Source organism: Salmo salar, chromosome ssa04, assembly GCF_905237065.1.
Source record: "Salmo salar chromosome ssa04, Ssal_v3.1, whole genome shotgun sequence".
NCBI lineage: Eukaryota > Metazoa > Chordata > Actinopteri > Salmoniformes > Salmonidae > Salmo > Salmo salar.
The window spans coordinates 52,705,242-52,848,102 of NC_059445.1; the positions used below are offsets into that span (position 1 = coordinate 52,705,242).

The 142,861-nt window shown below is 42.1% G+C and overlaps 9 protein-coding genes, 2 long non-coding RNA genes and 1 pseudogene across 18 annotated transcripts in view; 3 read left to right on the top strand and 9 right to left on the bottom strand.

Annotated features, from left to right (window-relative positions):
• The first annotated feature begins 6,915 nt into the window (after positions 1-6,915).
• LOC106603582 (arrestin red cell) lies at positions 6,916-22,533 on the top strand. Of its 2 annotated transcripts, none has more exons than XM_014197443.2 (14): positions 6,916-7,151; positions 9,563-9,593; positions 9,705-9,765; positions 9,924-9,968; positions 10,057-10,253; positions 10,350-10,409; positions 10,576-10,643; positions 10,795-11,015; positions 11,137-11,209; positions 15,561-15,698; positions 15,972-16,055; positions 20,200-20,276; positions 20,757-20,811; positions 21,038-22,533. In XM_014197443.2, the coding sequence occupies exons 1-14, from the start codon at positions 7,129-7,131 to the stop codon at positions 21,117-21,119; spliced, it is 1,215 nt and encodes a 404-aa protein (XP_014052918.1). In that variant the 5' UTR covers positions 6,916-7,128; the 3' UTR covers positions 21,120-22,533. The 2 variants fall into 2 exon arrangements, with proteins under 2 accessions (XP_014052918.1, XP_014052917.1); XM_014197442.2 differs by having other exon boundaries at positions 6,920-7,151; positions 21,035-22,533.
• A 387-nt stretch (positions 22,534-22,920) lies between these two features.
• LOC106603616 (uncharacterized) lies at positions 22,921-25,611 on the bottom strand. Of its 2 annotated transcripts, none has more exons than XR_001328455.2 (7): positions 25,162-25,611; positions 25,004-25,067; positions 24,722-24,802; positions 24,323-24,396; positions 24,074-24,147; positions 23,491-23,576; positions 22,921-23,314 (listed from the first exon to the last, which is right to left on the bottom strand). It is a non-coding gene; the product is annotated as an uncharacterized lncRNA (long non-coding RNA). The 2 variants fall into 2 exon arrangements; XR_001328454.2 differs by having other exon boundaries at positions 23,905-24,147; positions 25,162-25,604.
• Positions 25,612-34,383: 8,772 nt separating this feature from the next.
• Positions 34,384-62,187, top strand: LOC106603581 (uncharacterized). 3 transcript variants are annotated; one of them, XR_006769642.1, is made up of 7 exons: positions 34,384-34,460; positions 45,836-46,072; positions 46,221-46,311; positions 56,189-56,248; positions 57,564-57,693; positions 61,434-61,532; positions 61,694-62,187. It is a non-coding gene; the product is annotated as an uncharacterized lncRNA (long non-coding RNA). The 3 variants fall into 3 exon arrangements; XR_001328442.2 differs by lacking the exon at positions 57,564-57,693; XR_006769641.1 differs by lacking the exon at positions 57,564-57,693 and having other exon boundaries at positions 34,455-34,548.
• Positions 58,443-65,967, bottom strand: rnasekb (ribonuclease, RNase K b). Its single transcript, XM_014197441.2, has 3 exons — positions 65,738-65,967; positions 59,465-59,547; positions 58,443-59,298 (listed from the first exon to the last, which is right to left on the bottom strand). Exons 1-3 carry the CDS (start codon positions 65,813-65,815, stop codon positions 59,154-59,156), a joined length of 306 nt encoding a protein of 101 aa, XP_014052916.1. The 5' UTR covers positions 65,816-65,967; the 3' UTR covers positions 58,443-59,153.
• Positions 65,968-65,997: 30 nt separating this feature from the next.
• Positions 65,998-74,811, top strand: LOC106603579 (chromatin complexes subunit BAP18). The gene is made up of 6 exons (XM_014197440.2): positions 65,998-66,323; positions 66,454-66,548; positions 72,949-73,050; positions 73,357-73,583; positions 73,818-73,922; positions 74,068-74,811. The coding sequence occupies exons 1-6, from the start codon at positions 66,303-66,305 to the stop codon at positions 74,130-74,132; spliced, it is 615 nt and encodes a 204-aa protein (XP_014052915.1). The 5' UTR covers positions 65,998-66,302; the 3' UTR covers positions 74,133-74,811.
• A 2,896-nt stretch (positions 74,812-77,707) lies between these two features.
• Positions 77,708-81,258, bottom strand: LOC106603578 (P2R1A-PPP2R2A-interacting phosphatase regulator 1). 2 transcript variants are annotated; one of them, XM_014197439.2, is made up of 9 exons: positions 80,477-81,256; positions 80,274-80,358; positions 79,968-80,024; positions 79,688-79,734; positions 79,558-79,612; positions 79,355-79,422; positions 79,181-79,236; positions 78,988-79,072; positions 77,708-78,877 (listed from the first exon to the last, which is right to left on the bottom strand). In XM_014197439.2, the coding sequence occupies exons 1-9, from the start codon at positions 80,575-80,577 to the stop codon at positions 78,763-78,765; spliced, it is 669 nt and encodes a 222-aa protein (XP_014052914.1). In that variant the 5' UTR covers positions 80,578-81,256; the 3' UTR covers positions 77,708-78,762. The 2 variants fall into 2 exon arrangements, with proteins under 2 accessions (XP_014052914.1, XP_045573049.1); XM_045717093.1 differs by having other exon boundaries at positions 78,988-79,236; positions 80,477-81,258.
• Positions 81,259-84,527: 3,269 nt separating this feature from the next.
• Positions 84,528-98,977, bottom strand: LOC106603577 (very-long-chain 3-oxoacyl-CoA reductase). 3 transcript variants are annotated; one of them, XM_014197438.2, is made up of 11 exons: positions 98,839-98,977; positions 96,779-96,825; positions 96,577-96,652; positions 96,348-96,458; positions 91,849-91,916; positions 89,723-89,767; positions 89,222-89,256; positions 89,045-89,126; positions 85,525-85,590; positions 85,265-85,414; positions 84,528-85,115 (listed from the first exon to the last, which is right to left on the bottom strand). In XM_014197438.2, the coding sequence occupies exons 1-11, from the start codon at positions 98,891-98,893 to the stop codon at positions 84,978-84,980; spliced, it is 873 nt and encodes a 290-aa protein (XP_014052913.1). In that variant the 5' UTR covers positions 98,894-98,977; the 3' UTR covers positions 84,528-84,977. The 3 variants fall into 3 exon arrangements, with proteins under 3 accessions (XP_014052913.1, XP_045573050.1, XP_014052911.1); XM_045717094.1 differs by having other exon boundaries at positions 85,265-85,348; positions 98,581-98,866; XM_014197436.2 differs by having other exon boundaries at positions 98,581-98,866.
• Positions 98,978-115,887: 16,910 nt separating this feature from the next.
• On the bottom strand, positions 115,888-118,606 carry LOC106603429 (P2Y purinoceptor 3-like; annotated as a pseudogene).
• Positions 118,607-121,581: 2,975 nt separating this feature from the next.
• Positions 121,582-127,258, bottom strand: im:7136398 (schwannomin-interacting protein 1). The gene is made up of 7 exons (XM_014197435.2): positions 126,884-127,258; positions 126,056-126,270; positions 125,488-125,618; positions 125,295-125,382; positions 124,849-124,962; positions 124,612-124,723; positions 121,582-124,402 (listed from the first exon to the last, which is right to left on the bottom strand). The coding sequence occupies exons 2-7, from the start codon at positions 126,260-126,262 to the stop codon at positions 124,308-124,310; spliced, it is 747 nt and encodes a 248-aa protein (XP_014052910.1). The 5' UTR covers positions 126,263-126,270; positions 126,884-127,258; the 3' UTR covers positions 121,582-124,307.
• Positions 127,259-127,619: 361 nt separating this feature from the next.
• On the bottom strand, positions 127,620-130,664 carry LOC106603575 (flavin-containing monooxygenase FMO GS-OX4). The gene is made up of 7 exons (XM_014197434.2): positions 130,433-130,664; positions 129,863-130,103; positions 129,614-129,752; positions 129,322-129,458; positions 129,182-129,234; positions 128,527-128,969; positions 127,620-128,348 (listed from the first exon to the last, which is right to left on the bottom strand). Exons 2-7 carry the CDS (start codon positions 130,090-130,092, stop codon positions 128,022-128,024), a joined length of 1,329 nt encoding a protein of 442 aa, XP_014052909.1. The 5' UTR covers positions 130,093-130,103; positions 130,433-130,664; the 3' UTR covers positions 127,620-128,021.
• A 1,032-nt stretch (positions 130,665-131,696) lies between these two features.
• On the bottom strand, positions 131,697-140,378 carry med31 (mediator complex subunit 31). Its single transcript, NM_001146435.1, is given in 4 exon segments — positions 131,697-132,097; positions 138,829-138,925; positions 139,335-139,409; positions 140,200-140,378. Coding segments are annotated over 4 exon segments (402 nt in total). The 5' UTR covers positions 140,222-140,378; the 3' UTR covers positions 131,697-131,889.
• Positions 140,379-142,688: 2,310 nt separating this feature from the next.
• LOC106603573 (solute carrier family 13 member 5) overlaps positions 142,689-142,861 on the bottom strand; it is a 15,440-nt gene continuing 15,267 nt past the window's right edge. Inside the window, exon 12 of the mRNA XM_014197433.2 lies at positions 142,689-142,861. This exon is cut by the window's right edge and continues 987 nt beyond it. The gene's annotated coding sequence lies outside the window, so the exon portion shown is untranslated.

Sequence of the window (142,861 nt, forward strand, 5' to 3'; positions counted from 1 at the left end):
ATAAATTCATTAGGCCCTAATCTATGGATTTCACATGACTGGGAATTCAGATATGCATCTGTTGGTTCTCACAGAATGTAGGGGAGTGGATCAGTTAAATGAAAAAATCTGAAAACCAGTCAGTATCTGACCACCATTTGCCTCATGCAGCGTGACACATCTCCTTCGCATATATTTGATCAGGCTGTTGATTGTGGGCTGTGGAATTGTGTCCCACTCCTCTTCAATGGCTGTGCGAAGTTGCTAGATATTACTGGGAATTGGAACATTCTGTTGTACACATCGATCCAGAGCATCCCAAACATACTCAATGGGTGAAATATTCAGTGAGTATGCAGGCCATGGAAGAAGTGGGACATTTTCAGCTGCCAGGAATTGTGTACAAATCCTTGCAACATGGGGCCATGCATTACTATGCTGAAACATTTTTATTTAACCTTTATTTAACTAGGCAAGTCAGTTAAGGACAAATTCTTATTTACAATGACGGTGATGGCGGCGGATTAATGACATGACAATGACTCAGGATCTCATCATGGTATCTCTGTGAATTCAAATTGCCATTGATAAAATGCAATTGTGTTTGTTGTCCGTAGCTTATGCCTGCCCATACCATAATCCCACCGCCACCATGGGGACCTCTGTCCACAATGTTGACATCAGCAAATCGCTCGCCCACACGACGCCATACACGCTGTCTGCCATCTGCCCGGTACAGTTGAAACCAGGATTCATCCGTGAAGAGCACACTTCTCCAGTCTGCCAGTAGCCATCGAATGTGAGCATTTGCCCACTGATTATGCTGTTTTATCAGCTTCTTGATGTGCTACATCGGTCAAGTGGATGGATTATCTTGGCAAAGGTGAAGTGCTCACTAACAGGGATGTAAACAAATTTGTGCTCATAATTTGAGAGAAATAAGCTTTTTGTGCGTACGGAACATTTCTGGGATCTTATATTTCAGCTCGTGAAATGTGACCAACACTTTACAGGTTGCGTTTATATTTTTGTTCAGTGTGTATATAATGTGTCATCCTCACTTTCTTCCTGTATTTTCTCTCTCTCTTCATGTCTTCTCTCTCACGCGCTTCTAGGTGTGGTATCCCAGCTGAGTTTCTGTTTACAGGTTACTGTGCATATGAGTACAAAGGGGTATGAAAGGTGAAGACCACTGTGTGTGGGACTACAACTTGAGAAACAGCAGCACCAGCAACAGCTTTGGGATAAGGAAAACTCACAGTAAAATCCCTGCCTTACGTTTTTGTAACACAGAGAAATAAAACTTGATTGTCTTCATTACTCCATTGATGCACTGATACAGTATCAGCCAAAATGTGTATTTTTAACATGGTTTTCCAGAACAATCCTCATTCCATGCAATCTCACACATTGATCTTGTGTTTATATCAGATCCTCAAAAGGTTCTACAGCTGCACCAGCGAGAACATCCTGACTGGTTGCATCACTGCCTGGTATGGCAACTGCTCGGCCTCCGACCGCAAGGCACTACAGAGGGTAGTGTGTACGGCCCAGTACATCACTGGGGCGAAGCTTCCTGCCACCCATGACCTCTATATCAGGCGGTGTCAGAAGAAGCCCTAAAAATTGTCAAAGACTCCAGCCACCCTAGTTATAGACTGTTATCTCTGCTACTGCACGGCAGGCGATACCGGAGCGCCAAGTCAAGGTCCAAAAGGCTTCTTAACAGCTTCTACCCCCAAGCCACAAGACCCCTGAAGAGCTAATCAAAGGGCTACCCAGACCCCTCTTTTATGCTGCTGCTACTCTCTGTTTATTATCTATGCATAGTCACTTTAACTCTACCTACATGTACATATTACCTTGACTAACCAGTACCTCCTGTGTATAGCCTTGCTTGTTATTTTACTGCTGCTGTTTAATTATTTGTTACTTTTATTTCCTATTTTTTACTTAACACATATTTTTATTTTTTTCTTAACTTCTTAAAGCGTTGTTGGTTAAGGGCTTGTAAGTAAGCATTTCACTGTAAGGTCTACTACACCTGTTGTAATCGGTGCATGTGACAAATAACATTTTATTTGTCACATGTATATATGTATGATTAAAATGAATAATAATAATAAACCTTTGCAAAGTGAATTGTCTGTGTACAGTGCAACGGACACTCGAAGTGAAATACAGTTTACATGGAAATGACACATTGGGACACATTTCATTGCAAAATTATCTTTCATATAATTGATATACATTTTAATTACTGACACCTCCACTTGTACAATATTATATGTCCAACTATATGCTCACATGTTCTTGACCTGATTTTTTAAAATGTTGTTTGCACAGCAAACGGTCTCACAGGAGTATTCACATGAACATTTCTGCTGGCCTACTTTTCCAAAAATCCATTCATACCACAGAAACATAACCACTGAAGGTTGGCCTTTCTCAGTTAGGTATGGAAATCCATTAATCCAATCCTAGTCTCTTGTGACAAAAAACATGGCCCTCCCACACTTGAACTGGATGCAGAGATTTGTTAAACCCCGTACAACAATCGCAGGTCCTGCAGCCAGGCAGCCACTTCCTGTAGTTCAGGAACAGGATGTGATGCCATCAGGCGAGGCCAGCCATCTTGTTGAGCAGGGCCTTCTGGTGCTGGAGGTCAGAGTTCGCAGTGGGTTGGAGTAGCCCTGAAACCGAGGAGGAGGAAAGAGATTAGGATAACAGAAACAGTCAATTTTACAATTGTAAACTACCCTGACGGTGTCTCCAGTAATGACATTTCTGCAATATATATATTTACTTTCATTGTACTGGTGTGAGTATATAGTCTGTCACTACTACATGTTTCCACGACGATATTGAATTACCTACCATCATCTCGGCCAGGGGCACGGTGGCCAACAGTAACTTTATGGCGACTCTGGATGTCCCGATGGCCCCTCGCCTCTGAGCCAGGCCACCCAGCACGGGGCTCAGGTGCTCCTCCCCCACCGTCACCTCCAGTGTCATCACAGGCTCCAACACCTGCCCCCCGCCTGCCTCAGAGCCTACAGGAATGGACAAACACAACACTGTTACTACTGTAGTATTACTATCACCAACAAACACGCTACTGTATTGCTAATGCCTTTTTTCTTCTATGGGCATTCACAAACCACTGAGGAGACTACAACACATAGGCAGAGATCATCTCACATTATGTACACAACTCTATCAAAGGTGTTTTTGTGCAGGTGTTAATGTACAGTACTAGTCAAAAGTTTGGACACACCTACTCATTCAAGGGTTTTTCTTTATTTTTACTATTTTCTACATTGTAAAATAATAGTGAAGAAATCAAAACAATGAAATAACACAGATGGAATCATGTAGTAACCAAAAAAAAGTGTTACTTGTATATTTGAGATTCTTTAAAGTACCCACCCTTTGCCTTGATGACAGCTTTGCACACTCTTGGCATTCTCTCAACCAGCTTCATGAGGTAGTCACCTGGAATGCATTTCTATTAAACAGGTGTGTCTTGTTAAAAGTTAAATTGTGGAATTTCTTTCCTTCTAAATGTGTTTGAGCAAATCAGTTGTTTTGTGACAAGGTAGGGTTGGTATACAGAAGATAGCCCTATTTGTTAAAAGACCAAGTCTATATTAAAGCAAGAACAGCTCAAATAAACAAAGCGAAACGACAGTCCATCATTACTTTAAGTCGTGAAGGTCAGTTATTCTGGAAAATGTCAAGAACTTTGAAAGTTTCTTCAAGTGCAGTCACAAAAACCATCAAGTGCTATGATGAAACTGGCTCCCATGATGACCGCCACAGGAAAGGAAGACCCAGAGTTACCTCTGCTGCAGAGGATAAGTTCATTAGAGTTACCAGACTCAGAAATTGCAGCCCAAATAAATGCTTCACAGAGTTCAAGTAACAGACACATCTCAACATCAACTGTTCAGAGGAGACTGCGTGAATCAAGCCTTCATGGTCGAATTGCTGCAAAGAAACCACCACTAAAGGACACCAATAATAATAAGAGACTTGCTTGGGCTAAAAACACGAGCAATGGACATTAGACCGGTGGAAATCTGTCCTGATGAGTCCAAATTTGAGATTTTTGGTTCCAACCGCCGTGTCTTTGTGAGACGCAGAGTAGGTGAACTGATGATCTCCGCATGTGTAGTTCCCACCGTGAAGTATGGAGGAGGAGGTGTGATGGTTTTGGGGTACTTTGCTGGTGACACTGCCAGTGATTTATTTAGAATTCGAGGGACACTTAATCAGCATGGCTACCACGGCATTGAGCAGCAATACACCATCCCATCTGGTTTGCACTTAGTGGGACTATCAATTGTTTTTCAACAGGACAATGACACAACACACCTACAGGCAGTGTAAGGGCTATTTACCAAGAAGGAGAGTGATGAAGTGCTGCATCAGATGACCTGGCCTCCACAATCGCCCAACCTCAACCCAATTGAGATGGTTTTGGATGAGTTGTACCACAGAGTGAAGGAAACGCATCCAACAAGTGCTTAGCAAATGTGGGAACTCCTTCAAGACTGTTGTGAAAGCATTCCAAGTGAATCTGGTTGAGAGAATGCTACAGAATGGCTACTTTGAATAATCTCAAAAATAAAATATATTTTGATTTATTTAACACTTTTTTGATTACTACATGCTTCCATATGTGTTATTTCATAGTTTTGATGTCTTCACTATTATTATACAATGTAGAAAATAGTAAAAATAAAGAAAAACCCTTGAATGAGTAGTTGTGTCCAAACTTTTGACTGGTACTGTATATTTATAAATAGTTTGTTTTTTTAAATTTTATTCTGAGTTTTTAGGGGGTGCTGCGGCACCCTCAGCACACCTACTTACTGCGGCTATGTTCATATAGAAAAGTAGTGTAGGGAGTTGTGTCTGTTCTATAACTTACAGTGCATTCGGGAAGTATTCAGACCCTTTGACATTTTCCACATTTTTGTTACATTACACCCTTATTCTAAAATGTATTAAATTGTTTTTCCTCCTCATCAATCTACACACAATACCCATAACGGCAAAGCAAAAACTGTTTAGACATTTTCACAAATGTATTACAAGTAAAAAAAAAACTCAATATTATATTTACATAAGTATTCAGACCCTTTATTCAGTACTTTGTTGAAGCAGCTTTGGCAGCGATTTCAGCCTCAAGTCTTCTTGGGTATGATGCTACAAGCATGGCAAACCTGTATTTGGGGAGTTTCTCCCATTCTTCTCTGCAGATCCTCTCAAGCTCTGTCAGGTTAAATGGCGAGTGTCACTGCACAGCTATTTTCAGGTCTCTCAAGAGATGTTAGATCGGGTTCAAGTCCGGGCTCTGGCTGGGCCACTCAAGGACATTCAGAGGCTTGTCCCGAAGCCATTCCTGCGTTGTCTTAGGGTCGTTGTCCTGCTGGAAGGTGAACCGTCGACCCAGTCTGAGGCCCTGAGCGCTCTGGAGAAGGTTTTCATCAAGGATCTCTCTGTACTTTGCTCTGTTCATCTTTCCCTTGATCCTGACTAGTCTCCCAGTCCCTGCCTCTGAAAAACATTCCCACAGCATGATGCTGCCACCACCATGCTTCACCGTAGGGATGGTGCCAGGTTTCCTCCAGACGTGACGCTTGGCATTCAGGCCAAAGAGTTCAATCTTGGTTTCATCAGACCAGAGAATCTTGTTCCTCATGGGCTGAGAGTCTTTAGGTGCTTTTTAGCAAACTCCAAGCGGGCTGTCATGTGCCTTTTAATGAGGAGTGTCTTCCGTCTGGCCACTCTACCATAAAGGCCTGATTGGTGGAGTGCTGCAGAGATGGTTGTCCTTCTGGAAATTTCTCCCATCTCCACAGATAAACTCTGGAGCTCTGTCAGAGTGACCATCGGGTTCTTGGTCACCTCCCTGACCAAGGCCTTTCTTCCCTGATTGCTCAGTTTGGCCGGGCGGCCAGCTCTAGGAACTTCTTCCATTTAAAATCCAGGCTGTATCACATCCAGCCATGATTGGGAGTCCCATAGGGCGGCACACAATTGGGCCAGCGTCATCCGGGTTTGGCTGGGATAGGCCGTCATTGTAAATAAGATTTTTTCTTAACTGACTAGTCTAGTTAAATAAAGGTTAAATAAAAAATAAGAATGATGGAGGCCACTTTGTTCTTGGGGACCTTCAATGCTGCAGAATTTTTTTCGTAGCCCTACCCAGATCTGTGCCTCAACACAATCCTGTCTCTGAGCTCTACTGACAATTCCTTCGACCTCATGGCTTGGTTTTTGCTCTGACATGCACTGTCAACTGTGGGACCTTATAAAGACCTTAAAAATCATGTCCAATCAATTGAATTTACCACAGGTGAACTCCAATCAAGTTGTAGAAACATCTCAAGGATGATCAATGGAAACAGGATGCACCTGAGCTCAATTCCGATTCTCATAGCAAAGGGTCTGAATACTTATGTGAATAAGGTATTTCAGTTTTGTAGTTGTAATACATTTGCAAACATGTCTAAAAACCTGTTTTCACGTTGTTATTATGGAGTATTGTGTGTAGATAGATGAGGAAAAACATTAAAAATCTAAGTGTATTTGTCACATGCGGCGAATACAACAGGTGTAGTAGACCTTACAGTGAAATGCTTACTTACAAGCCCTAACCAAAAATGCAGTTTAAAAAAAATATATAAGAATAAGAAATAAAAGTAACAAATAATTAAAGAGCAGCAGTAAAATAACAATAATTGAATCAATTTTAGAATAAGGCTGTAACATAACAAAATGTAAAAAGTCAAAGGGTCTGAATACTTTCCAAATGCATTGTATACACATTGCAAATCAATCTGCAACGCTCTAACGTTGCATCCCAAAAAGCACTACCTTCCTACCATTTGGGCGCAGGGCCTTCTGATAGTGCGTAGCTATTGCGCAATGCTACACTGTTCCCAAAAGCGCGTCTTTATCAGCGCTGCACGGATCGGATGAGTTCCTGCTTTTGCGGAAGCGAAAAGGCACGGAAGCCAGCGCCAGAGAGCTTGCAAGGGTGGAGTAAAATACACCATAAAATAAACAGAAAACAATTCACAGAAATACACACAGCTTGTTCTTTTGCCACCAATATACCGAAAGCCTGCCGAGGAGATGGGGGACAAGGCGGGCACCAGGTAAGGATTCATTCCCCCGCAATCTCGTATTTTCTACTGTCTTGTCAGTGTGTATGTTGTTGTGTGTGTAGGCAAGAGCACGGCGAGCTAGCTACGCTAGCATCTTAGCATCACTTGAGACCAGCCTGTTCCCCTTGCATCAACATCAGATTGGTCCATACTTAACAAGGCAAGAATAGCAACTAGCTATCTAATTAAACGTTAGAGACTATTTAGCCAAAACGACCATAGTTGTAGGAGTTCGATAGCAGTGTTTGTGTTGTTGTTAGCCAGACCCATATGTTTCCTAGCTAGCTAACGTTAGCAGAGGTAGTTAGCTAGCTAGAACTGTTCGGGCGGAAGAGTCTTCGCAATCCACCTGAATATCCCTGTTTTACCTACAACTTGATGACGATAACATAATTTCTAGTTTAACTAGATAACTAGCTAGTTTCACTTCACTTGCAACAGTTTTAGTAAGCATGTTCTAGCTAGCTGCAGGGTGGGGTAAACGGTGTTATGATGGCCACCGTGGTGTGTGTGGGTTTAGGTACAACTCGCATCCAACAACTAATGTTACTGTAGCTAGCTCAAAATTAACGAATGAGCTGATATGCATGATTGATGTACTGTTTTGTTTCCTTGCTAATTAGCTGTCTGTTTATTTGGCCCTCAGTGACATGTATTTGATATACATTTTACGCTTAATCGCCCAGTGTTATTTCATGCATAGATAAAGATCCTGCACGTAAACAAACAAACACAAACAGCTATTGATATCATGTGCCATATACACGTGATTACTGTATATAGGCATGTTGTATAGCCACTGTTGTGTGCTGTCCATATCAGGCCAGGACAGTTTATGATGCAGCTATTCATACACTTGCCGACCTGACACCTTTGATAACTTCAAAGTATTTTGCTCTTGGTAATCAGCTGCTTGTATCTGCATCAGTATGTACAGTCTGACTCTGAGCAGCTGTACTTCTCCACTAGGTTATTCTGTTTCGATGTCCTCTGCAAGTGACTATAAATAATGTGGAATATATTTGGAGAGTGTGCATTTTTCATTGATTTTATTTATTGGTTATTGTGCAGTGGACAGGGTCACTTTCATGTAGAAGGTTTGAAGTAAACGGTCAGATTGGTGTTTAGGTTCAGTGTTTTGGGATTTAGGGTCAAGGTCAGGTTAATAGGTGTTTCTCTTGTGGTCTCTGAAGCGTCAGCAGCAGTGATGACGACCCCCTGATGGATGCTAGTGAGCAAGTGGCGTGGCGTTTTTGAGGGGTCAAGGGTTTGAATGGTAACTAGTGAGGAGGTATAAAATGTGGCACTGGCTCGTAAATGAAGAGACAGCAGAACTCTAGGCCAATGACATTCAAACTGAGCATGTGCGAGAAGACAAGACACCTTCACCCTGGGCCTGTGCTCTTGAGACATGCCCTGTGTCCACTACAGACTCACTCTAGTTAAATTATATCCCAAGTCAAACTTACTACCATATGCTGTTAGTGTGCTTATGTTCTCCACCACTGGTGGGAAAGGGTAAAGTGTTCACCTTCCTCCACTAGTCCTGGTCAGAAATGGACTAGTAGTCAGTGGTCCCTCTTCATTCTCCTAATGTTAAGGAGTTGTTGACTTGTTCTTATCAGTTAGTTATCAGCAGTCACTGGGATGAGTTTCTATGCAAATTTAGCCTAGATATCCCATTTATGACAGGACTATAGTTGTTCAATGCTCGCCAGTTAATATCCTCTTTCCTCCTATATGCACGCACACACTGTGTTACACCTTGCCACATTCCATGAACCTCTCACAAGTATGTGTGTTTGGGTACCTAGGTTAGGTATGCATAAGGTGTGTGTAGGCCTAGTCTGTGATAATGAAAGTGCTCTCTGAGAATTTAGTTCAGAAACTATTGTTGAACATAATTTTTTTTCTGCGTGCTGCAAAAGGCGTAAAGAGTACACACACTATGTATCAATACTCCTTTGTAGATATTCCTCGTGAAATGAGGAAGGAGGGTTTTTCCCTGTTGTGTTTGTGGCAGTCAGCAGCAGGAAATGGCCTCTATTTGCTGGGAGAGAGTTTCCTGTCCAGATGCAGGATATTGGGTCTAACCCTACACCTCTGGGACATGATAGAGGACAAACTGGACGAACACCAGGGGCGTATTCATTACGCCGATTCTGTTGCAAAATGTTTCTTAAACGGAAGCAAACGAAACGAGGAGTGACCTACCTTAATTTGTCCAATTAAAACTCTAATTCTAGTAGCAAAACGTTACATTTTGCAACTGTTTGGACTAATGATTACACCCCAGAGGTGTGAAAGTTACATCCCATACTTTATAGGCTATAGCTTCCTACTTGATCAAATATCTCTTTCTTGCTTTCTCTCGCTTTCTCTCTCCCGTGTCCTTTTGTCAGAGTCTTCAAGAAATCAAGCCCCAACTGCAAGGTAAAGGACATGAGTATTGCATTACTAGTTGAATCCTTTGATGGTTTGTTATTAATTGTGACACTTTCACATTTGTCTAAGTTCCTCTACTTCCCTCCCTCCTTTCTGCAGGTCACAGTATACCTGGGAAAGAGAGACTTTGTGGATCACCTTGACCAGGTGGACCCAGTCGGTAAGTGCTGGCCGGTCAATGAGTTTACTGGTGAGAGCATCATGGGACTCAGAGAATCTCTCATAAAACTGCCTCATTTTATTGTTCGTAAACACTGTTTCAATCAATTAATATTGTCTAATCAAAACCTTACCTCTTTACATTTTCCTTTCTCACAGATGGTGTGATTCTAGTGGACCCCGAGTATCTGAAAGAAAGGAAAGGTATGAGCTGGCATCTTCCTCATTCTCCTCTATTTTTTGCCGTTTTATATCAACCTCTTCTGATGTTCTAACCCCTCCTCCTCCTCAGTGTTTGTGACTCTGACGTGTGCATTCCGCTATGGCCGTGAGGACCTGGACGTGCTGGGCCTGTCCTTCCGGAAGGATCTGTACATCTCCACCTTCCAGGCCTTCCCTCCAATCGCAGAGGAATGCAAAGCCAACAGTCGCTTGCAGGAAAGACTACTGAAGAAACTGGGCCAGCAGGCACACCCCTTCTACTTCACAGTGAGTCAAGTAGACACACACAACCACACACACACACACACACACGAACATACATATACTTTGAGTCTGTAAATATGGCAAATTTGTGTCTCTCAGATTCCCCAGAACCTGCCGTGCTCAGTCACCTTACAGCCAGGACCAGAAGACACGGGGAAGGTAAAGACGCTTCAGCATCACTTCATGCAAACTTATGACGGATATCTAAACTCAGCAATTTCCATACCTGTAGAGTCAACAATACACACCCACATGACACTAATAATGCCGATTTGATCATTTATGTCCATGTCTCTTCTCCTTTCCTCCACCTTTTCCTCTTTAGGCGTGTGGGGTAGACTTTGAGATCCGAGCGTTCTGTGCCAAATCGATAGAGGAGAAGATTCACAAACGGTACGAAAGCCATTTTACTCTGTGTGTCTTCTGCAGGAGCTTTTTAGGGTCTGTAATCCTTGAAAACATGTGATATGCATATCTGTGCATTTCTCTGTATGTTTTTAGTTAGTCAGAAAAGTTGGTGATCTGTAACGTGTGTGTTGTGTAGGAACTCTGTGCGGCTAGTGATCCGTAAGGTGCAGTATGCCCCAGAGAAGCCTGGGCCTCAGCCCATGGTGGAGACCACACGGAGCTTCCTCATGTCGGACCGCTCACTACACCTGGAGGCCTCTCTGGATAAAGAGCTCTACTACCATGGAGAACCCATCAGCGTGAATGTTCACGTCACCAACAACTCCACCAAGACTGTCAAAAGAGTCAAAATCTCGGGTACCTGTCTTTCATCAAAGTTTTATCAATTGTTATTTTATGATTCCAGGCTCTATTTGCTCTTCTCTCCTCTGTTTTCTTTTGTATGTGTGTGGTTAACTCTTTCTTTCCCCCTCTCCAGTGCGACAGTATGCTGATATCTGTCTGTTCAGTACGGCTCAGTACAAGTGTTCAGTGGCTCAGGTGGAGGCAGAGTGAGTATTTTACCTGACTATTATACATATCACTCCTCAGTTCCTTTATTTCCACTTTGCCTGTTTCCTTTTATACATAATGCCTAGGGCTGTTGCAGTGACGTATTGCTGCCACACTGGCAGTCATGAGTCATGACCACAGTAAAATTCTACATGAACGTTGAGTCAAGGTAATCTCTTTTTATGCACTCTGGACATGCATTAGTAGTAGCTTACCCAACTCCCTAACGATCATCAGGTGGCTAATGGCCTGGTACTCAGGGCTCTATTGTTCCTCTAACCCAGTGGTTCCCAACCAGGGGTACTTGGCCTATCCACAGGGGGTACTGGAAGACTGATTGGTCAAATCTACATGAGGGGGTACTCCTGGCAGAGCAAAATTAAATTGGTGGTACAGTAACCAAAAAAGGTTGGGAACCTCTGCTCCAACCACTCTGACATCTATGCAAATGTTATCGAAAAGCACATCAAACACATCATCAAGACAGTAGGTGCTTTTACAACTTACCTCACTGTGCTTGATCAATTTGAAGAAAGAAGTTCAACAGTAGGTTGAAACTGAGTGGAAAATAGGGTCATTGTGGATGTTGTTTCAAAGCCTAACACAACAAAATGGACAGCACTTTCTAAGGTGATGATTAATTCAAAGTATACATATGCATATTAGAGCTTATGCATAAGCATAGCCCTATATATGAGCCCAAGCCCCCAAATCCCCCTGAATTAAAATAAAGATTGTGCCATTAAATAGCCAACTACATATTATGCATGGCAGAAAAATATAAATACCGATTTATGATATCTTTGGTACATAATCGGTCTAGCTTAAATTAAACAAATTCAGATTCAGAGCTCAAGCTTTGTTGTTGTTGTTGTTGCGACTATCTCAAACCATCAATAGCCTATAGTCGGATCATACAGCCCTGAATGACTAAAGTTGTGAATGATACAAACCTAGTGCATAGGACCTGTTTCAAATTAGCACTTTTACGCTCAACATAGCCACTTCATATGCGCGCTCTCTCGTTCCGGAATGGGAATAATATCCAGTCTATTTTATTCAGCTAAGTTTAATTATATTCTTCTTACTATAAAATCATATAATGTTCTCGGGATTTATACGCATATATTGTCTGCTATATGAACATGGCTTATGGCATATTTTTTTACATTTTATTTTTATAGCCAGATTACACACAGTAGGCCAACTCATATTCTGTTCTTCTGAAATACATTTTTTTCATATCATAATGTATATATATTTTTTTTTAAATTTGACCTGCCTAAAATAAATGAATTTATTTTCATGGTGTATACTCAATTAGTTTTATTAAACTTTTTTAAATGTCGATGTTCCAAAGGCGTGCGTCAGAGGCTTGTATGCTACTTGTCTGAGTGGAGCCTGGAGATGTTCATTTAACATGTATGTTAACTAACAGTCAATAACTGTGAGACCGGCAGTCTTTTGCATGACAATAACCTGCTGACAAATGTCATGACCGCTGCAGCACCTGACTTCATGGTATATAGACTATGTTGGTGAGCATTAAAGGTTCAGTTATACCATGTTTGATTTCTGGCGCCATTCTTCCATTGTATTTTAGGATGAACAAATGTTGAAACATTTACCCTGGTCTGGCAAGGAACAACAAAATGTTGAGTTTGTAATTCTAAACATAGTTCCTTCTATGCTACAGGTAGAGGACAAAACATGGAAACAACATGTACCCAAAGCAGAGGCTACATTGGTAACCTGTTCATAAAAATTTGAGGCAACTTTAGATAGCAGAGAAACACCCTGTCATTTTGTGTATGTCAAAAAGAGTGGTGAAGCGCTGTCTCAGTTACCCTGAGAACATCCCCCATCTCCTGGCAGTTCTGAACTACTGCAGTATAGCCAGTCATGCATTGTGGCTGGCAGCACCTGGGGATTTAGTTGGCTGTTAGCTGGAATGGCGCTGTGTGTGTGTGTGTGTGTGTGTGTGTGTGTGTGTGTGTGTGTGTGTGTGTGTGTGTGTGTGTGTGTGTGTGTGTGTTTCTTTGGGTCTGAGCTTTCTCAGGGGCTACGTAGCAGATCTTAAATTGTTCTCGGATCTAGTTTGACTGTGTCTGCCTCGCTCGGTGGCATCCATCCGCAAAGCCCAACTGGAGTGTAGCAACAGGAGGGAAGAGAGTGGATTTGAACCTCCATTCCTGAAGCCAGAACAACAACCCACTTGTCAAATATTGTTCACTTCTTCTCTTGGTTTCATCAATTTCCTCTTTTGCTTTCTGTTAACCTTTAGTATTTTACACATGCAAGAAAGAAAAATAGTATCATGTTTGTAGCTAAGTTAGTTGAAAAATCCTCTTCTAGGCCCACAGCCTCATCCAGCAAGTATGGCTGCTGTTCAAACAAATTCACTGTAGACTTGATATTTATCTAAGAAGTGTAAGGCAATATGAATAAATTATACACTGCTCCAAAAAATAAAGGGAACACTTAAACAACACAATGTAACTCCAAGTCAATCACACTTCTGTGAAATCAAACTGTCCACTTAGGAAGCAACACTGATTGACAATAAATTTCACATGCTGTTGTACAAATGGAATAGACAACAGGTGGAAATTATAGGCAATTAGCAAGACACCCCCAATAAAGGAGTGGTTCTGCAGGTGGGGACCACAGACCACTTCTCAGTTCCTATGCTTCCTGGCTGATGTTTTGGTCACTTTTGAATGCTGGCGGTGCTTTCACTCTAGTGGTAGCATGAGACGGAGTCTACAACCCACACAAGTGGCTCAGGTAGTGCAGCTCATCCAGGATGGAACATCAATGCGAGCTGTGGCAAGAAGGTTTGCTGTGTCTGTCAGCGTAGTGTACAGAGCATGGAGGCGCTACCAGGAGACAGGCCAGTACATCAGGAGACGTGGAGGAGGCCGTAGGAGGGCAACAACCCAGCAGCAGGACCGCTACGTCCGCCTTTGTGCAAGGAGGAGCAGGAGAAGCACTGCCAGAGCCCTGCAAAATGACCTCCAGCAGGCCACAAATGTGCATGTGTCTGCTCAAACGGTCAGAAACAGACTCCATGAGGGTGGTATGAGGGCCCGACGTCCACAGGTGGGGGTTGTGCTTACAGCCCAACACCGTGCAGGACGTTTGGCATTTGCCAGAGAACACCAAGATTGGCAAATTCGCCACTGGCGCCCTGTGCTCTTCACAGATGAAAGCAGGTTCACACTGAGCACGTGACAGACGTGACAGTCTGGAGACGCCGTGGAGAACGTTCTGCTGCCTGCAACATCCTCCAGCATGACCGGTTTGGCGGTGGGTCAGTCATGGTGTGGGGTGGCATTTCTTTGGGGGGCCGCACAGCCCTCCATGTGCTCGCCAGAGGTAGCCTGACTGCCATTAGGTACCGAGATGAGATCCTCAGACCCCTTGTGAGACCATATGCTGGTGCGGTTGGCCCTGGGTTCCTCCTAATGTAAGACAATGCTAGACCTCATGTGGCTGGAGTATGTCAGCAGTTCCTGCAAGAGGAAGGCATTGATGCTATGGACTGGCCCGCCCGTTCCCCAGACCTGAATCCAATTGAGCACATCTGGGACATCATATCTCGCTCCATCCACCACAGACTGTCCAGGAGTTGGCGGATGCTTTATTCCAGGTCTGGGAGGAGATCCCTCAGGAGACCATCCGCCACCTCATCAGGAGCATGCCCAGGCATTGTAGGGAGGTCATACAGGCACGTGGAGGCCACACACACTACTGAGCCTCATTTTGACTTGTTTTAAGGACATTACATCAAAGTTGGATCAGCCTGTAGTGTGGTTTTCCACTTTAATTTTGAGTGTGACTCCAAATCCAGACCTCCATGGGTTGATCAATTGGATTTCCATTGATTATTTTTGTGTGATTTTGTTGTCAGCACATTCAACTATGTAAAGAAAAAAGTATTTAATAAGATTATTTCATTCATTCAGATCTAGGATGTGTTATTTTAGTGTTCCCTTCATTTTTTTTAGCAGTATACATATTTCTCTTTTCAATAGTGTATGATCCATGTACTATGAATACTTTCCAGGAGTAGCCCTGTTATTTTATATTAGTGCTGAAGTTTGATTTGGTACAAGGGACCCTTGTTTCTAATAATATCCTGTACAGTTCTAGCTGGGGCTTGCTCTCCCTCCCCCATCCTTTCCTTTCCTGTTCACGCCATTATCATTTTTCAGGCTTCCAAGACATCTCTCTTAATAACTTCTAGCTTGTGATCAGGTGTTTTTCCATACCTTCTTGTCCAGATCTATTGATATGCCAGTTATGTCCCAAGTGTGCTGATAGGTGTGTGTGTGTTCCTCTCCTCAGTGACCAGGTGTCGTCTAGCTCTACGTTTTGTAAGGTGTACACCCTCACTCCCACGCTAGACAAGAACCGTGAGAAGAGGGGCCTGGCCCTGGACGGAAAGCTCAAACATGAGGACACCAACCTGGCCTCCAGCACCATGTACGATGACTCACAAACACTGTAGTCTGGCATCCAGAACCATGTTAGATAATAATTACGCTCTCTCTAGCTTGGCCTCAGCACTATTTCACACACCACACATACTGTAACTTGGCCAGCATGTGAGTTTGCACATGCTAAGGGAGTGGTTGAGCTCATAAATGCATTTATTCTGATTTATTTTTGAACGCAGCAACCTAGAAGATGCAAGGACCCATCCCTTACTGAGAACCTTTTTCACCACCTTCTCTTTCTCTCATGTTTGTGTTTCAGTGTTAAGGATGTAACTAACAAGGAGGTCCTTGGAATCCTGGTCTCCTACAGGGTCAAAGTAAAACTGGTCATCTCTCGTGGAGGGTGAGTTCCACATGAGTCAGTGGTCAATATCAAAACGTTGCTGTGGGGGGTCCTGTGCAGGTACACACTGCAGTGTTTTCCTTACGTGCTACTTTTTATACTTCATATATTAACTAGGCTTCTTTTAATTTAAAAACCTCAAAGTCTAAGGGTGTTTCTCAAAATACATACTACCGTGCTCCGAGCACGGGAGGGTCGGAGTATGAGTTCAAATCAAAGTTTGTGAAACAGAGCACAGAGGGCACTTCTTGAATGCGTACTCCATTTGTACATATTTTGAAGCATGCATCGACACAAGCTTCAACGGAAAGTATGCAAAGAATTATGACGCAACCACGTAAACAATTACGCAACATTTCTTGAAATCAATGACCGGCATTATTTGAGCTGAAGCGAGAGAATGAAATGTTGCCTGTTCATATATTTCCTGACTACAATATTTTATCTTGATATGTTAATAAATACATGCTGTGTTAATTGTGGCATGTTTTCCTGCCTATGTACCGTATACTGGCTAGCTACTAGTACTGATAGATGGCCACAAAGAATTGTTAGCTAGCTACCCACAAAGAATTTACATCTATCTTGTATAATATTAGTTTTAGGTAATTTTTGCTTGATTTTATTTGATTTAAACTTTTATTTAACTAGGCAAGTCAGTTAAGAACAAATTCTTATTTACAATGGAGGCCTACCCGGGCCAAACCCAGATGACGCTGGGCCAATGGTGCGCCGCCCTATGGGACTCCCAATCACGTCCGGATGTGATTCAACCTGGATTCGAGCCAGGGACTGTAGTGACGCCTCTTGCAGTGCGTTAGACCGCTGCGCCACTCGGGAGCCCAACTGTTAAACTATCTGGTTAGCTACATTATTATGTTTCACATATAGCTAGCTGATAGTTATGAAGTAAAACGGTTGCTTTGTGTTTATCTTGTTTCGTCTCTATTGCCATTGTTGTCATGATTGGAAAACAGTTCAGTGAATGGGTAAGTCAATAGGGCGAACTGTCTAGGTAGCCACGAAGAATTGGTAGCTACCCATGAAAAATGTACATCTACCTTGCATAACATTAGTTTTAGGTCATTTTTGCCTGTTTAACTACATTATTACGATTCACATATCTAGTTGATTATTATGAAGTGAAATGTTTGCTTTGTGTATATCTTGTTTTGTCTATTGTTGCCATTGTCCTGGCTGGAAGAAGGTTCAGTGAATGGAGAGGTAAAGTGTGAGGTAATACAGTAGGGGGAGTGCGAGTGCTTCTCAAATGTATTGTTTTATGCGTTCTCCACACTTTCGTCCTCACAAGAACATGATCTGAGAATGCACTCTTGAGCATGAGGGTGTGGAGCACGGTAGTATGAAAATTGAGAAACACCCTAAGCCTCTCGGGGTTCTAAGCTGACATGTGGAATTGTTTTAAGGTGGTCATAACATGGATCATTTAGCTATTTGTTCTGGAATTGTAGGACCCCTTTAGGTATAAAAAATAACTATGCATATAAATATAAAACAAGTATTGAATTTGGCCTTTACTACTATAGCCCATAGAAATGCATTGAAACGCATAAATGGCAAAAGACAGTAAAAAAAAACGAATTAAGGTTTAATAAGAAAGCTCAGGAAATATACTCACTACTGGTCAAAAGTTTTAGAACACCTACTCATTCAAGGGTTTTTCTTTTCTTTTTTACTATTTTCTACATTGTAGAATAATAGTGAAGACATCAAAACAATGAAATAACACATGGAATCATGTAGTAACCAAAAAAGTGTTATAAAATATATTTGGATTTGTTTATTTGAGATTCTTCAAAGTAGCCACCCTTTCCCTTGATGTAGTCTTTGCACACTCTTGGCATTTTCTCAACCAGCTTCATGAGGTAGTCACCTGGAATGCATTTCAATTAACAGGTGTGCCTTGTTAAGTTAATTTGTGGAATTTCTTTCCTTAATGTGTTTGAACCAATCAGTTGTGTTGTGACAAGATAGGGGGCTATACAGAAAATTTGGTGAAAGACCATGTCCATATTATGGAAAGAACAGGTCAAATAAGCAAAGAGAAACGACAGCCCATCATTACTTTAAGACATGAAGGTCCGTCAATACGTAAAATTTTAAGAACTTTGAAAGTTTCTTCAAGTGCAGTCACAAAAACTATGATGAAACTAGCTCTCATGAGGACTCCCCCTGAGAATTTTCCTGCAGTTCTATATTGTTTCTCAATAGGGAATCCATGTTTACTTGACAGAACACAACAGTTTTTGTTAGGTTTTTGCCACAATAAATGTAATTGAACGACTAGACTAGTTTTTCTGACTAGATTACTAACCTACCGCCTTCCCTCCAAGTCTGAAACCCTACCAACTCTGTAACTCAAACATCCTGTCCCCTCCCTGACAATCCCACCCACAGTGATTGATTGACAGGCCAAACTGTTAAAGGGATAGTTTGCCCACATTTCTAAATGACACATTGGTTTCATTACCCTAACTGTCCCTAGCCACAGAGCCAATAAAATACATAATTGTGGCAATTCATATCTTGCAGTAAAACTGTAACTATAATTTTAATCTCAAGAGACTGGTTTAGTGTTAAAGGTTATATTACTTAGAAAATAGCTCTGATCATAGGCCTAGACAATATCCCAAACATTAACAACACACTGAATTCATACATTTTAATTGTTAAGTCACAACTCATTTTACCAATATGGGAGGTAGTCGTTAAAGTATTCAACAATTTAGCTGTGTATTTCGAATAAAATCAACGAATTAGAATGTATCAGAGGCCACCAGAATAAAGCTTGTTCTGCAACATAAAAATATCCAGGAGGACATGCCCCCTGGACCCCCACCCCCCAGCACTCCCTGGCTGGCTACTTCCATGTACTCAGGGAAACACTGACACACACACCTACCACTTTTACTGACCACACACATGCTGTAGTCTACACACACACACCTTTACACTCCAATCTGTGTCATACACCCCTGATACACTGCCACTACAACTTGCATATAAACTGTCATAAAATCACGTCTCCCAGACCCGCACTAGTCTCTCTGCTCCTCCCACTCCACTCACTGGTGCGCCATGCTTTGCGGTCTCCCCTCTCGGTTGCGGTTGCCTTGTTTTTGAGTTCCCGCCTCATTTCATCTTCCCTCCTGTGGTTTGTGTCTCTCTCGCTTCCTGTGTTTGTCCGCCCGTCTGTTTGTCTGTGCGTCTCTCTCCCATCCGTGCATCTGCTCTTGCATTGGGTCATCTCAGGCTGCTGAGTGGCGTGTTAGAAAGGTAATATGACATCCCAGCCACCACCTGCATGTGTGTGTGCTGATCTTATGCCCGACTGCCATTTGTGCGTCTGTGCGCCAAAACCGCCATCAGTGCCTCTTAAGTGTGTGTATGTGTGGTTATTTTACATACCAGCCATTGTATGTCAAATCTCACCTGCAGCTGCTAAGCTCCTTTATAACTGCAGTCTCCTGTGTTCTCCCTGCCTGAGTCAGTCCTAAGGATGGTATGAGGTTTCATTAGGCTGTGGCCCAAAGTCACACTGATGCAGAGTTATCAATGCAGTGTTGAGGAGAATGAAGCTTGAATATATTAAGTCTGCACATCTTGGTGTTCAGGCTTTGATTTATTACAATTCATTGGTTATTACTGTATAATGACTGTTTTGAAACAAAGTGCTACCCAGAACTGAAGAGTTCCCATTGGGTAAGATCAATGTTCGACAGCAAAGGAGGGTCGATGGGTTTTATTCCCCGTTCACTGCTCAAACATGTCATTAATCACTATTTCCTGGGTGGTTTCCTGTCAGATCTTGGATTATTCATGGTGCAATAGTATATCATGTGAATGTTTCCATAGAAAAGCTATTAAATTGTTATTGATTGACATGCATGATTGAACATGCATGTGGTCTTTCGTAGCTCATTTGTTAGAGCATGGAGCTTGCTACGCCAGGATAGAGGGTCCAATTCCCGGGACCCCCCCCAATACTTAATGTATGCACGCATGACTAAGTCACTTTGGATAAAAGCATCTGCTAAATGTCTTATTATTATTATTATTATGCATGCATATATTTATTATTATTATTGATCCCAAGAATGTTGTTTATATTCTGTTTTTCCAGAGATGTGTCGGTGGAGCTGCCCTTTGTCTTAATGCACCCCAAACCCACAGAACTGCTCATATCCCGCCCACAGTCAGGTACCTAGACTCCCACCACCTCTCCATAAGCCCACTATCACGTCTTTATCTCAGTATTTCGGGTTCCTCTCCTTCCCTTTATTTGCAGTGAATTGAGAGAGTTGAACAAATCCTCTGGCAAGCTTCCGCCATATTCTTCCACCTTGTTACATTCACATATTCAAATGTTCCGATCAGTTCAAATTAAGGAAGATGAGCACTTTAGAGTCCCTCAAGTGACTTGTTTTTTTGTGATTGGGAAGCAGTGAATTAGTGGAAACTCTACTAATCCTATAAGTGAAGAGGAATTGACAATGGACACAGTCTTGTGAAATATCTGTCAGTAGTTTAGTTCATCCTTGTGTGCAGGGAACAACAGTCCCTCACATACACTAGCACATCAAATACATAATCTCACTCTGGTATTTCCTGCCTGTAAATTACTATGGAGTTGCCATGGTGACATCGCACTGACATGTCATTATCTGTGTGTTCTAACAGCTGTGCCGGAGTCAGACCCTCCGATCGACACCAACCTGATAGAATTTGAATCAAAGTGAGTATTAATCTGGTCTGTCTGACCATTGTAATCACTGCTTCTTTACTGCGTTTACACAGGCAGCCCAATTCTGATCTTTTGCCCAATTATGGGCAAAAGACCAATAAGTGAAAAAAATATCAGAATTGGGCTGCCGGTGTAAACGCAGCCAAAGACACCCTAAGACTATTCCCACATTTCTAAAACACACACTTCTGCCTTGTTTCTTGTCGTCCTGCAGTAGTTTCTCCCAAGATGACGACTTTGTGTTCGAGGACTTCGCCCGCCTGCGGCTCAAAGGAATGGCAGACGACGAGGACTGTTAGAGCTCACACACGCACACACACGGTGGGATGAAGGCATGTGGATGGAGAGATGTGGTGGCCTCGTGGTCTTCCCGACGTTGCTTGCGGTGTTCTTTTGTCTTGCTTAAGCCACTTGTCTTCTTGTACATGTTCTCTGTTTTGCGTTCTTGCTGTCTGCAGTGGTTGTTGTTATGGGGGGTGGCAAACGCAAGCGAAAACCCAGCACCATGTAAATGTTGATGTAATCTTGTACCATGGCAATGCTGACAGATCCATAGGTGTCATTTGGCCAGCAGTTTCAGTTTCGAGGAGGGGTATAATAAGTGCTATTATAGATAAAAAGTAGATGATTTAAATGTCATAAAGAGGGATGATGTGCCATGGCTGTCCACGCCGAGGGAGTGCCATTAAAAGGAAGGGGGCTTTATCGTTCTTTTTCCACCAATAGTGATTTAAATGTAATTATTTCTACAAATATTGATCATATTGATCATGTATTGATCATTGATATAAAACGAGGTTTAGAGAGTACCTGTAAACACACCGAGAGAAGGGCAAACACACAGACTGACACACTTTGGTTAGTGATGTAATTTAGGCAACCCTTTCATCTGCCCCATCTTGACATTCCTGAATTTCTACCCTGTCATTCATTCTGTAAAAACCTTCATGTTTTAAGGGAAGAATAGAGGTTTCTATGAGTCACTCTTTTCTACAATAAAAAGAGGAGACGATACGCTCCCACTTACAGTAAACTTGCACACACTGGACCTGCACTGTATAGCCTAGTGATACTCATTGTCAGTCTGTCAGTTAATCTCAATGCACCACTGACATTCATCAGATTCTTGCACATGGTCTAAGAGAATGGGTATTTTCAAATAATTTATACATCAGATTCCATTCCCTCTTGTGCTGAATGCCAAACTGACCTCTAGCTCTTCTTCCCTAGGCACTCCTGTAGATCTGAAAGGATTGGATAGGTATAAGTAATGTGGGGAAATTCCAACTAGCCAATCAGAAGGCAGGGTGAATCAATTACAATAATATTCATACCTATCCAATCCTAGAAGTGCCTAGTGACAGGCTAGCTAGGGGTCAGTTTGAGATTCATCATTGGTGTCAGAGCAACAGCGACACCAATGGAGCATGTTTTTCAGCAGTGCTGTGAACTATGATCTATGATTATTGTTGTTGTGCATCTATGGGTTACCTGTTTGCAGCTCTGCTAAGTGTGAATATTTGAAAGTGCTGCCACACTGAGCTGTGGGAGAGTCTTAATGTCTACAGAAAGTATGCTGATATGATTTTGATGGAACTATGAATATTATTACTACTGTATCATTGACTATGATTATTCTCAATCATTTAATACTTTTGTTTGTCTTTTTTTCTTCAGAATTCTTTTTTTAAATTAAAGGCAAAATGAATTAAATTCTCTAGTAGATACTCCTTTTCGTGTACTTTCTATCAAGTCTCACATCCAAATACGGAAGAGAAGTTAATCTGACTGTTGAAGTCAAGTATCCAAACATGGGCTCAGATGACTTCCTTGTCAGAAGTTCAATTTCTTTATCTACAATGTGTGTTCAAGTTAAATTTGATTTGCACAGTAGCTTGTCAGAAGTTATCAAAATGACATCATGCTTCACCATTTGGGGCTCAAAGTGCCACTGACATTTATACCTACTTTGCAGAAATGTGTAGTTAGGTAAGCTCCTCTGTGGGCCAGTGAGTGACCATTGAAAAGGATGGTCGCACATAAAAACAGGAAGCAGTCACAGGACAGAGAGTGGTGTCTAAGTGAAGTGAAAAACATTACTGAGAAGTTTGTTACTTTATTGCTCATAGTATTTTAAAACAGTTAATATTAAAACATTGAGTTAGGTCTTAGGTACTCACTTAAATAAGCCTGCACATACAGTATCTAAAATTTACAACAGTATTACAGTTTGGTTTATAATTAGCTTTACCCATACCTACATTGATTAAAATCAATATCTTTCAATAGATAAAATGTAAAAAAATAAAAAATAAACATTTGAGCCACATTCAAGGTGTGTTTTAGTACAGGAAGCTTTTGGGAAAATGTGTCAAGGTCCACCCTGGGCATTGTGCACCATCCTCCTCTGGCCAAAGCAGACCTTGATATTAGTTGGGACGCAAGCGAGTGCCTGCCACTGCTGTGTGTTCTGTGTCTGTTGTTTGTGTGTCTCCTTACAGAGAAAAGACAGGAGAATGGACAGTGGGCAGTTATGCATACGTGTCACTACACGTCACTGTGATTAGAGTATGCATACAGATCTACAATAGCAACCCCCCAATGAGGATCATTTAAGGCTATTGGAAGTCTTACTCTGTATGGCAGTTACTGGTTCTGTTGAAGACCTACCAGTCATCCAGGAGTTGGTCTGCTCACCTGGTCGCAGCATCGCTCTACGGAGATGCTTGTTGAGTCAACGGGTGAAACGACGCCATCTGGTGGGGAAAAAGCATTCAATCACTGTACCTCTATCCACATCCAGTACTACACACCACACACTTCTCTCTTAGCCCCAACCACATTTACATTTGTACATTTTAGTCATTTAGCAGACGCTCTTATTCAGAGCGACTTACAGGAGCAATTAGGGTTAAGTGCCTTGCTCAAGCGCACAACGACAGATTTTAGCACTTAGTCGGCTCAGGGATTTAACCAGCGACCTTTCAGTTACACCTAGATATATTACTTTACCTCTAGGGGAAGAGGCTAGGAGTTGAAATATTCTAAGTATTCAAACTAAGTATTGAACCCTTGCTTTGTCACCTTTCCTGTGCACTCTCTCTGCCGCCACCTCCTCCTCCTCATCCATCCATCCATCTCTCCAGAAGCCCCTCTTTCTCTCTCCAGGCCGCTGCTAGCCCCTCCCTCAACTCCCGCTGCTCCAACCACAGGGCTGCCAACTCCTTTGATTGGCTCTCCAATTCAAACTCACGCTCTGATAGGCTGGCCTGCAGAATGTTGGCCCCCCTGGCTTGAGTGACAGCTTCCTTCCGATAGCGAGAGACTCTAATAGAAGATGGTGACATGAGTCTATGTAAGCTTATATCAGACAACCTCACAACTAAGAGCCCTCTCAGTTTCAGTATCTTTGTAGACAATGTCATGGATCCATTATTAAACCATATAGACTACTGTACCATAACATTAATTTATGAACAGATTTCAATGGTTGATCACTTACTGTGAGTGGCAGTATTGAAGCTCTGCGTCTTTCAGGTACATGACGGTGGTCAGGTCAGAAACTGTCCGAGGGAGCTGGGGAGAAAGAAGAGGAAGATTGGACTGGCAAGAGCAGGTCAAAAATTAGATAAACAATCACTGTTTTGATCTAATTCCAGGCAAGATAGGCAAGGAGAAGCAATCTTGTGTATAAGGTCACTATGTAAGGGCTGGGTTGCCAGATGCAGCACAAGAGAAGACATCAGAGAATCCAGTTGACAGGATGACATTGAAAGGAACCAATGTAGCAGCAGCACCCACAACTCTCTTTCCACAATCTATGGAAAAGTGCACAAGAATCTTGAAACTGACCAAGAAATATGGGTTGAGTGGGACTGGATCCAGTAAGATAGACAGTCACCTTTTCTGTTATATGTTCACTCCTCTGAGGTTGAGGTGTAATTCTCTGTGGTCAGCTGTCATTCCACCATATCCTTCAGAACTGTGGAAAATATTGACATATGGTCAGAGAATGCTGATGGACATCAAATCAAACATTAGGATTGTATGTCAGTTGATCTTTCCAGATCAATAGGATGCATTGTTTGCATTACAACACATTTGCCCAATTCTGGATTTTCTCTAGGTGTTTCCATCGCCAAGCCTAGTCTGACCTTTACTCTGTTCCAGCTGGCACTCCTACCTGGGTCTCTGTAACTCATCCCAAAATGTCTCCCTTAGGTCAAGCCGCTCCGCTAATTTGGACACTGAAAAGAGACAATCACAACATGTTGGCAAATATATTAACAAATAACTCATTATTCAAATGTAATAAATCCACAGATAACTCTGACAATTTACAGGTGTTGAAGACACCACTGAATGGGTCCTTTTGTGTAAAATCTCTCTGGAACAGTCTAGCGCGCACGTGACTATTCCACCTTTCCATTGCCGTCTTTACTCTGAAGTTCTTATGGTAAAGTATTTAAACGACTTGTTGGAGGTTGCGATTGCTGTTGACATCATTTTAAAACGTAAAACTGGCAAGAAACCCTGTCAGTACTTGCATGTCTTTAGACTGACCACAGCGTCTGTCACTACGCTACCAAACTTTCTACTCAGTGTAGTCAGAGAGGAAGAGACGAAAGAGGCGAAGCGAGAGGTTTTTCTCCGCCCACGAAAATATTTGTTTGTTTGGTGGTCACTAACCACGTTTCCCATCCGACAATTTCATGCAGATGAATTACATGGCGCATGAACTAAAAGTGACGACTCGGTTGATGGAAACATGAAATGCCGGCATTCAATTTGTTCGTTCAACATGGTGGGCTCTTTTTGTGTCGGTAAAATTAATTATTGGAGAAATGTTAGTGGAAACGCTTTTATGCGCAAATATTGATATAATAATCATCATATCGAAGTAAAATTGGAGTCACGCGATGATATGTTGTGTGGTCCTCGCACAACGACTCGCGAAAGCATGCAGATTATTAGGCTACACTTCACAGGGTGATGAGTGAGTTTGATGCTCCTTTCCAATAAATAGGGTCTTATTCTGACAAATAATCTCGTTTTTATCCAGAATAATCTCATAATGTAGGTAGCCTACCCGCACTGCGAGTTGTAGGCTAGGGCGAATGTGCCAAAACCAGAGTGGGCAAATTGATAATCACTGGATGCCGACAGTAGTCGCACCATTGGAAGACAGCTTGGACTGTAGCCTACAAAAGCCTACTCCTGCTCTTTCCCCGCGATCCATCAAACACATTTGGTGTGTCATCATAGTGGTCTCTGATCTTGCTCAGGCGGAACAAATTTAAATTTGTGCCTTTTTTCAATGCTGATTTGAATGTCATTGAGAAAACAGAAGTGTCGTTTTTTTTCCGCAAACATCCTTTCTGAATATAACAATTATCTTCGAAGTAATCATCTAGTTTTTCAAAAGTATCTGTAATCTGATTGCACAATTTTTGCTGGTAAAGTATTAAAATTACAGTTTTTTTGTAATCCCTTACATGTAATGCGTTACTCCTCAACCCTGAAGGTAGGCTATCACTGGAGACCAGTGGCGGTTAGTGCCGTTTAAAATGAGGGAGGATGATTTTCTTCTTCTTATGAGCACGGCCTTATTTATATTACAGCATATTGGATGAGTGTCACATATTCCATTCACCCAGTTCAATGTAACAGCGTTGTAACAGCATTACAACATGATACTGAAATTGTACCTATACCCATCACGAGGTTGCTACAGCCTATGAATGAAAGTTTACAACGTAGGTGCACACAGCAGGAGAGAAAAAATTGAGGTGACACAGTGATATTCAATACTGCCTTGCACACGCTTGCTTGCATCTAGCTGATATATGGTGTAATCATTAGTCCAACAGTTACAAACAAGTTTCTATTGGACATATTCAGGTATGTTTATCCCCGTTTTGTTTTACGTTTAATAAACGTTTTTCTACAAAATCGGAGGAATGAATACACCCCTGATCACGTGTAAACACAGTTCACTTTCATAGCAGCCACGTTGTTTTCCTTTTCGCAACTATGCGCTCTCCTCTTACCTTGTCCAATTTGCTTGTGGACTTCAATGCACAACACATCAGCTGTATGTGACCAGGCGAAAAAAGCTTTCCAAGCCAAACCGCTACACACAGCCTACATTGTTGTTACCATATTAGCTAAAGTAACATCATAGTCAGCATAGCTAATAGAACTAACGCATTAGTAAACCCGCTACAATCATGCAGTAACGTTACAGTGTACAGTCAGTAAGCAGTTACACCGGTGGGCCCTAGTTGCAATAAATGAGTAAAACCAAAAGCATACCTTGACTTGGAAGAGTTCCAGTGTTGTATTGGATAGTCATAGCCAGCTAGCTAACATAACATCCCTTTGTTTGAGCAGGGCGTTTCAGTAGACTTAACTAGCTAGCTGCATTTGCTATCTATGTAATTGAAACTGAAATGAAAAAAATACTCTCTCTATTTCTCTCTTGCTTCTCCTTCATTTTGGAAGAAATGAATTTGTTCTAAACTGTTGTCTATTGTCATTCTCTCCCTTTGAGTCAACTACTCACCACATGTTTTGCACTGCAGTGCTAGATACATTTTCTGATCCTTTGATTGGGTGGACATGTCAGTTCATTGAGTGCAAGAGCTCTGATGGGTTGGAGGACGTCCTCCGGAAGTTGTCATTATTACTGTGTAACATGCTGTTAGGGTTTGACCAACTATTTGTTTGCATAACCTATATAATATAACAAAGAAGCTATGCTATAATATAAAGTGTATACTCTATATGATAAGAGCATACTGCTGTGTGAGAGGAAGGGGCTCATGAGATGGTGAGTCATATGGAAAGAATGCAGATGCTGTAAAACAGGGATATGGAAGAGCTTGTTAAAAAGTAAGGGCAGGATATGGGTGAAATGTATATGCAGAGGGGTGTCGGGGTTTTAGAGAACTGTGCATTGTGCAGTCACAAGATAAATTGACTGCCAAAGATAATAACTACGCCCGGCAACAGGAGGCGTCTCGACGCTGGGACCAACCTGCACTCTAACGATAGGATGAGTAAGTTTAAACCACGCTCATCCTCCCTCTGACAGGCCAGCAGTGAGCGGGAACTATCTCTGTCAGAGTATTTAATGAGAAGCAAAGGATGTGTAACTCAGTTCTCTGTTTGCCCTGCGTGGTGACACAGCGACCCTGTATATACGAACCACATATTTACCATTCAAGTGTTTGCATTAATTAAAGTACAAAGAAATCAGAAGTTACTATGTGCTATTTTGTTCTGATACCAGATTCGAATTGACGCAACCTAACAATGCTGACCAGACTGCTTGCGCGCGTGGGTCCGCCATCGCGCGCATGTTGATTTTGTCCACAGACACCAGACACGATCAGCAGGACACTCAGGTTGAAATATCAAAACTAATTCTGAACCAACTATATTAATTTGGGGACAGGTCGTAAAGCGTTAAAAATTTATGGCAATTTAGCTAGCTAGCTTGCTGTTGCTAGCTAATTTGTCCTGGGTTATAATCATTGGGTTGTTATTTGACCTGAAATGCACAAGGTCCTCTACTCCACTGATAATAGGGTAAACTGAGTTTGTTTCTAGTAATCTCTCCTCCTTCAGGCTTCTTCTTCTTTGGACTTTATATGGCGGTTGGCAACCAACTTTAAGGTGCATTACCACTACCAAGTGGACTGGAGTGTGGACCTCAGTTCATCTTTCAATCACCCACGTGGGTATATGCCCCTGAAAAACAATGAGGAGATGGGAGAGGCAGGACTTGCAGCGCGTCATGCGTCACAAATAGAATCAAGTTCTATTTTAACGCCTGGCTACGCAGGAGCTCGTTGACGCGCAATGATTGAATAACATCTGTGTACATTTATTTTGCAACACTCGCGCGGTGTGGGCAGCATGTAAGTCTATAGAAGGGGGTGAGAACCATGAGCCTCCTAGGTTTTGTATTGAAGTAAATGTTCCAAGAGGAGGACGGAAGCTAGCTGTCCTCCGGCTACACTATGCTGCTAAACTACAGAGTGCTGTTGAGGCTACTGTAGACCTTTCCAAATTATGTGTTTAATCAATTATTTGGTGACGTGATTATTTTTATTATAGTTTTATCTAAAAATAATAACTTTTTAAATGTTTTACAATTTTTATTTGAATGAAATTCACTGAGGAGGATGGTCCTCCCCTTCCTCCTTTGAGGAGCCTCCACTGCTGGACCCAGTGCTTGACTTGGATCAGCATCAACAGAGTGGAGACTGAAACGCCTACACCAGTAGAAATTCACTTCGCGCTGAAAGAGGATGGCCATGATGTTGCAGAACAATTTAAGTCAATAAGTAATCATTTTATTGACTTAAAGTGACAAACCCAAACTGAAAATTCAGGCCAACAATGCATCTTTTCCTCAGTGGTGGAAAAAGTATAAAATTGTCATACTTGAGTAATAATAAAGATGCCTGAATAGAAAATGACTCAAGTGAAATTCACCCAGTAAAATACTACTTGAGTAAAAGTCTAAAAGTATTTGGTTTTAAATATACTTAAGTATCAAAAGTAAATGTAATTGCTAAAATATACTTAAGTATCAAAAGTAAAAGTATAAATTATTTCACATTCCTTATATTAAACAAACATATGGCACAATTTTCTATTTACGGATAGCCAGGGGCACACTAACACTCAGACATAATTTACAAACAAGCATTTGTGTTTATTGAGACCGCTAGACCAGTGATGTTCTCTTGATGAGTGTGAATTGGACCATTTTCCTATCCTGCTAAGCATTTAAAATGTAAGGTGTACTTTTGGATGTCAAGGAAAGTGTATGGAGTAAAAAGTACATAATTTTGTTTACGAATGTAGTGGAGTAAAAGGCAAAGTTGTCAAAAAATATAAATAGTAAAGTACAGATATATATATTTCAACTACTTATATAGTACTTTAAAGTATTTTTACTTAAGTACTTTACACCACTGCTTTTCCTATGAAATGATATGCACATTTCTTTTTAGCCTACATTTCGTTAAAGGGCTGGGTTTTATTTGAATCGTACCACCCACCAGCACGGCATTGTTTGTTAATCAGAAACACCTGCAAAGTTGGCGAGTCGCGACTGAGCTGAGCAATATAAAAGATAATATTTGTCTACAGCAAAGATGGTGGATAAATAAAGATAATTCACTCAGGCCGTTTACCATTTAAAAAGGTTTGTCAGTTCCGGTCTACTTAACGGGGTGGGTCTCCCATAGACACCAATACAATAGCAGCTGTGTCTGGTCTAGGCCTAGTTCATTGACTATTATTGAACTAGAAAAAACCGAGAGTGTAGTGTCTCGCTTCCTTTTCCATCTCTTGCTACAGCTTTTCATAGTAGCCTACACTTGGCTGCCTGAGCCATGGAGTAAATTAAAATAGGGGTGCAAACGTATGACTGTCCTATAATGAAAATGTACCCAAGATAGAAAATTCCACAAACTTGTTTATTTTGTCCTGTTGTTACAGTGAGAGAAAAAAGTATTTGATCCCCTGCTGATTTTGTACGTTTGCCCACTGACAAAGAAATGATCAGTCTATAATTTTAACGGTAGGTTTATTTGAACAGTGAGAGACAGAATGACAACAAAAAATTGCAGAAAAACGCATGTCAAAAATGTTATAAATTGATTTGCATTTTAATGAGGGAAATAAGTATTTGACCCCCTCTCAATCAGGAAGATTTCTGGCTCCCAGGTGTCTTTTATACAGGTACGAGCTGAGATTAGGACCACACTCTTAAAGGGAGTGCTCCTAATCTCAGTTTGTTACCTGTATAAAAGACACCTGTCCACAGAAGCATTCAATCAGATTCCAAACTCTCCACCATGGCCAAGAACAAAGAGCTTTCCAAGGACGTCAGGGACAAGATTGTAGACCTACACAAGGCTGGAATGGGCTACAAGACCATCGCCAAGCAGCTTGGTGAGAAGGTGACAACAGTTGGTGCGATTATTCGCAAATGGAAGAAACACAAAAGAACTGTTAATCTCCCTCGGGCCTGGGGCTCCATGCAAAATCTCATCTCGTGGAGTTGCAATGATCATGAGAACGATGAGGAATCAGCTCAGAACTACACGGGAGGATCTTGTCAATGATCTCAAGGCCGCTGGGACCATAGTCACCAAGAAAACAATTGGTAACACACTACGCCGTGAAGGACTGAAATCCTGCAGCGCCCGCAAGGTCCCCCTGCTCAAGAAAGCACATATACATGCCCGTCTGAAGTTTGCCAATGAATATCTGAATTATTCAGAGGACAACTGGATGAAAGTGTTGTGGTCAGATGAGACCAAAATGGAGCTCTTTGGCATCAACTCAACTCACCGTGTTTGGAGGAGGAGGAGGAATGCTGCCTATGACCCCAAGAACACCATCCCCACCGTCAAACATGGAGGTGGAAACATTATGCTTTGGGGGTGTTTTTCTGCTAAGGGGACAGGACAACTTCACCGCATCAAAGGGACAATGGACGGGGCCATGTACCGTCAAATCTTGGGTGAGAACCTCCTTCCCTCAGCCAGGGGATTGAAAATGGGTTGTGGATGGGTATTCCAGCATGACAATGACCCAAAACACACGGCCAAGGCAACAAAGGAGTGGCTCAAGAAGAAGCACATTAAGGTCCTGGAGTGGCCTAGCCAGTCTCCAGACCTTAATCCCATAGAAAATCTGTGGAGGGAGCTGAAGGTTCCAGTTGCCAAACATCAGCCTCGAAACCTTAATGACTTGGAGAAGATCTGCAAAGAGGAGTGGGACAAAATCCCTCCTGAGATGTGCACAAACCTGGTGGCCAACTACAAGAAACGTCTGACCTCTGTGATTGCCAACAAGGGTTTTGCCACCAAGTACTAAATCATGTTTTGCGGAGGGGTAAAATACTTATTTCCCTAATTATATGCAAATCAATTTATAACATTTTTGACATGCGTTTTTCTGGATTTTTTTGTTGTTATTCTGTCTCTCACTGTTCAAATAAACCTACCATTAAAATTATAGACTGATCATTTCTTTGTCAGTGGGCAAACGTACAAAATCAGCAGGGGATCAAATACTTTTTTCCCTCACTGTACATCAACTATTGGTGTTTCGTGTCTGATGCGCTCAAGGTGTTGTTACATACAGTGGCATGTATTCATGGATGCCAAGGGAAGCCAGGCTTCCCCAAAACATTTACCAAGAAAAAAATACAAAAACATAAAGTAATTGATCTTTCGTCTCTCTATAGTTCATAATTTGGTCCTGGCGCACCAAAAAAAGTGTCAAGGGAAGCCAGCTTGGATTTGGTGTCACTCCTATCAAATCCCATTGAGAGCATACGCCATTGACTGAAAAACTTGAATTGTTGCTTTTCGTTTTGTTGTTGTCCTCCGGTGGCTAGCTAGCCACCTGCCTAAAATTGTCCCTTTCCTAAATTAGCCATGGATGGAGATGGGGATTTGGACTGGTGGTTTTACTTAATTCTCCGTGCTGGCCAATGATTATAAAGGTGATTCTGGTCCAACCATTAATTCATTCATTGTTGTGCCCCTGCCCTGAGAGGATGAAAGTTTAATATTTAGCTGGATGTAGACGGCTAATGTTCACTAGATAACGTTGCCCATGAATGGAAGTTAGGCTAGCGAGCAAGCATTTTAGCCAGGTAGCCTAGAACAACAAAAATAAAAGAGTATACTGTATCACAGTGATAGACCGTCAACATGAAAGAGAGGCTTGCATTGGTGTTCCTCTACAAGTAGGGTGAGTCAACATGTTTTTATACTTGCACGAACGCGCGCACACACACAGAAATCAAGCATTTCGCTACACCCACAATAACATCTGCTAAATATGTGTATGTGACCAATAAAATTAGATTTGATCAGAACCGTGGACAGCCACATCATATTTAGCTTATGTTGATTGGAATAAATTGTTTTTGGTATCATTTAGTTGTCCCTGTAGTCAGGGGCGGAAATCCCGGGAGCGACGGGGGGGACACGACCCCCCCATCCTGGGAAAAATATGATTTGTCCCCCCCAATATATCACTGAAACATAACTATGTAATTTAAATAATATTAATAACACGCAATGAAAGCAATTGTGCTGATTATAGACACTTAATAGCGCGTTTTTAAGTTTCAAAAGATTGCGACCCCCCCACCCTTTGCCTCACAATGGTTTGATCCACTGCCAGTTCCTTAGTTGGCAAGGTAACAGAGGGGTCGTATCCACTGTCTGAAAGGCACTCAATGAACGTAACTGATGTGAGGTTAATCCAGTCAATCGCGCACACACACTAGCTGAATATGCAGAGCTAGCGCGCAAATATTAACTATTAAGCTAGCTAGTACCTATTCCATTTATGTGGCCTCGTCAAAGATGAAATCTTTGCTATCGTCAATTTATTCCAAGATCAGCATGCAGATGATGTAATTTAGTGCTTCAAAGTCCCTGTGATAAGGTTAGCGATAAACTGGAGTCCAAACTGAACAGAACTACACTCTCTTCTACCATTGTCTTAAATATATTTAATGGTCTTGTTGCAAAAGCTAAATTGTCGCAAGGGAACTTTTATTTATTTATTTTATTTCACCTTTATTTAACCCGGGTAGCAAAGATTATAGCTAACACCACTGAAACGGAATTGGTGCTCGCTAGCTTTGCAAATTCAGCTATTGTTGGAAGCCAGCCAATATGAAACAAACTATTAAAATTACAAAAGGTTGCAGCATATGTTGTGTAAATGGTGAACTCATACAGCTGTCAACTCTTGTCATTTTAATCCGTTTCACATTTGCTAGCTACCTTTTAGATCGAAGCCCAAATAGAATGATAAAAGATAAGATGATAGAAGCCCATCTCCTACTGTAAATAACCTACACACTGTGTGTGTGTTTAGCCAGCCAGCCAGGTAGAAAAATGGCAGAAAAATAAAAGACGGACATCAGAGTATTTTTCAGTACACCAAAACGCAAAGAACCCTAGTAGCCTAATATCTCAAAGACTAGTTGATAAAATGTTCATAAGAAAGAAATGAAATTCTAATGGAAATGTTTCACAGTGATGTCATTAGGCAGAGCAGGCAACAGATGGCACACAGACAGCAGAGTTGGGGACAGATATGCAGGGACAGACTGGCAGAGACAGGGAGTCTCAGGTAAGTTTGTTGAGTCTTTGTTTGGCAACATTATGAAAGGTTCTCAATTTTTTTAACTTGTAAAATAGGAACATAATTGGAAAATGCCACGTATACCCCCACTCTCAACTTAAACTGGTGACTGAACTAAGATTTGTTAAAGGCAATGGTATTGCTGTTGTGATTAGTTGTGTAGTTTTGGGTACCGGTAGTTAGGAGTACGGCAAACACCTTATTTCTTTGGTTCCTCAATATACATTTACCATATTACAATGTAGGCTATGTGTTACAGCACTACTTTTGGTGTCCCCCTCAGGAATTGCTCTTGAGAAAATTTCATGTAATTGTCCCCTCCAAAGTTGATATCAGATTTTCGCCCCTGACTGTAGTAGACTAAGCATAGGTGATTTGATGATGTTGAAATGGTGCTGGAATAGTGGAAGCAGCTCCAGTTTTCTTTGCGACTTGAGGTACGTAGCCTAACTCCTTGCTTCTAAATGAATAGTTGTTTAGTAGTACGAAAATGTCGGAAACATTACTTGCTTAACCATGCTGAAGGTATGTATGTTACTCTACTTGCAGTATGCTTTGTGGACTTCGCTGGACCGAGGTTGCTATCCGGTTTTGTGATTTAAAAAAAAAGCTGTGGTTGAATTTATTCTGCCCTATGTCTTATTATTTCGGCCTTTAGTACTGTACATCACGGTCGCAAGGCGAGGGTGGGGGGGTTTGGCTTCCCCAGAGATTTTACCAATGCATCTTGAGCAAAGTCATTGTAGCCTATCATTTCACTTCCCCTAGCTGTGAGAACCATAGCATGAGCCCACCAAATGTTGCACCGTGTCCATTACAATGTAGGAAAAAGTGTCTCTAGTCCAAATCCTTCGAAATTTAGGCTATCCATATTATCAAAGCTTCATCTTCTTTGTATTTCTATGGTAGATTCGCGGCCGCAATTTATGGAAGATGCCAAAACTTTTGAGATAACAATAGATGTCAAAGCTACTCCCCTATCCATCTTTGGTGAGGTTTTCCCTACATGCTTATGACAAATCCAGATCCAGAACCAGCCATAGCTGGCTAGTCTTTTGAATACAGTGTAGCAACAACAGATAACATTAGTTAGATAGATAAGGTTAGCATGCTAGCTAGCTACACTGACAGCTGTCAGTTCCGATACTTGTTATTTCTCCACTACATGTGGAAATCATCCACAACGTGGGGGTGGCAGATATAGCCTCGAGGTTAGACCTTTGGGCTAGTAACCGAAAGGTCGCTGGTTTGAATCCCAGAACCAACAGTGACCCTGGCAGTGATCCCACTCCCTGTGGGGGTCTCAGTGGGAGTTGGGATATACAATAACAACAAAAAATCCATTACCCACTTGTAGAAGCAGCCCCCCCAAATTATTATGATTGTTTTTCTGGAAGTGGTGCTGTGCCATTTCCTCTACATTTTCCCTGAGGTGGGCCAACACCCTAGCGATTCGAGTTTGAGCTAATCAGCCCCTCACCATTTGAGGACAATTTACTTAGGTGGTGACTACAACTATTTGAATACAGATCCCAAAAAATGACTGCCTTTTTAAAACTATTTGAAAACAGATCTCAGGAAGTGACTACTTTTCAGAAACTATTGGATTAGATACCTTCTACTAACGGCAGTGCTGTATCTGGAACTGCATGTTGAAGATAGAAATATAATGAATAGAGAACACACAATCTTCTATACTATTCCAATCTGACAGTCATATTTGATCTACAAAATACATTTCTATCTGAACATTCTCTCAATGTCCATTCTCCTGAATGTCCATTACTCCAGGTGTACATAATCAAGTCAAACCAAAAAAATGTTTCTATAGATACACTACATGACCAAAAGTATGTGGACACCTGCTCGTTGAACTTCTCATTCCAAAATCATGGGCATTAATATGGAGTTGGTCCCCCCTTTGCTGCTATAACAGCCTCCATTCCATTCCAGCCTCCATTCTTCTGGGAAAGCTTTCCACTAGATTTTGGAACATTGCTGCAGGGACTTGCTTCCATTCAGCCACAAGCATTAGTGAGGTTGGGCACTGATGTTGGGCAATTAGGCCTGGCTCGCAGTCAGCGTTCCAATTCATCCCAAAGGTGTACGAACGGGTTGAGATCAGGGCTCTGTGCAGGATAGTCAAGTTCTTCCACACCGATCTCCACAAACCATTTCTGGGCATTGTCATACTGAAACAGGAAAGGGCCTTCCCCAAACTGTTGTCACAAAGTTTGACGTATAGTATGTCATTGTATGCTGTAGCGTTAAGATTTCCCTTCCCAGGGCCTCCCGGGCGGCGCAGTGGTCTAAGGCACTGCATCGCAGTGCTAGCTGTGCCACCAGAGATTCTGGGTTCGAGTCCAGGCTCTGTCGCAGCCGGCCGCGACCGGGAGGCCCATGGGGTGGCGCACAATTGGCCCAGCGTCGTCCAGGTTAGGGAGGGTTTGACCGGCAGGGATATCCTTGTCTCATCGCGCACTAGCGACTCCTGTGGCGGGCCGGGCCGGGCGCAGTGCACGCTGACCAGGTCGCCAGGTGTACGGTGTTTCCTCCGACACATTGGTGCGGCTGGCTTCCGGGTTGGATGGGCATTGTGTCAAGAAGCAGTGTGGCTTGGTTGGGTTGTGTTTCGCAGGACGCATGGCTCTCGACCTTCGCCTATTCCGAGTCCGTACGGGAATTGCAGCGATGAGACAAGACTGTAACTACTACCAATTGGATACCACAAAATTTGGGAGAAAAAAGGGGTAAAAAAAAGAAGATTTCCCTTCACTGAAACTAAGGGGCCTAGCCTGAAATATAAAAAACAACCCCAGACTATTATTCCTCCTCCACCAAACTTTACAGTTGGCACTATGCATTGGGGCAGGTACCATTCTCCTGGCATCTGCCAAACCCAGATTTGTCTGTCGGACTACCAAAGGGTGAAGCATGATTCGGAGCAGTGTTTCCACTGCTCCGGAGTCCAATGACAGCAAGCTTTGCACCACTCCAGCTGACACTTGGCATTGCGCATGGTGATCTTAGGCTTGTGTGCGGCTGCTCAGCCATGGAAACCGAGACGAACTGTTCTTGTGCTGACAATGTTGCAACCAAGAACAGAAGATTTTACACGCTACGCGCTTCAGCACTTGGCAGTGCCATTCTGTGAGATTGTGTGACCTACCACTTCACGGCTGAGCCATTGTTTCCATTTCACAATGTCAGCAGTTACAGTTGACCAGGGTGGCTCTAGCAGGGCAGAAATTTGATGAACTGACTTGTTAGAAAGGTGGCATCCTACATACTGTATGACGGTACCACGTTGAAAGTCACTGAGCTCTTGAATAAAACCATTCTACTGCCAATGTCTATGGAGATTGCATGGCTGTGCCAAATCCACTTATTTGAAGAGGTGTCCACATACTTTTGTATATATAGTGTATGTAATAGGGAATTGATAGACACTATATATATATAGTACCATTCCAAAGTTTGTACACACCTACTCATTCAAGGGTTTTTCTTTATTTTTACTATTTTCTACATTGTAGAATAATAGTGAAGACATGAAAACTATGAAATAACACTCATGGAATCATGTAGTAACCAAAAAAGTGTTAAACAAATCAAAAAATATTTTTGATTTTAGTTTCTTCAAAGTAGCTGCCTTGATGACAGCTTTGCACACTCTTGAAGGAGTTCCCACATATGCTGAGCAGTTGTTGGCTGCTTTTCCTTCACTCTGCGGTCCAACTCATCCCAAACCATCTCAATTGGGTCGAGGTCGGGTGATTGTGGAGGCCAGGTCATCTGATACAGCCCTCCATCACTTTCCTTCTTGGTGAAATAGCCCTTACACAACTTGGAGGTGTGTTGGGTCATTGTCCTGTTGAAAAACAAATGATAGTCCCACTAAGTGCAAACCAGATGGGATGGCGTATCACTGCAGAATGCTGTGGTAGCCATGCTGGTTAAGTGTGCCTTGAATTCTAAATAAATCACTGGCAGTGTCATCAGCAAAGCACCATCACACCTCCTCCTCCATGCTTCACGGTGGGAACCACACATGCGGAGATCCTCAGATCACCTACTCTGCATCTCACAAAGACACGGCGGTTGGGACCAACATCTCAAATTTGGACTCATCAGACCAAAGGACAGATTTCCACCACTAAAGTCCATTTCTCGTGTTTCTTGGCCCAAGCAAGTCTTTTCTTCTTATTGGTGTCCTTTAATAGTGGATTCTTTGCAGCAATTCGACCATGAATGTCAGATTATATTTAGGAGAAGTTGAGGAGTCAGGCGCAGGACACAGGGATCAATGTAAACAAACGTGTTTACTTAAATAATCAATAAGTCTTCTCCGAGGACAATACATATCGGTGGAGAAAACACCTCCGTTCACACACAACAGGAAACAATTACCGACAAGACAAACAGGAAATGCAAAGGTTTAAATAATAAACATAATTAGGGAAAATCAAAACAGGTGTACACAATAAAGACAAAACCAAACGAACAGTGAAACATCGATCGGTGGCAACTAGTAAGCCGGTGACGTCGACCGCCCAACGCCGCCCGAACAAGGAGAGGGGTCGACTTCGGCGGGAGTCGTGACAGTACCCCCTCCCCTGACGCGCGGCTCCAGCAGCGCGCCGACACCGGCCTCGGGGACGACCCGGAGGATGGGGAGCAGGGCGATCCGGACGGAAGCGGTGAAAATCCTGGATTAATGACGGATCCAGGATGTCTTCCGCCGGTACCCAGCTTCGCTCCTCCGGGCCATACCCCTCCCACTCCACGAGGTACTGAAGGCCACCCGCCCGACGTCTGGAGTCCATAATGGCTCGTATTGTATATGCCGGGGCCCCCTCGATGTCCAGAGGGGGCGGAGGAACCTCCCGTACCTCCGACTGCTGGAGCGGACCAGTCACCACCGGCCTGAGGAGAGACACATGGAACGAGGGGTTAATATGATAATCAGGGGGAAGTTGTAACCTATAACAAACCTCGTTCAATCTCCTCAGGACTTTAAATGGCCCCACAAACCGCGGACTCAGCTTCCGGCAGGGCAGGTGAAGGGGCAGGTTTCGGGTCGAGAGCCAGACCCGATCCCCCGGTGCATAAACCGGGGCCTCACTGCGGTGGCTGTCGGCACTCGCCTTTTGGCGCCTGATGGCTCGTTGAAGACGTACATGGGCAGCGTTCCATGTCTCCTCCGAGTGCCGAAACCATTCATCCACCGCAGGAGCCTCGATCTAGCTCTGATGCCATGGTGCCAGGACCGGCTGATACCCCAGCACACACTGAAACGGGGTAAGGTTAGTGGAAGAGTGTCGTAGGGAATTTTGGGCCATCTCCGCCCAAGGGATAAATGATGCCCACTCTCCCGGCCGGTCCTGGCAATAGGACCGTAGAAACCTACCCACCTCTTGGTTGACTCTTTCCACCTGCCCGTTACTCTCGGGGTGGAACCCTGAGGTAAGACTGACCGAGACCCCCAGGCGTTCCATAAACGCCCTCCAGACTCTAGACGTAAATTGGGGACCCCGATCAGAGACTATATCCTCAGGCACCCCGTAGTGCCGGAATACATGGGTGAAAAGGGCCTCCGCAGTCTGTAGGGCCGTAGGGAGACCGGGCAAAGGAATGAGACGGCAGGACTTAGAAAACCGATCCACAACGACCAGGATCGTGGTGTTACCCCGTGACGGGGGAAAATCCGTCACGAAATCCACCGATAGGTGTGACCATGGTCGTTGCGGAACGGGAAGGGGTTGTAATTTCCCTCTGGGAAGATGTCTAGGTGCCTTGCACTGTGCGCATACTGAACAGGAGGAGACATAAACCCTCACGTCCTTGGCTAACGTGGGCCACCAGTACTTCCCCGTAAGGCAGCGCACCGTCCGACCTATACCAGGATGACCAGAGGAGGGTGATGTGTGGGCCCAACAGATCAAACGATCGCGAACATCAAACGGCACGTACACGCGCCCAACGGGACACTGGGAGGGAGTGGGTTCTGCACGTGACGCCCGTTCGATGTCCACGTCCACCTCCCATACCACCGGTGCCACCAGGCATGAGGCTGGAATTATGGGAGTGGGCTCTGTGGACCGCTCCTCTGTATCATACAGCCGGGACAGTGCGTCTGCCTTGACGTTCTGGGAACCTGGTTTGTAGGAAAGAGTGAAAACATAGCCCACCTAGCCTGGCGAGGGTTCAGTCTCCTCGCTGCCCGAATATACTCCAGATTTCGGTGGTCAGTCCAAATGAGGAAAGGGTGTCTAGCCCCCTCAAGCCAATGTCTCCACGCTTTCAGAGCCCCGACAACAGCTAACAACTCCCTATCCCCCACGTCATAGTTTCGCTCCGCCGGGCTGAGCTTCTTCGAAAAGAAAGCACAGGGGCGGAGTTTTGGTGGGTTACCCGAGCGCTGAGATAGCACAGCCCCTATTCCAGCCTCGGATGCATCCACCTCAACTATGAACGCTAAGGAGGGATCAGGATGCGCCAGCACTGGAGCCATGGTAAACAGAGCCTTCAGGTTACCAAAAGCTCTGTCCGCCTCAGCCGACCACCGCAACCGCACCGGTCCCCCCTTCAGTAAGGAGGTAATGGGAGCCGCCACCTGGCCAAAGCCCCGGATAAACCTCCGGTAGTAGTTGGCAAACCCTAAAAACCGCTGCACCTCCTTTACCGTGGTTGGAGTCTGCCAATTACGCACGGCTGAAATGCGGTCAGTCTCCATCTCTACCCCTGACGCGGACAAACGGTACCCAAGGAAGGAGACGGACTGTTGAAAGAACAGACATTTCTCCGCCTTGACGTAAAGGTCATGCTCCAACAGTCGACCAAGCACTGTACGCACAAGGGACACATGCTCAGCGCGGGTGGTGGAGTATATGAGAATATCATCTATATACACCACTACACCCCGCCCGTGCAGGTCCCTGAAGATCTCATCCACAAATGATTGGAAGACAGATGGAGCATTCATTAACCCATACGGCATGACGAGGTACTCATAGTGCCCAGATGTAGTGCTAAATGCCGTCTTCCACTCATCCCCTCCCCTGATACGCACCAGGTTGTACGCGCTCCTGAGGTCCAATTTTGTGAAGAAGCGCGCCCTGAGCAATGACTCTGTCATACTGGCGATCAGAGGTAGCGGGTAACTGTATTTCACAGTAATCTGGTTCAAACCTCGATAGTCAATGCACGGGCGTAAACCTCCATCCTTCTTCTTCACAAAAAGAAGCTCGAGGAGACAGGTGAAATGGAGGGCCGAATGTATCCCTGTCCCAGAGATTCAGCGACATATGTTTCCATAGCCGCCGTCTCCTCCTGTGACAGAGGATACACGTGACTCCTGGGAAGTGCAGCACCCTCCAGGAGATTTATCGCACAATCCCCCGGTCGATGGGGTGGTAATTGAGTCGCCTTCCTTTTACAGAAGGCGATTGCCAAATCGGCATATTCGGGAGGAATGTGCAAGGTGGAAACCTGGTTTGGACTTTCCACCGTAGTGGCACCTAAGGAAACACCTAAACATCTCCCTGAACACTGACAGGACCATCCCTTGAGAACCCTCTGTTGCCACGAAATAATAGGATCATGAGAAGCCAACCAGGGAAGCCCCAACACAACGGGAAACGCAGGAGCGTCAATCAGAAAGAGACTAATACTCTCTTCATGACTCTCCTGCATCACCATAGCAATGGGAACTGTGACCTCCCTAATTAGCCCAGACCCCAAAGGGCGACTATCTAGGGCATGTATATGGAAGGGAACATCAACGGGAACAATAGGAATCCCTAATCTATTGGCCAAAGACCGATCTATAAAGTTCCCAGCTGCGCCTGAATCTACTAGCGCCTTATGCTGGGAATGCGGGGAAAACCCTGGAAATCTTATAGATAACCACATGTGAGCAACGGGGGGGTCTGGGTGAGTCGTGTGCCTACTCACCTGAGATGAACCACCAGTGTTCCGCCTACCACCTCGATTACCTGGAGAACCTCCCCAGCACCGACCAGCAGTGTGTCCTCTGCGGTCACCTCTGGTGCATGGAACGGTTTCCCCTCCGGTCTCCCTAGTACCAGCCCCGCCCAACTCCATCGGTGTTGGGTCTAAGGGACTGGAGGATGGAACCAACGGACCCCGATCTGGACGTCCGCGGGAGGCCAGCAGGTTATCCAGCTGGATAGATAAGTCCATCAGCTGGTCCAGGTGGAGGGTGGTGTCCCTGCAGGCTAGCTCCCTACGAACGTCCTCTCGCAAACCACAACCTGTAGTGATCGATCAGGGCCCGCTCATTCCATCCTGCACCAGCCGCCAGAGTTCTAAAGTCCAGGGCAAACTCCCGAGCGCTCCTCATCTCCTGCCTTAAATGGAACAAGCGCTCTCCCGCCGCTTTTCCGTCTGGTGGATGATCAAATACTGCCCGAAAGCGGCGGGAGAAGTCCTCGTAGTTATTCCGAGTCGGGTCTTCCACCTCCCAGATGGTGTTGGCCCACTCTAGGGCTTTACCAGTCAAACAGGAGATGAGGGCGCTCACTCTCTCGCGTCCCGAGGGAGGCGGCTGGACAGCCGCCAGGTAGAGCTCCAGCTGGAGTAGGAACCCCTGACACCCGGCAGCTGCTCCGTCATACGCTCCCGGGAGCGAGAGCCGAATCCCACCGGATCCAGACGGCGGCTGGATAGGATCCAGAGGTGTGCCGGGCGGTGGTGTGGCTGGGTCAACGGGACATCCTCTCTTCTCCACTCTCTCCATGGTCCTTAGCACGCAATCCATGGCAGTTATAAGCTCCTGGATCATACTCGCCTGCTGCTGAACGCGCTCCTCTATCTGAATAGGCGAACTGGCTGCTCCTGCTGACTCCATTGTGGTCGGTAATTCTGTCAGATTATATTTAGGAGAAGTTGAGGAGTCAGGCGCAGGACACAGGGATCAATGTAAACAAACGTGTTTACTTAAATAATCAATAAGTCTTCTCCGAGGACAATACATATCGCGGAGAAAACACCTCCGTTCACACACAACAGGAAACAATTACCGACAAGACAAACAGGAAATGCAAAGGTTTAAATAATAAACATAATTAGGGAAAATCAAAACGGGTGTACACAATAAAGACAAAACCAAACGAACAGTGAAACATCGATCGGTGGCAACTAGTAAGCCGGTGACGTCGACCGCCGAACGCCGCCCGAACAAGGAGAGGGGTCGACTTCGGCGGGAGTCGTGACAATGAAGGCCTGATTCACGCAGTCTCCTCTGAACCGTTGATGTTGAGATGTGTCCGTTACTTTAACTCTGTGAAGCATTTATTTGGGCTGCAATTTCTGAGGCTAGTAACTCTAATGAACTTAACCTCTGCAGCAGAGTTAACTCTCTCTCTTCCTGTGGCGGTCCTCATGAGAGCCAGTTTCATCATAGCGCTTGATGGTTTTTGCAACTGCACTTGAAGAAACTTTCATAAATTCTTGACATTTTCTGGATTGACTGACCTTCATGTCTTAAAGTAATGATGGACTGTCGTTTCTCTTTTCTTATTTGAGCTGTTCTTGCCATAATATGGACTTGGTCTTTTACGAAATAGGGCTATCTTCTGTATACCAACCCTACCTTGTCACAACACAACTGATTGGCTCACAAGCATTAAGAAGAGAAGAAATAACACAAATGAACTTTTAACAAGGCACATCTGTTAATTGAAATGCATTCCAGGTGACTACCTTGTGAAGCTGGTTGAGAGAATGCCAAGAGTGTGCAAAGCTGTCATCAAGGCAAAGAGTAACTACCTTAAAGAATATAAAATCTAAAATATATTTGGAATCTCAAATATACAAGTAACACTTTTTTGGTTACTACATGATTCCATATGTGTTATTTCATCGTTTTGATGTCTTCACTATTATTCTACAATGTATTAAACAGTAAAACTAAAGAAAAACCCTTGAATGAGTAGGTGTGTCCAAACTTTTGACTGGTACTGTATATACAGGGGATTTGGAAAGTCTTCAGACCCCTTCCCATTTTCCACATTTTGTTACTCTAAATTCAATGTTTTCCTCATCAATCTACACACAGTACCCCATAATGATAAAGAGAAAACTGAAATATCACATTTACATAAGTATTCAGACCCTTTACTCAGTACTTTGTTGAAGCACCTTTGGCTGTGATTACAGCCTCGAGTCTTCTTGGATATGAAGCTATAAACTTGGCACACCTGTATTTGGGGAGTTTTTCTCTTCTCTGCAGATTCTCTCAAGCTCTGGCAGGTTGGATGGGGTGCGTCGCTGCACAGCTATTTTCAGGTCTCTCCAGAGATGTTCGATCGGGTTCAAGTCCGGGCTCTGGCTGGGCCACTCAAGGACATTCAGAGACTTGTCCCGAAGCCACTCCTGTGTTGTCTTGGCTGCGTGCTTAGGGTCGTTGTCCTTTTAGAAGGTGAACCTTTGCCCCAGTCTGAGATCCTGAAAGCTCTGGAGCAGGTTTTCATCAAGGATCTCTCTGTACTTCGCTCCTTCATCTTACCCTCGATCCTGACTAGTCAGTTGGTTTCATCAGACCAGATAATCTTGTTTCTCATGGTCTGAGAGTCCTTTAGGTGCCTTTTGGCAAACTCCAAGCGGGCTGTCATGTGCCTTTTTAATGAGGAGTGGCTTCCGTCTGGCCACTCTACCGTAAAGGCCTGATTGGTAGAGTGCTACAGAGATGGTTGTCCTTCTGGAAGGTTCTCCCATTTCAACAGAGCAATTCTGGAGCTCTGTCAGAGTGACCATCGGGTTCTTGGTCACCTCCCTGACCAAGGCTCTTCTCCCCCGATTGCTCAGTTTGACTGGACAGCCAGCTCCAGGAAGAGTCTTGGTGGTTCCAAACTTCTTCCTTTAAAGAATGATGGAGACCACTGTGTTCTTGGGGACCCTCAATGCTGTAGACATTTTTTGCTACCCTTCCCCAGATCTGTGCCTCGACACGATCCTGTCTTGGAGCTCTACGGACAATTCCTTCGACCTTATGGCTTGGTTTTTGCTCTGACATGCACTAACTGTGGGACCTTATATAGACAAGTGTTTGCCTTTCCAAATCATGTCCAATCAATTGAATTTACCACAGGTGGACTCCAATCAAGTTGTAGGAACATCTCAAGGATGATCAATGGAAACAGGATGCGCTTGAGCTCAGTTTCGAGCCTCACAGCAAAGGGTCTGAATACTTTCTTAAATAAGGCATTTCTGTTTGTTGTCTAAAAACCTGTTTTCGCTTTGTCATTATGGGGTATTGTGTGTAGATTGACGAGGACAAATTTGTATTTAATCAATTTTAGAATAAGGCTGTTATGTAACAAAATGTAACAAAAATTCTGAAACACTGTATATTTGCTACTGCTTGACAAAAAAAAATCTCGGTCAACCAACAGCCTATCAACCAAACAATCGACCAGTCGACTAATTGCGATCAGCCCTATCTGTCTCTTTCTCTCTCTCTCTGTCTGTCTTTATCTCTGTCTCTGTCTCTTTCTGGCTCTCTCTCTCTGTTTCGTTCTGTCTGTCTCTGTCTGTCTCGCCATCTATTTGCGTCTGTTTCTCTTTGCCTGCATTTCTCTCTCTCTCTTTCTCTCTCTCTCTCTCTCTCTCTCTCTCTCTCTCTCTCTCTCTCTCTCTCTCTCTCTCTCTCTCTCTGTGTGTTTATCTTTCTCTGTCTCACTTTCTGTTTCTCTTGTGATCAACAATAACCAACCTTGCCCTTGGGTCCTATGTGATTCTTCTTTGTAATTGCGCCTAATTTTTAAATGTCTTTTTTCTCTCTATCTAGGTAATATCAGCATCTGCAATGATGACCTGACATTCAGGAACATGGACATGAGCAAGATCCTAGAATCATCCTGTAGCGACAAGGAAGACACGGAAGGATAGGAGAGTGAAGAGAAGGAAGTGCTAAGGGTGGTCACACCATAGTGGATTCCTACCTACTCGAATACCCCAACAACATCCTGTCGTTCCCGCGCCAGACCTATCTCAGCTCACACTCTCCTCCCATGACACCTCTCAGGTAGGGACCGCTGGTTTACTAACAGACAAACACAACTGAACTTCTACAAACTTGTTTGTTTATTTGTCTGGATGGAGTTGTATTAATACCAAATATTGATACCAAATACACTTTTGGAATATCTCCTTACATTACCTAACCCAAACAGGCGCCACGAGTTCCATTCCAAGCACTGGCCATGGTGGAGCCAGACAGAGTACCCTCCAACATCACAAGACCTCCACCCATCATCACAAAAGGTCAATCCCACAGTAAATATAGGTCTAACTTGTTAATTCCCTGACCAAAAAGACAACTAGACACCAGTTGACTGCACAAGGCAGTAAAGCATTATAATGATTACATTAATATGGGGACAACCTTGAAGATTGCTGGTTGTGTTGTCCTGTCTACAGTGGCGTCCTGTCATTTATATATAAACACACTACCGGTCAAAAGTTTAGAACACCTAAACTGTTGGAAAAGCATTCCGGGTGAAGCTGGTTGAGAGAATGCCAAAAGTGTGCAAAGCTGTCATCAAGGCAAAGGGTGGCTACTTTGAAGAACCTAAAATATATTTTTGATTTGTTTAACACTTTTTTGGTTACTACATGATTCCATATGTGTTATTTCATAGGTTTGATGTCTTCAATATTATTCTACAATGTAGAAAATAGTAAAAATAAAGAAAAACCATTGAATGAGTAGGTGTTCTAAAAATTTTGACCGGTTGTGTATATATCATTTATAAAGCCAAAAAATGTGTACAAGTTTGAGCATGTGTCCATTAGGCCTATGGATTGTTTTTATCAGCATAAATTATATTGAGCAATAAAAGCCCCTCTTTTATTCCATAGGTTTGGGATCCGCACTATGCAGCTGTTGCAAGAGCTCATTGTTCACTGTCTGTTCACTGGTTGTAAAAACAATGATTGATATTTTTATTTATGTTTATTTCACCTTTATTTAACCAGGTAGGCAAGTTGAGAACAAGTTCTCATTTACAATTGCGACCTGGCCAAGATAAAGCAAAGCAGTTTGACACATACAACAACACAGAGTTACACATGGAGTAAAACAAATATACAGTCAATAATATAGTAGAAAAATAAGTCTATATACAAAGTGAGCAAATGAGGTGAGATAAGGGAGGTAAAGGCAAAAAAGGCCATGGTGGCGAAGTAAATACAATCTAGCAAGTAAAACACTGGAATGGTAGATTTGCAGTGGAAGAAAGTGCAAAGTAGAAATAGAAATAATGGGGTGCAAAGGAGCAAAATAAATACAGTAGGGGAAGAGGTAGTTGTTTGGGCTAAATTATAGATGGGCTATGTACAGGTACAGTAATCTATGAGCTGCTCTGACAGCTGGTGCTTAAAGCTAGTGAGGGAGATGAGTGTTTCCAGTTTTAGAGATTTTTGAAGTTCGTTCCAGTCATTGGCAGCAGAGAACTGGAAGGAGAGGCGGCCGAAGGAGGAATTGGCTTTGGGGGTGACCAGAGAGATATACCTGCTGGAGCGCGTGCTACAGTTGGGTGCTGCTATGGTGACCAGCGCGTTGAGATAAGGGGGAACTTTACCTAGCAGGGTCTTGTAGATGACCTGGAGCCAGTGGGTTTGGCGACGAGTATGAAGCGAGGGCCAGCTAACGAGAGCGTACAGGTCGCAGTGGTGGGTTGTATATGGGGCTTTGGTGACAAAACGGATGGCACTGTGATAGACTGCATCCAATTTATTGAGTAGGGTATTGGAGGCTATTTTGTAAATGACATCGCCGAAGTCGAGGATCGGTAGGATGGTCAGTTTTACGAGGGTATGTTTGGCAGCATGAGTGAAGGATGCTTTGTTGCGAAATAGGAAGCCAATTCTAGATTTAACTTTGGATTGGAGATGTTTGATATGAGTCTGGAAGGAGAGTTTACAGTCTAACTAAGTCAGAACCGTCCAGAGTAGTGATGCTGGACAGGCGGGCAGGTGCAGGCAGCGATCGGTTGAAGAGCATGCATTTAGTTTTACTTGTATTTAAGAGCAGTTGGAGGCCACGGAAGGAGAGTTGTATGGCATTGAAGCTCGTCTGGAGGGTAGTTAACACAGTGTCCAAAGAAGGGCCAGAGGTATACAGAATGGTGTCGTCTGCGTAGAGGTGGATTAGAGACTCACCAGCAGCAAGAGCAACATCATTGATGTGGACAGAGAAAAGAGTCGGCCCAAGAATTGAACCCTGTGGCACCCCCATAGAGACTGCCAGAGGCCCAGACATCAGGCCCTCCGATTTGACACACTGAACCAGGGGCAAAAATCTGATATCAACTTTGGAGGGGACAATTACATGAAATTTTCTCAAGAGCAATTCCTGAGGGGGACTCCAAAAGTAGTGCTGTAACACATAGCCTACATTGTAATATGGTAAATGTATATTGAGGAACCAAAGAAATAAGGTGTTTGCCGTACTCCTAACTACCGGTACCCAAAACTACACAACTAATCACAACAGCAATACCATTGCCTTTAACAAATCTTAGTTCAGTCACCAGTTTAAGTTGAGAGTGGGGGTATCCATGGCATTTTCCAATTATGTTCCTATTTTACAAGTCCAAAAAATTGAGAACCTTTCATAATGTTGCCAAACAAAGACTCAACAAACTTACCTGAGACTCCCTGTCTCTGCCAGTCTGTCCCTGCATATCTGTCCCCAACTCTGCTGTCTGTGTGCCATCTGTTGCCTGCTCTGCCTAATGACATCATTGTGAAACATTTCCATTAGAATTTCATTTCTTTCTTATGAACATTTTATCAACTAGTCTTTGAGATATTAGGCTACTAGGGTTCTTACTATGCGTTTTGGTGTATTGAAAAATACTCTGATGTCCGTCTTTTATTTTTATGCCATTTTTCTACCTGGCTGGCTGGCTGGCTACACACACAGTGTGTAGGTTATTTACAGTAGGAGATGGGCTTCTATCATCTTCAATCATTCCATTTGGGCTTCGATCTAAAAGGTAGCTAGCAAATGTGAAACGGATTAAAATGACAAGAGTTGACAGCTTTATGAGTTCACCATTTACACAACATATGCTGCAACCTTTTGTAATTTTAATAGTTTGTTTCATATTGGCTGGCTTCCAACAATAGCTGAATTTGCAAAGCTAACGAGCACCAATTCAGTTTCAGTGGTGTTAGCTATAATCTTTGCTACCCGGGTTAAATAAAGGTGAAATAAAATAAATAAATAAAAGTTCCCTTGTGACAATTTAGCTTTTGCAACGAGACCATTAAATATATTTAAGACAATGGTAGAAGAGAGTGTAGTTCTGTTCAGTTTGGATTTCAGTTTATCGCTAACCTTATCACAGGGACTTTGAAGCACTAACTTACATCATCTGCATGCTGATCTTGGAATAAATTGACGATAGCAAAGATTCCATCTTTGACGACACCACATAAATGGAATAGGTACTAGCTAGCTTAAAAGTTAATATTTGCGCGCTAGCTCTGCATATTCAGCTAGTGTGTGTGCGCGATTGACTGGATTAACCTCACGTCAGTTACGTGCATTGAGTGCCTTTCAGACAGTAGATACGACCTCTCTGTTACCTAGCAAGCTAAGGAACTGGCAGTGGATCAAACCATTGTGAGGCAAAGGGTGGGGGGGTCGCAATCTTTTGAAACTTAAAAACTCGCTATTAAGTGTCTATAATCAGCACAATTGCTTTCATTGCATATTATTAATATTATTTAAATTACATAGTTATGTTTCAGTGATATATTGGGGGGGACAAATCATATTTTTCCCAGGATGGGGGGGTCGTGTGTCCCCCGTCCCCCCCGGGATTTCCGCCCCTGCACTGAACTCTATCAGAGAAGTAGTTGGTGAACCAGGCGATGCAATCATTTGAGAAACCAAGGCTGTTCAGTCTGCCAAAGAGGATGTGGTGATTGACAGAGTCGAAAGCCTTGGCCAGGTCAATGAATACGACTGCACAGTATTGTTTCTTATCGATGGCGGTTAAGATATCGTTTAGGACCTTGAGCATGGCTGAGGTGCACCCATGACCAGCTCTGAAACCAGATTGCATAGCGAGAAGGTGCGGTGGGATTCAAAATGGTCGGTAATCTGTTTGTTGACTTGGCTTTTGAAGACTTTAGAGAGGCAGGATAGGATAGATATAGGTCTGTAGCAGTTTGGGTCAAGAGTGTCCCCCCCCTTTGAAGAGGGGGATGACCGCAGCTGCTTTCCAATCTTTGGGAATCTCAGACGACACGAAAGAGAGGTTGAACAGGCTAGTAATAGGGGTTGCAACAATTTCTGCAGATAATTTTAGAAAGAAAGGGTCCAGATTGTCTAGCCCGGCTGATTTTGCAGTTCTTTCAGAACATCAGCTGACTGGATTTGGGAGAAGGAGAAATGGGGAAGGCTTGGGCGAGTTGCTGTGGGGGGTGCAGTGCTGTTGACCAGGGTAGGGGTAGCCAGGTGGAAAGCATGGCCAGCCGTACAAAAATGCTAATTGAAATTCTCAATTATGGTGGATTTATCGGTGGTGACAGAGTTTTCTATCCTCAGTGCAGTGGGCAGCTGGGAGGAGGTTCTCTTATTTTCCAAGGACTTTACAGCGTCCCAGAACTTTTTTGAGTTTGTGTTGCAGGAAGCTAGTTTCTGCTTGAAAAAGCTAGCCTTCAGTAGAGGATGCCTGGTTATAAAAAAAAAATGCCTTCCTCACCATCTTAAATAAGCATGCCCAATTCAAGAAATTTAGAACCAGGAACTGATATAGCCCTTGGTTCTCTCCAGACCTCACTGCCCTTAACCAACACAAAAACATCCTGTGGCGTTCTGCATTAGCATCGAACAGCCCCCGTGATATGCAACTTTTCAGGGAAGTTAGAAACCAACATAGACAGGCAGTTAGAAAAGCCAAGGCTAGCTTTTTCAAGCAGAAACTAGCTTCCTGCAACACAAACTCAAAAAAGTTCTGGGACGCTGTAAAGTCCTTGGAGAATAAGAGAACCTCCTCCCAGCTGCCCACTGCACTGAGGATAGGAAACTCTGTCACCACCGATAAATCCACCATAATTGAGAATTTCAATTAGCATTTTTGTACGGCTGGCCATGCTTTCCACCTGGCTACCCCTACCCTGGTCAACAGCACTGCACCCCCCACAGCAACTCGCCCAAGCCTTCCCCATTTCTCCTTCTCCCAAATCCAGTCAGCTGATGTTCTGAAAGAACTGCAAAATCTAGACCCCTACAAATCAGCCGGGCTAGACAATCTGGACCCTTTCTGTCTAAAATTATCTGCAGAAATTGTTGCAACCCCTATTACTAGCCTGTTCAACCTCTCTTTCGTGTCATCTGAGATTCCCAAAGATTGGAAAGCAGCTGCGGTCATCCCCCTCTTCAAAGGGGGGGACACTCTTGACCCAAACTGCTACAGACCTATATCTATCCTACCCTGCCTCTCTAAAGTCTTCAAAAGCCAAGTCAACAAACAGATTACCGACCATTTTGAATCCCACCGCACCTTCTCGCTATGCAATCTGGTTTCAGAGCTGGTCATGAGTGCACCTCAGCCATGCTCAAGGTCCTAAACGATATCTTAACCGCCATCAATAAGAAACAATACTGTGCAGTCGTATTCATTGACCTGGCCAAGGCTTTCGACTCTGTCAATCACCACATCCTCATTGGCAGACTCAACAGCCTTGGTTTCTCAAATGATTGCATCGCCTGGTTCACCAACTACTTCTCTGATAGAGTTCAGTGCAGGGGCGGACATCCCGGGGGGGACGGGGGACACACGACCCCCCCATCCTGGGAAAAATATGATTTGTCCCCCCCAATATATCACTGAAACATAACTATGTAATTTAAATAATATTAATAATATGCAATGAAAGCAATTGTACTGATTATAGACACTTAATAGCGCGTTTTTAAGTTTCAAAAGATTGCGACCTCCCCACCCTTTGCCTCACAATGGTTTGATCCACTGGCAAGGTAACGTAGAGGTCGTATCTACTGTCTGAAAGGCACTCAATGAACGTAACTAACGTGAGGTTAATCCAGTCAATCGCGCACACACACTAGCTGAATATGCAGAGCTAGCGCGCAAATATTAACTATTAAGCTAGCTAGTACCTATTCCATTTATGTGGCCTCGTCAAAGATGGAATCTTTGCTATCGTCAATTTATTCCGAAATCAGCATGCAGATGATGTAAGTTAGTGCTTCAAAGTCCCTGTGATAAGGTTAGCGATAAACTGAAGTCCAAACTGAACAGAACTACACTCTCTTCTACCATTGTCTTAAATATATTTAATGGTCTCGTTGCAAAAGCTAAATTGTCGCAAGGGAACTTTTATTTATTTATTTTATTTAACCCGGGTAGCAAAGATTATAGAAAACACCACTGAAACGGAATTGGTGCTCGCTTGCTTTGCAAATTCAGCTATTGTTGGAAGCCAGTCAATATGAAACAAACTATTAAAATTACAAAAGGTTGCAGCATATGTTGTGTAAATGGTGAACTCATACAGCTGTCAACTCTTGTCATTTTAATCCGTTTCACATTTACTAGCTACCTTTTAGATCGAAGCCCAAATAGAATGATAAAAGATAAGATGATAGAAGCCCATCTCCTACTGTAAATAACCTACACACTGTGTGTGTGTAGCCAGCCAGCCAGGTAGAAAAATGGCAGAAAAATAAAAGACGGACATCAGAGTATTTTTCAGTACACCAAAACGCAAAGTAAGAACCCTAGTAGCCTAATATCTCAAAGACTAGTTGATAAAATGTTCATAAGAAAGAAATGAAATTCTAATGGAAATGTTTCACAATGATGTCATTAGGCAGAGCAGGCAACAGATGGCACACAGACAGCAGAGTTGGGGACAGATATGCACGGACAGACTGGCAGAGACGGAGTCTCAAGTAAGTTTGTTGAGTCTTTGTTTGGCAACATTATGAAAGGTTCTCAATTTTTTTGACTTGTAAAATAGGAACATAATTGGAAAATGTATTTTATTTATTTATTTCACCTTTATTTAACCAGGTAGGCAAGTTGAGAACAAGTTCTCATTTACAATTGCGACCTGGCCAAGATAAAGCAAAGCAGTTCGACAACATACAAAAACACAGAGTTACACATGGAGTAAAACAACATACAATCAATGATACAGTAGAAAAAATAAGACTATATACAATGTGAGCAAATGATGTGAGATAAGGGAGGTAAAGGCAAAAAAGGCCATGGTGGCAGAGTAAATAAAGTATAGCAAGTAAAACACTGGAATGGTAGATTTGTTATTTGAAGAAAGTTCGAAGTTAAAATATAAATAATATGGTGCAAAGGAGCAAAATAAATAAAATAAATAAATAAAGTAGGGGAAGAGGTAGTAGTTTGGGCTAAATTATAGATGGGCTATGTACAGGTGCAGTGATCTGGGAGCTGCTCTGATAGCTGGTGCTTAAAGCTAGTGAGGGAGATAAGTGTTTCCAGTTTCAGAGATTTTTGTAGTTCGTTCCAGTCACTGGCAGCAGAGAACTGGAAGCAGAGACGACCAAAGGAGGAGTTGGCTTTAGGGGTGACCAGAGAGATATCCCTGCTGGAGCGCGTGCTACAGGTGGGTGCTGCTATGGTGACTAGAGAGCGGAGATAAGGGGGGACTTTACCTAGCAGGGTCTTGTAGATGACCTGGAGCCAATGTATTTGGCGACGATTATGAAGCGAAGGCCAGCCAACGAGAGCGTACAGGTCGCAGTGGTGGGTAGTATATGGGGCTTTGGTGACAAAACGGATGGCACTGTGATAGACTGCATCCAGCATGTTGAGTAGGGTATTGGAGGCTATTTTGTAAATGACATCGCCGAAGTCGAGGATTGGTAGGATGGTCAGTTTTACGAGGGTAAGTTTGGCAGCATGAGTGAAGGATGCTTTGTTGCGAAATAGGAAGCCAATTCTAGATTTAACTTTGGATTGGAGATGATTGATGTGAATGCCATGGATACCCCCACTCTCAACTTAAACTGGTGACTGAACTAAGATTTGTTAAAGGAAATGGTATTGCTGTTGTGAGTAGTTGTGTCGTTTTGGGGACCGGTAGTTAGGAGTACGGCAAACACCTTATTTCTTTGGTTCCTCAATATACATTTACCATATTACAATGTAGCCTATGTGTTACAGCACAACTTTTGGTGTCCCCCTCAGGAATTGCTCTTGAGAAAATTTCATGTAATTGTCCCCCCCAAAGTTGATATCAGATTTTCGCCCCTGCTGAGCACAGAAGGCGATCTGGGCCCGGATTCACAAAACATTACTTACGAAAAAACGTAAGAACTTTCTTCTTAAGAAGGTTTTGTGAATCCGGCCCCTGGAGTGTAGTGGCCCTCTCGAAGAGTGGTGTGGTGGGTCAGATCTGCAGTTAATAAAACTTTATCAATTGGAGATTTTAAAAGAAAGCTAGACAATCCTGAGTAAACTTTGTGGACCCAGCTGGCTAAAAGTATTTCCATGGTACTAGTTGAAGAAGTTTGTGGCAGTTATTACTTAGTCTTCAAAAAAGAGCAATTTGCTCATATTTAGACTTTGCGTCCTCCTCCACCACGGCGGTCAGGGGCATATTTTAGGACATTCCAGAGGGTCAGCAATAATAGTCATATGTTCAGGGTGAAATTCAGGAGAAGTAATTTTTTACTAATTATTGATGGAAATAAATGCGATAAAAATTGTGTTTTTGTAAATCCCGGTGGATTGTAGTTGGATATTGAAATAAAAGACATAGGCCTACGGGTTATTTGATCAATTATAAAAACAAATTTAGTTAGTCATAATAGAACATCAAAACAACATTTAGTGGAACAGAAGAAAATGTGCAGCACAATAAACAGTTTAATTAGCTAACACAGACAAAATATTACCATTAGAAGCCATTATTTCATTGTAATGCATTTTAACAGAAGTGTCACGTCCTGGCCAGTATATAAGGTTAATTGTTTTGTAGTTTGGTCAGGGCGTGGCAGGGGGTATTTGTTTTATGTGGTTCGGGGTGGTGTGTTTTGTGTAAAGGGTGTTTGATTTAGTAATTCCGGGTTTTGGTTTATGTTTAGTATTCTATGGTTAGTCTAGGTTGTGTGTTTCTATGTTTGGTTGATTGGGGTTGGGACTCTCAGTTGAAGGCAGGTGTTGTCTATCTGCCTTTGATTGAGAGTTCCATATATTAGGGTGTGTTTGTATGTGTGATTGGTGGGTGATTATTCTGTGTATAGCCTTGTGCCTTACCAGACTGTTTTTGTTGATCGTTCGTGTTTTTGTTATTTTGTATGTTCGTTTTGAAAGATAATTAAAAATCAAGATGAGCATTCACGTACCTGCTGCGTTTTGGTCCTCATTCACCGACAACAACCGTGACAAGAAGCGATTTTTTTTTTAAAGGTATCCTGTATTATTGTGCATATTTATCTTACATGCTGGTAGCCTAGAACTAATGTTATGGAAGTGAATGTGCACTTTTCAATTGGCTGGACTGCAACTACGGAAACCACTGCCGTATCCTGTAGTAAAAGCAAAAGCATTTATAGCATCGGAGATTCTTTAATTACGGACCATCTCTGATAGCTATCGGACTGTAGAGACTGTCACAAATAGTCGCTTTTAATGACCTCGCAAATTTGATGACTTTGACGTGAAATATATCAAATGTCTTTGTTTTTTAAATTGGTATTTTGCCAAATAAAAACCTCAAATGGCCCTACTCCTGAAAAAGTTAATCGTGTGCTAAGCTGAATTACCCTGCAGAAAAAGCACATTACATTAATTGTAATAACTGTAATGGTTCTAGTGTAATATATACAATGGTTGCATGGCCCACAAACACTATGCACATGTTTATATAGATTGGTGTATATTAATTGAGTAGCATTTAGATAACTGGTCAGTAGTTCAATCAGATTTCAACCAAAAACCAAATATCAATCAAATATCAATTAAGCGTATTTTGCATGACGTCTTTTATGTCTTAATCTGGTTGTGATCTGGTTATAAAACATCCTGACCAGATTTCAACAAGTAAAAGACGTCGTTATCATGTCAAATGCCCACTGGGTTGTTAATTATTGTGTTTGTTTTTTCCAACCCTGTAGGACTGCATAAGAACCGCATAATTGATTCGGAGTCTGAGGAAGAGATACCTGCAGCCACTGGTTTGAATTTATTTTATTCGAGATAGTGTTTTTGACTACATACATTTTCTCCGTTGGTCCAGTGTCCATTCAAATTAGTAACATCTTGCAGGGTGTGTGAATGATGAGATCAATTGAACTGTTGGTATAGGCAATTAATTTAAAGCGGATTTCCACTGCTCTAGTCTAGTGGTACATTTCTGTTGTGCATAGGACATTGAGATGAAGGAAAAACAATATTCATAAAAACAACAATACAATTATTATTTTATAGAAAATACATTTATTTTTCAGGACAGAAGAGGAAATATATGAGCGAATCATAGGACAAGGAGTCAGAACCAGGTTCTAAAGAATATGTTTTCAAGTTTCAGTCAATCAATTTATGAGGGCCATTCATATTCTACATACAGTTGAAGTCGGAAGTTTACATACACTTAGGTTGGAGTCATTAAAACTAGTTTTTAAACCACTCCATAAACTATAGTTTTGGCAGGTCGGTTAGGACATCTACTTTGTGCATGACACAAGTAATTTTTCCAACAATTGTTTACAGACAGATTATTTCACTTATAATTCACTGTATCACAATTCCAGTGGGTCAGAATTTTACATACACTAAGTTGACTGTGCCTTTAAACAGCTTTGAAAATTTCATTAAATTATGTTATGGCTTTAGAAGCTTCTGATAGGCTAATTTACATAATTTGAGTCAATTGGAGGTCTACCTGTGGATGTATTTCAAGGCCTACCTTCAAAGTCACTGCCTCTTTGCTTGACATCATGGGAAAATCAAAAGAAATCAGCCAAGACCTCAGAAAAGAAATTGTCGACCTCCACAAGTCTGATTCATCCTTGAGAGCAATTTCCAAACGCCTGAAGGTACAATGCTCATCTATACAAACAATAGTAGGCAAGTATAAACACCATGGGGCCACGCAGCCATCATACCGCTCAGGAAGGAGGCGCGTTCTGTCTCCTAGAGATGAACGTACTTTGGTGCGAAAAGTGCAAATCAATCCCAGAACAACAGCAAAGGACCTTGTGAAGATGCTGGAGAAAACAGGTAAAAAGTATCTATATCCACAGTAAAACGAGTCCTATATTGACATAACCTGAAAGGCCGCTCAGCAAGGAAGAACTTTGACAGTATTTCTCTCAACTCAACTGGAAGAACCAGGGTTTATAAGGTGGGTCCTGTTACTAAGGGCCGGGTGGTCTGCCATTGCCTCTGCATTTCAAATAGATGATCAGCTCTTTATTGCAGGCTAGTGATGATATTCATATAAAACCTATAAATGTTATGGTCTCTCTCACTCTCTGTGGTGTAAATTAGGTCCAGCTTGCTACTTTGGAGACTGTGAGGCTGTCTAATGAAGCAATTGAAAAGTTCACTAAGATGGAGGTGACCCTGGAAACAGACAGATGGAAAGCTGAGACCCTTCATTGTGGCATCGGAGATCCTGGTACAGACCTATTTAAACTTGAAGGAGACTTTGAAGAGAGGTTTCTTAAGATAATGCCGCTTTCTGCAGAGGCAAAGATACAAGGCAATAGAATTACAACTCTCACAAAGATTGAAGTCCATCCTGAATGATAAAAGGTTTTGTGGATGAAAAGTTGGATTACTGGCAATCTTGGCCACATAACCAATGACTTGAGCTAGAATATAATTGTTAATGTATTGATTTGTATTTTTACTTGAACTTTTTCATTTTGTAATGAACTGAGCTGAAGTGGTACACCACAAACAAATATCATTTAATCCAAGATTTGTCTGATTTCAGTTTAATTCCACATGTAAAAACATTGTATTTCACCAGTGGTAAGAGAGGGGTAATGGGTTTCTATCTTTAAACTATTATACACAATGTATTCAGCTAAAAGAAATCGCTTTTATTAGAAGCTTAGAGACCTGGCTGATGTCTGTATTATAAATACTGTACATAGGGCTCTATTTCAATCTGTATGCGCGATAGAAATGTAATGGTAATTTCCAATTGAGCAGACATATGCAGCGTTTACCGTAAATGCAGTCTCCGTCAATGCGGGACCATTGCCTTTAAATTTCAATTGGGCTTTAATGCTGAACTTCCGCGATATGGATTGAATAGAGCCCATCAAACCCCAATGTTTATCCTTGCCACCGTCATGTTCTCTTTTCGGGGAGGCTTGGCTATGGCCTTTTGTCAAACATGTATAGTCAAGGGAGCAATTTCCTTTTTATCCTTCCAGTTTATTGCAGGGAACATCTACAAGAAACTGAGGTCCTTCACATTAAGTACCATTTAGATAGATCCTTTCACATCATTACACCCAGGAAAACAAACACATTAAATAAATACATCATTCAAACATTTGGTGCACCATATTTTTCTGAGTAACTACTACATAAGTGACAAACAAATTAAGAGCTATATCTCAACAGCATACAATTCACAACAGCACATAAACACAAAAGACACAGTACACAATGTACATATTTAACCATTTGACATATCTCTTGATTTGACAAACATTGACCATTATGAATTTGCAGTGAATTCAGATTGCTCTATTGAAACAGGAGATCGTTCTACATCTTTTTGTAACTTTGTAGTTGTCTGTTGCATCTAGGAATTTGTGTTGAGTTATCTAGCACACATGATGTATGCACTGAAATGGTCCTTGAGGGGAACAAGATTTACAATTTTATTCACCATGATCAATTGACAGTTTGCATTTTTGGGTTACAGTTTTGGTCAATTCAATAAATAGTTGTATGCAAATACAAGGAATGATACATTTCAGTCATTAGCATATAACAGAGAGGACTTATGTTGAATGTTTTACTCTTCAGTTACAAATAAATAGCTTTTTATAAGGTTGCTTCCCTTGAGAACTTGAAATAGTGTGTGTGTGTAATCTTCTGATGCTGCAGGGAAACTTATGTCACCATGTACTCCTGGCGCTTGTTGAGTCGAACCTGGCAGAGTGACACCGCCCCCACTGCAACATAAATGGCTGCTGCGATGAAGCAGTTGATGCCCACCTGGTTGTAGAGTCCATATATGGTCCCCGGGGGGTTCTTACTGTGGGGCAGAGAGAGAGATGAAAGAAACAGTTAAGTTTGGGGGAAAACCCAAGAGAGACAACATGGGATGGTTTTCTAAGGGTGAATTCAAAAGGGATCTAAACTAGAAGAGAAACTCAGTTCATTGTAAGGGTCTAATGGTTCCTTTTCTTCACACCACTTACTCATTGCGGATGTCCTCCTCTGTGAAGGGCACGTCCTCAATCAGTACAGCAGACTTTGCACTGAAGAAGATCCCCAACATCACCTACAATACAACAAGAGAATACATATGCTATGCATTATGCACATTCAGTGTAGTCAGAGAGTAAAGGGGTTTGGATTACGGGGCCAATTAGGGCCTGTCATGCCAAATAGTGTCCCCCTCTACAGGATTCGATGAGTTCTAGCTTCTGTTGCCAAAACTTGCAACATTCTGACAGGATTACGTAATGAACCAAAGCATCCGTTGCTATGCTGGTTGTATGGCTCCATTTTACCTCATAGCGGTTGCGAGAGGATGCGGGCAGTTCTAGTTCACCTCAAACACTCACCTAGTCCTCGCAAAATGATTACCTCAGATTTGCTCTCCAAGAACGGTGTTTTTGGCAGTGACAACCTGCTAACTACCTGCTCCAGAGTCTGCAACACCACAAAGCAAGGGGCACCACCAAGCAAGTGGCACCATGAAGACCAAGGAGCTCTCCAAACAGGTCAGGGACAAAGTTGTAGGAGAGGAACAGAACAGGGTTGGGTTCTAAAAAAATATCTGAAACTTCCCACGGAGCACCATTAAATCCATTATTAAAAAGTGGAAAGAATATGGCACCACAACAAACCTGCCAAGAGAGGGCCGCCCACCAAAACTCACAGACCAGGCAAGGAGGGCATTAATCAGAGGCAACAAAGAGACCAAAGATAACCTGCTGCAAAGCTCCACAGCGGAGAATGGAGTATCTGTCCATAGGACCACTTTAAGTCGTAAACTCCACTGAGCTGAGCTCCACTGAGCTGGCCAGAGGAAAGCCATTGTTAAAGAAAAAAATAAGCAAACATGTTTGGTGTTCGACAAAAGGCATGTGGGAGACTCCCCAAACATATGGAAGAAGGTACTCTGGTCAGATGAGACTAAAATTGAGCTTTTTGGCCATCAAGGAAAACGCTATGTCCGGCGCAAACCCGACACCTCTCATCACCCCGAGAACATCATCCCCACAGTGAAGCATGGTGGTGGCAGCAGCATGCTGTGGGGAGGTTTTTCCACCGGCAGGGACTGGGAAACTGGTCAGAATTTAAGGAATGATGGATGGTGCTAAATATGGGGAAATTCTTGAGGGAAACCTGTTTCAGTCTTCAAGAGATTTCAGACTGGGATGGAGGTTCATCTTCCAGCAGGACAATGACCCTAAGCATACTGCTAAAGCAACACTCGAGTGGTTTAAGGGGAAACATTTAAATGTCTTGGAATGGCCTAGACAAAGCCCAGACCTCAATCCAATTGAGAATCTGTGCTATGACTTAAAGATTGCTGTACACCAGCAGAACCCATCCAACTTGAAGGAGCTGGAGCAGTTTTGCATTGAAGAATGGGCAAAAATCCCAGTAACTAGATGTGCCAAGCTTATAAAGACATACCCCAAGAGACTTGCAGCTGTAATTGCTGCAAAAGGTGGCTCTACAAAGTATTGACTTTGGGAGGGCTGAATAGTTATGCACGCCCAAGTTCAGTTTTTTTGTGTCATTTCGTTTGTTTCACAATAAATATTTTGCATCTTCAAAGTGGTAGGCATGCTGTATCAATCAAATAATACAAACCCCCAAATCAATTTTCATTCCAGGTTGTAAGGCAACAAAATAGGAAAAATGCCAAGAGGGGTGAATACTTTCACAAGCCACTGTATTTAAGTACATATTGTTAAATAGGAACAAATCATTTAAGCTGTTTTTAGATTGACGTTGCTAGCTACTGTACTTATATACCTCAGCCTGCTTAGCCAGCAACAGGAGCTGGCTAGCTAGCCAGACCGGTTATATTCTGTCACCAATGGCTTGTTTTTATAATTTTTTTTACAATTTTGTTTTTCCATGGTACATAACACATATTTCAATATCTTACATTGTCAATAGATATTGCTTTCCTACCCCCTCCTCCAGGTTTGGTGAATGGACCAGGAGGTATCCCGTCCACCAGAACCAGTGAGATCAGATCAGGTTGAGTATCTGTGCTCTAAGTCGAAGGGGGACCAGTTTGAGGTAGGCTATACCTTCCAAAAGTGTTGTAAAGTACATATCTCCCATTTATAACACTGCACTAATCCATCACATTTTCTCACAGTAAAGTGTTACCTGTGTGTTTGCTTGTTTACATCTCTGTCTCCTACCCTGTTCCCTTTAACTCTGGTCCTGTTCTCCAGGACCTAGGGGTTCTGCCCAACACCCAGACGTGGATCCACCTGATGTCCTCCATTACCAACCACCCTCCAACTTTTCACTACATCATCTACAGCTACTGTTGTCATTATCTGCTAAGAAAGTTATTGCTCTATCATACTGGGCACATATCATACTGGGCACACATCATCTACAGCTACTGTTGTCATTATCTGCTAAGAAAGTTCTTGCTCTATCATACTGGGCACATAAATATGTGAGATAAACAGATTAACTAAAAACACTAGCACTGCAAACACTCAGAGCAAAGAGAGCAGCAGTGCCTGGACTTTGCAGTCTCCTTCTTCAAGTCCCCCTTCTGAGACTGACGGCCTGTTGAGAACAAGTGACAGGCAGAACCTCTCACAGACACAGCAACCACCTCCTCTATATCACACACAGCAGAATTCAGTATTTTAGTCTATGATTGCCATGTGAATGTACAAAAAAATCTGAAAATAAATGAATGACGAACTTTGATAGGTTTTGGTACAGTTATGTATTTAAATCTTTAATATTGCCAGGTTCACAGCTACTGCATAAGGTGTTCATTATTGTAAGTTATCCTTTATTGGTATTTATTTGTTCCACATTATTCATTGTTGTATCCTTAGACCCACAAATAAATAAATATATAATTTATATAAATATATTTATATATAAATAAAGACTATATACACACACAAAACCACAAAGGCATATTAATGAGCTATGCGAGATAGAAAAAACTAAATCATAATAGAGGACTACTGAAATTATATTTCAGTGTAGATAAGGGAAGCATCCGATTGGCGTTTCCACTCACTACCAAATATGGTGATGTGAGGAAGCCCAGTGGCTGGCAGTGGGAGGAGATGGAGCGAGATGGATTTTGGCAGACATTCTGCTCATATTCTCATGGATGAAACATTATCTCCATACAGTTTTCTGTTTTCAAAACTGTTACTCTGTAACAAACAGAGTGTACTGTATTTTGGTGACTTTAGCCTTTGCCAACGTTTCTAAAAATGGCATTGTTTAGGAGTGCAAGGGCGAATTGAGTTATTCCGCACGTGCACAGAAATATGCAAATAAATGCTAGAATGTGCCAATAGGATCTCACTGGCTCGTGCTTGGCTCTGCACACATCTTTGTTTGTTCTGCCCACTATGATTAATTTACTCCCAATGGAAACGACAGGCTCTGGTCTATATTGGGTTAGTTATAAAAATCTGTTTTCACCAGAGAATAAGGGTCATGGCTAGAAGGGATCTAGCTTTTGTCAAAATGTACTTTTTGTAGCAGGTTTAGCAGAAATTGCACAGCTGGTTAGGAGAATTAGGCTAAGGTGGGGAAAGGGGTTAGGGTTAGCTAAAATGCAACGCCCCCCCCAAAAAAAACCCCAGAGTAAAGTTGACCATAGCTGGATGCCATCTAGACATGACCGAGAGGAAGAGGTAAAGCGAGAGGGATAAAGAACAAACTGCAAAAACATACATGATCAATTACAAATATTAGAATGAACTATTCAAGACTACCAGAACCCACTGGATTCTCCAATTACTTTGAATGAACTACAGGACAAAATACAAACCCTCCAACCCAAAAAGGCCTGTGGGGTTGATGGTATCCTAAATGAAATGATAAAATATACAGACCACAAATTCCAATTGGCTATACTTAAACTCTAACATCATCCTCAGCTCTGGCACATTCCCCAATATTTGGAACCAAAGACTGATCACCTCAATCCACAAAAGTAGAGACAAATCTGACCCCAATAACTACCGTGGGATGTGTCAACAGCAACCTTGGGAAAATCCTCTGCATTATCATTAACAGCAGACTTGTACATTTCCTCAGAAAAAAACATGTACTGAGCAAAATGTCAAGTTGGCTTTTTACCAAATTACCGTACGACAGACCACGTATTCACCCTGCACACCCTAATTGACAAACAAAGAAACCAAAACAAAGGCAAAGTCTTCTCATGCTTTGTTGATTTAAAAAAAAAACTTTCGACTCAGTTTGGCATGAGAGCCTGCTATACAAATTGATGGAAAGTGGTGTTGGGGGAAAAACATACGACATTATAAAATCCATGTAGACAAACAACAAGTGTGTGGTTAAAATTGGCAAAGAAACATTTATTTCCACAGGGCTGGGAGATGAGACTAGGATGCAGCTTAAGCCCCACCCTCTTCAAAACATGATTTTTTAATAATAAATAAATAAATAATATATATATATATATATATATATATATATATATATATATATATATATATATATATATATATATATACGAATTGACATGGGCAATAAAACAGTTTGCAGCACCCAGCCTCACCCTACCAGAATCTGAAGTCAAATGTCTACTGTTTGCTGATGATCTGGTGCTTCTGTCCCCATCCAAGGAGGGTCTACAGCAACACCTAGATCTTCTGCACAGATTCTGTCAGACCTGGGCCCTGACAATAAACCTCAGTAAGACAAAAATAATGGTGTTCCAAAAAAGGTCCAGTTCCCAGGACCACGAATGCCCTAGAGCACACAAAAAAACAATATATACCTCAGCTTAAACATCAGCGCCACAGGTAACTTCCACAAAGCTGTGAACGATCTGAGAGACAAGGCAAGGGCCTTCTATGCCATCAAAAGAACATAACATTTTACATATCAATTAGGGTGGGTATAATTTGTGGAACGTTTTAACAGGAATCTGTTCCAAAAACGTTGTAAATAACAAGGTTGCCAACAAACAATGTATACAAAGTTTAAGAATAAGCTACGTGATGAGTTGACGCCTATTCGGCAGCTAGTTAGCTAGGTGAATTGATTGTGCAACTTTGTGTGTTGTTTGTTGTCAACCTTGTACTTTACAACGTTTTTGGAATAGATTCCTGTTGGAACGTTCCACAAATTACACCCACCATACCAATTAGGATCTGACTAACAATACTGGAATCAGTTATAAAACCCATTGCCCTTTATGGTTGTGAGGTCTGGGGTACGCTCACCAACAAAGAATTCACAAAATGGGACAAACACCAAATTGAGAGACTGCAAAAACTATCCTCAGTGTACAACATAAAACACCAAATAATGCATGCAGAGCAGAATTAGGCCGATACCCGCTAATGATAAAAATCCAGAAAAGAACCATTCAATTCTACAACCACTTAAAAATAAAAAAATTCCTAAATCTTCCATAACCTACAGAGAAATAATAAACCTGGGAAAGTGCCCCCTAAGCAAGCTGGTCCTTGGGCTCTGTTCACAACCACAAACAGAACCCACAGAGCCCCAGGACAGCAACACAATTAGACCCAACCAAATCTTGAGAAAACACACAGATAAATTACTTGACAAAAACAGAAAAACTACTATGCTATTTGGCCCTAAACAGTGAGTACACAGTGTCAGAATACCTGACCACCGTGACTGACCCAAAATTATGGAAATATTTGACTATGTACAGACTCAGTGAGCATAGCCTTGCTATTGAGAAAGGCCGCAGAAGGCAGATCTGGCTCTCAAGAGAAGACATGCTAAGCCGCAACATTTATTTTAATGGTCTGAGTTTTGAAAATGCAGATTTCTGAAAGCTAATAATGCGACCAATGATTATACTTTCCTGTGGATATAGTGTGATACATTCCTACCTGCAAACGGACCAACCCGTAAAGTAAGTTAAAATATTATTGTATTTAACATTCTGGTTTGTAGAGGTCGTGAGAGGAAACTTTCCTGATCCAAATGCTCATTTATGCCCGACGTTGAATCCAATGCAATTCAACATTTGGTCTCCAGGCTACTAGCTAGCTTGCGGCTGCCCAATTTGGCTCTAATTATCAGATTATGTAAATCTAAAGTTACTTTAGCCCACAATCACCTACAGGTCTCTTATCAAAAAACATGACCGTTAAGTAGCTAATATCGAAAGGTGGAAAATCTTGACACGACCTATAACTAACGCTAGCTAGCTTTAGCAGATACTTTACTGGCAAGGATGGGGTGGGAGATAACGTTAGCCAGCTAATCCTTACCAGCATGATGACTCCCCATATGCTGATCACTATTCCACAAGCGGCCATTTTCGGACCACAGAATAAAAGGGATGGCATTCTTGTACTTTATCTTTTCTAACAAAATAAACAATTTCAATACACTAATCTAAAACAGTATTTTCTTTTCTCAATGGACGAACGTCGTCCTAGACTCCATCAGATGACAATCGTTTCCTTCGTTAATTTCCGTAAATGTTCGTCTATTACGGTACGAAAGCCAATCAAAATTGGTCCTCAGTTAGGCCCCGCCTTCCCCCTTTCTCGAATCTCGCGCGACAGTCACCAGGCTAGCTTGCTATCTAGTTAGTTAACAAATCTTTATTAATTTATTGGACCGTTTTGCTGCGAAATTGAAAAATCTAGTTTTCAAACGACAAAGTTACACTTCGTAAACGCATTAGTCTATGCGAATTTGTCTTGCGTCTTAATTGTTGAAACGCTTAATTTGCCGCCTTTTATTGTAACTACCCTGCTAACGTTAGCTTCCCCTAAGACATTTGCTATTGTTGTTGCCTGGGATAGCAAGCTACAGTAACAGCCCAAAATGACTTCAGCCTCTACTAAGGTAAGAACAGTCTAAGGTCTTAAACAGTGCTTCTCTATTTTACTAGTAACCATGGTGTGAATGCGTCATATGATATGGCCCTAAACTAATGCAATACTATTACGTTTCCATGTCTCTATTTCTGTGACAGGTGGGAGAAATCTTCTCTGCAGCAGGAGCAGCCTTCACCAAGCTGGGTGAGCTTACCATGCAGCTGCATCCAGTAGCTGACTCTAGCCCTGCAGGGTGAGTGTACACTCTCTTTCACTCACTCAAAACAATATGGGGATTAAGGTGTAGTTATTCCGCAATAACAGATTGATGCTGAGACTCCGATTTTTCACTTTAAAATGTATGTCAAACAAAAACCATTGCTAAGTTAAACATACCATACAACTCTATGCACAAGGACTACTTAACAATTTCCACAGACAATTTTATAAAAACACATTTACTTGAATAATAGTGCGGATGCAACATTTGGTAATAGAATGACAGCACAAACCGTCAAAAATGTTCTAAAAGTAAATGTATATTTGTTAAAAGTAGTAGTTGTCAGTGGCGACCCGTCATGATTTTTTGAGGGGGCTTGCCTGTTTTGCATGTTATTTTGGCATTAATATGTGTCACATATCAGTTTCGAAGAATGTACAAATACATATTGAGTTAATAAAGCTGCATACAAACATGGTCTCTTTTTTATTTTCTTGAGTAAGGCAGCTCCAAAATGCAGGTGTTTTAGCCTAGCTCAGTCAGTGGTTTCTGTGGTGGTGGGGCAAGCCAGCAGAAAATACAGTGTGGTGCCGGGATTGGCTCAGTATTCTGTCACTCATGGGGACTTTACATCACTGCCATGAATAAGAGGAGACATTGAAAATTCAAGCCCTTTGGCTGCTGTCATAGAAGTGACCATCCAAGAAGGCTCAAGGTCATTGGCCACAGATAAAATGACGTCAAATCACATTATATGTACAGTAGCTTTGATTGGACTGATCATGTCAACATCATACTTTCAAAATCTTAGCTTTAAACATCCTACGGATTCATCATCATGAATCAAGTCAACAATCTACTGGCAAATCCTTTTTAATCCTTGTCATATGAAGAGAAATAATGAAGAGAAATTATAGATAAAACATATCGGTGCTCATCGGCCATTGGACAAAACATTACACAACAAGTTGGAAATCTCAAATTCAACAAGTGGTTTGGAAGGAATCAGTGACAGTGGCTATGTGGTGCCAAATCTGAGATTAAGGGGCTCTTTTCCAAGTTTAACATGATAAACAGTCAACATTGGCCATGCTGTCAATGAAGCATGATTTGTGCCACGCTCAAAACAACTCTTAACTTGGTGGACCGGCTCATCAACTTCCTGTTCAAGTGAGGCAAGCACAACAATGTGAGTCTAACATTTTTTTTGTATGCTGCTTCGTAAATTATATAATATGCCAGGGATATATGTATACTGTAGTGCAGGGATATATGTATACTGTAGATAAGAAAGTAGTACTAAGTGTATGTTGTGTAGTAAGATGTTAGTAGCCCATGTGCCTCACCCTAATAATTTGGTCTATTTACCCCTCTTAATTTCACCTAGTGTTCTGACTGTTCTTCTGTAGCCTATAACCTGTTTTAGAGAAATGTAATCATTGACTATTGTAAGAGCTTTCATTGTCTACTTATATGCCCCCTTTATTTATCCTATGGTTCTAAGTTGGTGTATAGGGAGAGCACTGTAAGAACGGCCCATGTCGTGAATTCTGTTGCTGTACATTTCAAAAGTGTTAAACAAATAGTTATATTGGCCAACGTTACGTCCATCCTAGCTCGCTCATTGTCTGACGGATTGCCTCTTATCCGCTTGTCGTCCCCTTATGCCATAGTTTGTACATCTCAATTGTCATGAGAAACCACATTTGTTTAAGCAAGTCAGCCATATCAGCTATGTTTTTTTAAAAGACAGTAAATGAGGCTGAATGAACTGTTTCGCTGCCAGACAAGGCTCCGTTGATAGCCAGGTGTAGCAGTGGTAAGATGTCGGGACTGTTGTTGGGACTCTGCTGTTGGGACAGCTTTATGTAGGCCCTAACAGTTTGTTGGCACCGTTTGTCACCGTTATAGTGCAATTAATGTATTGTTTAGTGTTGTGTAGTGGCTTTGCTGGCATGCATTCCACTTAAAAAAAAATTCCCCACCAAGATTTACATGCTAAAATCGCCACTGCTAGTTGTGCATAGTTATATGGTTTGTTTAACTTTGCAGTAATTTGTTTTTGTTTGACATACATTTTAAAGTAGAAAATCTCAGCATCACTCTGTTACCATTGAATTGTCCAGAAATAACAGTAGCAGTGATTATTATTATTTATTTTTTGTCAAAGTTTACAAAGATTGCATAGAAAATAGATGCGACAATTTCATTTCCATTTAACTGTCGTGTCAATATAAACAGCTGGATGTAATGACGTCACACCAAAAATAAACTTTTTCACAATAACCTACATTGTCGAATCATGTAGTAACCAACAAAGAAAAGTGTTAAACAAATCAAATATATTTTATATTTGAGACTCTTCAAAGTAGCCACCCTTTGCCTTGATGACAGCTTTGCACACTCTTGGCATTCTCTCAACCAGCATCATGAGGAATGCTTTTTCCAACAGTCTTGAAGGAGCTCCCACACATGCTGAGCACTTGTTGGCTGCTTTTCCTTCACTCTGCGGTCCAACTCATCCCAAACCATCTCAATTGGGTTGTGGTCGGGTGATTGTGGAGGCCAGGTCATCTGATGCAGCACTCCATCACTCTCCTTGGTCAAGTAGCCCTTATAAAATCTGGAGGTGGGTTTGGGGTCATTGTCCTGTTGAAAAACAAATGATAGTCCCACTAAGTGCAAACCAGATGGGATGGCGTATCGCTGCAGAATGCTGTGGTAGCCATGCTGGTTAAGTGTGCCTTGAATTCTAAATAAATCACAGTGTCACCAGTAAAGCACCATCACACCACCTCCTCCATGCTTCACGGTGGGAACCACACATGCAGAGATCATCTGTTTACCTACTCTGTGTCTTACAAAGACACAGCGGTTGGAACCAAAAATCAAAAATTTAGACTCATCAGACCAAAGGACAGATTTCCAACGGTCTATTGTCAATGCAAAGCAAGTCTCTTATTTTTATTGGTGTCCTTTAGTAGTGGTTTCTTTGCAGCAATTCGAACATGAAGGCCTGGTTAACGCAGTCTCCTCTGAACAGTTGATGTTGAGATGTGTCTGTTGCTTGAACTCTGTGAAGCATTTATTTTGGCTACAATCTGAGGTGCAGTTGACTCTGCAGCAGAGGTAACTCTGGGTCTTCCTTTCCTGTAGTGGTCCTCATTAGAGCCAGTTTCATCATAGCGCTTGATGGTTTTTGCAACTGCACTTGAAGAAACTTTCAAGGTTCTTGAAATGTTACGCATTGACTGAATTTTTCCACATTTTGTTACGTTACAGCCTTATTCTAAAATGGATGAAATACTTTTTCCCCCTCAACAATCTACACATAATACCACATAATGACAAAGCAAAAACAGGTTTTTAGAAATGTTTGCATGTTTATGTAAATAAGGTATGTTTTTTTTATTTTTAATATGTATTCAGACTAGAGGTCGACCGATTATGATTTTTCAACGCCGATACCGATTATTGGAGGCCCAAAAAAGCCGATACCGATTTAATCAGCCGATTTTTGTTATTTATTTATTTATTTGTAATGACAATTACAACAATACTGAATGAACACTTATTTTAACTTAATATAATACATCAATAAAATCAATTTAGCCTCAAATAAATAATGAAACGTTCAATTTGGGTTAAATAATGCAAAACAAAGTGTTGGAGAAGAAAGTAAAAGCGCAATATGTGCCATGTAAGAAAGCTAACGTTTAAGTGCCTTGCTCAGAACATGGGAACATATGAAAGCTGGTGGTTCCTTTTAACATGAGTCTTCAATATTCCCAGGTAAGAAATTTTAGGTTGTAGTTATTATAGGAATTATAGGACTATTTCACTCTATACGATTTGTATTTCATATACCTTTGACTATTGGATGTTCTTATAGGCACTTTAGTATTGCCAGTGTAACAGTATAGCTTCCGTCCCTCTCCTCGCTTGAACCAGGAACACATCAACAACAGCCACCCTCGAAGCAGCGTTACCCATGCAGAGCAAGGGGAACAACTACTCCAAGTCTCAGAGCGAGTGACGTTTCAAACGCTATTAGCGCGCACCCCGCTAACTAGCTAGCCATTTCACATCGGTTACACCAGCCTAATCTTGGGAGTTGATAGGCTTGAAGGGGTGGGTATAATTTGTAGAACGTTCCAACAGGAATCTGTTCCAAAAAACATGAAGTAAAAGGTTGCCAACCAACAACGCATACAAAGTAGCAACGCATACAAACCTAGCTAACTAGCTGCTGAATAGGCATCAACTCACCACGTAGCTTATTCTTAATGTTTGTCCATAGGCAACCAGAGTGAGGACAGACATTTTTCGGAATAAACGTGATGAGTGAAAAACGCAATGAAATAGACCCCTCCCTATCCAGTATCTTATTCTGCCGCTATACAACTTTGTATGCGTTGGTTTTTTGGAATTTCAGACCCTTTGCTATGAGACTTGAGATCTTGAAATTGAGATCAGGTGCATCCTGTTTCCATTGATCATCCTTGATGTTTCTACAACTTGATTGGAGTCCATCTGTGATAAATTCAATTGATTTGGAAAGGCACACACTAAGGTCCCTTAGTTGACAGTGCATGTCAGAGAAAAAACCAAGCCATGAGGTCGATTTGTCCGTAGAGCTCCGAGACCTGCTTGCAGTTTGCCAGAGGCCACGTAAAGCACTCTCAGACCATGAGAAACAAGATTCTCTGGTTTGATGAAACCAAGATTGAACTCTTTGGCCTGAATGCCAAGCGTCACGTCTGGAGGAAACCTGACACCATCCCTACGGTGAAGCATGGTACACACCCCTGAGGGGGCCCAGTGTTGAGGATCAGCGTGGTAGGATGCTGTTGATGTGAACCATGACCAGCCTTTCTAAGCACTTCATGGCTACCGACGTGAGTGCTACGGGGCGGTAATCATTTAGGCAGGTTACCTTCGCTTCCTTTGGCACAGGGACTATGGTGGTCTGCTTGAAACATGTAGGTATTACAGACCCAGTCAGGGAGAGGTTGACAATGTCAGTGAAGACACTTTCCAGTTGGTCCGCACATGCTTTGAGTACACATCCTGGTAATCCATCTAGCCCCGGGGCTTTGTGAATGTTGACCTGTTTAAAGGTCTTGCTCACAACGGCTACCGAGAGCGTTATCACACAGTCATACAGAACAGCTGGTGCTCTTGTGCATGCTTCAGTGTTGCTTGCCTCGAAGCGAGCATAAACTATATACTACCCACCACTGCGACCTGTACGCTCTCGTTGACTGGCCCTCGTTTCATACTCGTCGCCAAACCCACTGGCTCCAGGTCATCTACAAGACCCTGCTAGGTAAAGTTCCCCCTTATCTCAGCTCGCTGGTCACCATAGCAGCACCCACCTGTAGCACGCGCTCCAGCATGTATATCTCTCTGGTCACCCCCAAAGCCAATTCCTCCTTCGGCCGCCTCTCCTTCCAGTTCTCTGCTGCCAATGACTGGAACGAACTACAAAAATCTCTAAAACTGGAAACACTTATCTCCTTCACTAGCTTTAAGCACCAGCTGTCAGAGCAGCTCACAGATTACTGCACCTGTACATAGCCCATCTATAATTTAGCCCAAACAACTACCTCTTCCCCTACTGTATTTATTTTGCTCCTTTGCACCCCATTATTTCTATTTCTACTTTGCACTTTCTTCCACTGCAAATCTACCATTCCAGTGTTTTACTTGCTATATTGTATTTACTTCGCCACCATGGCCTTTTTTGCCTTTACCTCCCTTATCTCACCTCATTTGCTCACTTTGTATATAGACTTATTTTTCTACAATATTATTGACTGTATGTTTGTTTTACTCCATGTGTAACTCTGTGTTGTTGTATGTGTCAAACTGCTTGCTTAATCTTGGCCAGGTCGCAATTGTAAATGAGAACTTGTTCTCAACTTGCCTACCTGGTTAAATAAAGGTTAAATAAAAAAAATACAAAAAAATAAAAGGAATTTAGCTCGTCTGGTAGGCTCGCGTCACTGGGCAGCTCCCGTCTGGGTTTCCCTTTTGTAGTCCGTAATAGTTTTTAAGCCCTACAAAGATTTTTTTTTTATAGTTGTATAATGGATTTTGCAAGTTGTTGGCTTTAGAATTAAATGTGGAGCTTTATAGTTACGTGATATCGCGTGCCCTTAAAATTAAACTACCCTCAAAATTATTTGGCAATCATAATTTATTCAAAAAACTGTTTCCGTCGTCATTTGTCGCAGTTAAGAAAGTTTGACAAAGGAAAAATCCACCCGTCCAATGGATAAAATGTTGCCGATCTTTTGAAAATGTGTCCTGTATCTGCCGTTTCCATTACATGTCGCAATTTTTTTGGGGGTGCTAAATCTGGGTCAATGGAAACCTTCCTACTGACTCTTCTCCTTTCTTCTTCCCATTACTATGCCCCTCTCCCCAGAGCCAAATGGACAGAGACGGAGGTCGAGATGCTGCGGTCAGCTGTGCGGCGCTTCGGTGATGATCTGAACAGTATCAGCTCTGTGATTAAGGAGCGCACTGTGTAAGGACCCTTCTGTCCCCTCTTTCTTGCCATCCATGTTTATTCTATCCTGCCACACTTTCAATCTTTCTTTCTCCCTCTCTATCTCATCATACTGCACCCACTCTTACAATCTTTCATCCATTGATCTTTTATCTTTACTGCCTTTTTTCTAAAGAAAAAAGGCAGTGGGGTTGACTTCAGTGGGGTTGACTTCAACTCCTGACATCTCTGTTGGCAAATTACCTTGTTTACCATTATGCATCCTATGTTTAAACCTGTATGAAAATCACATAACCAATCTGTTGCCTCCTCTGTTTTATGCAGAGCCCAGATAAAGACGACAGTGAAGAGGAAACTGTATGAGGACAGCAGGGTGCCCCTCTCCTCCGACTCCCCCAAAAAGATCACCAAGAAGACCACAGTCATCATGGCAGCCGCACTAGCACCCGTGGCCCCCACTGTCATCGCAGTGCCCACCTCACAGGTTGTCGTGACTACAGGGCTGCAGAGCCCCTCTATGCCCACTGCCATCAAGAAACAGAAAACAGCAGGTAAGTGGAATGATACAGGCCTTTACGTCATGGGGCAGGGATTGTGTAATGAATATGGCTTGTATACTGATTTTAGTTTGTCTTTTGACTATGGATGAAAATCGAATAAAGACATTTCTTTTGAAATATGCTAATCCTTTTCGAATCAATACTTCTGGTGCGTTTACCCCAGACATTGGCTGACTTGAATGTATGTGCAAGTTTACTAACATGTTTCCCTGTCTGTGTGTGTAGATGTGACGCTCAGTGCTCTGAATGACTCTGATGTGAACAGCGACTTGGTGGACATTGAGGGACTGGGAGATAGTTCCATCACCAAGAAGCTCAACTTTGATCAAGGTGAATGATAATATCCGCTCCATCACTTGCTCTCAATCAACGTGGTTCACATTGTGGCATTATGCCAAAGTCCAAGGTATTTAGCTGAATAGAGAGTCTTCATCAGTTCTGTCTTAAATCTATGTGGCTCATCTTGTTTTCCCAGAAAGCCTCAACCTGGACTCCAGCCTAATCATGAACTCCAGTGACCTGCCCCTCCTGTCTCGCTGACCTCTAACCCACTGTACCATTGGGTTGGAAACACTCAGTCCCTATATCACCAGAGAGCAGACTACAGTTAGTATCTTTGTTACAGAGCTTTTTTGGACACATTTAAGCAGATAAATGTGTGTATTTTTATGAACAGACCCCTCTCCCCATCAAGTACTTCTCTATTCAGTCTGGGGCATTTCTACTGAGGAACCCTTCTATTTGGCTGTTTCTCACAAATCTAGTTTGTGTGATGTATAGCTTTTTTGTATTGTAACATTTATTTGCTCTGCTAATTTTCGAAGTACTGTATTGCAGCTGAACATATGCTGTTCATGATCTCCAGAGAGAAATGGTGTTTCAGTGCAGATGTTTGGGGCGGCAGCGTAGCCTAGTGGTTAGAGCGTTGGACTAGTAATCGAAAGGTTGCAAGATCTAATCCCTGAGCTGACAAGGTACAAATCTGTCATTTTGCCCCTGAACAAGGCCGTCATTGAAAATAAGAATTTGTTCTTAACTGACTTGCCTATTAAAAAAAAGTCCATCGTGTAGAGTGAGTGTACATGTTGTGTACCACTGGTTGATATTTATAAATGCAAGACACCAGCTATCCAGCTATTACTTGTATTTCATTTTGTTCACAATGGTTGTGCATGACATGATTCCTCTTATGTTGATGTTAAGTAAAATGTTAATGTCTTTTGTGTCTGTTTCACTGGGCTCATAGAATGCGATAGAGGGTAGCGGTTCAGTCTGCCATCTAGCGGCTGTAATAAAAAAGATTGCAGAAATGTACAGGTGACCAAATCAAATTATCTATGGAGACAAAGGAAAGTCCACAGGTTTTCTAAAATAATACAGTGACTTTTTATCATGATTTTTTATTTATACATATATATAATACAATATATTTAAAAGGTGTACATTATTCTCACTCTTTTTTGTGCTTACAGTTCCATAAAAATACAATCTTCTCTTTACGTAGAGACTTGTCAAAGCTATTTACAGTTTGAAAATACTTGTCTGAATGTTCTGGCAATGTGCTTTAATTCCCTTTCTCACAATAACATCTTTATTTCCTCCTCTCTCTCTTTGTTTATTCTATTGTCAGTAAAAAAAAAAAAGGAGCCCTCCAACACTGACATGTCATATTTGGAAAACAATCATTTTTAAGATTGTGGCTGTTCACATTTATTTTTTAAATGTGATATTTTGTATAATGACAACAGCAACAATAATGAAAAGGAAACAATAAAATAACCAGTAAATGGCAATACAAATGAAGTGTGTTTAACTGACCTCGCACCAACCAGATGGTCTCCTGGTTGAAGTATTGCAATTGAGACGGCCAGACGTGGCCTCTGTTTGTCTCCTTGGTCAGACCCAGGCCTATCTCCTACAGGCAGTGGTCTCATATGACAGAACACTGGGAAACACTGCTGATAAGGCATGCAAACCCTGTGGGTCAACTGCAATGAACATCAACAGATTATTTTATATTTGGCTTCAGATCATGTCCAAATGTATTTATTTCCCTCTAGTTTATCTTCTGCAACAAGGATGGGATTGGTGAAACTACTATTGAATTTTAGTGACATTTGATTGCAAGTTTTACTTGTAGGTTAACTGCAGATTAAAATGGAGTTAGCTATATCAGACAGAGATCAGTATCTTCTGTGGATGTTCATGTCATTTGACTCAGTATGCATTTACAGGATATCTCCCCATAATTAGGAAAGCGTATCAAATACATGTGTTTGAAAGCTAGTCTGTCTGTACAATGAGTATGAAAAGGTAATCATTTGGGTTTGGCAATGTGAGTTGATTGATCATCTACACTAGGATCTCAATCATACACCTTGGTGAGAAATGGAGCTGTGATGCTGGTTGTCAATCTAAACAATGTATGCAGTCAAAATATAACTACAGTCTTGAGAAGAAGTGAACATGAATATAACTTGAAGTGGAGGTTTTATTTCCCTCCAAATTCACTGATTGTCACTAAGGAAAAACAAAATTCCTTCATCTAAAATCAGTGGTTAAGATCAGCAGATGACCCTCAACCCTTGCTGACCCAAGCACTTCTCTGAGACAGGACAGAGACAGTAACCTGATGAGAAACGAGCAAATGAAGCAAAGAATATACAAAGCAACAGCATGTCTTAAAATCAGGATATGATCCCATTCGTGTAACAGCAATATTGATTAATAATGTGAAACTAATACTGTGCAAAATTTTGAAAATTGGAAGTAGGTCTACAAAAAGGAGACATTTTCTGTACATTGCTGTAAAACTCAGCTCTGGAAAGGGCATTTGAATTAAGAGTATTACACAGTTACTGTCGATAACATTCTGTTTTTGTACAAGACACTTCTCTAAGCAGCTTATATAGACTATATATTTCACAAGTCAAAAGGTCTGGAGGTCACATAGTCATGGGGTAAAAAACAACATAACTTTCCCATCAATGACATTAACCCAAACAGCATGATATGCCCTTGATGTCACTTATGATATCTATCTACCAGGGTACTGAGCATGTATAACCATACCACATTACAGAATTTGAATAAGACCGGTCAGCAATGTAATCCATGGGAAAAATGTATGTTAACACCCCACAGACTACCTCTGTTAAAGTACCCATATAGAGAAAGGGTAATATCACGCTCTACCCAGAGGACTGAGATCCCCAGTCCTGGTCCTTTCTATCTAACTAAAGAACACACACCTGTCAAGAGGTGATTCCTTTGTCAAGTAAATGTGTTTTTGTAAAATTTTCAGGTGAAATTGTTCAAAGTAGTCCTTGTGCATAGAGTTGTATGGTGTTTAACTTTGCAATCATTGGTTTTTGTTTGACATACATTTTAAATAGAAAAATCTGAGTCTGTAGCTAGGTTTCCATCCAATTGGCGACAGATTATCATTTGAATATTCTAAAATACGGTGGTGGTGTTTCCACCAAACTGACTTGTTGCAGATAATCAGTGTGTGATGACAGTGCACACAAAACATACTTTTTTCGCTTAAGTTTTCATGTATCGAATAAAAATGTGTTTCCATCACATTTAACTCTACCAATACTTTGGTCACAAACAGTTGCGTTAAATAGCAAATGTGCCTACTCTGGTCTTGGCATGTGCGCTCTAGCCAATACAGTGCAGGTAGGTTAGTCTACATGATGAGATTATTATGGATAAGAGCGAGAATATTTGTATTTGTCAAAATGGCAGTCAAGTATCGATCATCATGTCACCAGAATAAGACTCTCGATATTTATTACAAAGGAGCATCAAGCTCATACCGTGCACTTTCCCCACCCTGTGAAGTTCATAACTTATTTCATCTGTAGCCTAATAAACTGCATGGTTTCCCTGAGTTGTAGTGGGAGGACCACACGTCATCGTGTGACTCCAAGTTTACTTCCATATGATGGTTATTATATCAATATTAGCGTATAAAGCCATTTCTCGCATAATTGATTTTACAGACACAAAAAGATCCCACCATGTCGAATGAACAAATTATCTGTCGGCATTTATAAAATTGTACCGAAACTTCCTGTTACCATCACAGCTGTCGTAAAAAAAAAATGTATACAATATGACTTTACTAGCATAAAAACTGTGGATGGAAACGTGGTTTGTGTCACTCTGATACAGCGGAATTGCTCTGTCATGTTAATGACAGATTTGTGCTAAAATTTGAGTTACCAGTATCCACGCAGAACAATCATTAGGATTGGGCCCTTAAGGACCAGGATTGGGAGGGTCCTCTGGGCAGAGCTTTGCTTGGGGATTCTATATTTACAGTACAAACCCCCACAGCCAGAGAAAGTGAGGGGCCATAAAGGCAGCCCTGCTTATATCTGCGTATTCACATATCAATACACTATTCACATATAGACAAACTCAGAGCCACCACCGGCTCGGCAGTCCGCTGTGGTGACTTAATGTCTCATGTTTGAGCGCTAACTTCTGGACTATCAAAGAATACTGGACTATTGGGTCCCGTTCAGTGGGATATAACGTTCCCTCACCGTTACCCCTGAACACAACTTCAGACAAGGCCTTTTCTTGACTATTGGAAGAACTCATTCTGTTTTACAGTACCAGTAACACCTCTAGATATGAGATAAACAAAATCCCAACAAGGAAAACACAACCATAGTTGACATTGGTTATCACAACACAACCCACATGTCAACTACAGCGAAAAGTGAGTCCAGAATTTAGTCAAACGATTTTCTAAGTTCTTTCCCATTGTCATCACAATCTCTTCACCCTGACACCACCTTACAATGCGCTGGTCACCAACTTCCTTTAGCAGGTCATTTCCTGCAACCTTCTGATTAACAAAGCACGGGTGCCAGTCTTTGTATAACATCTAGATATTATCTTGATTACAAATCCAGATCTGATTACTTCAGGAGCCAAGGAATATGTTTCCCCAAGGCTCTGATGGTTTGAGAGAGAGGAGTGCTCCCTGATAGGCAGATTGCGTAGAAACTAGGGTTCTGATAGGCTTACTGAGTTGATTCCCAGGCTCTGATAGGTGGACTGGGTCAGTGAGGCTGTGTTGAGAGGGATCCAGGGCCCTGACAGGCTGACTGTAGTCCTGGCCTATGATAGGCTCCTGGTGTTAGGGTGTCTAGATGTTGGGCTGGTAAGAGGGGGGAGGAGACAGGGACAGTGGACTACCCTGGGGACTGGCATCACACACAGACACACCACCTGTAGGAGAGTCTGCAGACGCCTGGGACACACTGGGGGAGGGGGAAAGAAGGAAAAATAGAAAGAGGTTAACAGAGATGTAGCTAGCACCATATTTGCAAGAGTGTGTTTATGTTTGTGTGCGTATGTTTCTAGTTCTCACCTGACTGTGTAACTAGTCCGGTGAGCAGGTTCTGTTACCCCGGCAACAAACAGCTTCTTGGGCGGGCCATCAGACTCCACTCCTCCTACATGGCAGAACAACAGGATGGAGGAGAGGACACAGACAAACACACACACACACACACACACACACCTGAGCAAAGTAAGCACTATTCTTGAAGCACCGTTCTTACCTTTCCTTTTCAGTGGAGTTAGGGCAGGCCATCTCACAGTAGAACTGACTGTAGGCCTGGTGGGGGACACATTTTGTGTTAAGATGGTGTGGACACAGGGTCAGTCCACAATCATAGGATGGCAATAAATCTGCACTCAATTTAGTTTGCTATATAGCGTGGAACTCAACTCACCCCCTGAACCTTCGAGTTGGACTAGGGGACGAATTGGGTGTGACACCACTGTCCTGTGAATGGAATCCCTGTGAAAGACAGCGGACCAAAATAAATAAATAAATGTCAGATGCCTCTTTATACATCTATTTATTCATCATTCATCCATTACACCTCTCTCCAAAGCACTACTGTCACGTGCAGAACACAGAGGGAGTACTCACCCCTGATGAATAGTCATGCCAGTGACTGACAGGAGGAGGGACCAGGTTGGAAGCACTACAGCAAGAGAGAGAGAAAACATAGTTAGTAGTGTGTATGTATGTGCATTTGTACAGCGTTTTACTACCTTACCTTAGTCTCTGAAGACTCCCCCTGAGTGTCATCTCCATATTCTCAACCTGGAACAAAAATACAAACTTCCAGTCAGTGGTGATACACCACACATACTACAGCATGCTGCACACACTCTGAAACACCAATGCGAACACTCACATAAGATAACCTCACACAGAACTGTACTAACATACAGGCTAATGCATAAGCAAACACTCAAACCAGCATCATTACTCAGAGGCAGGCATTTGCACAAATACAGGGAAGAGGCCCAGAATATCCCTAACCTTGTCCTCACCTGCCTTTTGTGGTCTGGTCTCTCACCACCCAATGAGAAAGGGGACAGGGGGACGGCCTGTGGAAACAAGACTGGAGGTATTATTGTCGGTCTCCTGTTGACGGAGTAACTGACAGAATACTGAATGATAACAGACAGGCAGCCAGAGACAGACAGAAATACATGGAGATTGAGAGATCAGAAAACACTGAAGGCATTTCAACACCAACTTAGTCAGACAGAATACACACACACACACACACACACACACACACACACACACACACACACACACACACACACACACACACACACACACACACTCACCCGATAAGGGCAACTGGGATTCACAGAGACACTGCTTCGCCGATACCGGGCTGAACTAGTTGGACTGAACACTGTCATACCATCACTGTTACACGGAGGGAAACAAACAATACAATAAAACTCAGTCATTCCAAGGCAGACATGAAAAACATAAATGACATAGACAGTTGCATTCACTCAGAGAGAATATCAATTTCACTGACCTGACACTTGTAATCATGGGGGCGCTGTTCGATCTACGAAGAGCCCCTCCTCCGCTCCCGGTAGTTGCGCCTGCGCACTGGTCCACTTCCATTCGTTCCATTTCTTCAAATCCCCGGCCTCCAGCCTAGCAGCTGGGCTAAGAGTGTTCACAGGCGGCGTTCGGCCCTACTCTAGCTCGGTGAAAGCCCGACCTGCAGGCCTCACACACAAAGCTTTCGATCCAATTCAGAGCCGCTAAATCAGCGGGAAATGTACTTGGTGTCTTCCTTCTATCTCATTTTTGTTAAATGAAGTCAGACTTTTGGCTCCAGTTACAGCAAGCGACTATTCGTAGCTAACAAGCTAACCTTATAATAAAACACCCAAAACCCAATGCCTATGGTTGCACAAAGGCTAAACAAACAACGCATAGAAAAACACTAAACTAGCGAGATATATCCCTTACAATAAATGTTAACGTAAATTAAGTTAGGTTAGCAGGTCAGCTGGAGACGTGACTTTTTAAGATTAGCTAGCTGGGTAGCTAGCTACTCCAACTGTTGGCTAGCAGCTAACCAGTCAGTCAGAATAAAACGGCATTGTCCTCAACAACAATACAACCTTGGCTTTGGGTCGTTGAAGTGGTGCATCCTCCAGTTAAGTTGTTAATTGCGCAATCGACCAAATCTTCCAACATTAGAACTATATCGAAATATAACTAATTGAAAGATTTTACAACATAGTCCTCCAACAAATAGAGGTAGTTCGTCATCTGTGATAACAGCGCCTCTCCTTGGCTAGATATAATATTGCATGAAGGAGATTCATTGCAACATGAGAAGACTGGAGTGCTGCATGAGCACATTGTCTGCCTGTCTGCTTGGGCTGCATCACTTTTTCCAAACTGATTTTGATAGACAATCAAAGAGATAAGGCTGTGGTCAGGGATAAGGGTTGGTGGTAGGCCTATGCTTAGCTTAAAATACAATATCTGATGTGTTATGGGATGCCTAGCCCCGTTGTAATTCAAACCCTGCACTGGTTTACAATATTACATAAAAGTGACTTTGCACAGTTGTCCTTTTATAACAATCACCCTGTTGAATTAGACTATTTAAACTTCCTCCATGGTTTCATCTTGAATTGTCCTCAACATTAGACTGTTCTGGATGCTGATACTGCTCCTATGCCTCCAGCTTTTCCACACATGCTTTCTGTTTTCAGAGGGAGGGGACAACAGTCAGCAATCACATTTGTGGTCCAGACTTTGTGGGTCACTGGCTGCTGATAAGGGGCAGAGCTGCTTACTGTCCCAGCCTGTGTTATGACCACCTTTTCTACACCAGCTGTCATGGCCTGGAGAGGGGGGTGGAGTGAGGGTCATGACTGGGAAATGTATGAATGGAGGCTGTGTGTGTGTGGCTGTGTGTGTGTGTATGTTTGTGTGCCTTCCCAATAATGTGTGAGGGATTGAGAGGGAGGGAGATGTTCTGTGAATGAATACAGTGTTCAAAGATGTGTGAGGGTGTCAGATTAAGCAATGTGCAGTGTCAGAGGACATACAGTATTGTATGTAGACCAGATGAAAGGGAGGTTCATTAACCTTCTACCCTCCTTATGGATTGGCTAATTATCACAGGACACTCCCCCTAACGTCCAGCCTTCGTTGGCTGGTGATCACACAAATAAAGTTAAACACAAACAAGAAATAGACCACACTGTCCACGATGATAACTGTGATTATACTTTATACATTATACTTTACGACCCTGCCTTCTGTGAGTCAAAAGGGTCTGGAGGGGGTGATTTTGGGGTGGATCTGCCCTCTCTGCAAGCCCACTTCCCCCTGGTCCGCCATGTGGAGAGCCCATGCTGGCTCACGCCAGAGGAGTATGTGGGAATCATCTCGGATGCCATCAAGATGAGTAAGAACGTGTGTCTGGGCCGCTATTTCTTCCAGCTGCAGGGAGAGGGCATGGGGACCAAGACGGACGGGGCCGCGAGGATCATCGACGTGTGGCCCCTCAACCTGCTTCAGCCGAGCAGCATGTCTGCAGCCTCCATGGACGTGTGCAGTCTCTTCCTGTTGCAGATGGCGTGTGTTCTCAACATGGAATGCTGATGGCGCCATGCCAGAATGAGAATATTCCTGTGTGTGGAGGCAGAGTCCAGCGACCAGGGTTGGGTGGTTAAAGAGGAGACCTACCGGGAGCTGTTGAGGAAGCTGAGGATCAGGGCCTCCATCAAGATAGTGCCCTGGGACTCTGTGGTGCAGCTCTACGGACAGAAACAGACACAGGACCCAGAGCTGGAGGGCCTGACGAAGCCGGCCCAGGCCCTTTCAGAGGACCTCCTGTCTGCAGTCAACAGGATGCTGATGGAGCACAGTGCTGAGGCTGCTGTCCACGTCCTGTATTTACCACGCCCCCCTGCTCACTCCAGCCAATCACAAAAATATCTCAGTCAGCTGGAAGCTGTTATTTATGGTTTAGGCCCAACCCTCTTGATTCATGGTCTCACCCCAGTCATATGCACTGAGCTTTGAGTGTTACTCTGTGTTTTTATGGGATCAAAATGTCATGTAATTAACTTAATCCTGAACATGACAGAAAGGGCAGTCTAAATGCTTACAATATGAGCTACTATACATAACATACTTTTTAGTTAGAAAATAAACACACAGGCACACTACACAATGGGACCTATAAGTATAGCTCTGTTCCCTGGGCATGTAGTTTCACATCTTGTATTGTAACTCATTGACACATCCACTCATTTCACAAATGAACACATTCAACACCTAGTCAGTCACAGTGGTACCTACCTACTTTCTGTAATATATTTATTTGTTAACTGTAATTTAATGGAGTACTTGTCTCATGCCTTTGTGTTGGTTGGGTAAAAATATAAATACATTTATGTTGTGCCTGATATAGCTGTGTACCCAGATGTAGTTTTCATAAAAAACCTCCACTATGGAATTGACCGTGTGGCCTGAGAGTGACACTGATTCAGTGTGAGTGAATGTTACATGTCAGTGGATCAAATGGTCTGTTCTGTGGCACTGGACCAAAGAAGAATCATATGATAGGTTGAATGGTGATGGCGGGGAAAGGGATTCTGAAATACAGAAAGGGCAACATATGCTAACTAGCTATGGAAACTAGAATTTTGTGTTCTTTTATTTGTTATTTGGTGCTGGTACAATCACTTTCCATTGACCCCTTTTCCCAGTGTATTCCTCTTCAGATTGTGACCCAGTTTGGGAGAGCTCACGAGTGTTTTTGGACCAAATGATCTCTTAGGATTTTGGGTCTCTCACCAATTTGTCGTGCTTGAAATGCTGCTTTTTCGGACTACTATGTGGTCCGTGATGGAACATGAATTCAAACTTCCTGAACCAGCTTTGAACTACATTAGTGTCTAATGCTTGACAATATTGTCATAATACACAAGCATTAAGCCACTGACAGGCAGACTAAATATGGATTGCTCATTTATTTTGTCTAATTTATAATGTATCACCGTTATGCCAAATGCTAAGGATCATGCCATTAATTTGTTACTTGGGAAATTATTTATATTTTTATGCTGTTTTGCTTTTCTTATGTACAGATTTTGGAAAAAGAATGTTACTGCAAGGAGTTTGGTATTTATGAAAGCTATTTACTAATTTAGAGGCATGTAGTTGGCGCTATATGAAAGCTTACACATTTCACAACTTGTGGTGGGATGTTTGTGCTTAAGCAGAAATAGTTTCCTCTTCACAGTCCTATGAAGTTACTGTATATTTCTGACTCTGCTCACAATCCATGTACTGTTCTCAGGTTGTGCCACGCAGACTGTTCTCTAGAGTCTGGACTGATCAGTGAGTGCCAGACAGGCTGCTTGTGAGTTCATCAGGACTCTTTCCAAGCAAATTACTCAATAGAAAATGTCAAAAACCAAAGTAATTACATTAAACATGCTTTTTTATAACATACTGTTTCCTCTACACATGTGTTACTCTGTAACAACTATTTGACAGTAATTTGTGAATGGGTTGGCAAAAGGCAATAAAATAAACAAAAGTTATTGTCTTTGTATTTATTTTTAAGAAAATCGAGATCACAAAAATGTGACGGTTGATACCAAAACTTGTACTATGTTAAAAGTCCAAATCAACTAGAACATGTACATGTTCAAGCGTTCAGTTATAATGTCGTAGTCTGTATCCCTAATATGTATATAGCTAGAATATGTACTACAGAAGCCTGTTTGAGAGTTGCGTCTCCCACAGATCATACTCTGCTGCACTCAGGCTATATAGTTCATGATGGATTTGGGGTCAGCTTGTTTACATCACATCAACATTATACAATCTCTTTCCTATTACCAATACCTTTCAATGGCAGTCAATGCAAAAACAGTAGCATTGATCAATTAGTTATCTACATATGAAGTAAAACATCTCATATCAATTTCCAATATGACCTCTTTAAAGCACCACAAACATTTCAGTAGCAACCTCCTTTGCACTCCTTAGTCCTCTTTGCTTGCAGAACGTTCTGTCATTTCATCCATTTTTTTCTCCATGCTCTGTGCAAATTTCTCTGTCTGCTTCACACAGTAGGATGAAAGGCGCAGCCAATCAGGGAAGAAAATGGACAGAGCAATGTGCTGTGGGATAGCAAAGAGAGACCGAGACATCTACAATCACATAAAATAGTCAAATAGTATATTCTGCATGGTTCATTTTTGGCTAAGGTAACAAAAACGTTATAGAGTAGTTTGTTTTGGATATTTGAGTGGATAAGAGGAGTTCCTACTTGAAGAGCATGAGAGACACAGCCGCTGGTGTAGCTAGAGTAACCCACTGTGTTCAGAGCTTCACGGGCAAAAGCACTGGCACTCTTCAACAACAGGTTGGGGGGCAAGTTGTGGGTCATGTTAGTGGACACCATAAAGGGAGCTACACACTAAAGGAGAGGAAATTAAGAAAGCACAAGAGATAGGAAGAAACACAAAGATGCAAGGAAGGATACTGAAACAGGAGTGCATGTGATACAAAATTCTTAAAGTATTTTACCTGAACTGTTATTCCCTGTGACTTGTACTCTGAATTCAGGGATCTGGAAAAATATGTCACAAAAATCTGCCAAGAAAAGAATGGATAACATTTATCTTCTGTAGCTGTTATAGAGCATGTCACTTACAACGCCAGGATAGTGGGTTTGATTCCCGGACCATCCGTATGTAAAATGTATGCATGGATGACTGTAAGTCGCTTTGGATAAAAACATCTGCTGAATGGCATATACAGTTGAAGTCAGAAGTTTACATACACCTTAGCCAAATACATTTAAACTCAGGTTTTCACAATTCCTGACATTTAATCCTAGTAACAATTCCCTGTCTTAGGTCAGTTAGGATCACCAGTTTATTTTAAGAATGTGAAATGTCAGAATAATAGTAGAGAGATTGGTTTATTTCAGCTTTTATTTCTTTCATCACATTCCCAGTGGGTCAGAAGTTTACATACTGTAAGGGAGTGCGTAACTGGCGGCAGGGAAGTCAGGGTCAGGAGAGCAAAACTGGGTAATCAACGGAGCAGTTTTAATCATAAAAACCACCGGTAACCAGAACAACAAACAAATGGGTACAAAACCCGTCGCGCACCAGAGACAACGTCCACATGCACTTAGAAATAAACAATTCCGCACAAAGACATGGGGGGAACAGGAGGTTAAATACACAACATGTAATGAGGGAAATTGAGACCAGGTGTGTGAGAAGACAAGACAAAACAAATGGAAAATGAAAAGTGGATCGATGATGGCTAGAAGACCGGCGACGCCGATCGCCGAGCGCCGCCCGAACAAGGAGAGGAACCGACTTCGGTGGAAGTCATGACACATACACTCAATTCATTTTTGGTAGCATTGCCTTTAAATTGTTTAACTTGGGTCAAACGTTTCAGGTAGCCTTCCACAAGCTTCCCACAATACGTTGGGTGAATTTTGGCCCATTCTTCCTGACAGAGCTGGTGTAACTGAGTCAGGTTTGTAGGGACCCTTGCTCGCACACACTTTTCAGTTCTGCCCACAAATGTTCTATAGGATGAGGTCAGGGCTTTGTGATGGCCACTCCAATACCTTGACTTTGTTGTCCTTAAGCCATTTTGCCACAACTTTGGAAGTATGCTTGGGGTCATTGTCCATTTGGAAGACCCATTTGCGACCAAGCTTCAACTTCCTGACTGATGTCTTGCGATGTTGCTTCAATATATCCACATAATTTTCCTCCTCATGATGCCATCTATTTTGTGAAGTGCACCAGTCCCTCCAGCAGCAAAGCACCCCCACAACATGATGTTGCTACCCCCGTGCTTCACGGTTGGGATGGTGTTCTTCGGCTTGCAAGCCTCCCCCTTTTTCCTCCAAACATAACCATGGTCATTATGGCTAAACAGTTCTATTTTTGTTTCATCAGACCAGAGGACATTTCTCCAAAAGCTACGATCTTTGTCCCCATGTGCAGTCGCAAACCGTAGTCTGGCTTTTTTATGGCGGTTTTGGAGCAGTGGCTTCTTCCTTGATGAGCGGCCTTTCAGGTTATGTCGATATAGGACTCATTTTACTGTGGATAAAGATAATTTTGTACCCGTTTCCTCCAGCATCTTCACAAGGTCCTTTGCTGTTGTTCTGGGATTGATTTGCACTTTTCGCACCAAAGTACGTTAATCTCGAGGAGACAGAACGCGTCTCCTTCCTGAGCGGTATGACGGCTGCGTGGTCCCATGGTGTTTATAGTTGCGTACTATTGTTTGTACAGATGAGCATGGTACCTTCAGGTGTTTGGACATTGCTCCCAAGGATGAACCAGACTTGTGGAGGTCTACCATTTTTTTCTGACGTCTTGGCTGATTTCTTTTGATTTTCCCATGATGTCAAGCAAAGAGGTACCGAGTTTGAAGGTAGGCCTTGAAATACATCCACAGGTACACCTCCAATTGACTCAAATGATGTCAATTAGCCTACCAGAAGCTTCTAAAGCCATGACATCATTTTGTGGAATTTTCCAAGCTGTTTAAAGGCACAGTCAACTTAGTGTATGTAAACTTCTGACCCACTGGAATTGTGATACAGTGAATTATAAGTGAAATAATTAATAAATAATGTAATGAAACAGCAGGGAGCAGGTCTCGAACCCCTCGACCTTCTAGCCCGAGGTCCGGCGCGCTATCGACTGTGCCGCCAAAGCATGCTCGTGCGGCAGAGTCGATTTCCGCGCTTATAAACCCAGGGTCGTTACACTAACAATTAATAATTAATAACTAACAAGAAAGTTGTGGAGTGGTTGAAAAACGAGTTTTAATGACTCCAACCTAAGTGTATGTAAACTTCCGACATCAACTGTATATACACTGTACAAAAATATAATCGTAACATGTAAAGTGTTGGTCCCATAGTTCATGAGCTGAAATAAAAGATCACAGACATTTTCCATATGCACAAAATGCTTATTTCTCTCAAATTTTGTGCACAAATTAGTTTAACATCCCTGTTAGTGAGCATTTCTCATTTGCCAAGACAATCCATCCACCTGACAGGTGTGGCATATCAAGAAGCTAATTAAACAGCATGATCATTACACCGGTGCACCTTGTGCCTGGGCCAATAAAAGGCCACTCTAAAATGTGCAGTTTTGTCACACAACACAATGCCACAGATGTCTCAAGTTTTGAGGCAGTGTGTAATTGGCATGCTGACTGCAGAAACGTCCACCAGAGGTGTTGCCAGAGAATTTAATGTTAATTTCTTTGAGAGAAATTACGAATTCACCTGATTTGTTTGATTTTAATAGTTGACAATATATACTTAACAATAGTAAGACATTTCTGTCTTACTAATGCTGTGTTTTTATGGTCTCCACTCTAGCTTCCTGCAGCTAGTCTGGTTGTCGAGGACATGGGTTTTTACTAGAGATAGCTTGAGCTGACAATTGATTGAAGTCTTGGTGATGAAAACTAAACAGCCACAATCCATTCTATGATTAGTTGTGCATGTGAGACATATGTCTCTGGGCTGACAGCCTGCATTCCATAGATAAGATGTGGTGTGTGTGACTCGAGATACAGATAACCTGGAGGAGTAGAACAAACATCAGGTGCAGATAACCAGATGAACCCAAGATAGCTTATGGTGCCCCTAATCTGCATGGGAGGTATGGAACCAGCATTCTTATTGTCAGCTATAACCAGCATTCTTAGTGTCAGCTATATAAGAAACAGCATTTTTTGTAAACATTAGACTCTCGGTCCAACGCTCAAGGGTGTTGGGTTGACCAGCATGGGCGGTTCTGGGGGGGGGGGCAGTGCCCCTGTGACAACAATTTTGGACCCCCTTGTGTCCCCCCTAAATGTGGAGTATGAAATAATTTTTACATAACAAATTTTTGCTATCGTTCTTTTTTTACATCCGTTATTATACAGTGGAACAACTGAACACTAATGATTATGAACATGGTCTTTTGCCTGCTAATGCCTGCAATGTAGTGAAAAAAACGATATGACAACAATAATGTCTAATGTAACTGGCCCCTCTAACCTTGGTGGCGGAGTAGAGAGACAGCATGGGTTGTGGTTGAGCACCTGCCTCAGAAGACATGTTGATGATCAGACCGTTCCCTCTGGGAAAGACAGGACAGGTAAATAAAGGGACAATTTCATAGATTGAAATCATTAAGATTCACGTTTCATTAATATCACCATGATGCATATGTACCTTGCAACCATGCGTGGGAGAACCAGTCTGGTCATCTGAGGAATGATAACACCATCAGTACCATCACCAACATCTCCATAATCACCAGAATCCTCTTTCACCCCCATCACCATCATCATCCGCATAATGATCATCATGTTCAACAACAGCAACATCTCCTAAACGTTACCATTACATTTTTCACAGAATGACCAAATATTACATTTACATTTTAGTCATTTAGCAGACGCTCTTATCCAGAGTGACTTACAGTAGTGAACGCATACATTTCATTTCATGCATATTTTTTTTTGTACTGGCCCCCCGTGGGAATCGAACCCACAACCCTGGCATTGCTCACACCATGCAGGCGTTGCAAACACCATGCCCTACCAACTGAGCCACAGGGAAGGCCGTGACTTTGTATGAGCCATACACTAGTTTAGAAACATAAACTAAGACATGGTCCATGCATAGAACTTCACAGAGGGAGTCTATATAAGTCCTGACAGATCATCTCACCTGGGTGACAGAGAGGATGTTACAGTTGATCACCTGGGTGGTTCTCTGTGTTAGGGAGGAATGAAAACACAAATTAACTCAACTATTAACTGAAGCTTTAAATTCAACCATAGTACATTATTACCTTATTACCCAAAACATGATACAGTTGAAGTCGGAAGTTTACATACACCTTAGCCAAAAACATTTAAACTCAGTTTTTCACAATTCCTGACATTTAATCCTAGTAAGAATTCACTGTTTTAGGTCAGTTAGGATCACCACTTTATTTTAAGAATATGAAATGCCAGAATAATAGTAAAGAGAATGATTTATTTCAGCTTTTATTTCTTTCATCACATTCCCAGTGGGTCAGAAATGTACATACACTCAATTAGTATTTGGGAGCATTGCCTTTAAATTGTTTAACTTGGGTCAAACGTTTCAGGTAGCCTTCCACAAGCTTCCCACAATAAGTTGGGTGAATTTTAGCCAATTCTTCCTGACAGAGCTGGTGTAACTGAGTCGGGTTAGTAGGCATCCTTGCTCGCACACACTTTTCAGTTCTGCCCACAAATTGTCTATAGGATTGAGGTCAGGGCTTTGTAATGGCCACTCCAATGCCTTGATTTTGTTGTCCTTAAGCCATTTTGCCACAACTTTGGAAGTATGCTTGGGGTCATTGTCCATTTGGAAGACCCATTTGCGACCAAGCTTCAACTTCCTGACTGATGTCTTGAGATGTTGCTTCAATATATCCACATAATTTTCCTCCTCATGATGCCATCTATTTTGTGAAGTGCACCAGTCCCTCCTGCAGCAAAGCACCCCCACAACATGATGCTGCCACCCCCGTGCTTCACGGTTGGGATGGTGTTCTTCGGCTGGCAAGCCTCCCCATTTTTCCTCCAAACATAACAATGGTCATTATGGCCAAACAGTTCTATTTTTGTTTAATCTGACAAGAGGACACTTTTTTATGGCGGTTTTGGAGCAGTGGCTTCTTCCTTGCTGAGCGGCCTTTCAGGTTATGTCGATATAGGACTCGTTTTATTGTGGATATAGATACTTTTGTACCTGTTTCCTCCAGCATCTTCACAAGGTCCTTTGCTGTTGTTCTGGGATTGATTTGCACTTTTCGCACCAAAGTATGTTAATCTCTAGGAGACAGAACGCGTCTCCTTCCTGAGCAGTATTGTCACGACTTCCGCCGAAGTTGGTGCCTCTCCTTGTTCGGGCGGCGTTCGGCGGTCGACGTCACCGGCTTTCTAGCCGCCACCAATCTATGTTTCATTGTCCATTTGTTTTGTCTTGATTGTACACACCTGGTTTCAATTACATTATTATTTATTCCCTATTTAACCCTCTGGTTCCCACATGGTTTTGTGATTGTTTGTTCGTTGTTAAGTGTTCGCTATTTCTGTGAGCAGGAGTATTTAACCTGCGTGGAATTATTTTGTGGTTTATTTGAGTAAAGTACGTTTTTTTACTCAGTTCTGTGTCCTGCGCCTGACTCCGTCCTACCCGCTGCACACTGACACTTGACGGGTATGACGGCTGCGTGGTCCCGTGGTGTTTATATTTCCGTACTATTCTTTGTACAGATGAACGTGGTACCTTCAGGCGTTTGGAAATTGCTCCCAAGGATGAATCACACTTGTGGAGGTCTACAATTTGTTTCTGAGGTCTTGGCTGATTTCTTTTGATTTTCCCATGATGTCAAGCAAAGAGGCACTGAGTTTGAAGGTAGGCCTTGAAATACATCCACAGGTACACTTCCAATTGACTCAAATTATGTCAATTAGCCTATCAGAAGCTTCTAAAGCTATGACATCGTTTTCTGTAATTTTCCAAGCTGTTTAAAAGCACAGTCAACTTAGTGTATGTAAACTTCTGACCCACTGGAATTGTGATACAGTGAATTATAAGTGAAATAATCTGTCTGTAAACAATTGTTGGAAAATTGACTTGTCATGCACAAAGTAGATGTCCTAACCGACTTGCCAAAACTATAGTTTGTTAACAAGAAATTTGTGGAGTGGTTGAAAAACGAGTTTTAATTGACTCCAACACAAGTGTATGTAAACTTCCGAATTCAACTGTATACATAGACCATTTATGTGAGTGGAGGTGTGTGTGAATCCTACCTGCTCAGGGTTGGGAATGTCCAGGAAATGTACCAACTTGTCAGAATAGTTCATACCTACATTGTTAACTGTAAATGAGGAGTGTCAGAATATATTTCTATGTAATTGATTATTAAATTTCACTACTAATATCCATTGAAAGAGAGAAAAGCTACAGTGCCTTGAGAAGGTATTCACACCCCTTGACTTTTCCCACATGTTGTTGTGTTACAGCCTGAATTTAAAATTGATTAAATTGAGATGTGTTGTCACTGGCCTACACATAATACCCCATAATGTCAAAGTGGAATCATGTTTTTAGAAATGTTTACAAATTCATTAAAAATGGAAATCTGAAATGTCTCAAGTCAATAAGTATTCAACCTCTTTGTTATGGCAAGCCTAAATAAGTTCAGGAGTAAATATGTGCTTAACAAGTCATAATAAGTTGCACGGACTCACTCTGTGTGAAATAGTAGTGTTTAACATGATTTTTGAATAACTACCTCATCTCTGTACCCCACAAATACAATTATCTGTCACGACTTCCTGCCGAAGTTGGTTCCTCTCCTTGTTCGGGCGGCGGTCGACGTCACCGGTCTTCTAGCCATCGCCGATCCACCTTTCATTTTCCATTTGTTTTGTCTTCCCGCACACCTGGTTTACATTCCCTTATTACTTGACGTGCATATAACCCTCTGTTCCCCCCATGTCTATGTGTGGAATTGTTTGTCGTAAAGTATGTGTGCACTTCAGACTGGTTTGCCACAGGTTAGTTTCAACCTGTATTTTGTTGTTCTGGGTGCAGTTTGTGTTGCATTATTAAACTGCTCCGGTTATTACCCAGTTCTGCTCTCCTGCGCCTGACTTCCCTGCAGCCAGTTACGCACCTCTTACATTATCTCTAAGGTCCCGCAGTTGAGCAGTGAATTTAAAACAGATTCAACCACAAAGACCAGGGAGGTTTTCATAATGACTCGCAAAGAAGGGCACCTATTGGTAGATCGGTGAAAATTTTTAAAAAAAGCAGACATTGAATATCCCTGAGAGGATGGTGAAGTTATTAATTACACTTTGGATGGTGCATCAATACACCCAGTCACTACAAAGATACAGGCGCTCTTCCTAACTCCGTTGCTGGAGACAAAGGAAACAACTCAGAGATTTCACTATGAGGCCAATGGTGACTTTAAAACAAGTTAGAGTATAAGGAGCTGTGATAGGAGAACTGAGGATGGATCAACAACATTGTGCTTTTTCCACAATAATAACCTAAATGAGAGTGAATAGAAGGAAGCCTGTACAGAATAAAAATATTACAAAGCATGCATCCTGTTTGCAATAAGGCAATAAAGTAAAACTGCAAAACATGTGGCAAAGAAATTAACTTTTTGTCCTGAATACAAAGTGTTGTATGGGGTAAATCCAACATAACACATCACTCAGTAGCACTATTCATATAGTCAAGCATCATGGTGGCTGCATCATGTTATGGGTATGCTTATCATTGGCAAAGACTAGGGATTTTTTTTTTAATGGAACAAATAAAAATGAATAGAGCTAAGCACAGGCAAAATCCTAGAGGAAAACCTGGTTCAGTCTGCTTTCCAACAGACACTGTGTCACAGCTGTCTGAAAGGAGTAGCGGACCAAAGTGCAGCGTGAGTGTAGTTCCACATTTTATTTACTCTGTGAAACCCATGCAATACATCAAAATAACTGAATAGACAAAAACAACAAACCGTGACGCAGAGGAGAACAAACACTACTCAAAAATAATCACCCACAAAACCCAGGAAGAAAAACCCCTACTTAAATATGATCTCCAATTAGAGACAACGAGGACCAGCTGCCTCCAATTGGAGATCATCCCAAACAAGTCAACATAGAAAAACTAGAACCTAAGAACATAGAAATAGAAAAACACAAAACACCCCCTGTCACGCCCTGACCTACTCTACCATAGAAAATAATATCTTACTATGGTCAGGACGTGACAGTAACCACCCCCCCCCAAAGGTGCAGACTCCGAATGCAACTTAAACAACACACAAAAAAACTAAAGGGAGGGTAGGGAGGGTGACAATTGTCTATGGCGGCTCTGGTGCAGTACACAGAACCTTACTATCCAGCGGATCCTCCAGCAAAGGAGGCGGCTCCGGTTCGGGGCGTAACCCCCGCTCCGCCCGCAGATCCCTCTGCTTCTGTACCACCGGACCGTGGATCGTCGTTGGAGGCTCCGGGCTGCCGCCGGAGGCTCCGGGCCGCGGGCCGCCTCAGGAGGCTCCGGGCCGCGGGCCGCCTCAGGAGGCTCCGGGCCGGGGACCGTCGCTGGAGGCTCCGGACCGGGGACCGTCGCTGGAGGCTCTGGACCGGGGACCGTCGCTGGAGGCTCTGGACCGGGGACCGTCGCTGGAGGATCTGGACCGGGGACCGTTGCTGGAGGCTCTGGACCGGGGACCGTCGCTGCAGGCTCCGTGCCATGGATCATCGCTGGAGGCTTTGTGCCATGGATCATCACTGGATGCTCCGGGACATGGATCATGTCTACAGGCTCCGGGCCATGGATCATCCCTACAGGCTTCTTGCCATGGATCATCCCTACAGGCTTCTTGCCATGGATTATCCCTACAGACTCTGGGCCATGGATTATCTCTGGAGGCTTCATGCCATGGATCATCCCTACAGGCTCCGGGCCATGGATCATCACTGGAGGCTTCGTGCCATGGATCATCACTGGAGGCTTTGGACCATGGATCATCACTGGAGGCTTCTTTCGTGGAGCTGGAATAGGTCTCACCGGACTAGAGAACGTCGCTGAGAGTTCTGGACTAGGGAACATCGCTGGAGGCCAGGTGCGCGGAGCAGGCACAGGGTATACTGGGCCGTGGAGGCGCACTGGAGGTCTGGAGCTTATGGCTGGCACAACACGTCCTGGCTGGATAACCTCCGTAGCCCGGCAAGGGCGGAGCGCTGGCACAGGACGAACTGGGCTGTGCAGGCGCACTGGCGACACAGTGCGCAGCACTGGCGCAGGATATACTGGACCGTGGAGGCGCACTGGAGGTCTGGAGCGTATGGCTTGCACAACCCGTCTTTGCTGGATGCTCAACCCAGCTCGGCAACTGCAGGGTGCGGGCACAGATCGCACCGGCCTGTTAGTGCGTACTGGCGACACAGTGCGCATCACCGCATAACACGGTGCTTGCCTTGTCACTCGCTCCCCACGGTAAGCACGGGGAGTTGGCTCAGGTCTCCACCCTGACTTCGCTAATCTCCCCGTGTGCCCCCCCCCCAAAAAAAATGTTGGGCTTCCTTTGTTGCCGTGCTTGTTCCTCATAGTATCGTCGTTCCGCTTTCGCTGTCTCTATCTCCTCTTGCGGATGGCAATACTCCCCAGGCCTTGTCCAGGGTCCTGCCCCATCCAGGATTTCCTCCCAGGTCCAGTCCTCCTGACCACGCTGCTTGGTCCTTTGGTGGTGGGTGATTCTGTCACGGCTATCGTAGAGAGGGGACCAAAGTGCAGCGTGTGTGTAGTTCCACATTTTATTTACACTGTGAAACTCATGCAATACATCAAAATAACTGAATAGACAAAAACAACAAACCGTGACGCAGAGGAGAACAAACACTACTCAAAAATAATCACCCACAAAACCCAGAAAGAAAAACCCCTACCTAAATATGATCTCCAATTAGAGACAACGAGGACCAGCTGCCTCCAATTGGAGATCCCAAACAAGCCAACATAGAAATACAAAAACTAGAACCTAAGAACATAGAAATAGAAAACATAGCAAAACACAAAACACCCCCTATCACGCCCTGACCTTCTCTACCATAGAAAATAACATCTTACTATGGTCAGGACGTGACACACTGGGAGACAAATTCACCTTTCAGCAGGACAATAACCTCAAACACAAGGCCAAATATACACTGGAGTTGTTTACCAAGACGACATTGAATATTCCTGAGATACCTAGTTACGGTTTTGACTTAAATCAGCTTGAAAATCTATGGCAGGACTTGAAAATGGCTGTCTAGCAATAATCAACAATCAACTTAACAGAGCTTGAAGAATTTAAAAAAGAATAATGTGCAAATATTTTACAATCCAGGTGTGCAAAGCTCTTAGAGACTTTACCCAGAAAAACGAACTGTTATAATCGCTGCCAATGGTGATTCTAACATGTATTGACTCAGGGGTGTGAATACTTATGTAAATGAGATATTTCTGTATTTTATTTTTAATACATTTGCAAACATTTCTAAAAACATGTTTTCACTTTGTCATAATGGGGTATTGTGTTTTTTCAAATCAATTTTGAATTCCGGCTGTAACAACAAAATGTGGGGGTATAAATACTTTCTGAAGGCACTGTATGTTGACGGTAATAAGAGCACATTCTACATTTAATTGCAGACTAGCTTTAGTTCCTTTCTCATTTCCTGATTGTCATCCCCTTTATGACTCCTTGTTCTCTTCCTCCTATATATCATTGTCATAGGTTCCCTACCAAGGATGCCTATGTCCAGGTCCCGTAGTGCCTCAGCTATAGCAGGGTAGATGTCATGGCCCTCTGTGAAGTCTGTCTGGATGATCTGGGTCTGGCGTCCATGTTGGCTCTCTGGAACAAACATATTGATGTACAATTTCATTTAAAGGGACAATTACATTTGCATATTGATCTTTTGTACCTCAACTCTTCATTTAGTTCTGTTTTTCCATCTCAGCCCTTCACTCACCAATCTCCTTGGCAACAATGTGGAGTTTATCTTTTGACCGGCTGACCAGTACAATGTCCAGACCTCTTTTGGCCAACTGTAGTGTCCAGGAAGAAAGGCAACTGTTACGTGAGTAAACACTCATTTTACAAAGCACTTGAATTAGATGCTTATGCATGCTTCAATCTTGTCTGTACACAGGCGAGAATCAGTAAAGACTCACCTCATTTGCGTAAGCTTTGCCAATCCCTGAGGTAGCCCCTGTGACAACTGTAGAAAGGAGATCATGGTCAGAATTAGTTAGTCCGCAGACTTCCATAATTACATATTACTACTATTGTTGTGTCTCCTCATCCTCTGCAGTGAGAGGTCTCAGAGAGGTCAGGTCGGACACTGGATGTGACTGCAGGATGAAGGAACATTTAAGGATCTCTCTCTCTTCCTTTCTTTCACAATGCTGGCAGGAATGCTGCTATCCTGGTCTGCTCGGTGGAAGCATACTATCGTTTGTCATCAGATACTTGTAAAATTGTTTTGTAGTGGCCATTGTCAAGCACTGGCAACAACTTTTCTCCAACTGCTGCCAAAAGCGTAAAAAGATGTGCTACAATAACAAACAGGAAAGTTAAGTTTCCAAATGAGACTGAAGTGGACCACTGCCCACACAAATCCTGTTCCACCTAACAGCAGATATCATCTTGGGTACAGGGCAAAATAGTGAGCTGTAAAGTGGAATGTGACCTGCCTCTCAGTCTTCCATTGAGCAGGGCTAGGGTAAGGTGCAAACATGATACACTCAGGGTGGGTTGCACCAACATAGTTTAAATTAATCTAGGTTTTGTTTTTTGTATTATTTATTATTGTCATTACTTAACGTTATTGACCCATTTATTATTTGTCCGCTAGCCACCTGATCATTGCGCGTCAAAGTTCAAATTTCTCCGCTTATGAAAAAAAACTATTGTCGGAGCTGATGGAGGAATTTATTAACATACTGAAGGATATAAAGACAGACAACACGATTGTCAAAAAGAAGGAAGACGCCTGGGCCATTTTATGCGACAAATGTAATGATCGACACGGATTACAGAGAAGAGGGACCCAAATTGGATGAAAGCGTGCTGGAAAACAATTAAAGGCGAAAGCCAAAAAGGATTCGGCAGAGGAGAGGCGGGGGCTATTTCAGTCCGGAGGGGGGCATCGGTCCAATGGAATTGAAGCTCTCCCAGAAGATATGCGAGATGATTCCTCAGCAGTTTGCCCCTCTCCATAACCCCTATGATGACGACGGACAACTTGACCCACCAATATTTAGTAAGCATAAATAACTGTTAAATATCAATGCCTATAATGCACGTTAAAACTAACGTTAATGCTACTTCACTACAATGTTAACGTTATCAGTCCCGTCACAGCATGTTGCATAACATCATCATTCGTACCAAGGCTGGGCATATCATAAACCCCAATTCAATTGTTGTACAAAATGGGCACGTAAATAGCCTACTAATAATTAGTTAATTATTAGAAATCTCACCAGGTCTCTAATTATTCTCTGAGGAACTCGTTTTGGTCTCTCCAAAGTAGATATGCTGTCATTTTATCAGTTAAACCACCTCAAGTAGAAGTTTAGAATTAATCTCACATCTCAGTTTATATATAGATTTTTAATTCATTGAGCAACAGACTTACAATTAATCTAGGTTTAAAGTGAAAATTAAACTTAGATTAGAGGAAGGATGTAATTTAACTAGGATTCATTTAAAACTAGGTTTAACATTTGGTGCAACAATATTAATAGATACACCTTGATTTAACCCAGTTTAAGAGTTAATCCATGTTGGTGCAACCCACCCTCAGTCTACTGTAGTTTTATAAATTTTTTATCTTGTAGAGAACATCTAAAGAATCATGTAACATAGCCATCACTATGACTAAAAAGAGAATGCATTTATTTTCATAAATTAACAAATATCAGTCTACTGTAAAAATAGCTTCCTTTACATAGCATGTAGCCTGCCTTACCTGCCCATTGTCCATATGCCTTTAAATCAGTTTGCCAAACTTTTGACAGCACATACACTCTGAATCCACACCAGCAAATCCAGGACCATTTTAGCATGTAATACAGCACTGTGAAGCCACCTATGAACACCAGTCCCCTCGCAAGCATCGAGTCTGATACAGTATCCATGTCTGGGCAAATTTCACTCACACTTCAGCAGACAGTTCTTCAAAAAGATGAACTTTGGCTGGTTTTATAGTAGAAATGAACATGCTTACTTAGACATACAACGTGCAACGCTCCGCCCAAGAATCTTGATCTAAATCGGCACATTGGTCAGGAATATTTCCTGGTGCGTCATCTCAGCAAATCAGGCAAAAGCAGTATGACGCTTTCCCGCACCGTATTCAGCGTCCCCACAAGAGCAATACCAAAGAGGAAAATGCGAAGCGAGAGGTTTTACTCTGGCCCAAAAATGACCAATAAGTTTCTATGGGCTTATTTTGGATCTGATCTTGTCGCCTGCCTTCCCGCCTTTGGGACAACGACTCCCATTGTTAGGGCGGAGACATGGTCATATTGTCATTATATATAGAGCTCTGCATATACAAATACTACAGTTTATAGCTTCTTGTCCAATATTCCCGCCTCCTTCTACGCCACTTGAACCGTATAGAGAGTAATGATAATGGCGTTTTGTAAAGCCAATGGGAAAATCAGTGGTGGAAAAATTACGCAATTACCATACTTGAGGTAAAGTAAAGATACTTTAATAGAAAGTGAGTGAGGTAAGAATGAAGGTCACCCAGTAAAATATTACTTGAGTCTAAAAGTCTAAAAACACCTGGTTTTAAATATGTTAAATGTTAACTGACTGATATTATCTCATAGAGCAAAACATATGATGTTTATTCCAAAACCCTTTTCTTTCCCCATATGAATGGCTGAATGAACCAGAGGTAACTTCATATCTGTTTTTTTAGGACTACAAGCTGGTGAGCTCTATTGGTATGACATCAATTACAATGTCATGTTCAAAGTTCACAATTTTAGGTGAGAGCAGAACTACTTTGAAATACATTTGACATTTTTACATTTTAGTAATTTAGCAAGTTAGACTTACAGTAATGAACGCATACATTTCATTTCAAGCATTTTTTTTTTTGTACTGGCCCCCCGTGGGAATCGAACCCACAACCCTGGCGTTGCACACGCCATGCTCTACCAACTGAGCCATAGGGAGTTATACACGGTCAAATAGTTTTGACCGTGTTTAAAACTTGGGAACATAAAACATGGTCTCTTTCACATTGTCTACACATGTGGCATTGCAGTCTTATCAATACACTGAAACAAGCAATCAGTTATCTGTAAGTTGCGTGGCTCCATTGTAGAGGCTGTGCTTGTTATGTACTTTGTATCACTTGCTTGTCCTATGCAGATAAATGACCAAATGCTATACTGGCAGATTAACTCATTGTGTGCGGTGATGTTTAAAAACAATATGTTTATGTTATGCTTATAGATAAGCTAAAAATGTGCATGAGTAAGTGTTCATTATCATAATTGAGAGTGTGACGTCTCTCCTCTGCTGCTCAGTAATGTACATTCATCCCTGTGATAGCTTTAGGGTTTGTTCACTGTACAAACTGTATGCTTCCCCTCCATGCAATCTCCATAGTTTTATAATAACCTCCATAGTCCTTGGTTTATGATAAGGTAATACACTTGTAGGCCTACTAATATCATTGAGATGTTTCATATTCTTAAAACATGGATACCCTCTGCCCCCTGCAAAAGGTTGACATGAAAAATGTGTTAAGCACTATATTTGAAAAAAAGAAGGTTTGCACTCGGGTAAAGGTTAATGAAGAATAATTAACAGGGAAAGGCTATTCTTCAAGTTTTGGCAATGCTACTACTGGAGCCTATAGGTGCATGTTAGTGGAGCAGTTCATGTTGAGAGAGAGAATGTGATAGAATCTGATTGTACTGCCAGTCCCTGTCCCTCAATCAATCAGATGTCAATCCTATGGTTTGGATAGGGCTTTTACATAACATTCAAAGTGTTGTTGCAGTATGGAGTGTGTATAAATGTATGGAAATAATGGAATGAAGAATGGAAGCTCTGTTCAGTCAAATTAATACAGTACTGCACAATGCTATGTAGGCCTATTACTATAATAATCAAAGTTAGATCATTATGATGGTCAAAGGTAAAAAATAAAGTCAATATAAAAATAAAAAACCGTTATGGAGGGAGAGTCGCTCTGAATGGGAGTCAAGTTAGATGACTGAATGTAATGTAAATGTTGAGCGGCTTCACTGCAGGGAGATTGTATGTTTAAATATTCACAAAAAAAAATCTAAACATCTGACCATATATGCTATATAACACTAGAGGGAGCCAGCAGAATTGCCTTTACTGGCATCTCAGTCTAGAGGCAGCCAACAAAGAGACTGATAGGGAGCCTACTGGCACCTAAACAGGTTGTTGAGGTGCCAGTAGTTGAGGTGTCAGAGATTGTTACAGTTGGGGTATCTTAATTTGATCACTCTGTTGTCACCACGATGTTTTCTGAGCTTCAGGAAATTCAAATGAGCCTCGTGATTTACATAAACCCAGTGAAAACCTGCAGTTTTCTTTCTCTCTCTCTCAATCGAACGCTAAAGTACCAGACATAATAAATGTCCTACTATTGTAGGTCCTACTACTGCGACATTCAAATGTACAAAAAATGTATCTGAAATGCAGCAATACACATTAACAACCATCATTTTATGTAGCTTAATAACACACAGTGGTGTGAAGTAACTTAAGTAAAAAATACTTTGAAGTAGTACTTCGTTTTTTGGGGGTGTCTGTATTTCACTTTACTATTTATATTTTTGACAGCCTTTACTTTTACTCCACCACACGCCCCCCCAAAAAATGTTTACTTCTTACTTCCATACATTTTCCCTAGCACCCAAAAGTAGGCCTACAAGTTACTTTTTGAATGTTCAGAAAGGACAGTAAAATGGTCTAATTCACACATCTATCAGTATAACGTGTTGTCATCCCTACTACCTCTTATCTGGCAGACTCAGTAAACACAAATATTGTGTTTGTAAATGATGTCTGAGTGTTGAAGTGTGCCCCTGCTGTCCATAAATACAATTGTAAAAAACTTTTAAACAATTGGCCGTTTGGTTTGCTTAATATAAGGAATTTGATGTATAGCATTTATTTTTACTTTTTACTTTTTCCACCACTGTACTTAACTACATTTAAAACCAGAGTACATTTATAACCAGATATTTTTCGACTTTTACTCAAGTTGTCACGTCCTGACCAGCAGAGGGAGTAATTGTATTAGTTTTGGTCAGGACGTGGCAGAGGTTTTGTGTTGTGTGTAGGTTGGACTCTCAATTGGAGGCAGGTGTTTCTAGTTGCCTCTGATTGGGAGTCCTATAAACAGGTGTGTGTTTTTCTTTGTGTTTGTGGGTAGTTGTTTTTGCACCACGTTTTATTAGCCTGCAAAACTGTTCCTGTCGTGTTGCTGTATTTTCTTGTTTTTCCGTGGTCAACGTCCTTTAATAAATATGTTGTTGAACACGCAACCCGCTGCGCCTTGGTCCATTCCTGACGACAGATGTGACACAAGTAGTATTTTACTGGGTGACTTTCACTTCCAGGTGCTGCCACCAGGCTGGGGCCAGAAAGGTCAAAGGTCAGCGTGCTGTGTGTCAACGCTGCTCCGAGGCCCTGCACCGTGTCTACCAGTTCTGCTGGGCCTGTGGGAGGGAGTGGCCTCAGTCAGGAGGAACCCTGGAGGGCCAAGGGAGCCATTCCTTCTGCCCTTTGCCAGGCTGTGCCCTCAGGGCTGCCCTCCTCTCCCCAGAGGTCATAGCTGATCCCTACAGTTCAGCCAAGGGATGCCCCTTCTTCAGGGCCTGTCCTGGCTGTAAGGCCCTCCTCACTCACACCGGAAAGGGATGCCCCAATATCGTCTGTCCACACTGCCATAAAGTGTTCTGCTTCCGCTGCTTGAAGGGCTATTTTGATGATTTTTTGGAGTCCCATTTACAATGCACTGTGGTGGGTAACAGTCAGTCTCTCCGAGAGTTGGGAATGTAGAGGCTATGGCACATGGTCTTTGGAACATTAATTAATGCCTCATTCATTATCACTTGCCTCATTCATTATCATATTGATTGTAATTACTCCTGGAAATATTACACAAATTATATTGTACAAAGACAGTAAATTGCTATGCTTCATTATTGTCAATTTTTCCTCAGTTGTCTACATGCTATTCAAGTAAAATATTAATAAATCCATAAATTATAATTTGTGTTCTGAGACCAGTCATGAGTTTCTGAATATCAGGGTGGAGGAGATTAACATGTTTTTGTGGCCTATTATGGGTTCAGCAATCATATCACAGACAGTTTATAATCAGGTGGCCATTTATAAACACTCCTCCCATCCACAGATGGTGGAACCTCCATTCCAGTCTTATTACACCTGACTAGTGTTCTGAGAATGGTCATATTTTTGGCCTCTGACATGTCTATATACAGCCATGTTATAACTCAATCATACATAACTGACACCTGGTGGTGACCCTTATAATGGCCTACATGTCAAAAATGTTATGAAATGATTTGCATTTTAATGAGGGAAATAAGTATTTGACCCCCTCTCAATCAGAAAGATTTCTGGCTTCCAGGTGTCTTTTATACAGGTAACGAGCTGAGATTAGGAGCACACTCTTAAAGGGAGTGCTCCTAACCGCAGCTTGTTACCTGTAAAAATGACACCTGTCCACAGAAGCAATCAATCAATCAGATTCCAAACTCTCCACCATGGCCAAGACCAAAGAGCTCTCCAAGGATGTCAGAGACAAGATTGTAGACCTACACAAGGTTGGAATGGGCTACAAGACCATCGCCAAGCAGCTTGGTGAGAAGGTGACAACATTTGGTGCGATTATTCGCAAATGGAAGAAACACAAAAGAACTATCAATATCCCTCGGCCTGGGGCTCCATGCAAGATCTCACCTCGTGGAGTTGCAATGATCATGAGAACGGTGAGGAATCAGCCCAGAACTACACGGGAGGATCTTGTCAATGATCTCAAGGCAGCTGGGACCATAGTCACCAAGAAAACAATTGGTAACACACTACGCCGTGAAGGACTGAAATCCTGCCGCGCCCGCAAGGTCCCCCTGCTCAAGAATACATCTACATGCCCGTCTGAAGTTTGCCAATGAACATCTGAATGACTCAGAGGACAACTGGTGAAAGTGTTGTGGTCAGATGAGACCAAAATGGAGCTCTGACATCAACTCAACTCACCGTGTTTGGAGGAGGAGGAATGCTGCCTATGACCCCAAGAACACCATCTCCACCGTCAAACATGGAGGTGGAAACATTATGCTTCGGGGGTGTTTTTCTGCTAAGGGGACAGGACAACTTCACCGCATCAAAGGGACGATGTAACGGGGCCATGTGCCGTCAAATCTTGGGTGAGAACCTCCTTCCCTCAGCCAGGGCATTGAAAATGGGTCGTGGATGGGTATTCCAGCATGACAATGACCCAAAACACACGGCCAAGGTAACAAAGGAGTGGCTCAAGAAGAAGCACATTAAGGTCCTGGAGTGGCCTAGCCAGTCTCCAGACCTTAATCCCATAGAAAATCTGTGGAGGGAGCTGAAGGTTCGAGTTGCCAAACGTCAGCCTTGAAACCTTAATGACTTGGAGGAGATCTGCAAAGAGGAGTGGGACAAAATCCCTCCTGAGATGTGTGCAAACCTGGTGGCCAACTACAAGAAACGTCTGACCTCTGTCATTGCCAACAAGGGTTTTGCCACCAAGTACTAAGTCATGTTTTGCAGAGGGGTCAAATACTTATTTCCCTCATTAAAATGCAAATCATTTCATAACATTTTTGACATGTGTTTTTCTGGATTTTTGTTGTTGTTATTCTGTCTCTCACTGTTCAAATAAACCTACTATTAAAATTATAGACTGATCATTTCTTTGTAAGTGGGCAAACATACAAAATCAGCAGGGGATCAAATACTTTTTCCCCCACTGTATGTTCCAAGTCAACCAGCGTGTTTTTCCCGTGCTCCTGCCTTTTCTATTCTGTTTTACTAGTCCTCCCGGTTTTGACTCTTGTCTGTACCCGCTTGCCTGACCATTCTGCCTGCCCAGACCTCGAGCCTGCCTGCCACACTGTACCTCCTGGACTCTGAACTGGTTTTGACCTTTAGCCTGTCCACGAGCATTCTCTTGCCTACCCCTTTTGAATGTAATAAATATCAAAGACTCAAACCATCTGCCTCCCGTGTCTGCATCTGGGTCTCGCCTTGTGCCCTTATAGGTACATACTTATATTGCAATGTACAGCCTTACCTATGAATCTTGGGTCCATGAAATAGGGTATCAGCATACTCAGTGTCAGATTACAATTGTAAAGAGTTTACACAAATATTAGTGTGCTCTTATTGTGGGACTTTAACTTTCACCTCACAATTCAGTCTATTGTGCGCAATGTTCAGCCTTATTTATGGATCTTCGGTCCATGAAATGGAGTTCTCAGTGACACTCACAGAGCACAACTGTGAAGAGTTTTCACAAATATTAGCATCATAGCTCTTATTGCACGACTCTGAAACCACTGAAATTAGCAACATTAAGCTCATAAGTCAACCTATGTGTAATAAACATTCATATTGCAATGTACTGCCTGATGCCCCATTTCATGGACCCAAGATCCATAGGTAAGGCTGTACATTGCAATATGAATGTCCAAATCGCACAATAGGCTGACTAGTGAGGTGATTTCCCACAGTTAAAGTCCCGCAATAAAAGCTGTAAATATCATTGCGGTAAAGTGAGTAGACACTCGCAAAAAGCAGTCAAGTCATCCGCGCTTCAGTCTCCTCCTGAATTTTGGTACCCGAATACACAACACTTTACGATATCACGGGTTTTCTGGTAGGGAAGCTCAGTTGGATGCACTCTCATGCACAGATAAAGATAATAGCTACAACTCATTCAAGCAAACAGTTTGAAGCACACTTATTATATTTTTTCACAATAAAAATGATACCAAATCGCTTCTTTCATTTTCGCACCTTATCAAAAATAACTTTATCACGGGTAGAGTGAGGCTGCAGAATCCTAAAGCGGGTGCTGTTAAGCAAATATGAAATTGTGAAAGCAAGATGTGTTTAGTCATGACACACAGTTGAAGTCAGAAGTTTACATACACCTTAGCCAAATACATTTAAACTCAGGTTTTCACAATTCCTGACATTTAATCCTAGTAAAAATTCCCTGTCTTAGGTCAGTTAGGATCACCACTTTATTTTAAGAATGTGAAATGTCAGAATAATAGTAGAGAGAATGACTTATTTCAGCTTTTATTTCTTTTATCACATTCCCAGTGGGTCAGAAGTTTACATACACTCAATTAGTATTTGGTAGCATTGCCTTTAAATTGTTTAACTTGGGTCAAACGTTTCAGATAGCCTTCCACAAGCTTCCCACAATAAGTTGGGTGAATTTTGGCCCATTCCTCCTGACAGAGCTGGTGTAACCGAGTCAGGTTTGTCGACCTCCTTGCTCGCACATGCTTTTTCAGTTCTGCCCACAAATGTTCTACAGGATGAGGTCAGGGCTTTGTCATGGCCACTCCAATGCCTTGACTTTGTTGTCTTTAAGCCATTTTGCCACAACTTTGGAAGTATGCTTGGGGTCATTGTCCATTTGGAAGACCCATTTGCAACCAAGCTTTAACTTCATGACTGATGTCTTGAGATGTTGCTTCAATATATCCACATAATTGTCCTCCTCATGATGCCATCTATTTTGTGAAGTGCACCAGTCCCTCCTGCAGCAAAGCACCCCCACAACATGATGCTTCCACCCTGTGCTTCACGGTTGGGATGGTGTTCTTCGGCTTGCAAGCCTCCCCCTTTTTCCTCCAAACATAACAATGGTCATTATGGCCAAACAGTTCTATTTTTGTTTCATCAGACCAGAGGACATTTCTCCAAAAAGTACGATCTTTGTCCCCATGTGCAGTTGCAAACCGTAGTCTGGATTTTTCATGGCGGTTTTGGAGCAGTGGGTTCTTCCTTGTTGAGCGGCCTTTCAGGTTATGTCAATATAGGACTCGTATTACTGTGGATATAGATACTTTTGTACCTGTTTCCTCCAGCATCTTCACAAGGTCCTTTGCTGTTGTTCTGGGATTGATTTTCGCACCAAAGTACGTTCATCTCTAGGAGACAGAACGTGTCTCCTTCCTGAGCGGTATGACGGCTGCGTGGTCCCATGATGTTTATACTTGCGTACTATTGTTTGTACAGATGAACGTGGTACCTTCAGGCGTTTGGAAATTGCTCCCAAGGATGAACCAGACTTGTGGAGGTCTACAATTTTTTTCTGAGATATTTGCTGATTTATTTTGATTTTCCCATGATGTAAAGTGAAGAGGTACTGAGTTTGAAGGTAGGCCTTGAAATACATTCACAGGTACACCTCCAATTGATTCAAATGATGTCAATTAGCCTATCAGAAGCTTCTAAAGCCATGACATCGTTTTGTGGAATTTTCCAAGCTGTTTAAAGGCACAGTCAATTTAGTGTATGTAAACTTCTGCCCCACTGGAATTGTGATACAGTGAATTATAAGCGAAATAATCTGTCTGTAAACAATTGTTGGAAAATTAACTTGTCATGCACAAAGTAGATGTCCTAACTGACTTGCCAAAACTATAGTTTGTTAACAAGACATTTGTGGAGTGGTTGAAAAACAAGTTTTAATGACTCCAACCTAAGTGTATGTCAACTTCTGACTTCAACTGTACCATCACAGTATAGAGACAGACATAGTACACAGACACAGTACACAGACACCCATCTTCACAGCCAGATCTAAGTGAGCTTGATAGGTTTTCCTTTGTTTTTATTTGTATATCATGAAAGAGATATATTTTTTTAAAGTGATGAATAACAAAATTTAACTTGGCCTATCCGCACATTCTTTATCATTTTAATAATAATTTTGTAAAATTTGTTATATTACAGTGACCTTTGATGACCCCATGTCAAAAGAAATCCCATAGCTTTTTATCTATGCTGGTTGTTAGCTTGCAAAACTGATATGTGTATAATTGTAGTCTACCAGTGCCCATCTAGTGACCTCTTTGCACACCTGTTCCAGGTGTTGTAAAAAAAAAAATGACGACCTGTGACATTAACATTACATCAAATTGTTAATATATCTCTATGCTGTTTGGCTGTAATGCCACATAGCACACCATTTTGACACAAATGTAAACAACCTTGCAGACAATCTCAGTAGGTTTAACAGCTATTGTTGTTGCAGTTGGCACAATATCTTTAATGTGTGACGCAGATGGACCTCGGGAGGATGGAGCTGCAGGAGATAGCTACTGTGCTAGCGGTTTCACCATCTCAAGTGGCAAGAGTGGCAGTTCAATATTGGTCTCATTATGTTATTACAGTTCACATGTGTCCACTGTCCCACCTTCTTAGGTAATTGTCTGAGGTTTGGAGGGTGGGTGCTCCATATGTTAAGCAGCCAAGGTAACTATAGTGTATAGCCATGTTTTGGGGATAAATTCTTTAGAATGTAATGTAAATATCAATACAATTCCAATCTACAAAATGAATAGAAATTCAATAGGAGAAAAAAAAAACATTGAAATCCTATAGGATCCTATAGTATTTCAATTCAAGGATCCAATTAGAATCCAATTCGAATCCAATAGAAAAATCATACCAGATTTTGGAATGGAAGCAGCCCTATTGGACTCCCATGGGATTGTAATCTATATGATTTATAGACAATAATCTAATAGAGACAGTCTTTTTTAGTGTGCAGGAGTCTGGTGTAGCGGTCTAAGCTCCTGACTCTATTAGAATCCAAAAGAAAATCCTATCAGATTTTGGAACCAGTCCCACTTGACTCCTATAATCATATAGGATAGTTTCCAAAATCTGCTAGGATTTTCTTTTGGATTCTAAGACGATTTTTTTTTTTTTAATCCTGTAGGATTTCTGGACTCGGGCAGAATATTATCCACAAAACATGAAGTGCTATATACATATCAGTTATGCAAGCTAACAACCAGCATAGATAACAAGCACGTTTACTAGCTAGCTAGCTAACAAGATTATCTAGCTAACTAGCTAGCTCACAAGACTAGCCAAGTTAGCTGCTTTATTCCTTGCATGTGATTGGTTGTGGTCTTGGGTTCGGCACCCAGCCTGGAAGACAGGGCTGTCTGTCAGGCATCATTCAGGGCTTAAATGTCCCACGAGTGCATAGTGATCAACGCAGCCACAGGGCTACTTGATGAAGTGCATCTGAATGAAGGATGCATGGTACTTTTGATTATCTCTTAATCTCCACAAAGAGACCTGTCTTATTCGCGCACATCTCAGTGAACTAATCGATTGCGGAGGACGAGACTAATTCATTGCGGAGGCCTTCGGGATGGCACAGTCCAGGAAGAAGGAGTGTGGCTGGACAATGCACTTCTCTCTCCAGAATGCGCCTTCTCCCGCTAATTTGTGCACTTTCATTGTTTCATAACTTCATTGTGTGAATTGTTTGCGTTTGATTGTTAGTGTCTATCAATTCCCCATTACATAGGCCTATATCACCAGTAGTTCATTTACCATTAATTTCTATCATTTCTAATCTACAATGTTTGTTTGGTTATGGTAATGTCTGTTAATGCATTCAATATATTATTATTCTAGATTTTACCGTTCTCATTGTCGGACTGGACATGTTTGCAGAGCGCACAATCTATGCTACACTTGTGATAAACACGTTTTGGTTTAATTCCATTTACGAGTTTTGTCAATTTAGTCATTGCCTTTTGTTTGGAGCCTCCTGTCAATGTGGAGTAAGGATGCGCACCTGATTATGCTTAGAAGTAGGCCTATAGGCTGCCTGGTTTGCATGCAAATATAGGCATATAAATGTTCCCATTTGGGGATCTGATGGTATTTCTTATTGGCTTAATGCACAACCACTAATGAGCTCTGGAGCTTGTGAAAGTAATGTTTTCTTCACCTCAAACAGCAAGCAAACAAAGTCTGTTTTTACATCCATTGAGAATGACAATAATTCCTCAATGTATTTGAAAAATCTTTCCAGCTCTTTCCCTTTCGATAACCACTCAGTATGAAAGGGAAAAATGTCATGCTCTGATCCAGTGGAAACATCATAAAATAGGCCTACCTGATTACTTCTTATCCCTTGAACAAATAGCCTACAGCTTTGTCTGTCCCAGGGTCCCAATGCTGCAAGCAGCTTTAGGCTGGACCCAAGTTAATAGTTGATATGTTTTAAGTTCGTTGCAGACAGTCCATGCATAGCCAATGTGATATTTATTTTTATCATGATATTTTCTACCTGCAGGTTGAAATGTTTTTATTTGTTGGCTTTATAGGCTATTTTTACAAACTGTAGTTGGCAATGGCAGTAGAAGTAACTTTTTAGGTTTGTATCATTTTCATTTAGATTTGGACAAAATTTTAAATAACCATATGACAATGATTTTGAGATACAAAGACATTATTATAAATGAAATGAATCTTTTCCACGAAAATGTGTATATGAAACCATAACTGGCACACATATTGGTAGAAATGGTAAGATAAATTGGCATTCCACATGAGAAAGTTTACCGACTCCTTGTGTAGCCTATTACCGTCAACTTCAGGAGAGTAATGGCAGAATCTACAAAAGCCAGTAGGAGCGGGAGGAGAATGGTCGGGACAGCTTCAGTTCTCCCTCTTCTTGTTATCTTGATCTCTGGATCCCTCTTGAGTCATTTGTGTGTAATTTAATCAAACAGTGAGCTTAAAGCATCAGACAAGCTCAATAGTTTATTTTATTAACACTCATAGGGTATTGTCTATATATGGAAATATAGACGTTTAACATTTTCGACCAATCAATTGGTTGAAAGAACAGATGAAGCGCTGATGGCTTGACTGCTTTTTGCGAGTGTCGGCTCACTTGACCGCAATGTAAATATCACAGTAGCCACTAGCCAGTAAGCAAAAACTATTTAACAATCCAAGCAACTTTTCTTCTAAAACATAGCCATTACAAGGTTGAATAATGCAACAAACCATATTACACTCTTGAATAATGCCAATATTCACAAGCATGTGCAGATAATTAAAGGGTTTATTTTCTCCTCCGTACACATTAGCTGACAATACACAGCTAACTCCTGCTAGTCAAGCAGTCAAGCAAAGAAACATAAAAAATACAGTTGAGATTTAAAGGTACGGTGACAATTTCAGAATGTTACAGGCTGTTATTACAATTTCAGGTAAAAACTCAATAAAACAAGTCCGAAAAATAAGGAAAATATATGTACATGTGCAATTTGTACTGTAAGAGTTTTGGCTCAACAATACAATTCTGTTTACACTGTCCTGCTTAGAGGGGGGCAACTGTCAGGCGAGTGTCGTGCGCTACTTCCGGAGGTAGTGGTTGAAACGTGACAAGTTTGCAAGTTTACATTGCAGTAATATGTGTAGCCGAGGGTATTTTTGCCCAAAGTCTACTAATTGTGAAGTCCCTCTTAGTTTGTTTCACAAAGCCTATATTTATGGAGTGAGACCAGGCAGCTGGCTGACCCACTTGATTTCAGCAGCCTGCTCCACTCTGCTCTGCCCTGAAACACTCATCTGGATTTATGCAACAGGCAGGCCCCTGGAAGTCCTGGCTGTATTCACTTTATGGCCACCTTAATACAGATCCACTGGTTCTGCCCATTAAATCTTGCTGGGAATCAGTATCGACCTCTGATTTACTCTTAACCTTACAAAGAAGTACTGAATCTTTAGATGCCAATTGTGTCCCGATGGTGCCTTGAACATGAATGTAGGTCCCCAGACCCTCATAGTGACCCTTTAACAGTTAAACAATTTCCCTGTAGTTCTACTCCAACATTGCATGTCAGTATATAATTGCATTGTTACTTAACTGTATAATGTTAAACCTACATAATGAATTACGCAAACTCACTCAAACAATCACATGTAGTTTTAGCCTGCTTATTCGTTGTCGAGTCATTCCTCATAACCTACAGATGCCGTATCTTAATTTGATCATCCTTTTTTGCAGGAATTTTCCTGCAGCAGGAAATGCAAACTTGCAGTGTATTCAAGCGTTAAAAAAGCTTCTAAAGTTTGTAATTTGATTTGTCCTAACTAAAAATGCCTCAACCCCTACAAAAAATGTCCATTCATTATAATCCACATAATAATTCACATTTCTTGTTGCTGCAAGATTTTTTGTTCCCCTGTAGCAACTGACTTAATTTAAGATCCTACATCTGTACAGATTAATACTGGAACCAGAATAGCTCCTATTACTTCATTAAGATCTTTGATGGAGTCACCCGATCGATATTAGCTGGTGGCAGTGAAGTCAGACGCAGGAGAGCAGAACTTGGTAATAGCCGGAGCAGTTTAATTTCAAAATCCAACGGCATACAGAAATAACGAGCATGGGTACAAAACCCGACACGCACCAGTAAACATGTGCACAAGCAGTTACAACAAACAATTCCACACAAAGACATGGGGGGAACAGAGGGTTAAATACACAACGCTTAATGAGGGAAATGAGAACCAGGTGTGTAGGAAAACAAGACAAAACAAATGGAAAATGAAAAGTGGATCGACGATGGCTAGAAGACCGGTGACGCCGATCGCCGAACGCCGCCCGAACAAGGAGAGGAACCGACTTCGGTGGAAGTCGTGACAGATATGAGGGGGGATGGGTGATGGGGGCTGTCTGCCGTGTACCTAAGCTGCTTTCATGTTCCCTCCTTCTACAGGTCTGCTTAATAGCAGCCATTTGATTAATTCAATTTGACTTAAAGCTTAGAGAAGAGGAGAGAAGACAAAAAGAGAAGGCAGTCCAAGACAGATCATCCAAGGATTTTTGTAACCAAACCCATTGTCAATTGACCATGCCTTTGCCTACTACCGCTCATCAGCCTTTTACGGTTCTCTGATTTTAAAGAGCATTGCCTTCCAATGTCACTTTGCACTATTTGTTACTGCTTCACTTTATGATGTAGATGGATGTGTGTAGATTGTAGATGGATGTGTGTTGAGTGCATTGGTACTCTCATTGCCCTCGATGATCTGACTTTACAGTGCTATTACTAGACTGTATGAAGACCAAATTACACTTTGACCAGAGGCTCATCATGTGTCAAAAGAGTGTGTTCTCTCCTTACCCTTCGGTCCTGGGTGGTCTCTCTGTGGTAGCTAAAGCGAAAGGGTCAGTGTCAGGGCTTTGCTATCTATGGAAGGCTTTATCCCTAAGTGTAACCTTGCTTTGAGGAGATCTCGGTCAGTGCTGTCAGCCTGTCTCACATACTGCTAAGAGGCTTGCAGGTAGCGGCCCAGTTTAGCAGGACCCCATCGGACTAATCTTATTAGGTCAACTGGACTCTATCAATCGCAAGATAGAAGAGCACACAGTCATACAGACCATGTGGTTAGCACATGACACGTGACACTTGTGATCATACAATCAGAAAGCTGTATGAGAGCATTCTCATGATATGTGTGTGTACGTGTATGTGTGCGTGTGAGATTTTTCTCTCTAAGAAGCAGTCAATCACAGTCCAATAAACAGTGCCATTCACCCCACCCCTCTGGTTTTTCCAGGAAATCCAGCTGTATAGCAGGCCATTTCCAGGTATCCATGTACCTACCATGTACATTGCTGCATCTGTGGACTGGCCTGTGTCAAAAAAATACAACATATTTTTAGCCCACTATGGGGGACGGACCATCACACTTGGCAAAAACTGTTTGAATCAACATTTTTTTCCATGTAATTTCAACCCTAATTGGATTTGAAAACGAATCAACGTCAGGAATTTCATATCATTTTCACCCAACTTTTTACCTAAATCCAATGACATGGTGATTTTTTATTTTTTTCACGTTGAATTCATGACAACTCAATGAAATGTAAATCCAAACTAGACGTTGAACTGACATCTGTGCCCAGTGGGATATGTCTGTTGTCACGACTTCCGCCGAAGTCGGCTCCTCTCCTTGTTCGGGCGGCGTTCAGCGGTCGACGTCACCGGCTTTCTAGCCATCGCCGCTCCATTTTTCATGTATCCATTTGTTTTGTCTTGTTCCCTGCACACCTGGTTTTCATTCCCCAATCAATTCATATGTATTTATTCCTCTGTTCCCCATCATGTCTTTGTGTAGGATTGTTTGTGTTACGTGTATTTTGAGATTGTGGATATTGTTACGCGCATTATTTTTTGTCTATGCTCTGTGTTTTGGGCACATTTTATGTTATTTTTGTGCTGTCTTTGGACTGGAATAAAAAGTTGCCTGTTCACTACACTCTGCTCTCCTGCACCTGACTTCACCTCCGATACACACTCCTAAAATCTGTTTACTGATAGCTTTATCACTGTCACCTCCTTGAACTTTGTCCTCTATATATAATGGCATCTTATGAGAGGGTTCTCACAAAACATCCTCTCGTTCTAAATACCACTTAAACAATACTAAAGCCCTCTACCTGTACCTTGCATACAAGCTGTTTTTCTTCCCTAAAGCCCCCCACTCATCCCCAGTTGTCTCCTCTCTCTGCCATTATGTGTGGAGCATCTGTAACCACCTGTAAATGGCACTCAGACATCATATGAACAATAGATTAAATAAACAATGAATAAAACAAATAGCAAACTGTGTGATAGTGTAACAAAAGGATGCAATCAAGATCTTAAAGTAATTGATTTGGTGTGATGACAAAGGAAGCTATACTTATCCATTTCAGGAAGTGAAATCCCCTTCGCCATGTCTCACAGCCAATCCAATGGAACGGTTGTTAGGCGGTCGGGCGGAGCTAAAGAACAGGGGAGTGAACAAGGAGGGACACCAAACCAATCAAAGCCCATCAGAGATTCTTAATTGGGAAAAGTCTGTCCTCTCCTCGACTCCTCCGTCCTCCTTTCCTCTCCTCCAGTGAACCGGAAACTGATAAGTGGTTGCCATATGTAGGAGAGTGTCAACCAAAAAATTCACTGGTGGAGGATGCTCAGGTGTATCCTACCGCGGAAGAGTTTTGAAATCCATGCACCCCCTTTGAAATAGCTGTTTTTAAAAAAAAGAAATACGCTACTTTTCTATTTATCAATAAAACGTCTAGCATAACTATACATTTCTTTACACGTATATTTTGGGATTCCACCTCAGTAAATGTAATTTGCCCGATGACGCGCTAGTGGTGAAGTAGTCTCATTTCATACAAGCGCATTTGTTTCTACATTTCCTCTCCTCGCCTCTTCTCCCCGATTACTTTTTACCTTTTTCAAAAGGAGGCAAGGAGCGGACGGAGGAGACGATGCAAGGAATCGAGGAAATCCAATTGAGATTCTCCCCATGAGATTTGTTTTAGCATGCAATGTCTGTGTCCCTTTTCCTTCTCACCACCTGATCAGTCTAACCACTAATGGGTATGTCCAGGTTTACGTTGGGTTATGGCAGCAGTCTGCACTGTTCGTCATAATGACGAAGACATATGTAGCATAATCCAAAACACATGTAAGCATGCAAGCTTTCCACAGCTGTACACAGGGCATCTAACAGCTTTCTGCTCTGGCACGTTTAGTTCTAGTTGTTTTTCGGTTTGACACTGCCTCCTTGAATAAAACTTGTTTTGTTACTCTGGCCTTGGTGGAAGCCACATTATTACCTTTGAGTTCTAAGTTCTTGTAATAAAATAAACATTTGTTGTGTGACCCTGGGATAGGTAGAACACATTCCCTTACTTTCACCCTCTTTCTCTTCCTTTCTGATCCCTTCTTGCTTTCCCTCCCCACCGAGCCTTAACTGCACTCTCAGGGCTCCAACACTGTTACTTATGGATTAAAAGCTAAAGCCGGTTGAGAAGTCAAAGCTTCCCTGTCCCTTCCAGCCCTTCCCTATCCTTCACCTGCTCTCTTTCACCAACTATCAGTCTATCTATTTGTTACCAGACTGGGTGAATCTCACCCTTCTTCTCACGTCCCGATTAGTCCCTTGCTCCTAGGTTTGGGGCAGGTCCCAGTCCAAAACAGGGGCAGTGACCACAGGGACTAAATTACAGGAAGCCTGTGGATTTTTTTTAACAAGAGGATTCTAAAAACAAGAGGAAATATGTAAAAAAAAGAAGCAAAAAAAACAACTTTTTTCCACCTTACTTGGATAACTATTTATTTTACATTTTCATGCCAAGATACTGCACCTGCTCTACTGCTGAATGTCAATCTGCTCGTCACCTGGATTCCTGCCATTCAAAGACGGAGAGCATTGATATGGCACTATAGACAGACTACTCCAGGTCAGCAACACTTCCAATCAATATGATTTAGTTTTATGTTTCAGTACAAGGTAGCTAGTGTTTTCATTTCAGTACATTCCAACCTAACTTTTAAGCTGTTGTGCTGTTTTATGTGGTCAGTGGTTGATATACTTACAAATTACTTAGAACTTTTCAGGGTAAATTTTGTGACATTTTTGGGCCCACCTGCACAGGTGTGTGATCAGCATAGGTGTATGGCCAATATCAGCTATGAAAGCTGCAGTGATATCAGGATAGCTGGATTACACCCCAGACTAACATTTCAGATTCATAGAGGAATTTGTTTTTGATGGATTCAATCATCCTAGAGTCACAGCATCACATTTTAGTTGTAAGATCAGTAAATGTCCCCAAGAGACATTGTGCTGGATTTTTCATTCTATATTTATCCAGTATTGCTTTCTTATAATTTGTTTCATAGCTTAAGTCCTCACAGCTGTCAGTCATTTGAATGTAATGGATCTCAAGTCATAATTTAATTAATATACAACAAAGATTTTATATGATGCTTGTGACATCCCTTACTGTAAATTGTACCAGCTTATTAGCAGCTTCTTAGCTATTACCATTATTAACTTTTTAACAATAGCCATGTGGCTTAGCTACTGTTTGTACACTGTGTGTTCACTGTATGTGCTGGCCAGGGTTGAGGTTAATTCCATTTAAATTCCAGTCAATTCAGGAAGTACACTGAAAATCCAACTGCATTTAATGTCAACATGCTAACTGAGAAAGTAACGCATTTAACAAGTCCAAATGAAATAAAGTGCAAAACAACTAAGTGCCCTAAATAGAAAGGTCCATACAAATAATACACAAACACACACAAATTTACACAAAAACGATGCCGTATTTGTTCCAAGTGTAAAATCTCCTAAACGACAAACCCAGTAGACTTTGACTCATTGTCCAGACGAATTGCCCTCTTCTTCTCCTTTTCAGTCTTCTTTTCTCCCTTCACCTACTCTTTCTCTCCCACTCTGTCTCTCCTCAGGATCTTCAGTGGCCAGAGAGAGGGGTTGAGGTGGTGGTTATGCTGACTGGCCGTGTCACAGCAGGGGTCACTCTTGTCTCCAGTGAGGAAGTACAGGAGAGCGTTCAGCCAGGCATTGCAGGAAGCCAGTGGCCTAGTGACCTTGTAGCAGATTGAGATTGTCTTCATGGCGTTGCAGCCCCCCATCTGACCCCTCCTGAGTAGCAGGAATAGTGTCCGGGTAACGTGGAAAGGGAGGAAGCAGAGTGCAAACAGGAGAGTGATGGTGACAATGGTTTTGATGGACTTGCGGCGCCTGCGGATGTAATAGGAATGCTGTGTGCTAGAGATGGAGAGGGACGTCCTCTCCTTGCGCCCCTCTGACCCCACATTACCTCCCTCCTCATCTTCTCCTACCTGGGAGCTGGATGGGGAATGCAGGGTCCTAAAGATGGTCCTGACTACCTGGGAGTAGCACCATGCGATGATGATGAATGGGACGAAGAACCCCAGTAGGTGCAGGACAAGGCCGTACGGGACATAGTCTGCAAACTCTTTATCAATAGCGTCATCCCAACAGTTCACAAATGCCTTTGAATCCCCACCGATCCCCTTTCCTCCCTCCCTCCTCTTCAGACCCATTCCCCCACTCTCCTTCCCTCCCGCCACCACCTCCTCCTCTCACCTCATACCCTGTCTGTGCAAACCTGAAGATGGGACAATTAAGCACAAACATCACCACCCACACCATGGCACAGGTCCCCTTCACGGCCCTCTTGCTCTCCAGGGTGATGGTCCTCATGGGGTGGCAGATGCCCAAGTAGTGTTGGACGGATATACAGGTGAGGAAGAAGATGGAGCAGTAGAGATTGAAGTAGAATAGGAAACACACCAGGCGACACATGAAGTCCCCAAACACCCAGTGGTCTCGCAGCACGTAGCTGGCCACCAGGAAGGGCAGGGACAGGCCGTACATTAGGTCTGTGGTCGCCAGGTTCACCATGTAGATCAGAGGGGTGGTCCAGCGGCGGGGGGCATTGCCATGGCAACAGCCGCCATAGCGACGGCAGGGCCGCACCAGGACAATGGAGTTGAGCGTCAGGCTGAAGAAGAAGGTGAGGGAGAAGCAGAGAGGGAGGAAGATGTACTTATAGGACTCATCACTACTGCAGGGAGCGAGGGAGAGGGGGGGATGGGGTGAAGGAGGAGAAGGTCCCTGTCACAGATGTGCTCTCTGTGGTGTTGGAGGCTTGGCTTATCATCATGGTTGACTGTGGTTGTTTTCCCTTCTTTTGCAGAGTCTCGTGTTCCTTTTTCATCACGCGCTCCTTGCGGCAAATTCTTCTGCTTGTTTAGTGTTCCTGTCGTTCGCTCTCTCTCAGGTACGGTCGTCTTTACTCTCCAGCTTTGCGGACGGTTTGAGGGAAGGAATATTCTGTGCAAGAGGGAGAAAACAAGTGCTTTAGTTTGGAAATACTCACTAGGAATGTATTTAGCTGATTATGGATAATTCTCGGTCCATTAGCTCTTCAATCAGTAACACACACTTCCGGAAACTCTCCATTCACCCATGTTACATATCTGATCCACTTTGACCATGAGTACACTGAAGCCCATGTTCTGGAGTACTGTAGACTGATCCACTGTCAAAGAATGTGACATACAGTATTTAAAAGTCTATCCTAAGTGCCAAGAATGCATGTTTTGGAAATGGAACCAATGATAGTGGGTTCTCCTTGCGTGTATCTCCCTGTGGCTCAGTTGGTAGAGCATGGTGTTTGCAACGCCAGCATGGTGTGTGCAACGCCAGGGTTGTGGGTTCGATTCCCACGGGGGGCCAGTACAAAAAAAAAATAATATGTATGAAATGTATGTATTCACTACTGTAACTTGCTCTGGATAAGAGTGTCTGCTAAAATGTGTTGTTGTGCACACTGTGTGTGTTTTCTTTAGATGATTCATGTAAATGACAGCTAAATTAGTTGGAAAATGTTGTTTATGTGATCAATGTTTAGCTCCCTCATGTTTATCTTCTACAGTGAGGGAAAAAAGTATTTGATCCCCTGCTGATTTTGTACGTTTGCCCACTTACAAAGAAATGATCAGTCTATAATTTTAATGGTAGGTTTATTTGAACAGTGAGAGACAGAATAACAACCAAAAAATCCAGAAAAACGCATGTCAAAAATGTTATAAATTGATTTGCATTTTAATGAGGGAAATAAGTATTTGACCCCTCTGCAAAACATGACTTAGTACTTAGTGGCAAAACCCTTGTTGGCAATCACAGAGGTCAGACGTTTCTTGTAGTTGGCCACCAGGTTTGCACACATCTCAGGAGGGATTTTGTCCCACTCCTCTTTGCAGATCTTCTTCAAGTCATTAAGGTTTCGAGGCTGACGTTTGGCAACTCGAACCTTCAGCTCCCTCCACAGATTTTCTATGGGATTAAGGTCTGGAGACTGGCTAGGCCACTCCAGGACCTTAATGTGCTTCTTCTTGAGCCACTCCTTTGTTACCTTGGCCGTGTGTTTTGGATCATTGTCATGCTAGAATACCCATCCACAACCCATTTTCAATGCCCTGGCTGAGGGAAGGAGGCTCTCACCCAAGATTTGACGGTACATGGCCCCGTCCATCATCCCTTTGATGCGGTGAAGTTGTCCTGTCCCCTTAGCAGAAAAACACCCCCAAAGCATAATGTTTCCACCTCCATGTTTGACTGTGGAGATGGTGTTCTTGGGGTCATAGGCAGCATTCCTCCTCCTCCAAACACGGCGAGTTGAGTTGATGCCAAAGAGCTCCATTTTGGTCTCATCTGACCACAACACTTTCACCCAGTTGTCCTCTGAATCATTCAGATGTTCATTGGCAAACTTCAGACGGGCATGTATATGTGCTTTCTTGAGCAGGGGGACCTTGTGGGCGCTGCAGGATTTCAGTCTTTCACGGCGTAGTGTGTTACCAATTGTGTTCTTGGTGACTATGGTCCCAGTTGCCTTGAGATTATTGACAAGATCCTCCCGTGTAGTTCTGAGCTGATTCCTCACTGTTCTCATGATCATTGCAACTCCACGAGGTGAGATCTTGCATGGAGCCCCAGGCCGAGGGAGATTGACAGTTCTTTTGTGTTTCTTCCATTTGCGAATAATCGCACCAACTGTTGTCACCTTCTCACCAAGCTGCTTGGCGATGGTCTTGTAGCCCATTCCAGCCTTGTGTAGGTCTACAATCTTGTCCCTGACATCCTTGGAGAGCTCTTTGGTCTTGGCCATGGTGGAGAGTTTGGAATCTGATTGATTGCTTCTGTGGACAGGTGTCTTTTATACAGGTAACAAACTGAGATTAGGAGCACTCCCTTTAAGAGTGTGCTCCTAATCTCAGCTCGTTACCTGTATAAAAGACACCTGGAAGCCAGAAATCTTTCTGATTGAGAGGGGGTGAAATATTTATTTCCCTCATTAAAATGCAAATCGATTTATAACATTTTTGACATGTGTTTTTCTGGATTTTTGTTGTTGTTATTCTGTCTCTCACTGTTCAAATAAACCTACCATTAAAATTATAGACTGATCATTTCTTTGTCAGTGGGCAAACGTACAAAATCAGCAGGGGATCAAATACTTTTTTCCCTCACTGTATGTTGGGAGTGTTTATCACACAGAACTCTCTCATGGCCTTGGTTAGTTATTCCAGAAGCCTTCTTATTTATATCTTTCTAATAACAAGTGGATCTGAAGATTTAAAGGAAGACGTAGCATCTTGGTTCTGGGGAGGGTGCAGCTAAAAGTGTCTTGGTCCCGATCAACACAGGGTCCTATTCCTATGACCTTCGCTGGCACTGTAAATAATTGATATCCATTCAGACAGATATGCAGAACGGAAACCCAATACAGGCAAGCAGCTGCAGGCGCTACTACTTGAATGTTACTGCAACATTGAATTATCAACGCTTCGATTTATGTTTACTGACATTTTTCATGAACCCTTTTGTCAAATCAAAAATGTGTGTAAATTGGGTATTTGTATCATTGTAAATCTTACAGCAGTAAGGAAAATCCTTATTCATCGTTCTCTGTATGTTTGTGGTGGTGTTGATATTTTGGAGTATTTAATGTGTACAAATATAATATCTTACCTGGTTTTCTGGTGATATGAAAGATTGTCCTTTGTCACTTTAAAATATTCCAGACTGTTTCTTCCCTCTTGCCGTTGTCCTCGTAGCCAATGAACTCATCAGTAAAACAGTGTTAGCATACAGTAACAGCACCTTTCTCTCACCTTTCACACTATTATTTTATTCCTCTCCTCCTCCTGCTCTCCCTATCTCTCATCTGGTGCAGGTCAGTCATCCCTGATTCTGTTGCGCAACCATGCTCCTACCTCAGTTTGTCTTTATCCTCATCTCTCCCTCCCTATTCCTCTATTGTTGTCCTCTCAATCATTAGTGCTGAGGTCCCACTGAAGGTCCCACTGGTACACACACGTTTACTCGCTCGCACGCAAGCACTTAAACTTATAGATTTGAACAAATACTTGGAAATATTGAATGGTGTGCTAGCAGCAGCAAAGACAGACACAGTGACAGCACACAACATTAAATAACCTTACAAGGTTTATTGAATGCAAAATGATACATTTAAAAAAAGTTAATACTGAATAATACTTCAGAGATTATAAAGTTCAATGTTACTTCATAGCATTCACCCCTTTCCCATGGCCTTGAATCTGCTAAAAGTTCATTGTTTCATCATACTACAAATACACACGATTATTGGAAGTACCACATATAATAATTGCTAGTTAAGACACAACAGGTAATAAGGCCAGGAGTTTTTCCTGATCATGTGACTTGAAGAGGAAAGACTCTGGTCCAGTAACTTGAGCCTGGTGTTTGTCCCTGGTCAGGTCACATGGTCAGGAAAATCTCCTGGCCTTATTACCTCGTGTCTTAACTAGCAATTATTATATGTGGTACTTCCAATAATCGTGTGTATTTGTAGTATGATGAAACAATGAACTGTGATAGCAGGACAACGGCAAGACGGAAGAAACAGGCTGGTATATTTTAAAGTGACAAATGACAATCTTTCATATCACCAGAAAACCAGGTAAGATATTATATTTATTTTTAATATCTCAAAAGTACACTTTTTGGTTTTGCTTAATTTTAGAAACACGATTTGGAAACATATATATTTCAAGCATCACATTCCCAGAGTGGGCTCTCTACCACTTTGAAGAAATTATGTTATATACTGAACAAAAATATAAACACAATATGCAACAATTTCAATTATTTTACTGAGTTACTGTTCATATAAGGAAATCAGTCAATTTAAATACATGTACTAGGCCCTAATCTATGGATTTCACATGGGAGGGCATAGGCCCACCCACTTGGGAGCCAGGCCCAGCCAATCAGAATACATTTTCCCCCACAAAAGGGCTTTATTACAGACAGAAATACTCCTCAGCAATCCCACCCTCAGACAATCCCGCAGGTAAAGAAGCTAGATGTGGAGGTCCTAGAGAAATTAATATTCAATTCCCTGGCAACAACTCTAGTGGACATTCCTGCAATCCCTCAAAAGTTGAGACATCTGTGGCATTGTGTGACAAAACTGCACATTTTAGGGTGGCCTTTTATTGTTCCCAGCACAAGGTTCACCTGTGTAATGTTCATGCTGTTTAATCAGCTTCTTGATATGCCACACCTGTCAGGTGGATGGATTATATTGGCAAAGGATAAACTCTCACTAACAGGGTTGTCAATAAATTTGTGCACAGAATTTTAGATAATTAAGCTTTTTGTGAGTATGGAACATTTCTGGGATCTTTTATTTCAGTTCATGAAACATGGGACCAACCATTTACATGTTGCATTTATATTATTGTTCAGTATACAAAGAAATGGACGTTATAGGTAATTAACCAATCACAGCCCTACTGTAGGATTGCACATTCAGAAAATCACCAGCAGAAGGAGTTCCCTTTGAATCATAACTTTAAAAGTAACAGAGAGCCCACTCTGGAAATTTGATGTACTAGTAAAGTATATTGTTTAAAACAATATGTCTAAAACTTAACAAAATCAAAAAGGGTACTTTTGAGATAATATTAATAGTTTTAATCTTGAATAAATTAATGTGTAAAATTGTATTTCAGAATGCAATGATAGTCCATATTTTAGAGCTATTAGGGGTATAATGACACCAAGGTGTTGTCATGCATAGGATTAAAAAGGGCCTAAAATTGCCACTTCCATCATGATAAAAAAAAAAACCTGATTTGTGTTACAAATGTAAAAAGCACATCAAACATCCTTCATCCCAATGAAGTTTCTATGTGAGAATTACCAGAACAATCTGAGAAACACAAAATATTTTCGGACTATGCTGGCATGGAGTCAATCGACCAATTGCAGCTTTGTAGTTTCCTATGCTGGTGGTAGTTATAGTTATGGCTGGAAACCAGGTATATCATAAAATACATAATGGCAATACCCACAGGCTTATTGGCACTATGCGGACAATTCCCTTACATCAACAACTACATGAGGCTCATATTATACATAATAGAGGTTAATTACCAACAAAGAAACTTCTCTACCAAATTGTTACAGGACTGTTCCCTTTAGCCTGAATATGCAGCTCCTTAGCTTGTTTTATACAGGTTATAAGTGGACAATTCCCTTAAATCAGTAAGTCAAGGATATTGCAATGTTTACACAATAAAACTTATGCAAAAGCGGTATCCCTCATATATGTAAATGATATAACTCATTGAATGTTGCGTTACACTATGGCTGTGAAGGTTCTCCATCTGACACCCCCAAGATAAATAGGACTTTCTTACCACAGGCAAAACACTAGGAGTCAGATATTACTAGAGATGTTTCAAACAACATCACAAATGGCTTAAAACCCTCTTTCTGATATTAAATATTTTTGTTTAAGTGCATGCGTAAGTCAAAAAAGGTCCTAATACAGTACTCTGTCCACTAATGATGATGAAGATTATGCTGGTCAAGATCAGGTGGGGATGATGAAGAGAAAGTTATCCATACCCTGTCTGTGAAATATGAATTGTATTATGACGCCGGTCCAAGATGCTGCTCATCAGTTGCTCATAATCAACATTTCTCCTTTACGAAAAATCATGTTGAGTAGGCTGCTACGGAAATACTTCTGACAGTCTCATAGTGGCATATCTGGGCCAAAATCCCTTTATCCACTATTGGTCACAATGACTTCCTGTCCTGGTACCCTGTCCATGGCAGTGGTGATGTCACATCCTGTGCACCTGTGGGTCAACATTATGTCAGATCCTGTACATCCAGGAGCATGGCATCCTGTTTGGTCCTCAGCTGGTCCCTTATCAACAGGTGACCCACCAACTCAGAGCTCAGGTCTACAAGAATAGAATAGAATATTACTAGTATTACCACTATTGTCACATGCAAAGCACAACAACAAGGCACAAATACATAGAGCCAAAAATGCACAAACTGTACAGCAAGCAGTCACATGCCAGTGCACTTACTAACAAGTTATTACCATGTAATAACCACTTTTTTCCATGTAATGACCAAGATTTCCATGTAATGACCGACTACTGACCGTGTATGTCGTGGTTGAGTGAGGTCCTGAGGGAGCTGAGCTGTTGTATTGAGCAGATCTGCAGGTCACAGCATTCCAGATGCTTCCTCTTAGTGATCACACAGGCGAGGTGCTGAGACACACACACACAGGAATTATTCACATACCAATCTTCACCTCTCTCTCTCAGACAATGCTCAGTGTTTTCCTCTATCTCCACAGTCCACACTTACAGTCTCCCTTCTCCATCCTTCTTACCTCCTTCTCTTTCTGTTCAGCGAGCAGCTTGTTTTTAAGCGCACTCAGTGCAGCCCTCACCTCCAGCTTCAGGCCAGAGGGATGGTAACCATGGCTACCTGCCTCTTTAGAACCCTGACAGTAAACAGGAAACACAAAATGGCATGAGTATAGATGCTAGGGTTGGGGTCAATTCCATTTAAATTCCAGTCAATTCAGAAAGTAAACCAAATTCCAATTCCAAATTTTCATCATTGAAAAGCATTGAAGGGAGTTGGAATTGGAATTTCAGTGTACTTCCTGAATTGACTGGAATTTAAATGGAATTGACCCCAACCGTGATGGATGAATGAATGATACATCGGTGTAGAACAGAGTTCTTCACACCTCGTCCTAGAGTGCCGCAATGTGTGCAGGTTTTTGTCCCAGTCTTGAGCTAGACTATAATACAGGAGGGAATCGCTCACCTCTTTGCCAGCCCCCTCCTCCTTATCATCATCCTCGCTCTCACTGTTGTTGGTGTAGCATAATTGTAGATTTCTGTGGTTGTGGAATCTGTAATAAGAAAAGGAAACAATTGCATGAACAGAAAGAACAGAAATGAGATGGTTTCAGAGAATACAGAATGAAGTTGATAATGAGATTTTCGACATTTGTTACCTAGATGAGAAAACAGTAACTCGACACCTTCCATAGTCCTCCTCCTCCCATTCCTCTCTCCTCCTCCGCCCACCCTGCCTCTCCTCCGCCCAGCCCCCTGACACACTCCCCTGTTCCGACCCACTCGTACTCTGAAAGAGAGGAATAGAGGGAGGGATCAGGGATGGAGAGATGACATGGGAGGAGGGAAAAGGTGGAGACGTGTGGTGGTGGGGTATTTGAGAGTGTAAGGGTGTCATTAAACCCATCTCTGCAGTCTTTTTCAAACAGACAAGTTCAGCTTTAATGCCAGGGGTTCACAGGGTGTTATTCCTATCATCTAATTAACAGAGATTATTACTGTGATCTCGGGCTCCAGCTTTCAGCCTAATACCAGTAGATGACAGTCACATGTGTAAGGCAAAGAGAGAAGTAGGATGAAGTTACCCCTAGATTCTGATCTAAGGTCAATGTTGTGCTGTTCCCGCTAATTGTTAAGGTCTTGATTTGGGGCAGATAAACTAATCTCAGATCTGTCATTAAGGGCAGAGCACAAAAACATCTACTCCCTCTCTTTATGCCCTCTGACCTTTGCCCTCTCCCTCCTCTCCTCCTCCTGTTTCTCTAGCTCGGCGATACGCAGGCTCAGGTCCTCCCACTGCATGATGGGTAGGTCCTGGTCTTCATCCGAGGACCTTCCGCTCTGATGAAGTCGCCCCACCCCTTCCTCACCAGACAGCTCTGTATCATCACCTTCCTTCTCCTCTGCTGTCTCTTTCTCTGTATCTCCCTCCATCCTTCACCCTGTTGTTGTGGGCAGATGGCAGAGAAAGGGAGATCAAGGAAGAGGATTTGATTAATTTTAATTTGGGATAAAGTTACTCAGGTGGGTGGTCTCTGATATATATAAATAAATATTTATTTATTTTTATCAAAAAGAAGCTGCCAAGATCATTGTACAATGTGCACAACCTTACTACAGGATAAAGCGGAGTGTATCAACAATAGGATACCAGGATAGCCTACTCAGGAGAAAAACACAAAGCATTCCTTAGAGAAGTTCGAAAAACACTGACTGAACTGTAGGCGAGACTAGTCTATTTCGTAATAGTGAATCTTTCCCATTATCTAAACTCGGAAGTATGCATGCACTAGCCTACACCGGAAAATTCCCAATCTGTTTTAAAAGGTTGCATTTTAAATACTTTTCAGACTCACTCTGTCTGACTGTAGAACGAGTGCGCTCAGATTTCTTGCCATGAACGTGCTGCCAGGAACGCGCGTACGACACGTTGAATACAAAGTATCTCTTCTTCTTTGATATAACGCACATGTATGCCACACACACCATTAAAGATTTGTTGTTTACAATTTGAATATTGAGGGGAGCTGGTGGCAAGCGGATACTTTGACTTACCTATTCCAGACCGTGTCCTATTCCCGACATCGAGGTCTCCTTCTCTTGTTTATGTCTTATATAATTAGATAACTTTCGGTTTCCCAGATCTCGGCGGTGTAGGCTATCGTTTTAATAACTCACAATAAGCTATTAACTTCTGATTTAACTCTTCCTTTACGTTAAGAAAACACCCTGCCTGCCTTTCTACTGTACCCTTTCCCATTCCTCCCGCCCCCCTCTTTCCTCTGACCCGTTCCCACAGCTTTTTAACCTCTACCTTCTGCAGCCGGGAAAAGATACGCCCGCTTTTCCTACATCCAATGTGCCACTACATCCCTCCGTGCCTATCCCTTTTAAATAGCGATGCTTCGGATTCCTGGAAGTGTTGAAATTACATGCGATATCTATTTAAGACTAAAACAATCGGGTGTGGTCTGACTGGTTCTACATTTCGAATTAGAAACAATTGTAAAGGAGGGTTATAAAGGTTAAGAATGTACTCTTAAATAGTGTCCAATTTCAACATTTTGGGATATGACTACTCAAACCAGATGGGAAAACCCGGGAAAGAAGGTCACCCAGTATATATTAGAGCATTTGGAGAAAAACTGAAACACATACATATCTCAATGACTTTTAAAATAGCCTGACATGCAGGCCAGATGGCTATTATTACAAATCATGTCATTCGAATTATAAGAGGGAAATCCCAAATAAACTAAAAAAGTCATATTAAAACAAGTGGACAAACTGGTTTTCTAATATTTCCTTGGCATTTTTTTTATTTCCTTGGAACTTGGCAGTTTTGGCATTGGAAATACATTTTGAAAAGTTCATTAAGGACTGTATTGATATAAAATATCCTACAAATAATTCAATATTGAGAAATCTGACAGAGATATGACATGTTTTCTGTTTACAATAAGTGAAAGAAAAGCTGGTGAGGTGCATTTGTTATAGGCTAGGCTACTAACATTATCTAAAGGATTGTGGGTGAAATTGCATATATTATTTACATGAGTCCATACATTACAATAAATTATGTCAAAAGTAACATTTCAGTAAAAGGCCTACATCATTCTGTCCATTTATCCAAGGATGCTCAGTCATTTCCTCTCCTCATACCCTATTCCTAACCTCTACTTTCCTCTCCTCCTCATTCACCAGCATGCAGTTCCTGTTGCTCCCACTGTGTGTCACTGACAAGTCGATAGTTCAGCTGCCGGTAGTTCTGTGGGTGAACCTGTCTCTGCCTCCATACCTCCTCATACAGGCTCTGTGTGACTGGGGGTAGAGGGGGGAACCTCCCAGTCTGAGCTAAGGTCTGTGCATAACCCCACTGTTCCTTGTCCATCTTCAGCATGTGTCTGAGCTGCACCCCCCTCTCCACCTTCCTCGCCATCTCTCCCTGGGCCTCCTCTTCCATCTCAGCCCGCGATGGCAGGGCCACCGAGCCCTCCAGCACTGCCAGGGCAAACTGGACCTGAGAGAAAGAGGGGAAGAGCGAGAGAGAGAGATTGATAGAGAGAGAGAAAGAAGGGAAAGAACAAAAAAGCAATAAGAGAGAGAATGAACAAGATATAGTGAGGGAGAGATGGATGAGGTAGCCAGACATTTTGTTTCACAAAAAATAAGATTATCAACATCACCATCAACCTCACCTGGCAGTGGAAGTGGGGGAAGGGGCAGATTATTTTACAGATGCCTATGATGAAGAGTGAGGGGAATGCTGGGGGCATCAGGAACCTGTAGAGCGGGGTTACCAGGTGCTCCTGAACCTCCAGGCCCAAACGGGCTGGCTCCAGGAAGGGGTAGCTGAAGTTGTAGCCCGTGCAGAGCAGCAGGACCTGGGCCTGGGTAATGGACCCATCCAGGAACCGCAGAGACCCATCCTCCTGGATCTCCTCCACAGGGGTGGCCTGGTGGACTCCATAAGGCAGAGGAAAGGGCAGGGTGGGCTTACCGTGGCTCAGAGTCACCTGGGCGTTGGATCGACCCAGTTCTAGTGAGATGTCAAGCCCTGAGGCCCCAGCGCCCAGCACCACCACTGACTGACCTGAGAAGGGCTCTGGGTGGCGGTATGAGTGACTGTGGATCACTTTGCCTAGAGAGAGAGACAGGGGGATGGGATGAGATACAGCTTCAGAGAAAGAGGGAGATAAAGAAAGATGGCATGAGATAAAAGCCATGAGTTTTTCCTGAACACTTAACCTGGCCCAGACATTTTCCAGTTCAGGTTGCATGGTCAGGAAAATTCTGGGCATGAGACATAGGTAGAGAAAGAGAGGGATAGGGATTAATGACTGTGGTGTACACCTTTAAATCGCTCTAGCCCAGGGATGGATGGGATGTGGGGGTCAGAGTAGTGCCTACAGGGAAAGGAGACAGGGGTCAAGAGTTAAGGGTTAGGGTGTAAAAGACATTGTAAATATCTAAAGCACATGCACATCTCTTACCCGCTGCAGATGAACACGGAATCAAAAGTTTCAGTGTTCCGTGACCCAGACTTGTCACGTGACGTCACCTCCCATGTCGTCATTGGTCCTTTACCCTCCGTCACCACAGGTCTCACCTCATCCACCACAGTGCTGAACTAACAAAGAGTAGGGGAGAGATGGGGTGAGAGGCTTTAGACTCTTGTCCTGTGAAACGGAATAAACATTTTCCTTTTTTCACCTGAAATCGATGAGTGTGGACCTTCCTTCTCTACCACTGACAGAGGACCGTGTGTGAGTGGACGGTACCTACCCTAACATGTGGTGTGATGCAATGGCTCTGGCAGTATCTCTCCAGATACTTCTGCACTTCCTGGTGTGGCAGGAAGGAGGGCAGCTGGGGGTCAAAGGGGAAGTCAGGGAACATCATGACTTCCTTGGGCAGGTTGGTCCTGCATAGAGTTAAGGGAGTGTAAAACATGAGACACACAAAATAAGACCTGGGTCATGTCAGAGAGAGAGAGATAGAAAGAGAGAGAGGGTGAGGTTAGTGTTACTGTACCTGAGGTCTCTGTACATGCTGCTGTGAATGGGCAGCCCGTTGTCATAGCTACCAGTGCGTTCCTCGTAGAACCATGTGCCGCCCACGTGTTCCGTGAGCTCGTAGACGACGGGTGGGGCAAAGGTGTCTGGGCGGGACAAGATGTGACGTGCGGCACACAGACCTGCAGCTCCCGCGCCCACCACCGCAACTCGCAGCTGCCGCATCCTCTCGGTCCTGTCCGAGGACATGACAGACAGACCTGGAATACAATTACATCAGGGACCTGTTCAGGAGGGTGTTTATAAAAATACAGCTAGAGAACTGACTAATAACTCTAAAGGAAACAACAGACCGCTAATGTGAGACAACACTGGCACCAAATAGACAAATGACTCTGTCGCTGACATACCTACACAACAGACACAAACACTACCCACTATCTGTCCAACTGGGTAACATTGTATATGATGCCAAACAGATACAGCTGAGCTCAAGAGAGAGAACGCACATAATATAAACATTACAGTGTGTGTTTGAGCTGTGGGGGTTTGGTGGGAGGGGACTGAGGGTGTTTCAAAGTTCACTTACGTGTGAAGCCAAAAACTGCTGTGCGTTGAGCAGGGTTAAAACAATAGAAGAAAAGTAATTTCAACAGAAGACAAGAAGGAAAAGTCAAAATCCTTAATCTCACAATCCTTCAGCGGTTCAACAGCCTACAGTCTATTTCGGCACAGAGTGAAGTGAACATTGATCTTGAGACAAAAAATGGACATTGGGAGAATCTCAATTGTTCCTCCTCGCCTTCTCAAATCCCATTGGAGGAGAAGGTCAGAGGGGCGGGACCTCTGGCTTTCTCCTCCAATGGGTTTTGAGAAGGAGGCGAGGAGTATACAATTGAAATCCTACCATTATCTAAAGAACATCACGTGATAAAGAGTAGTAATTTTTGGGGAAACGTCATAAACAAGAGGTGTAAAAGATCCAAAACACACAGCCACAATTCTTTGAGTTTAACATTTACCGCGTGTTAATAAACAACCATCCACAAATGTATTTTGGAGCAAATTAGATAGAACAATGACAAATTCGATTTATTTCAATTTCGCAATAATCCGTGCTGTGCTCTTATCAAATTGTTCAACAGCAGTTTTTGTTCAGTAATCTTCCGGGTTTGTGACAACTCAAAACGTTGGTTATATTTCGCGCCATCTTGGTAAGGGACTATGAAATAGTTTAAAAAGTATCCAATTACAGTTATACATTCCAAATGCATCATAATTAAGAAATAATACATGTTAATTGTGTGCATGTTTAAGTTTACTAATCCTATTAATTGTAAACAATTTGAGAGGTTGTTCACGGTCTTTACCCAAGAAGCATCTAGTCATTAGCAGATTGAGAGCTCTAATCCATCAGTAAAATTGAAGTGTTATAGATTCTGCGATAGAAATGTTAAGGTCAATTCTGATTGAGCCGACATAAGCACTATTTACCGTGAATGCAGTAGACGCTAAAGTGGGTAAATTGCCATTACACTTTTATCACGCTGTAATCACGCTGTAATGCTTAATTTCACGATGCGAATTGAATAAAGGCCTGAATCAGAGTGACAATTTGTTTTACATACACACTTTAACAGTCCCATATTTGAATGTGTATTATATTTCTCCATAACTGTTTTTCACTGCTTATATTGTAATTTTAGCTCTTGGTTGCATAATATCCATTACATCTATCATAGTTTTCTAATACTAACCAAAACTGCTGCCTCACTCTCCCTGAGAAATTAGGAGTAAACAATGCTGTCCATTTCCACCACTGTTCTATTGAGGTCAAACAACACAAAGCAACAGCATTTTAACCAAAAGTAGTTTTTATTATACAAAGTCAGAAACATAAATAAGAGCAAAAAGAGACATCCCCATGATCCATATCACACATACATATCCAGGAGGCTGAATTGACATTTAAGTCCATGTCCATTCAAGTTCAATCATCCTGTTTTTTCATGCCACAGATTCTCTCTCTCTCGCTCTCTCTCTCTCTCATTTAGCAGTAGCATTGCCATGAGGCAGCTGTTGCTGCTGCTGTTGCTCTGCCAGAGCCTGCTGCAGACGGGTGCGTTTCCGGGAATAGTGCTGCCAGTGCAGTAATTGCTGCTCGTCAATGAACTTGGCACATTGCGCATTCACAAGCTCCTTCCTGAAGTGCTCGTACTGAAGAAGCTCCAGCATGTGCAGGCAGTGGGGGTATCTGCATGACAAGGGAGACACATACAATGCCATCAGAAATTATTCACACCGCTGAACCTTTTCCATATTCTGTTACAGCCTGAATTTAAAATGGATTAAATTGAGAAAATGTGTCACTGGCCTACATACAATAACCCATCATGTCAAAGTGGAATTATGTTTCTCAATAAAAAAAAAATAATAATAAAAAAATGAAAGCTGAAATGTCTTGAGTCAATAAGTATTCAAGTCCTTTGATATCACAAGTAAAGATGTGCTTACCAAGTCACATGGACTCACTCTGTGTGCAATAATATTGTTTTACATGATATTTTTAAATGACTACCTCTTCTCTGTACCCCACACAAAATTATTTGTAAGGTTCCTCAGTCGAGTAATTCATTTAACAGATTCAACCACAAAGACAAGGGATGTTTTCCAACGCCTCGCAAAAAAGGGCACCTATTGGTAGATGGGTAAAAATAAAAAAAGCTGAAATTGAATATCCATTTGAGCATTGTGAAGTTTTAATTACAATTTAGATGGTTTATCAATACACCCAGTTACTACAGTTGAAGTCGGAAGTTTACATACACTTAGGTTGGAGTCATTAAAACTCGTTTTTCAACCCCCACAAATTTCTATAGTTTTGGCAAGTCGGTTAGGACATCTACTTTGTGCATTCCACAAGTAATTTTTCCAACAATTGTTTACATACAGACACTAAGTTGACTGTGCCTTTAAACAGCTTGGAAAATTCCAGAAAATTATGTCATGGCTTTAGAAGCTTCTGATAGGCTAATTGACATAATTTCAGTCAATTGGAGGTGTACCTGTGGATGTCTTTCAAGGCCTACCTTCAAACTCAGTGCCTATTTGCTTGACAACATGGAAAAATCAAAAGAAATCAGCAAAGACATCAGAAAAAAAGAATTGTAGACCTCCACAAGCCTGGTTCATCCTTGGGAGCAATTTCCAAACACCTGAAGGTACCACGTTCATCTGTACAAACAATAGTACGCAAGTATAAACACCACGGGACCACGCAGCCGTCATACCGCTCAGGAAGGTGACGCGTTCTGTCTCCTAGATATGAACATACTTTGGTGCGAATAGTGCAAATCAATCCCAGAACAGCAGCAAAGGACTTTGTGAAGATGCTGGAGGAAACGGGTACAAAAGTACCTATATCCACAGTAAAAAAAGTCCTATATCGACATAACCTGAAAGGCCGCTCAGCAAGGAAGAAGCCACTACTCCAAAACCCCCATTAAAAAATCCAGACTACGGTTTGCAACTGCACATGGGGCCAAAGATGGTACTTTTTGAAGAAATGTCCTCTGGTCTGATGAAACAAAAATAGAACTGTTTGGCCATAATGACCATTGTTATGTTTGGATGAAAAAGGGGGAGGCTTGCAAGCCAAAGAACACCATCCCAACCGTGAAGTGCGGGGGTGGCAGCATCATGTTGTGGGGCTGCTTTGCTGCAGGAGGGACTGGTGCACTTCACAAAATAGATGGCATCATGAGGAGGAGAATTATGTGGATGTATTGAAGCAACATCTCAAGACATCAGTCAGGAAGTTAAAGCTTGGTTGCAAATGGGTCTTCCAAATGGACAATGACCTCAAGCATACTTCCAAAGTTGTGGCAAAATGGCTTAAGGACAACAAAGTCAAGGTATTGGAGTGGCCATCACAAAGCCCTGACCTCATCCTATAGAACATTTGTGGGCAGAACTGAAAAAGCGTGTGCGAGCAAGGAGGCCTACAAACCTGACTCAGTTACACCAGCTCTGTCAGGAGGAATGGGCCAAAATTCACCCAACTTATTGTGGGAAGCTTGTGGAAGGCTATCTGAAACGTTTGACCCAAGTTAAACAATTTAAAGGCAATGCTACCAAATACTAATTGAGTGTATGTAAAAAAAATAAAAAATAATTACACATACATTTTATTTATGGGGTAGAAAAATAGTCATCTACTGCAGTGCATTTATCATGATATTGGTCACAATTTAAACAAATGTAAATAGTCCCAACGTATAGTCCCAGAAATGTTGATTTTATACAAATACTACTTTACTTCTGAAAGAAATAAAAGCTGAAATAAAATCACTACTATTATTCTGACATTTCACATTCTCAAAATAAAAGTGGTGATCCTAACTGACCTAAGACAGGGAATATTTTCTATGATTAAATGTCAGGAATTGTGAAAAACTGAGTTTAAATGTATTTGGCTAAGGTGTATGTAAACTTCCGACTTCACCTGTACACAGATACAGGCGTCCTTTCTAACTCAGTTGCTGGTGAAAGGAAACCGCTCAGGGATAGCATTGAGGCCAATGGTATCTTTAAAACAGTTACAGAGTTTAATGGCTGTGATTGGAGAAAACTGGATGGATCAACAACATTGTATACTGAACAAAAATATAAAACGCAACATGTTAACTGTTGGTCCATGTTTCATGAGCTGAAATTAAAGACCCCAGAACATTTCCATACGCACAAAAAGCTTCTCTCAAATTGTGCACAAATTTGTTTACATCCCTGTTGGTGAGCATTTCTCCTTTGCCAATATAATCCATACACCTGACAAGTGTGGCATATCAAGAACCTGATAAAAACAGCATGATCATTCCACAGGTGCATCTTGTGCTGGGGACAATAAAAGGCCACTGAAATGTGCAGTTTTGTCAAATAACACAATGCCACAGATATTTCAAGTTGAGGGAGCGTGCAATTGGCATACTGACTGCAGAAATGTCCACCAGAGCTGTTGCCAGATAATTTAAAGTACATTTCTCTACCATAAGCAGCCTCCAACATCATTTTAGAGAATTTGGCTAGTCTCACAACCGCAGACCACTTGTAACCACGCCAGCCCAGGACCTCCACATCCAGCTTCTTAACCTGCGGGATAATCTGAGACCAGCGACCAGGACAGCTGAGTATTTCTGTCTATAATAATGCCCTTTTGTGGGGAAAAACACATGTCTGATTGGCTGGGCCTGTCTCCCCAGTAGGTGGGCCTATGCCCTCCCAGGCCCACCAATGGCTGCGCGCCTGCCTAGTCATGTGAAACCCATACATTCATTTATTTCAATTGACTGATTTCCTTATATGAACTGTAACTCAGTAAAATCGTTGAAATTGTTGTATTTATATTTTCGTTCAGCATAGTTACTCTACAATACTAACCTAATTGACAGAGTGAAAAGTAGTCTGTACAGAATATACATTTGCTAAAACATGCATCCTGTGCTGAACTCTGCATTGGAATAGAGTTCAGCACAGGCAAAATCCTGGATGAAAACCTGGTTCAGTCCAACAGAAACACAAATTCACCTTTCAGCAGGACAATAACATAAAACACATAGCCAAATATACACTGGAGTTGCTTACAAAGATGACATTGAATGTTTCTGAGTTGCCTAGTTACAGTTTTTACTTAAAATTGGCTTGAAGATCTATTGCAAGACTTGAAAATGGCTGTCTAGCAATGACCAACAAGCAACTTCAGAGTTTGAAGAACTTTAAGAAGAGTAGTGCACAAATATTAGACAATCCAAGTGTGCAAAGCTCTTAGAGATTTACCCACAAAGACTCACTGCTGTAATCGATGCCAAAGGTGATTCTAACATGTATTGACTCAGGGGTTTGAATACTTAGCAAATCAAGAGATATGTTTTTATGTTTTTTTATTTTTCATATAGAGTACCAGTCAAAAGTTGACACAACTACTCATTCAAGGGTTTTTCTTTATTTGTACTATTTTCTACATTGTAGAATAATAGTGAAGACATCAAAACTATGAACACATATGGAATCATGTAGTAACCAAAAAAAGTGTTAAACAAATCAAAATATATTTCTTATTTGAGATTCTTCAAAGTAGCCACCCTTTGCCTTGATGACAGCTTTGCACACTCTCGGCATTCTCTCAACCAGCTTAATGAGGTAGGCACCTGGAATGCATTTCAATTAACAGGTGTGCCTTGTTAAAAAGTTAATTTGTGGAATTTCTTTATTTCTTAATGAGTTTGAGCCAATCAGTTGTGTTGTGACAAGGTAGGGTTGGTATATAGAAGATAGCCCTATTTGGTAAAAGTCCATATTATGGCAAGAACAAATAAGCAAAGAGAAACGACAGTCCATCATTACTTTAAGACATGAAGGTCAGTCAATGTGAAACATTTCAAGAACTTTGAAAGTTTCTTCAAGTGCAGTCGCAAAAACCATCAAGTGCTATGATGAAACTGGCTCTCATGAGGACAGCCACGGGAAAGGAAGATCCAGAGTTACCTCTGCTGCAGAGGATAAGTTCATCAGAGTTAACTGAGCAAACAGCTGAAGGCAGGGCTTTCTCCTATAGAGCTCAATTTTTATGGAATGGTCTGCCTATCCATGTGAGAGACGCAGACTCGGTCTCAACCTTTAAGTCTTTATTGAAGACTCATCTCTTCAGTAGGTCCTATGATTGAGTGTAGTCTGGCCCAGGAGTGTGAAGGTGAACGCAAAGGCACTGGAGCAACGAACCACCCTTGCCGTCTCTGCCTGGCCGGTTCCCCTCTCTCCACTGGGATTCTCTGCCTCTAACCCTATTACAGGGGCTGAGTCACTGGCTTCCTGGTGCTCTTCCATGCCATCCCTGGGATGGGTGCATCACTTGAGTGGGTTGAGTCACTTGCGTTGTGGCGTGACGGAGATCTTTGTGGGCTATACTCTGCCTTGTCTCAGGATGGTAAGTTGGTGGATGAAGATATCCCTCTAGTGGTGTGGGGGCTGTGCTTGGCAAAGTGGGTGGGGATATATCCTGCCTGTTTGGCCTTGTCCGGGGGTATCGTCGGACGTGGTCAGTGTCTCTCGACCCCTCCTGTCTCAGCCTCCAGTATTTATGCTGCAGTAGTTTGTGTCGGGGGGCTAGGGTCAGTCTGTTATATCTGGAGTATTTCTCCTGTCTTATCCGGTGTCCTGGGTGAATTTAAGTATGCTCTCTCTAATTCTCTCTCTCGGAGGACCTGAGCCCTAGGACAATGCCTCAGGACTACCTGGCCTGATGACTCCTTGCTGTCCCCAGTCCACCTGGCCCTGCTGCTGCTCCATTTTCAACTGTTCTGCCGGCGGCTATGGAACCCTGACCTGTTCACCGTACATGCTACCTGTCCCAGACCTGCTGTTCTCAACTCTCCAGAGACAGCAGGAGTGGTAGAGATACTCTGAATGATTGGCTATGAAAAGCCAACTGACATTTACTCCTGAGGTGCTGACCTGTTGCACCCTCGACAACCACTGTGATTATTATATGACCCTGCTGGTCATCTATGAATATTTGAACATCTTGGCCATGTTCTGTTATAATCTCCACCCGGCACAGCCTGAAGAGGACTGGCCACCCCTCATAGCCTGGTTCCTCTCTAGGTTTCTTCCTAGGTTCTCGCCTTTCTAGGGAGTTTTTCCTAGCCACTGTGCTTCTACACCTGCATTGCTTGCTGTTTTAGGCTGGGTTTCTGTACACCACTTTGTGACATCAGCTGATGTAAGAATGGCTTTATAAATACATTTGATTGATTGAACTGCACCTCAGATTGCAGCCCAAAGAAATGCTTCAGAGTTCAATTAACAGACATCTCAACATCAACTGTTCAGAGGAGACTGCGTGAATCAGGCCTTCATGGTTGAATTGCTGCAAAGAAACCACTACTAAAGGACACCAATAAGAAGAAGAGACTTGCTTGGGCCAAGAAACACAAGCAACGGACATTTGACCAGTGGAAATCTGTCGATTGGTCTGACGAGTCCAAATTTGAGATTTTTGGTTCCAACCGCCGTGTCTTTGTGAGACGCAGAGTACGTGAACTGATGATCTCCGCATGTGTGGTTCTCACCGTGAAGCATGGAAAGGAGGTGGAATTGTGTGTGTGGGTGCTTTGCTGGTGACACTGTGGGATTTATTTAGAATTCAAGGCACACTTAACCATCATGGCTACCACAGCATTCTGCAGCGATACACCATCCCATCTGGTTTGCTCTTAGTGGAACTATCATTTGTTTTTCAACAGGACAATGACTCAACACACCTCCAGGCTGTGTAAGGGCTATTTGACCAAGAAGGAGAGTGATGGATTGCTGCATCATATGACCTGGCCTCCATAATCACCCGACCTCAACCCAATTGAGATGGTTTGGGATGACTTGGACCGCAGAGTGAAGGAAAAGCAGCCAACAAGCGCTCAGTATGTGTGGGAACTCCTTCAAGACTGTTGGAAGAGCATTCCTCATGAAGCTGGTTGAGAAAATGCTAAGTGTGCAAAGCTGTCATCAAGGCAAAGGGTGGCTACTTTGACAAATATAAAATATATTTTGATTTGTTTAACACTTATTTGGTTACTCCATGATTCCATATGTGTGATTTCATAGTTTTGATATCTTCACTATTATTCTACAATGTAGAAAGTAGTAAAAATAAAGAAAAACCCTTGAATGAGTAGGTGTGTTCAAACATTTGACTGGTACAGTATATTTTACAAACATGAAACTTGTTCTTCCACTTTGACAGAGTATTTTGTGTATGTCATTTACCAAAAAAATGACAATTAAATACATTTCAATCCCACTTTGTAACAACATGTGGAAAAAGTAAAGGGGTGTGAATACTTACTGATGGCACTGTTGTACATACATTACACATATTGTTATACTACTGTTACTGATGTATATGATGCAGAGGGAAAAACAACTGAATCTTACTTCAGGAATTTGGCATATTCAGGCTCCTTCCAGTACAGTAGGTACTTCAGGTAGTTCACAAAGGGTTTTTCTCGCAGGTAACCCCTCTGAGCCAGAACTGGAGGGACATAGAGGAACAGAGACGAGTCACAAACAATGTTAGCTATATCTCAAATCAAATTTTATTGGTCACATAGGCATTTCTTTTTTGCAGATGTTATTGCTGGTGTAGCAAAATGCTCCAACTGTGCAGTAGTATCTAACAATTCACAACAATACACACAAATGTAAAATAATGGAATTAAGAAATATATAAATATTAGGACGAGCAATGTCGGAATGGCACTGACTAACATACAGTATATACATATGAGATGAGTAAAGCAGTATGTAAACATTATTAAAGTGACTAGTGTTTCATTTTTAAAGTGGCCAGTGATATCTGCAGGTTATAGTAAATAGTGTCTTTGGTTGTACTGAGTGACAGAAAATAGAGGATAAGTTAGCTAGCTAGATAACCCACTCACAGTTCAGATAATTCGGATTGGCCAAGCATTGGATGAACTCCAGCTCTGATTGAAAGCGGTTCCTTGCCTGCTCCTCTGTGAAATTAGACACACAGAACAAGTTGGAGTAACATAATATTACAATTGACTTTGGGGAAAGCAGTTTGCTAGCAAAAACAGCTGGCTAGGAACCATAGGTGTGTTCAGTTCATATGTTTCATTACAGTTTATATCGAACAACATTTTTCCCCAAAACTGTGCGCACCTTTCTTCAAGTTCTCTCTAAATATAGGTGTGACTATATGAAATTGCATAACTCGTACAGCACACCATACACACACGCCTTTTGGGCCACCATAATCACAACGTTCTTCAACTGGTCGAGCAGTACAATACCGTTTCCGTTTACTTAAACGTTGCACACCGTTCTGTCGTACTGAACGCGTCCCAGGGATAACTTGTTTTATTTTCTGTAACCTTTATTTAACTAAGCAAGTCAGTAAAGAACAAATTCTTATTTACAATGACGGCCTACCCAGGCCAAACACAACCGACGCTGGGCCAATTGCGCGCCACCCTATAGGACTTCCAATCACATTGCGCGCCACCCTATAGGACTTCCAATCACAGCCAAATGTGATACAGCCTGGAATCGAACCAGGGTCTGTAGTGACGCCTCTAAGGCTGAGATGCAGTGCCTTAGACTGCTGCAACAATCGGGAGCCCCGAGCTACAACGTTAGCTCGAGCTACACCAAGATACCAAATTTAGCTGGCATTATGTGGACATTAGTCTTTTTTTTATTTTTTAAAGCAGCGACAAAACATCCAGTCCGCTAGCCACGTTATAGTTGTTTGTAGCCTAGCGAGTTGGTTAGCTATATTACCTGATTCCATGACGCCTGCCATTAAAGGTGACTGGGTCTGCACGAAAACAACAGGTTCCTTAAAACGAAAATATGTAAGCTGTTTAAACGAATATATTGTTCGTTTGCTGAATTAATTGTTGTGGTCTGGTCAACAACAAAATCATTCCGATCATGTCGCCATATTTGCAGTAAACTGCAGAAGTTTTTACGACAATAGTAGACTGCCATTCTCAAGTTAACCACTAGAGGACAGTATTCTCCCAGTCTTCAAATAGAGTATGTCTGTCTGATAGGAGAGACTTCATAGACTTGTGGAATGTTTTATTTTACATCCAGTACAATACTTTTCACCTTAGCTTACGTTGGACACATATGCCATCGAAATAAGGCAGGATTTACCAACCTGGAGTCTAGGTTATATGTATATTTATCTTGATTTGTGATTGATACTATAAGGGCTATCTACATACAGTGCGTTCAGAAAGTATTCACACCTTGACTTTTTACACATTTTCTTGTTTTACAGCCTGCAATTAAAATGAATAAAAGTAGAGATTTTGTGTCACTGGCCTACATACACCATAATGTGAAGGTGGAAGTATGTTTTTTAGAAACGTTTACAAATTAATTACAAATTATAAGCTAAAATGACTTGAGTCAATAAGTATTCAAACCATTTGTTATGGTAAGCCTAAATACGTTCAGGAGTAATAACTAGTCACATAATAAATTGCAATAAATGTGCTATAATAGTGTTTAACATTATTTTTGAATGACTACCTCATCTCTGTACCCCTCACATACAATTATCTGTAAGGTCCCTCAGTCGAGCAGTGAATTTCAAACACAGATTCATTTACAAAGATCAGGAAGGTTTTCCAATGACTCACAAAGAAGGGCACCTATTGGTAGCTGGCTAAAAATAAAAAAAGCAAAGATTGAATATCCCTTTGAGCATGGTGAAGTTATTAATTACACTTTGGATGACGTATCCATACACCCAGTCACTACAAAGATACAGGCGTCCTTCCTAACTACGTTGCTGGAGAGGAAGGAAACCACTCAGGGATTTCACAATGAGGTCAATGGTGACTTTAAAACAGTTACAGAGTTTAATGGCTGTGATAGGAGAAAACTGAGGATGGATCAACAAAATTGTAGTTACTCCACAATACTAACCTAAATGACAGAGGGAAAAGAAAGAAACTTGTACCCGAATAAAAATATTCCCAAACATGCATCCTGTTTGAAATGAAGCACTAAAGTAAAACTGCAAACAATGTGACAAAGAAATTAACTTTATGTCCTGAATACAAAGCGTTATGTTTGGGGTAAATCCAACATAACACATCACTCAGTAGCACTATTCATATAGTCAAGAATTGAATGTTCCTGAGTGGCCTAGTTACAGTTTTGACTTAAATTGGCTTGAAAATCTATGGCAAGACTTGAAAATGGCTGTCTAGCAATGATCAACAACCAACTTGACAGAGCTTGAAGAATGAAAAAAAAAAGAATGAACTTAAAATATTGTACAATTCAGGTGTGCAAAGCTCTTAGAGACAGCTGTAATCACTGCCAAAGGTGATTCTAACATGTATTGACTCAGGGGTGTGAATACTATTGTAAATTAGATATTTATGTATTTCATTTTCAAAACATTTGCTAAAATAAAAAAAAAAACACTTTGTAATTATGTGGTATTATGTGTAGATGGGTGAGACAAAAATCAATGTAATTAATTTTGAATTCAGGCTGTAACACATGTGGAAAAAGGGGTATGAATACTTTCTGAAGGCACTGTAGCACTTGCCTCTGGCCCCCTGCTAAGTTGTTTTCCCACAGCTCTACCTGCCCCAGACAGACAGGGTCATAGTTCAATACACCCTCCTGTTCTTACAATCCTCTGAATTATAAAACGGATTTAAAAACTTCTTCAACCAAAGCATCCAATAACTTAACTGGGAGGTGAACGATTAATTATACACTTTTGAGATTCTTTGACTGAATGACTTGAATCCCCTGAGGCTATCAGTATGATATAGACAGAGGGCTTGTTATAGTCAGTCATGTTCTCAGACGTGAGTGAATAGATAAGTAATTTCTCTTTTGGCGTCAGTGGACTTTATACTGTCCTGCGGCGTGTTGTATGTGTGTGTGGAGGAATACGCTTCTAAGCATTTAGGCTGACTGACTACACACCATATCTCATTCTGTTTGCTTGATGAGGTAACACTGAACATGTTTGTGTGTTTGAGAGAGAGAGAGAACAGCAGGCTTCTGTAGTACTGTGCGCAAGCTTTGTCTTCGAGACAGTAACTGTAAGTTACTGTTTTGCTGTTCCTCACTAACTTAACAAGGACTTACTAGGTTTCAAAACATTTGTCTAGGAATTCTTATCCAAATTATATTTGTGTCTGTCATAGTAATGCATGGTATATAGTTTGATAGGCTAGTGTGAGAGAAGATGTTTTGTGGTCAACAGAAAGAGACTACAGTAATCAGCACAACCTCAAAAGTCCAGGCTTTATTCAGCAAAAAAACTAAACAAGCACAGTACAATAGACAAAACCATAATAGGTTGTTATCAGAATGGAAAAAACAACTCTAAACTCTTACAAAAGTCAATCATTTACATTGATAACTATACAAAATATCTAATAATTAATTACACTTACTG

What these genes read in the sequence shown, in the direction of transcription:
- LOC106603579 (XM_014197440.2), top strand. Translation starts at nt 66,303, where the DNA reads ATGACTTCAGCCTCTACTAAG. An exon ending in GCTGACTCTAGCCCTGCAGG is followed by an intron (nt 66,549 to 72,948) that starts GTGAGTGTACAC and finishes CCCTCTCCCCAG; the next exon opens with AGCCAAATGGACAGAGACGG. An exon ending in GTGATTAAGGAGCGCACTGT is followed by an intron (nt 73,051 to 73,356) that starts GTAAGGACCCTT and finishes TGTTTTATGCAG; the next exon opens with AGCCCAGATAAAGACGACAG.
- im:7136398 (XM_014197435.2), bottom strand. Translation starts at nt 126,262, where the DNA reads ATGGAGGGAGATACAGAGAAAGAGACAGCAGAGGAGAAGGAAGGTGAT. An exon ending in GTTACTGTTTTCTCATCTAG is followed by an intron (nt 125,383 to 125,487) that starts GTAACAAATGTC and finishes TTCTTATTACAG; the next exon opens with ATTCCACAACCACAGAAATC. An exon ending in CTGAACAGAAAGAGAAGGAG is followed by an intron (nt 124,724 to 124,848) that starts GTAAGAAGGATG and finishes TGTGTGTCTCAG; the next exon opens with CACCTCGCCTGTGTGATCAC.
- LOC106603577 (XM_014197436.2), bottom strand. Translation starts at nt 98,749, where the DNA reads ATGGATACTGTATCAGACTCGATGCTTGCGAGGGGACTGGTGTTCATA. An exon ending in CTCCCACGCATGGTTGCAAG is followed by an intron (nt 89,127 to 89,221) that starts GTACATATGCAT and finishes TGTCTTTCCCAG; the next exon opens with AGGGAACGGTCTGATCATCA. An exon ending in CTCTCTACTCCGCCACCAAG is followed by an intron (nt 85,591 to 89,044) that starts GTTAGAGGGGCC and finishes TTTTCTTGGCAG; the next exon opens with ATTTTTGTGACATATTTTTC.
- rnasekb (XM_014197441.2), bottom strand. Translation starts at nt 65,815, where the DNA reads ATGCCATCCCTTTTATTCTGTGGTCCGAAAATGGCCGCTTGTGGAATA. An exon ending in TATGGGGAGTCATCATGCTG is followed by an intron (nt 59,548 to 65,737) that starts GTAAGGATTAGC and finishes GTTGTATTGTAG; the next exon opens with GTGATGTTGGGGATCTTCTT. An exon ending in GAGGAGGACATCCGCAATGA is followed by an intron (nt 59,299 to 59,464) that starts GTAAGTGGTGTG and finishes TCTGCCCCACAG; the next exon opens with TAAGAACCCCCCGGGGACCA.
- LOC106603575 (XM_014197434.2), bottom strand. Translation starts at nt 130,092, where the DNA reads ATGTCCTCGGACAGGACCGAGAGGATGCGGCAGCTGCGAGTTGCGGTG. An exon ending in TCCGTGTTCATCTGCAGCGG is followed by an intron (nt 129,235 to 129,321) that starts GTAAGAGATGTG and finishes CTTTCCCTGTAG; the next exon opens with GCACTACTCTGACCCCCACA. An exon ending in TCCCCCACTTCCACTGCCAG is followed by an intron (nt 128,349 to 128,526) that starts GTGAGGTTGATG and finishes TCTTTCTCTCAG; the next exon opens with GTCCAGTTTGCCCTGGCAGT.
- LOC106603578 (XM_045717093.1), bottom strand. Translation starts at nt 80,577, where the DNA reads ATGGAACGAATGGAAGTGGACCAGTGCGCAGGCGCAACTACCGGGAGC. An exon ending in GGCATGACTATTCATCAGGG is followed by an intron (nt 79,423 to 79,557) that starts GTGAGTACTCCC and finishes TGTCTTTCACAG; the next exon opens with GGATTCCATTCACAGGACAG. An exon ending in CGGACTAGTTACACAGTCAG is followed by an intron (nt 78,878 to 78,987) that starts GTGAGAACTAGA and finishes CCCCTCCCCCAG; the next exon opens with TGTGTCCCAGGCGTCTGCAG.
- LOC106603582 (XM_014197442.2), top strand. Translation starts at nt 7,129, where the DNA reads ATGGGGGACAAGGCGGGCACCAG. An exon ending in GTGGCTCAGGTGGAGGCAGA is followed by an intron (nt 11,210 to 15,560) that starts GTGAGTATTTTA and finishes TCCTCTCCTCAG; the next exon opens with TGACCAGGTGTCGTCTAGCT. An exon ending in AACCTGGCCTCCAGCACCAT is followed by an intron (nt 15,699 to 15,971) that starts GTACGATGACTC and finishes TTTGTGTTTCAG; the next exon opens with TGTTAAGGATGTAACTAACA.